At 35.2% G+C, this 144,179-nt stretch overlaps 7 protein-coding genes across 58 annotated transcripts in view; 4 read left to right on the forward strand and 3 right to left on the reverse strand.

The window, feature by feature from the left end:
• Positions 1–4,584, reverse strand: part of LOC111917933 (protein SHORT ROOT IN SALT MEDIUM 1) — a 7,710-nt gene extending 3,126 nt beyond the window's left edge. Inside the window, exons 1-11 of one of the 8 annotated variants that reach the window (XM_023913607.3) lie at positions 4,428–4,584; positions 4,037–4,165; positions 3,762–3,911; positions 3,457–3,648; positions 3,251–3,348; positions 1,815–2,327; positions 1,674–1,719; positions 762–854; positions 625–680; positions 369–480; positions 80–291 (exon numbers count right to left, since the gene is read on the reverse strand). In XM_023913607.3, the coding sequence (XP_023769375.1) occupies positions 80–291; positions 369–480; positions 625–680; positions 762–854; positions 1,674–1,719; positions 1,815–2,327; positions 3,251–3,348; positions 3,457–3,648; positions 3,762–3,911; positions 4,037–4,129 (1,565 nt within the window). In that variant the 5' untranslated portion in view covers positions 4,130–4,165; positions 4,428–4,584. Of the gene's footprint in view, positions 1–79; positions 292–368; positions 481–624; positions 681–761; positions 855–1,673; positions 1,720–1,814; positions 2,328–3,250; positions 3,349–3,456; positions 3,661–3,761; positions 3,912–4,036; positions 4,166–4,347 lie in introns of all 8 variants that reach the window. The other 7 variants (XM_023913573.3, XM_023913594.2, XM_023913579.2 and 4 more) reach the window with 7 other exon arrangements.
• Positions 4,585–34,792: 30,208 nt separating this feature from the next.
• On the forward strand, positions 34,793–37,755 carry LOC111917984 (uncharacterized). The gene is made up of 8 exons (XM_023913638.3): positions 34,793–35,857; positions 35,950–36,049; positions 36,183–36,239; positions 36,749–36,869; positions 36,990–37,072; positions 37,161–37,222; positions 37,297–37,378; positions 37,462–37,755. The coding sequence occupies exons 1-8, from the start codon at positions 35,541–35,543 to the stop codon at positions 37,519–37,521; spliced, it is 882 nt and encodes a 293-aa protein (XP_023769406.1). The 5' UTR covers positions 34,793–35,540; the 3' UTR covers positions 37,522–37,755.
• On the reverse strand, positions 37,600–41,181 carry LOC111917977 (inactive leucine-rich repeat receptor-like serine/threonine-protein kinase At1g60630). The gene is made up of 2 exons (XM_023913625.3): positions 39,484–41,181; positions 37,600–38,426 (listed from the first exon to the last, which is right to left on the reverse strand). The coding sequence occupies exons 1-2, from the start codon at positions 40,787–40,789 to the stop codon at positions 37,753–37,755; spliced, it is 1,980 nt and encodes a 659-aa protein (XP_023769393.1). The 5' UTR covers positions 40,790–41,181; the 3' UTR covers positions 37,600–37,752.
• Positions 41,182–50,197: 9,016 nt separating this feature from the next.
• On the reverse strand, positions 50,198–51,636 carry LOC111918377 (serine carboxypeptidase-like). Its single transcript, XM_023914052.1, has 5 exons — positions 51,532–51,636; positions 51,092–51,145; positions 50,994–51,026; positions 50,636–50,885; positions 50,198–50,208 (listed from the first exon to the last, which is right to left on the reverse strand). The coding sequence occupies exons 1-5, from the start codon at positions 51,634–51,636 to the stop codon at positions 50,198–50,200; spliced, it is 453 nt and encodes a 150-aa protein (XP_023769820.1).
• Positions 51,637–60,428: 8,792 nt separating this feature from the next.
• LOC111918019 (uncharacterized) lies at positions 60,429–66,923 on the forward strand. Of its 44 annotated transcripts, none has more exons than XR_006186361.2 (11): positions 60,432–60,829; positions 60,936–61,055; positions 61,253–61,345; positions 61,435–61,965; positions 62,254–62,325; positions 62,558–62,834; positions 63,052–63,097; positions 63,342–63,387; positions 64,009–64,519; positions 64,658–65,421; positions 65,818–66,923. XR_006186361.2 is itself a non-coding variant. In XM_042897809.2 (4 exons), exons 2-4 carry the CDS (start codon positions 64,509–64,511, stop codon positions 66,146–66,148), a joined length of 462 nt encoding a protein of 153 aa, XP_042753743.1. In that variant the 5' UTR covers positions 63,479–63,905; positions 64,009–64,508; the 3' UTR covers positions 66,149–66,923. The 44 variants fall into 44 exon arrangements, 2 of the variants coding, with proteins under 2 accessions (XP_042753743.1, XP_042753744.1); XR_006186369.2 differs by having other exon boundaries at positions 61,890–61,965; XR_006186366.2 differs by lacking the exon at positions 60,936–61,055 and adding an exon at positions 62,907–62,955 and having other exon boundaries at positions 61,253–61,965; positions 62,558–62,608; positions 62,759–62,834; positions 63,049–63,097.
• A 2,710-nt stretch (positions 66,924–69,633) lies between these two features.
• LOC111917998 (proteasome subunit beta type-7-B) lies at positions 69,634–71,930 on the forward strand. The gene is made up of 9 exons (XM_023913653.3): positions 69,634–69,784; positions 69,871–70,021; positions 70,422–70,563; positions 70,649–70,745; positions 70,820–70,889; positions 70,983–71,087; positions 71,202–71,300; positions 71,501–71,588; positions 71,689–71,930. The coding sequence occupies exons 2-9, from the start codon at positions 69,881–69,883 to the stop codon at positions 71,766–71,768; spliced, it is 822 nt and encodes a 273-aa protein (XP_023769421.1). The 5' UTR covers positions 69,634–69,784; positions 69,871–69,880; the 3' UTR covers positions 71,769–71,930.
• Positions 71,931–108,225: 36,295 nt separating this feature from the next.
• On the forward strand, positions 108,226–120,218 carry LOC111918065 (uncharacterized). 2 transcript variants are annotated; one of them, XM_023913734.3, is made up of 16 exons: positions 108,226–108,643; positions 109,078–109,596; positions 109,694–110,875; positions 110,980–111,304; positions 111,394–111,649; positions 111,754–111,970; positions 112,084–112,418; positions 112,523–112,927; positions 113,037–114,198; positions 114,297–114,650; positions 114,787–115,024; positions 115,410–118,260; positions 118,403–118,722; positions 118,798–119,167; positions 119,306–119,656; positions 119,790–120,218. In XM_023913734.3, exons 1-16 carry the CDS (start codon positions 108,518–108,520, stop codon positions 119,875–119,877), a joined length of 9,099 nt encoding a protein of 3,032 aa, XP_023769502.1. In that variant the 5' UTR covers positions 108,226–108,517; the 3' UTR covers positions 119,878–120,218. The 2 variants fall into 2 exon arrangements, with proteins under 2 accessions (XP_023769502.1, XP_023769500.1); XM_023913732.3 differs by having other exon boundaries at positions 108,227–108,643; positions 118,403–119,167.
• The last annotated feature ends 23,961 nt before the right edge of the window (positions 120,219–144,179 follow it).

Here is a 144,179-nt window from a genome sequence, read left to right on the forward strand (position 1 = left end):
ACATAGTATAAATCAATAAACTAGATAACAAGAAACTCTGCAGGGGTAAAAATGTAAAATTTATCATGCAAAAACAAACCTGATAGCAGTGTGAACAAGAGTGGATTTGTCAACTGAAGGATCATTGCCATCTGTGGTTTCCCACAAGCCTCCAATTGCCTTGAAAGTATTCCCACTTTTAAGACAAGCAAACCTAATCATGTTGCAAAAATGGGGAATTCGGTCTTCATAATCTCTTTCAGATGATAGCTCCTCTAAAGCATTTTGACTGAGTCCACTCATTAATACAATCTGAACAAAATAAGCAAAAGAAATTACAAATTTTATTCTCAAATTCAAGTCAGAAATCTCAAAGAGAAAATATATACCTTTGCATTCCACCGAGTGTGCTCTGATTTTACAGGGTCATCAACCATAGTTGTAATGGATGCCTCTTTCTGCTGAGTTTCTGTATCATCTCTAACAAAATCATGCTCAAAACTGTGTTAACAGAAACAACAATTTGTTAATAACTTTGGGTGATCTTTATTCTTTTAGAATGCATAACAAAATACATCCAAACCAATACCCTTTCAACCAGAAAATGGAACATAAGGAAAGAACATGAAACAATGGCAACCATACCTGACAGGAACATTCAAAGGAATTTTAAGATTCTCCCTTGACCAATTAACGATCACCTGTAGCAATTTAGAACTCGGGTTAGTGTCAAATAAAAAGAGCAAGGAGTAGTTGATGCAAAAGTATAAAATAAAACTAACCTTGGAACATTCTGGAGAAGTAAATAACCTAGGATACCGTTTGTCAATAGACAAATAGTCTCTTTCAAAATCTACTAAACTGGATGAATTAACCTGCAAAATGGTACTTGAACCTATCAGAAATACAAACAAGTGATAGGAAGCAAACAGTCAAGTGTCATCTTATCTTCCTGCTTTCAAGGCATTGACAATTTAGCTGTATGTCTCGATATTTTCAATTGATAAACAAATCTCATTAGAGCTCAAGTCCTTATCAATCAAAGAAAGATGAAGCCAAAGATGAAGATAATTAGAACGCAACATCAATCTTGAATAAGTTCACCCAAAACGATCTTTAATCAGTATAATCCAATGATCTAGAAGCCAACAAGCGTCCTATAGAACGTATAGAAGACCATGAAATACCAAAATGAATAGAGGGTGTTCTGATGACAGATGAATCACAAAAGAATGCCAAGAACAACAACAAAACCCAAGTCTCTAACGAATGGAATGAAGGGTAGAAAGGTTGTTTCCATAAATGACCTCCAACATATGAAACACAAGCCCACAATAATGAATAGCAACAAAGGGGGGAGGAAGAGGGCAATGAAGAAGAAAGCAGATGCTAGCAATATAAGTTGAAAGTGAAGAAGGGGTAAGAGTAAGAAGGTAAATATTGAAAGGAAAGCACAAACAGTGAATGCCAAGAAGTGCATTGCCAATCAAGAGAGAGAAGGGATTTGAAGTATAGCAATATGAGAGTGATAGGTGAAAAAAAACAGTACTTTTCAGTACAAAACTCCAAATTTAACAGAATTGGGGAAGATTTGCTAGATAGAATTCAGTCAATTTACCACCTAAAACCGAAGAACAAGAAGAAAAAGGAAACTTGACAACAGATGAAGAGCTCATATGTGCCTTTTTTTTTACCTTGCAAACATAATCTCTGCGTTTTTCTTTAGCAGGAGAACGACGCCTTCACCATATATAACAAGATTAACACAACACAAGTTAGTCATGAAGGCTGCAAAAGATCGTATGAGAACTATATTTTAAGCAACAATCATCCACCTATGCAAAGAAGAAGAAGCTTCAATACGAGGTGGGGTCCGCTCTCGCTTTTTTTCAATAACACGTTTATTCTCCCTATCTCTCTCCTTTTCACGCCTCTCCAAAACACGTTCACGTTCCCTCTTTCTTTCTCTATCTCTTAAAACATCCCTATGAAGATCTTCAGCTCTTCGGTTAATTTCACGATTGTGTCCTTGTCCTTGTCCTTGTGCCCTGTCATCAACCCTTGCATAACCACCACGTGCCACCATGGCACCTTGAGGTGTGCTATGAAGACCCTTTGCTGAACCGTAGTCCCTGCCAGGTGGCAGGCTGACTCCATAACCAGAAGTTGCAGAAGCAGATGTATGAGTATATACATGATTGTCAATGTTTTGTGGTGGAGCTGCTCCTAGGATTGATGGAGCATGTTGTTGTCCATGATGTGACATGTCATCCATTCTTCCGGTATAAGACGAAAGTTCTTGACCTGTGTGACGAATGGTAGTTGCCCTTGATAGATAATCAGATTGTCTGCCAGAAATGTTTGGGGACTTAGAAAGTGGTTGTCAATTGTCATGTAGACTGAGAAAGGAAGTAGTATGATACATATCTTGCTCCTCATTCATTGGTAAGTAGAACATAAGAGGGACATAGATGGTATGAAATCTCAGAAAAAGAATGTAAGCAAGAAACTATATATAATTAGACTAAAGGGTTGTTTCTTTTTTTTTCTTCATTAAGTGTTGAATGGATAATGATGTCATCTGGAGTAAGTCAGTATGTGACTAAATGTTGTTATAAACGAAAACGGAAAACCGTTTCTTTTTTGGACCGAAGGGAACAGTCTGAATATGGAAAAGTGACCATTTTACCCTTCAGTCTACAAGTGATGTTGACTGTTTATTTGAAAATCATTATAAGTTGACCACGATAAGAAATTTTATAAATTGACATGATTAATCAATAATAACTTAAATTAAACACAAATAAGTTGAAATACAAAAGTTAAATCCAAAATATTGTGTGTTTTAATAGGTTTCAAGAGAAATAGGTTTTAATAGCAATAAAAAAAGATTCTTGAAGAAGAAATAAAAAAAGAAATAGACTTTTAAAAAGTGATAAAAGGGAAGAAGACGAGAAATGAACCCTAGAGAGAGAATTGGTCGATTCTTGGGAAGAACTAAGAAGATGAAAGGATTTTAAAAGAAATAAAATTATTAGAGGAGAGTTTGGTTAGAGGGTAGCAGCATAAAAAATGAGGTCCTAAATCCTAATAGATAAAGACACCCTACACTCATTTAACCAATTAAGCCCATATGTTTATATTAAGTCAAAAAGAAACACCATTACATATTTGTCGATATTAAGTCTTGTCTCCATTAAGTCCATAAAGTCGAAAAGAAACAGCACCTAAAAGACATAAATCTGCATATATATCTTATGAAGTAGGTTACCTGGAACTCCCTTCAATAGAAGAAGATTGAAGTGTCTGAGTCTGTAGCAATTCCTTCCGTAGTGCTGATGCAGCATCCAAGTGACTGTATATGTCCCCCTATTCCAAAAACAATCAGACATGATAAAACCTTAAATGTCATGATTCATCAAGGGAAATTTTAAAACAAATAAATAACCATCAACATATATAAGTATGATACAAAACCTGATTTTGATGATGACCATAAGCAACTGAATCACCAAACCGAGCAGTAGGCTCATTTTGCAAATCTCGGGAAGAATAAACACCTGCCCGGGATCTATCCCCTGGTGAATAACCAGGAATCTCTTTTTGACCATATTTTTGACTAAGAACAGAGTAGTCACCAGATGCTCCACTAGCACTAGCACCAGATGCCTGCAGAAGTGACTACAAAGTTTACACTTTACATGCTATAGAGATTTATCAGAATCTTTATAATCTGTAATCCATGAAAAGAAAACTAATTCCCAAATTAAACGTTCACTGACCTCTAGGGCACTGCTGATTGCCACTGAACCACCATACACGGAAGCATATTGACCGCCATAATGAGTTCCAGTAGATGATGGATGGCCACTTAACATGGCTGAATGCCTTGAAGCCATAGACATCTGAGAGGCCCCGCCATCAGGACCCACCTTCACCCAAATCAAATCAAGAAGTCAGAAACATAAATCGAGGTTAAGGGCAAAAGTTACATGTTTCACCAACGAAAGATTGATATGGAGATAATTACAAATAAGCCTTCAATCGAAAACCTTACATTTTGACCATAAGCAGATTGACCAGAGAAGGATTGCTGCTGTTGCTGTTGCTGTTGCTGCCCATACGCGTTATTTCCTCTTGAAGGATACATACTTCTCCAAGAAAAAAGAAAAATTCAAAGAAAACCCTACACAAATTAAACATGTCCGGATTTAATTTTACGGGAGATATTCATTATAATGATTATCTCGTCACTTTGATGAATGGTGTTTTTGGTTGTAGGACAAATTAAGGTATGTTTTGTAACTCCAATTCCATGATTTGCAATTAGAATTGAAGAAATAATCAATCTGAATTTTGAAGTTTTACATTGATATCCCGAACACAAATTTCCATGCTTGAAAATATTACCCAAGATATTAAACTGGTATATAATGGGAATTTCATACAAATTGAACACCGACGACAGCGAAGAATTCACCGGTTGCCGACCAGAGCAAATGACATGAGTCGAAATGAGGACGTAGTTGACGTAGCTGTTTCTGGTGAGTGGTCCGGCAAGATGGTAGATTATGTGAATCGGGAGAAAGCTTGGAGGTTGGACTTTGGAGGCCTGGAGCCCTACCCGGGTGAGATGGGTTATATTGTACTTGGGCCGAATAAATTTGGGCCTCTAATGTAGGTTCAGACACGGCGAACACTGAAACTGGTTTGACCGGTCACAAATAATATACTTTCTTAAAATATCACATTATCTCTCTACAATTCTCTCATTTTTAGCAATCTTCAATTATCTAAATTCTCAAACAATCATACATACTTATAAAACTAGCATTTTTTCTTGAATCTCATGCATTTGAAACTCTCTTTTTTAACTTTCTCAAACCACATTCATTTGAAACTCTATTTTTTAACTAATGCAACTCAAAAGTTTTCTTAATTATGATCTAACACTCAAACGTTTTATAACTTATATTATGTTTAATTAGCATTTAGTGAAAAGTTTACTATAAAAAGGTCAATCTTTTGTGTCTTTTGTGTTATATAAAATCTTACATTTAAGAAGAATTTGAAGATTTTGTGATTCAAAAGTTTTCATATAGTTGAAGCATTCACGATCCAAATATGATGATTTGAATAAATGGGTTATGTCGCATCGATGATAATTGTAATATGATTTTTTTCTTTCAACCAAAACAAATGAAGCATTTATATTCTTTCTTTATATGCAGTTTCTCATTTAATCTTTATATGTGATTTGTGTGTATTACTCAATCTTGAATGTGACTCTCCAAAGATCAATGTTTTGCTTGGAATATCTTTCTGATTCTTCTTTTTCAAGATAAATATTTTGAATGCAGGTTAGTGAAGAATTATCATCAAGTTTCTATGGTTGAATGATGTTAAATGAAGAAAGAAGGTTCATAAAATGGATATCCGTTTTTTTGTTTGAGCAAAATTGACGAATGTTAGTTTTTTCTTTTGATTTAAATGTATGTTTATGTAACATCTTTATTTATATATTCAACCATCAATTGCTCTTATTTATTTGATTGTAGTTTATCTATTTTGATTATGTTTATTTTATATTATTTTTTTATTGGGTTATCCTACACAGCATATTTAAAAGATAACATAGTTTTGAACATTTAATATGTAATTATGATAGACTTATCATGATATGTTCTTCATATGAAAGTAATTTATCCATATTACTACCATAAGAATTACATATGATATTTACGAATATATATATATATATATATATATATATATATATATATATATATATATGTGTGTGTGTGTGTGTGTGTGTGTGTGCGTGATTTGTTTAACATGTATATGCACCTATGTATGTTATAAATTTATAATTAAATATCTTTATGTTTAATAATTGAAGAGATTCAAATGATGCATAAAAACCAATTATTTAGAAGAATATAATAATAATAATAATAATAATAATAATAATAATAATAATAATACATTTCCAAGTACCGCATTCATTTGAAACTCACACTACAACTCAAAAGTTTTCTAATTTATATATATTTATTAGTTAAAACTCAAGAGTTTTTAACTTATGATTATTAATTAGTAATCACTAATAATTTTTTATTTTCCTTTCTTTTATAAAGTTGTAAAGTCTTCCTCATTAAAAACATTAATGTATTTGAAGATATTTATGATTTAAATATGAAGAGTTAATATAAATGTTATAATATATGTTTTAGTGTTTTTATGTTACTAAAAGTTATAGTTTTTATTTTTCATATTTTTTATTATTCGTTGTATATATATCTTTTTTAATACAAATGTTATAATAGATGTTTTTCTATTTTTATGTTACTAAACGTTATAGTTCATATTTTTGTTCATATGTTTTGTTACCCGTTATATTATCATTCATTTGATATATATTTTACACAATTTTAAACGGTTTATAAAATTATCAAATAATTGTATATATCACAATGACTTAAAAGTTAAACTGTAATGTTTAATAAACCTAATATATTAACTATATGTTTGCTTTACTACTAACATTTTGTTTCAAAGTAGAAATATTAAATAATAATTTGGTAAAAGTTATTATTTTCACTATATAATTTCATTCTCGCGCAACGCGCGGGGATTCGCCTAGTCATAATATATACCATGAGGATAAGGTAATACTATTGGTGTCGTTCCTCTGTTCAGTAAGAGCAAGTATGATTCCTGACTACGAATAAGAATCGTCTTTATCAGTTTTAACGAGTAGCAAGTCTAATGACATCCAGATGACCTTATTATAACAATTTTTTTTTATACGTGCTCCATTGCATGTGTATGTATTTGTAGAAGGGAAATAAACAAGAAATGGGTTTAGAATACATATTTTTAGTTCCTTTATTTGAGAGAAGGCATATAAGAGTATAAGAAAGAAGAAAAATGTGAAAATTAAAACTACTTCTCATTGTGTGCATGTTTCCCATTTATGGGACAAAGACAACACTCTTTTCATTTAACACTGTTTTTGTAATTTACATAAATGCACCAGCATGCTTTGTTCTATCATTTTGTTGGTTTTGTTTTATTTTTAATATGTCTCCGCCATTCAAAAATAAATAATAAATGTTTTAGCCCATATCAAGCCATTATATAATTGGTAAGTGGTAGCATATTTTATCCTAAAACGAACTATGGTAATATTTCTTGTCTAAAAGCCACTTTATTGTATAACTAGGTTATTTTTATTTTATTTATTTTTTAAAACAACAAATCTAATGTATATCTAAACTATGTCTAATTTCGCGTATGTCCCAAACAAGCATTGAACCCTTGACCTCAAAACAAACGAGGACAATACCTGATACCATTACAGTTGGGCTATAAGTCTTTGATGTATAACTAGTATTACGCTAGTGACTTTAAAAAAAAAGTTATAAATATACACATAAGTTTTGTTCAGTCTAACAAAAATCAAGATGCATCAAGTATTGATAGAATTTTAAAGCTTAAAATTATTAAAAATATGCTACTTTACGAAATGATCTTTAAAATTAGTTAAACAAATGCTAAATGTATAATAACATGAAGAGAAAACTTTCGGGTCGCAAATTGACAACATATTTAGAGGAGTCTAATGTAACAGGTTTTTGACAAGAGGCAAATGCATTGAAAGCTATAAAAAAATAATAATAATAAAAATAAATAAAAAACAAGAAAACGAGAAAAAATAAATAAATGAAATAAAGTAAAATACTATCTATCTGGAAAACACATATTTTAGGAAAAGAGAAATTAAATATCAATGGCGAACCTTTTGTTTTCGGGATAATGACTTGAAAGGGTAATGAACTTTTGATTTTGTTCATATTTAGTCACTCAATTTTTTTTTCATAATCTATTTGTCACTGAACTATTGAAACTGTTCACATTTTACCCTTATGACCGGTAACAGCCGATCGTAAGGGTAAAATATAAACAATTTAATATTAGTATATTTACTATTAAAAAGGATATCGAAATTTTCATATTACACACAACATACATTTAGAAGTATTTTTAATATTATTATTCTTTTTAATTTTTCTTATGTAACTTGTGTTAACATATGCATACATATAGTTGAAAACATACATACGGTCAAATATACATACATATATATATATATATATATATATATATATATATATATATATATATATATATATATATATATATATATATATATATATATATATAAATGGTTCATATTATATTACAGTTTCAAAAGTAGCCCCGTATGTAAAAATCTATTATAGGAATTCTCCCTCGTTAGTTAAAAAAAATATATTTTAATTTTTTCATTTTTAATGATTGTATTTTAAAAATAAAATAGTATAGTATTAATTTGTCTATGAGTTTAAAACATCTTATTTTCATTAAAGAATAAAAAATGATAAAGAACAATATGATATTTTTACTTTAAACATACACAAAATAGCTTTTTTTGACTAGTTTTGTTCAGGAAACACACAGAGTCAAATATAAACTGAAACTGTCCATCGAACTAACCAACAACATCTGAGAGAGGAAAAGAAGTTGATTCTTTAATCAAACCAGTGTTGCAAAACTCGGCCGATTACTCGGAATCGGCCCTCCACCTAGGCGAGTAATGTTAACTCAGCCAAAAAACTCAGATTTAGTCAAAATCGGTCAAACTCGGTCAAAAATCGGACAAACTCGAGCCTACTCGGTCAAACTTTGTCAAAGGGTCAAAATTGTCATAAAAAGAGAAAAAAATCAAGAATTTCAAGATTAATATGTATAATGCACTTAATGATTTATTATTTAACACAAACATGTGATTATTACTATATATATATATATATATATATATATATATATATATATATATATATATATCTTAAATTTTCAGTAATTATCCACGTAGTGAGACAATTATGTGTATTTCAGTTTTTATGTATTCACATGTATCTAATTTTGGTTATATATTTTAATCATATTATGATTTTAACTTATGATTTTGACATATATAATTTTCCAAAAAATATTTCTACATGAATTACCGAATCCGAGTACTCGCTACTCCCCTGTCGGCCGAGCAGGTACCGGGTAACGAGTTCTACAACCTTGAATCAAACTAAGCAAAAACATCAATTTTAAATCTATTATCAATAACTATTGGATTTACATTAAAAATGTCATTTTCATAAAGATTTCAAGCTAACTTGCATCAGCTAAAACATGAAGTTGAGCATCGATATTCAGATAGAATCAAAATACCCTATTGGTAGCCAATAATGTTAGATTAGGTGTCTAAGGTCAAACCTAAATTGATATAACTTTATGAATTAAAAACAAAATACTTTTTGGATAGCCCTAAGTAGAAATAGTTAGGAACAACTTAAGGAGCGTGATTAAATAATTTGTTTTTTATACCTTTTTAGGGGTATAATATTAGGATAACATGAAAGGGTAATGGACTTTTGACTTTGTTCATATTTAGTCACTAAACTTTTTTTTCATTATCTATTGGCCACCGAACTATTGAAACTGTTCACATTTTACCCTTATGACCGGTTGTTACCGGCATAAGGGTAAAATGTGAACAGTTTCAATAGTTCGGTGGCAAATAAATAATAATAAAAAAGTTTAGTGACTAAATATGAACAAAATCGAAAGTCTATTACCCTTTCAAGTCATTATCCCTTTTTATCCCTTTGTTGTGATTCAGCTTCTTCCGATGTCTTTTGTGTTTCATCACTTTCATTAACGATCACTAGAAAAATAACAACATTAATTACAAAATTAATGTTGTAAAAACATATAAAAATAGAACTCAAAATGATTTACAGATTTAACTTACCAAGACCTTCTGCCTTTTTCAGCTTTCAATAATTAATTATTGGGTTCGGACTACTAATGGTTGACGACTTGGAAAAGGTTAAGGTAAAGAAGTCTGATTTTTACTGAAGACGTCTAATAATAACATAGAATGGTAATAGAAATATAGCCATTAAAAAATATAATTGAGAATAAATCGTCAATGATTAAAAAACTAGATGAACGTTACAAGATTAAATCATTAATCGGATTCAACAATTATAATATAGTAGTGTTTGGTATGATCGGAATCGTATGATATTCCAAAAAAACACGTCGGACGCGCATTGTTAGTAATTGATTATGTGTTTGTCATATGCTCTAAAATAGCAATGTAATTTATTTATTTATTTATCAACATCCCATTTCATTTTCTGAATACAATATCGTATTTTCATTTTTTTATACAAAACATAATATTTACAAATATACTCAATTATTTTCAATTTTTTTTATTAAAAACATTATAGTTTAGAATTATGCCCAATTATATTTCAGAAATGTACCCTTAGCTTTGACATGTTGCCCATCATTTTGTAGGTTTGAAGTTAGACCGGATAGGAGGGAATTTAAAAATATAATAATCTTATTTCGAAAATATATCATATCACAAATAAGACGTAATGCCTCGACAAAGTACAATGTTGTTAGGATAAAGTAGTAGATATAAAACTACAACATATAAGGGAATCCACAATGCATGACCTCTTCAAGTGCTTATTATTTTTGCCAAGTCATATTCCCAATAGAATATATAGTCTGGATCTTTTGTGAACCCATATTTTCCCGCAAAGTTTTTTTTTCAAAAAAAAGTGACTTAAAGCATTAAGTCGGTAATGTAAAATTACATATATACATATTAGTCGAAGACATGACATTTCTTAAGTTCAAAACACCATGGAGTCAAGTACATCCACTCTTACAACACCAAGGAGAACTTTAAAAAACTACCCCAAGCGCAAAATGGTAAGGATACCAACCAAAAAAAATTAGGCCAACAACCTGAACACTAGGAAATGAATTTTATGCAGGTAACTTAACATTTCAGCACATCAACGACAACGTATTAGGGCCAGACTGCCTCTAAACATCATCAGGGGTAAAATGGTCAATGGTAGGTAAAATACATCGAACTCCATGAATTAACATTGTAAATACAATTAAAGATCCATAATTGCTTTAACTTTGTACATAAAATCTCCAGGGAACACACAACAGGACTGAATAATCCCTAAGGACAAAATGGTCCAAACCAGAACCAAAAATAAAAAAACCACCAAAGTGCTGCAACATCAATGAGTTTGAGTCAGAAGCAAAAAAAAAATTACTAAGGACTTTCTTTCCTAAACCATCGGTTGGGAATAAGTATATTTCTTTTGCACAAAAAAGCCACTAAAAAGCACCGACAAATTTAACCTAATTATAACAATATACTTTAAATGTACATTGCTTGAGTTGGGAATAAGTATATTTTTTTGCACTAAAACAGCCACACAAACAGTAGTTACAGAAATGGTCCCTTTGTGAGGAAGAAATTACATAAATGGTCCATATTTTAAAAGTACATTGCTATAAACATGAATATTATTTTATTTTTTTCAAAAAAAAAATTCAAATACACACATATACAATGACATAAATGGTACTGATTCAAACAGAAATTATATAAATAATCATTTTTTAACGTAAATTGGTATAATTCGGAAATTATTTTTTCCTACATAAACACAAAAAAACTTACATACATACACAATAACACACTGGTACACACACAAACAGTCATATACACACACTTATGTGATGTTTTAAAGAAATGGTGCATGTTAAAGTAAATTTATATAAATGGTTCTTGTTTAAACTAGGTAACAGAAATGGTCCCTATATTAAAAAAAAATGCATAAAAGGTATGTGTTTAAAATAAAAAACCATTATTGGCCCCTATTTAACTACTATGTGCTTAATTCATTCTTTGAGATGATATTTATAAAATAGACAAAATTACAAAAATGGTCCCTATGGTTTGCCAAAAGTCACAAAGTCAGTCGCTGCTAATTTTTTTTTGATGTAAATGGTCCTTGTGGTTTGCAAAACTTGCAAAGATGGCCCTTTGACTGAATCTGTAAGGGTATTTTCGTCTTTTCAAGTATAAAGGGACTAAATTCGTGACATTTGATAAACCATAGGGTCCATTTTTGTAATTTGTCTTAAAATAATATAAATGATAGAAAATGAACTAGATTGGAACTTTAGACTTCCTACCTTTCTCCCTTAATCAACCAAAGCCTTAACCAACTAGGCTAGAGTCACATTTGATTTATATTTTCGAAAACTAACTAATATTATCTATAAATCGTAAATAAAATAATAATAAAATATTAAAAAAAAACTTATTTTTACAAAAAAAAAATTAATAAAACAAAATATATTTTTAGCATATTGTAAAAAAAATACGAACAATTATTTGTTTTTTTACATATTTGTTTTACGTATTTAAAAAATAAGTTTTCGTATACTTTTAAATACATTAAAAAAACGTAATAACATATTATACAAAAACGTAATCCTAAAAAACATAAAAAAAAAGTTTTTTGTATATATTTATTTTATGTGAAGTATGTTTTTTATATTTTTTTTATGTATTTATTTTATGTAAATATGTTTTTTTATGTAATTAAAAATATATGTTTTTATATAATATGTTATTACGTTGTACTGGAATACAAAATCGGTCAAATAAGTTTTTGTATTAGCGCAATCGGTTTTCTAAAAACCGTTTTTCGATTTAAAAAATACATAAAAAACTTTTTTTTTAATATGTTTTGTCTTCTTTTAATTTAGTCAAAGAAGTTCTTTCCAAACCATACCTTGAATAAATTAATAAAAATAATAAGTTTATACAATTAACTTAATTTTTTATGTAAATATGCTTTTATATGTATTTAAATAATACGTTTTTATATAATATGTTATTACATTGTATTGGAATGCAAAATCGGTCGAATATGTTTTTGTATTGGCCCATTAGGTTTTCTAGATACTATTTTTCGGTTTAAAAAATATGTATTAAAAAAAAACATAACTTTTTTTTGCCGGAAAATGTATTTTTAAATATATAAAAAATATATTTTACAAAGCAAAATACATAAAAAAAAAAAACATAAAACTTTATTTGTATATATTTCTTTATAATAGGAAAAAATATATTTGTTTTATTAAAAAAAATCACGTAAAAATATGTTTTTGGATATTTTTATTATTTATATGTTTTAACGGTTTCTTACTAAATAAATTAATTTTAGGAAGTAAAATCATAGGATTGATCAGCTGTGCATAGGAAGTGGAGGTCGTGAGTTTGACCCTTACCACCAATGGTCCCTTTGGTTTGCTAAATGTAACGAATTCAATCCCTTTTATACTTGAAAAAACTAAAATACCCCCACATTTGATGCACTAACGACAGAATTTTAACGGAGTTAGTAAAAAGGGCTATCCTTGCAAGTTTTGTAAACTACAAGGACCATTTGCATCAAAAAAAATTATAGGGGCTGAGTTTGTGATTTTTAGTAAACCACAGGGACTATTTTTGTAATTTTGTCAAATATAATTGTATATATTAGTTAATGGTTAATTGTATATATTTAACTACTAGCCCCCCTGCTCTCGGAGTCTCGGTAGTCCAAACTCTAAACCAAAGTCATCGATCCTCTAACCCTTGCTCAGTCGATTCAACGCTGTTCGCTGGAGCTCCTGTCCACCTCGGCACCTTCCAATCGGCAATCTGCAATCACCGCTGATAGCTCCACCTCTCACCTCCGCGCTGGAATCGATCAGGTATGTTCAGTGTTCTCTCCATTTCTCTATTCTCTCTTTCTTCATCGGACCATCATCCCCATTCCATCAGCCCCCTGATTAAATTTATCTGATTTTTATTTTCAATTCTTCATAATGAATGTCTGAATTTATGTGTTATACTCATGGGTTTGGCTTAGCTTTTTCATAGACAAAAGTCCTTTTTGTAAAAGAAAAAAAACAAAAAGATTTTTGGCAAACTAGTAACTTTTGAGTTTTAATACAAGAAAAACATCTTTTTGGAAAAGTTAGGATTTCCTGACTTTTTGTAACTTTTTGGAGAAGAACTTTTGAGCTTTTAAAAGCTAAGCCAAACACCCCCTCAATTACTTACTTCAAACTGAATCACCAAACCCAGAACTTGAGCTCACAAAATCTGACATGTAATTCTGATGACCTGAGAGGATTAAGGGGTTTCACGAATGGATTGGAATTGCCAATTGATGGTTGGTGGCTTACAAATTCATCAGCTTTTTCATTTTCCAGTTGTTGCAACTGGGTCGGTATCAATTGGAAGTCCTCTTCTGGTAGGATTGTTAGATTAGAACTCCCGAATCACATATTAACGGACAGTAGCTCCGATTCATTTTCTAATTTAAATCATCTTCGGACACTGAATCTTTCACACAATTTTCTTAAGGGAAAATGCCTTAAAAGACCAATTAAGTTTCAAAAACGTTCATATTACCCCAATTACGTTTTTGTTGTTCACAAAAAACCAACGAAATAATGTTTTTTATTATAAATCCAAATAAAGTTACGAATAAAAATAACATTTTTTAATGGTGACCGGCATTTGTGGGTTACGTTTCTTTGTTTACCGGTGATAATCTGACATGGATTATTAAAACACATTACATCAAACATAAGTGCCACAAGGATATCGATTCACCATCAAGGGTTCTCAGTGAAGGGTGAAATCGATATCTAGGGTTCTTACATAACGGAATGGTTCAACGTGGGACAGTGAAATTGATTTTTACAGAAGGTGAAGGTAAGTTAGTCGATTGTGCAGCAAGGGTTCTCAGCAGCAAGCGTGTCTCGTGACTCACTCAACATTGATGTCTCGTGCAGCAAGCGTGTCTCGTGACTCACTCAACATTGATGTCTACCATCAAGGTGTTTTTTCTCCTAATCCCTTGGTTTACTTTCATCCTGATAAAGTACCTGTTATGGGGCTAGATGTACGTAACATGGATTTCAAGAAGTTCAAGACCTATCTCCAAAAATTGATCAACAATAGATGTCGGGATATGTATTACTGTCTTAAAAATCGGTCCCTCGTAGATGGGTTAAGGGAGCTCAGGGATGAAGATGATTATGTTAGGTTCCTTGATGCTGGGTTTGATGATGATGATAATCAAATAAGTATCTACATTGATCACCATCATGAACCCTTACTAGATTGGATTGAAGAAGAAAAAGCTGAAGAATGGGATAGTGGTACTGAAACATATGAAGATGATGTGGACTCGGTATTATCGGATGATCTATCGGTGGACCATGAAGCTGATGATGAGGACATTCAATGGCCTGAAGTTGTTGATCCTTTTTTGTCACAGAAGAACCTTATTCCACAAAGAGGCATAGAGGAAGAAGCTGGTGGTAAGGTAAAAAAACATCCTATTCACGATCCAAACCAAAAATGGGACACTATGATGCCTGAGTTAGGTATGAAATTCTCTGATCGAGATGAACTGAAACATATGTTAACAAATTATGCTGTGTCTAAGGGTTATTCATTGTGGTATGAAAAAAATAAGGCAAAAGCATTGTTAGTAAGGTGCAGTAAAAATGAAAAAGGGAAGCCATCTTGCCCTTTTAGACTATGGGCTAGTCCCATGAACAAGGAAAATTCATTCCAGATCAAGTCACTAATTGATAAACATAATTGTGCTAGACAACAAAAATTGGGTTGTCTTGTTACGTATAAGTGGATTGGAAAAATGTTAATACCTGACATTTTGGAAAGGCCTAAGTTTAGCTATAGGAAAATGGCAGAAGTGGTTAGGAAAGACTATGGTCTCAAGGTAAGTCTTGGGCAGTGTAGAAATGCCAAGTACTTTGCACTAGATGAGATTTCAGGCAATTTGGTAAGCCATTATGAGAAACTGTGGAATTATGGTGCTGAGTTATTGAGGGTTAATCCTGGGTCAACAGTCCTGATCGAGACAAATCATACGCCTGATGCTACACACTACTTCAAAAGGATGTATATTTGCCTGAAGTCTATCAAGGATGGCTGGATTGAAGGATGTAGAAGGGTTATCGGTGTTGATGGCTGTTTTTTGAAGGGTATTTGCAGAGGTGAGTTGTTAACAGCCGTTGGTAGGGACGCAAACAACCAAATGTATCCTCTAGCATGGGCTGTTGTGCCAGTTGAAAACAAGGAAACTTGGATGTGGTTCATTGATCTTCTACTTGAGGACATTGAGATGGGAGATGGTAGGGGTCTTACAATTATTTCAGACCAACACAAGGTGTGTTATAGTTTACATTTTACTTACTTTATTATGTGTTATTATGTACTTTAAAACTGAAATTTGTTATCACCTTGTAGGGTTTAATGGAGGCTGTTAAGGAAAGGGCACCATCATGTGAGCATAGGAATTGTGCCCGACACATCTATGCCAACTTTAAGAAGAAGGGGTTCACGGGTGTTGAGTTTAGGAGGTTATTTTGGAGTGCTGCAAAGGCTACAACCGATTCCAATTTCCGATCATACATGAGGGAAATTCGTACAATGTCCACAGAAGCTTATGAGCACCTGATAGAAAGAGACCCAAATACATGGTGCAGAGCATTCTTTGAACCTCAGACTTGTTGTGATGCGGTGGAAAACGGTATATCTGAATCTTTCAATGCAGCAATTGTAGAGGCCCGGAAGAAACCAATAATAACAATGCTGGAAGAAATCAGATTGTACGTGATGGAGAGGATGTACAATCAAAAGATTAAGGGGCATAAGTGGGACATGGAAATCTGCCCCTCTATTAGAAAGAGGATTGAGAAGATGAAAGAAGAACAAAGGTATATTATTTAATTGTAAGCGATTTAATATGAAATAACTTACCTTCTTAATATGATTTCAGGTATTGGGATGTTATTCCAAGTGGCGAGGAAGAATATGAAGTGAAATTAGCCCATGAAGTTTATGTTGTTCACCTTGAAAGCAAAACTTGTGGTTGCAGAGCCTGGCAACTCAGTGGTATCCCTTGTGTGCATGCCATTGCTGCTATATTATACCTGAATGGAAATGCAGAGGACTATGTAGCCGTATGGTTTAAAACAAGCATGTTTGGAAGTTGCTATAGGTATCCAGTCAAACCAATAAATGGAGCTAACATGTGGCCTGATGTTCTATTTGATCCCATATTACCACCTCGGCGTAGGAGAATGCCAGGAAGGCCCAAAGTAAACAGAATGAAATGTCCTACAGAAAATGAAGGAAAGCATAAAATTAACAAGACAGGGATGTCCATCTCAAGATGTAGTAATTGTCATCAAGAAGGACACAACAAGAGGCGATGTCCATTGCTCAAAGAAGGTTCGTTTTTATTTTGATTATTCATTCATCTACATTTGTATAATAATTATTATTTTTGTTTTAACAATGCAGCAAATAAAGCAACTGTTAGTGAAGGGGATGTTGAAGAAGGGATTAGTCAAGATGGGATTAGTGAAGATGGGGTCAATGAAGATAGGATCAATGAAGATGGGGTTAGTGAAGTTGGAATTGGTGAAGAAGAGGCTGTTGAAGAAGGCGATATTGAAGACCACCAGGAGGATGAAATTGAACAACAAGAGAATGAAGTTGAAGAAGGCGATATTGAAGACCACCAGGAGGATGAAATTGAACAACAAGAGAATGAAGTTGAAGAAGGCGATATTGAAGACCACCAGGAGGATGAAGTTGAAGAAGGCGATATTGAAGACCACTAGGAGGATGAGATTGACCATCAAGAAAATCATCACCATCAGCATCAACCTGTTTTTTATCAGCATTTTGTTGCGAACAAAAGGCGATTACCTTCTGAGAGGATCACGAAACTGAAGTTAAGGAAGAAGGTGGTAACAAAAGATGGAAGTGGGGAAAGTACTGAAAATCCAGTTACTATAAACTAGGATAAGTGTGTTCTATTAGGATTATGTCAGATACTTTGAAATGGCACATCTTTTGGTGCTTAGTGCACATCTTTTGGTGCTTAGGCTTGTCTTTTTGATGCTTAGGCTTGTCTTTTGGTGTTGTGCACATTTACCAACATTTAGTGCCATGTGCACATGCTTGATTATGTGGTTTAATTATGCTTTCATATGTAGTTTATTACCTTTTATGCATATTATAACAATGTACCATTTTGCCCCTATTTGTTAAAACTATATTAAAATTGGTAAAAACTGTTTTGTGGGACTATTTTGTCAAACACAGGTTTTATGGACTATTTTGCCCTTCCTATTATCATTTGATAAAGTGTAATCTTATTATGGACTATTTTGCCCTTGCTAGTTTCAATCAATAAAAAGTATGTTGCTATTATGTGTGTTTTCAATAAAACTGCCCTTGTGTTTAAAAACCATTTACAACACAAATTACATGCATAATGTCAAACACATGTTTTATGGACTATTTTGTCCCTGTTATTATCATTTGATAAAGTGCAATCCTTTTATGGACTATTTTGCCCTTCCTATTATCATTTGATAAAGTGTAATCTTATTATGGACTATTTTGCCCTTGCTAGTTTCAATCAATAAAAAGTATGTTGCTATTATGTGTGTTTTCAATAAAACTGCCCTTGTGTTTAAAAACCATTTACAACACAAATTACATGCATAATGTCAAACACATGTTTTATGGACTATTTTGTCCCTGTTATTATCATTTGATAAAGTGCAATCCTTTTATGGACTATTTTGCCCTTCCTATTATCATTTGATAAAGTGTAATCTTATTATGGACTATTTTGCCCTTGCTATTTTCAATCAATAAAAAGTATGTTACTTTTATGGACTATTAGCCTTCATAAACACCTTCTATGTGTATCAGTCTTCACAAATACCTTCTTTTCATTCCCACTTCGTAACCATTTTACATGAGTACAATGCAACTACTTTGAATATACATATCCTGATAATTTCAAAGTACATTTTCCTTACATAATAAACTTAACACTAAATCATGTACTTCACTACAAACAAAACAACAAACATCAACACTAAACATTTCATTTTATCCAATTCCTTTCTAAAACTCTTACATTCCTTATCAGTCTTCATCTTATACTCACTGAAATCATGTTCCAATATTGCAATCTTCACTTCAGTATTGAAATCATGTTCTTCATCTTTCTTATTCTCGTTCTTGGTTATAATTTCTTCATCATCATCAACCCATTCCCAGAAATCACATTTATCCTTTGGATTCTTCATCTTCAATTATAACATAAACAAACAATATTGTAGCATGAAAAACAAAAAGGGACCCAAACAAGAACAAGCTTTTAGATATATACTTACCAAAGAGTTAGGACAAACCCTAAATTTTTTACCAGGATTTGCCTTTGTTGTTGATATCCAGATGCGAGAAGGAAACCCACTATTAACCACTAGTTCTGGGGCTTATCAAGACCTCGCATACCGGAGATTGTTCAGGTCACACAAAACTTCAAAATTCCTGCTGTTGTGCTAGATTTAGCTCAGAGTGTAACTGAAATTCTAGAACACTACTAAGGAGAGGAAAGGAGAAAATGAGAGATAAAAGGTGTTTTTGAGTTTTTTAAGGAGAAATAAATGAAGGAAAGGAAAAGAAGAGTGTTTTCCAGTTTCATTTAAGAAAGAAAAGGGAAGAAAATGAGGGGATTGGAAGAGGAAAAAATACTTACGGTATTTTCTAAGATTTCTTTCCTTCTATTAATCTTTCATTTCCTTCCCCACCTTTTTTATCCTAAAAAAAACTTGAGAAGAGGACAATAAAACTTAAAAACACTTCTCGTCTTTCCTTTTCCCTCCCAAAACAAATTTTTTCTTCATTTACTCTCCTTAAAAACTTCATACTATATTGTTGTGATATAAACTAATCCAAACATATTAAATGACTGTCATTTTATTTAGATAAATACATTCCTTTTCTATATGCTGAAACAAACGGTGGATTTGAATTATTTAAGTATCAAAATCGGAGGCATTATTTGAATGCACAAAAATATAGGGATTACATATATCTGAATGAGATTTATGGTACAAGATCATGTAATTTAAATTGTGATGCTGATTTAGAGGGCTAGTCGATTAAAATAAATGAGATTTAGATACATGAATGATATAGAGTCGATTAAAATAAATGAGATTTAGAGACATGAATGAAATAAATGAATACGTATAAATAATTTATGCTTAGAATTACGTGAATAGGGATTAACACAATAAAATATTTATTATAATATTTGTTCCCATAGGGGAATCCATGAGCAGGTATCAATCCTTAACTCGATAACTGTTTTTTCCCATTTCATGATTGAAGTCGCAAAGGAATAAAATTTTAAACATTAGTTATTGTTTTTATAAGACAAAAAATCTGATCCTATAAGAAAGATGGTTACATTAATTAACTACAAATTCTTAAAGGGGGGGGGGGGTATCAAATCCCTCCCTTGGTCCGTCACTATTATGCCACCTGGTGTGAAAATTTCACAGATTAAAAGTTAAATTTGAAAGCGGGAAGGACATAAAAATCAACAGGTAATATTAACAATCTCTTCTCAATGTTCTAGGGTTTAGTTATTGTCGTTCTGTAAATTCCACACAATTTTAAATGTCTTTGATGAGACGTGCTTGAACTAGTGTTCTCCAATATCATATACAATGGACCAACAAAATCAAAATCCTCACACTTTGTCATGTAAAATTAACATATCTTCTCAATATTCTAGGGTTTAGTTATTTTCGTTCTGTAAATTTCACACTGTTTTAAATGTATCATTGAGTAGACGTGTTTGAACTAGTATTCTCAAATATCATATATAAAGGACTAACAAAATCAGAATCCTCACACTTTGTCATGTAAAGTGAACATCTCTTCTTAATATTCTAGGGTTTAATATTTGATATTATGTCAAATTTCATATTGTTTTATGTGAGGAAGGAAACCAAAAATCAGAATCTTTATTAATGTTAGGGTTTAAATTTTGTTATTTTGTTTTGGAATTCAAGATTTCAACTTCACAATCACCCAAGGATGGCTAGTATAGAGATGGATCTACACATTGATCTTACAAGTCAACAAGAGAAGATAATATCACTTGAAAAAACTACAGTTATCACTGAGAGATCAGGAACAGGGAAATCTATTATTTTGAAATTAAAATTATGTCGTAGACAAGCTTCTGAAGCATGGAGTAGCAGAGTCCAGGGTGTCATTGATGGTCCTGAAGAAAACAAAGTGAGTTTTCTGCGTCAGCTTTTTGTGACAGTAAGCCCAAATCCACCGGTGAAGCAATACATTTCCCGCCATACAAGGTGCGCAATTGATTCACTTCATTTTATTTTTCCATTTTAAATGTTTTCACTCTAATGCTTTTATCTACAACATTTCAAGTGATGATCCTGAGACATTTGTTGACGTTCTAAGGGAAAGCTTCTCTCTTATTATCACATTTGAGAAGTAATTGCTAATGTTGGATCACACACAGGGGGAGTCGTTCTTTGACCGATTCAATATAGTGACGGGAAAAGTTTTTTCATTAGATCAAAGAATATCACATATGACATATTTATGTCACTCTATTGGCCCTGTCTTGGAGCTTCCCATCTTGGAGCAAAGAAGCTCGATGCCCAAGAGTGTTCATAGAGAAAATGTCTCATATAAAAGGTGGATTGCAAGCAGCAGAAAGTGTTGATGGAAGACTCAACAATGAGGTGTATTCTGAAGGCCGGTCATCAACATTATCAAAACAGACAAATGAATTGATTTACGCAATCTTTCAATCATATGAGGAGTTAAAAACGAAACGTGGTGAATTTGATTGGGGAGACTTAGTAAACTACCTCCAAAATCGGTTTCAAGAGATGGAATATGCAAGTGACTACATGGACTTTGTGTACATCGATGAGGCACAAGACCTGAGTATGCGAAGTATTATTCTATTAAAAAAGATATGTCCCGGATTTTGAACGGGGGTTTATGTTTGAGGGTGATAGTGCACAGACTGTAACCATGGGGATCGAATTTAAGCTTGAAGATATGTGCACTATCACCCGCAAACATAAACCCTCGTTCAAAATCACGAACACATCTTTTTTAATAGAATAATACTTTGCATACTCAGGTCTTGTGCCTCATCGATGTACACAAAGTCCATGTAGTCACCTGAATATTCCATCTCTTGAAACCGATTTTGGAGGTCGTTTACTAAGTCTCCTCAATCAAATTCACCACGTTTCGTTTTCAACTCCTCATATGATTGAAAGGCTGCATAAATCAATTCTCGTCTGTTTTGATAATGTTGATGACCGGCCTTCAAAATACGCCTTATTGCTGAGTCTTCCATCAACACTTGCTGCTGCTTGCAATCCGCCTTTTATATGAGACATTATCTCTGTGAACACTCTTGAGGCATCGAGCTTCTTTGCTCCAAGATGTGGCCAGTAGTGTGACAGAAATATGTCATATGTGACATTCTTTGATCTAATGAAAGAACTTTTCCCGTCACCCATATTGAATTGGTCAAAGAACGACTCCCCGATGTGTGATCTAACATTAGCAATAACTTCTCAAATGTGATAATGAGAGGGAAGCTTTCCCTTGGAATGTCACCGAATGTCTTGGGATCATCACTGGAAATGTTGCAGATAAAAGCCATTAGAGTGAAAACATTTAAAATGGAAAAATAAAATGAAGTGAATCAATTGCACACCTTGTATGGCGAGAAACGTATTGCTTCACTTGTGGATTTGGGCTTATCGTCACAAAAGCTGGCGCAGAAAACTCCCTTTGTTTTCTTCAGGATCATCAATGACACCATGGATCCTGCTACTCCCTGCTTCAGAAACTTGTCTACAACATAATTTTAATTTTAAAATAGAAGTTTTCCTTGTTCCTGATCTCCCAGTGATAACTGTAGTTTTTTCAAGTGATATTATCTTCTGTTCTTGACTTGTAAGATCAATGTGTAGATCCATCTCTATACCAGCCGCCATCCTTGGGTGATTGTGAAGTTGAGAAGATCCTGAATTCGAAAAGAAAATTACAAAATTTAAATCATAACATTGATAAGGATTCTGATTTTTGGTTTCCTTCCTCACATAAAACAATATGAAATTTGACAGAATATTAAACCCTAGAATTATTGAGAAGATGTGTTCATTTTACATGTCAAAGTGTGAGGATTCTGATTTTGTTAGTCCCTTGTATTTGATATTTGAGAACACTAGTTCAAGCATGTCTCATCAACGATACATTTAAAACAGTGTGAAATTTACAGAACGAAAATAACTAAACCCTAGAATATTGAGAAGATACGTTCATTTTACATGACAAACTTTGAGGATTCTAATTTTGTTAGTCCCTTGTATATGATATTTGAGAACACTAGTTCAATCACGTCTCCTCAATGATACATTTAAAATTGTATGAAATTTACAGAACAATAATAACTAAACCCTAGAACATTGAGAAAAGATGGTTAATGTTACTTGCTGATTTTTATGTCATTCTCGTTTTTACTTTTGAGTAAGCAAGTATTCTCAACATGTAGAACGGTGTGGAATTTTTTAGAAGTGAAAAAGAATCACAATGAAAATGGTTTAGATTCAGAGGAATTCATCAAACCCTTTTGACTGCAAGGAAGGAGGGTAATTGCGAAGCACTAAGGGACTGAGGTCACGCGTGTGTCATTTCCTTGTTTAAACACGAGGTTATGATTTTTAAAACGAATACAATAATCACATTATTTCAAAGTATGAAAGAACAATAATGTAACGACCATATTTTATGGTAATGGGGTACAATGTACATATTTCACATGATAAACATAGTACGAAGATTACTAAGAAATGATATTTCACACGTTATTTATAAAATGCAAGTCATGATATTTTATTCATTCTTTCTCATTAAGAATCGTTGTGTTACTTAGTGCAAAGATCGTAAGCATTGATGAAAATGATATGGACGAAAATGTTACAAAAAACACCAATGTAATGTATACACCTCAATGTTAAAACCTTTTTAGTGAGTGATAACAGGTTGAACTATCATTTTGATAGTATAATTTGTATTTATCATATCTAGTAAAATAAATGATTACTAAAAAATGGGTGGACTCCAAAAATACATTTTAAATCTATTAAGAAATTTGGACTATCATTTTGATGATATAATTTTTATAACTGTATTAATTACATAGAAAAATATAAAAATAAACATACGAATTGTCCATTGTGCACCGGCCCACATTTCAATCATGTATCCTTCTACCCTACATAATAAAATAATAGTTTTAGATTGTTACGTGCCGGTTTAATATGAATCTGTATTTGTTATGTGCCATGTGTCAGTCATTTACAACATTTACAACAATTACAATTAAAAACTCTAAATCTCATTTATTTTAATCGACTAGCCCAAAATTCAGCATTACAATTTAAATTACATGATCTTATATCATAATTTCATTCAAAATATGTAATCCCTATAGTTTTGTGCATTTGAATCATGCCTTCGAATTTCATAATGTTTGAAAAATCTAATTAAATATCACAAATTTATAAAAGAAATCACTTTAACTTAATTAATCTGTGAAATTTTCACATCGGGTGGCATAATAGTGACAGAGCAAGGGAGGGGTTTGTTATCCCCCCTTAAGAATTTGTAGTTAATTAATGTAAACATCTTTTTTAAAGGATCATATTTTTCAGATTTTTTTGTCTTATACAAACAAAAACTAATGTGTAAAATTTTATCCCTTTGCGACTTCAATCATGAATGGGAAAAAATAGTAATCGAGTTAGGGATTGAGACCATAAATCTCATTCATTTTAATAGACTAGCCCTCTAAATCAGCATCACAATTTAAATTACATGATCTTATACCATAAATCTCATTCAAACATATGTAATCCCTATATTTTTGTGCATTTGAATAATGCCTCCGATTTTGATACTTAAATAATCTAAATCCACCGTTTGTTTCAGCATATAGAAAAGGAATGTATTTATCTAAATAAAATGACAGTCATTTAATATGTTTGGATTAGTTTATATCGCAACAAATTAGTATTAGGTTTTTATGGATGATTTGGAAGGCGTATAATGAAATTATCTTCAGGAATGAAAGGCGATCAGCTATGCTTTTGGCGGATGATATTAGCATTAACACTTTCAATTGAATTAATAACAAGTCCAAATTTTGTAATATTGATTGGCCTTTATGGTGTTTGTCACCTTTATTGAACTTTTCTTGTATCCGACGTCAGCTTCTCGCTTAAGTCCTTTTTTGTGCTAACATATTTGATTGCCGTTCAAAAAAAAAACTAATTAATATTACTTTTAATAATTAGATTATGATAATGTTTTTTTACTAATATATTTATAATTAACAGCTTTTTTATATATGAATAATTAATATTTATAAATCTGTTTACTAAAATATTTATTTATTTTATTTATTCCATAAATATGTTATTAAAAGACTATTATAATACACTATGATTATTAAAAACTAAAGTGATTAGTTTTTACGCACACAAATAATAATAAAAAAAAGGTATGTGAATAATAGTTTTCTACAATTTTTAGATATTTATTAATAGTTTATAATAGTTTTTTTAAAAACTATTATAAAATTTTAGTAAATAAAAAACTATTATAAATTATTTCATTGATAATTATCTTCGGTAAATAAACAAGAATAATTATTTTATTTGTGGAATCTATTAAAAATATAAGGGTATAAAATGTCATATCTTCAAAATAGATAGGTTGTTAATGTAAAACTATAGATATAAATTCCTTACTATCTCTTTAACCCTATATATATATATATATATATATATATATATATATATATATATATATATATATATATATATATAAACTTAACAAGACTAAATAGTATTTTGTCAATTTTCGGGTTGTGTACTACTACGCTAAATCTTAGAAAATTCATAATTTTTTCAAATGAAGTCAGATTTGGACGTTCTCTATATATACATTCTCGGTTTAACATCTACTACTACTTTCGTTTAGGTTGATAAGACTAAATAGTATTTTGTAAAAAATTTACTTTTTACGATACGTGGAGTCGTGCCGGTTTAATCGCAAAACTCCGACGGGTCATAACTTCTTCGTTATAAGTCGGATTTTAACGTTCTTTATATGTATGGAATCCTTGTGACATATATTATAACTTTGGTTAAGATTATTTATGCTAAATAATCTTTTATCAAAAAGTCATTTTTAACGCTTATTATCTTTAAATTGACTAGCCCGAACCTGCGTGCGTTACAATTATCTCCCCTTTAAGATGATTACGTTTCAGAATCATCAACGAAGCAGGGATTGTATAATGACTCCCTATGCTATCTTTGCATCCTAGGTAATAACCGTAACTCTTATGTTCTTTCAAATGAGTATCTAACTCATGGACTTCTTAACTGCTAGGTGCTCAATCTTGCACTTGCCTTTTATCCCATGTTGGACTTTCAATCGTAACCTTTGAGTTATAAACTCGACCCTTATTGGAGATTCCTACTCCTTCTTAACAGACTTAACTTATAAGAAGTTCTTTACTTCAGTTATTGTAATAGACCAATGGGTCATGTTCTAATGACCTCTCATCATATGATGCAACGCTTTAGACTCGGGTCTTTTTGAGTCAGTTTCTAGAATGGAATATACCTTTCTTCATGTTCTAATGTGATATAATCACATTCTAGCATGTAACACTTCTAGCTACAAGCTTCTTTACTTTAACGGTGATCGAAATACTTCTGTTGATCGCTTCAATTATCTTTCACTTCAATCTTCTGGCTTAAGTTTGATTTCTCATCGAACTTGGTTCTTCGAACCATGTAACATGATTATCTTAGTCGGACTTGATTTGATATGACCACTAGGTTCAAAATAACAATCATCTTCTTAGTTATTACCGAAACGATGGTAACAACAGACATGAACAAAACATAATCAATTACTAGTGTTTTGGTAACCTTATGACTTTCCCTGATCCAAGTGAGAGTCTTGTGCTTCCAGTGGTATAGGCCTCTACTACCTTTCACACCTACTCATACTCGTCCTAAGAACTATCTCTTAGTTTTCCAAGCTACCACACAAGAAAATTCAAATAGAACCTTAATACATCAGATAACATAACCAAGGTTTATATTATTTCTTGAAACGATTACATAGATATTCAAGTTCACCCGACACTAGGCCTCTTATAATAGGCTACACCACATGATAACGGTTTTTATGAATTTACATGACCTAACATGCATGAAAGGACAACTAATGTGCTCTGGAGTGTCCCAAACTCATAAAGGTCCAAACTTGTGGGACAAAAGCTGATAAAACCCAACCATGGAGATAAAAAAAGGAAACACATCAAGGTATAGACTTTATACCTTCAAAAGATGCACGGTGAGGAGTAGTTTATGGATCTATAAGCTTGCAAGAAACGCCTCCTTCTTCAAGGGTCTTCTTCTTTAACCAATATGTACCAAAAGTCACTAATAAGCTCCAAACTCTCATAAAAAGGCTTAAACTCGAGATTAGGGTTTTTGAGGGAAAGGTGGCTGATAAGGAATGTCCAAAGGAGGCATAAGGTGTGTCACACGCCCAAACCAGACGGCGGAAACGTCCGAGGGCTCGTGTGACTTAAATTGAATATCATCACAATGAATATACATGAATCATAACATAAACATCACCATGCATCAATATATTACAACTGACAATGTTCACATCAAGTACATTGTTTTAACGTTACAAATCCATACATAAATTGTTTGATAGTTTTCAAAAGCAAAACACACTAACATACTTGGTACTTATTCCTCGGCTTACCTGTTACTTGAGAATACAATTTATTTTGAAAACGGGTCAACATATGGAATGTTGGTGAGTTCATAAGCATGTTTGGTATGAAAATGTTTTGTGTAGTTTGAACGAAAACAACCCAGAAATCCGATATTTTCTGAAAAGACCATTGTTTATAAAAAGGTGTGAAGATCTGTAAATATATATGCATGATGATTTCAAAACATGTATAACTGAAAAACTTTGTAATAACGTACAAGTGAAAATGTTGAACTTTCCCGAAAAACCCGATGTTTTCCAAAATAAAACATATCATATAACGGTTTGAATGGTTACTCATCACGTGAATGACTTTGAATTACCTTGTTTACTTGGTTTACATTGGATTTATTTATGTGAGTCGTTATAACCATGCATGATAATGACTAGTTCGTCTGTCTTGGCACTCTGGTGAACGCCGGAATTGATCTTAAGATTTTGTCACCCTAGACTGACCGAGTCTAACTGTAGCGAACAGCTGAGGTGTGGAGGAGTCACCCCCATATAGATCTATACACAAACTCTCGCTCTCCCTTCAGGAGACTTCGATTATAACTACAGACTACGGCCGGCACACGTTAGTGCCACTCGTTATTACTCACTAAATCCCAATTGACTTTGATTACTATTGATTATCGACCTGTATTTGTTTACTTTGATTACGTATAGGCCTAACAAATGAGGAGAAGAGGAATACAAAGCCCTGCTACTTTCGTGAGTTATTTTAGGCTGTTGGGTATACGAAGGATACGTTGGTCCATTTTGTATTTGATTGCTTGGACCTTACTAGCAATGCTAATGGGCCACTAAGGCCCAATGGCACTTAAAAGCTATTGAGGGTCCCTTAAATATGAAATTGGGTCATAGAAGGCCCGATAACATTCATAATTATCCCTTGGGCCCAAAAATCATGTTAATGGACCACAAAGGCCCAATAAGCATGTTTGGAAACTTTCAAGCCCAAAGAGTTTAATGTTTACTTGTTTTAGGTATAGTATAGTTGTCGGAATATTTAATTGATCAATTGTTAAATTTATATTGTTACGAGACCTGTTAGTCATTTATAACGATATTTGGAAATTTATTCGTCTTGTCATTTGTCATAAATTGTAGTTTGGTATTTTTGACCCAAATATCTTAATAATAAAATAATTGACTCAAAATATTGGTTTGACCATTTCAGCCCTTCTTTGATAAAAATGACAATTTTAGCCCCTTATATATATAAAAAGACGTTTTAGGCCCTAAAACCATTTTCTTGTCATTTTTTACCCATAGACTTTGTTTAGGTGATTGTTTTAGCTCTAAATTTACTTTTATCAGTTTCAACCCTTCCAGAAAAGTATTTTTCGGCTGAAGTCCAAACATTTTGCAACTTTTACAATTTTGACCCAAAATCCAAAAACTTTACATTTTTTATCCTTTTTGGTAAAGAAAAGCACTTTAACCCCTGAAATGATTTTGTTTACCCTTTTATCCCCTGTTTTGAGAAAAATTTCATTTTAGCCCTTTGAAAATCAGATTTTTCCCAACCTTGGGCTTAATGGGCCGAAAAGCCTAAAATTTGGCCCATTGAGCTATTATTTACATTTTAAGTCCTTTGGAGAGCATTATTGTCACAAAAGCATTTATTTAAACTGTTTTGACTCTTTTGACCCTCAAGAAAACCGTGAATAGCAACTTTTCACCCAACTTTTGTTTATTTGACGATTTAAGCCCAAAAATGAGTTTTATGTTGAAATGTTTTTATAATAATCTTAGAGATTAATATTTTGACTTGTTTAGTGATATATAACTTGGATTATGTTTGATTTCCTTCTTATAGCATAGATCTCGAGATTTCTCCCCCTTTTGGTTACATATTTTCCACAAAAACACATAAAACCACACATACATGCATAAAATCATACATAGCATACACATACACATAGATCTATGCATTTTACTTGTATTCTCCCCCATAAAACTTGTAAAAAACCGAAAAGAGAGGGGTATGAACTAACCTTGAGTTTGTGGTTTCGGTTTTGATGAAGAATAGAAGAAGTTTGATGCTATTTCTCGGCCTAGCAAGCTTCTTGGAGGATTTTTGACTTAGATGTGTTCTAAGATGTAAGATCACGAGTTTGAATAGATTAGGAGGAGGTATTTGATGAAATGAAGTAGTTAGATCATAGATTTAAACATCAACTTACCTTAGATGATGATTTTTATGAAATAATCTCCTTGAAAAGCTCCTAAATCTAGAAAATTTGATGAAGAAGAGTGAGGATATTCTTGAGAGAGTTTGTTTCAAAAATTTGATGAAATGTGTGTGTGGGTGTGTCTTCGGCCGAGAGAAAAAGAGAGAGGAAAAGAGAGAGTGTTGATGAGATGGTTACTTGGAAACATGAGATAATGCATGGAGAACCAAGATATAATAAGGAAGTGGCAATCCTAAAGTCAACTCTTCCACCCATGTGTGGTTTAGGCCGAGAGGAGGAGAAAGGAGAAAGAAAAATTGGGCCTTTTGTTCTTAAGTCCATCTTATGGCCCAATTAGGTAATTTTTGGCCCAAAATAAATCAAGGGATGATTTTTATGATCCATTAGAGCTAATTAGATTTGTTATGGCCCAATAAGGACCATTAAAGATAAACTAGTTCATTTTAGGCTTATCAGGCCCAAGATATTAAGTTTCATGTATATGAGTCCAATTAGAGTCCATCTAAGAGTTCTAAGCCCAAAATAATCAAATTGGAAACTTTTTGGTCCAATAGGCCCAATAGGAAAATCCTAGTCCAAAATGGACTTAAACCGGACTTTCTAGGGTTTCCAAATCTTTATTGATTAGTTGTAGTGCTTGTATAAAGCGTTTGATGAAAGTTTTGTTGTTATTGAATAAGCATCATACACACTTTCACATTTTTGGTTTACAAATGTTATCATTGTTGTCGTTACAGGCATCCAAATTCCTAGTTGTGACAAGGTGGCTTAAATAGGGAAGCAAACCCTTAAAATTAGGGTTTTGATGTTGAACTAGTACGCCCAACGTACCATACATACACCCAGCATACTAGCATGCCCTCCGCGATCTGATCACATGAGTATGCTGCGCGTACCTACATGTACGCCCATTGTACAGATGAGATGCAAAACTCTCACAAACTCAAATAGGTTAAGGCTAGAAATAGAAATACCTGATATTCAAAATGCTATAATTCTCCCCCACTTGAATTAAACTTCGTCCTTGAAGTCTGCTGCTGAAAATAACTCTAGGTAATGCTCTCATGTCCATTTTGAACCCTTGTGGTGCTTTTACCGCACCTTTACCAACTCAACAACCTTGTTCCTCAAGGTTTTCGTCTTCTTGTCGAGGATCGCTACCGGTCTCTCAATGTAGTTCAGGCGGTCATCCACCTGAATATCTTCCAATGGAACCACTATGGAATCATCAACCAAACACTTTCATAGCCGAGAGACGTGAAAAGTGTTGTGAATCTAACTAAGTTCCTCTGGAAGATCCAACCGATAAGCTACCCTGCCCACCGGGGCTACCACCATGAAAAGGACCAATATACGTGGGGACCAACTTGCCCTGCTTCCTGAATTGGATGACACCTTTTCAAGGTGACACCTTCACGAGAACCATATCTCCAACTTGAAACTCTAGGTCTGATCAACACTTGTTGGCATAGCTCTTTTGCTGACTCTGACTGTCTAAAGTCTGCTTCGAACCTGTTGAATCAGATTGGTGGTCTTAAGTACCACTTCGGTACTCCCCATGAATCGCTGACCGACCTCACCCCAGCATATCAGGGTTCTGCATTTCCTCTCATAAAGAATCTTAAAAGGAGGTCGATCGATGTTGGCGTGATAACTATTGTTATACGACGTGACGGTAGCATTGACCATGGCGGAGTTGGTTCGTGATCGGGATTTTAACCGGGCCTGAGTTTGTTCTTCACGATGTGACCCTGGATTGATCACGACGTGAAACGTAACTGATGTTGGCTTTGACTGATGACCTTGAGCATTGACTTTTTGACCATGTGCACTTTTGGTTAAATGCTAGCTCCAGAGTGTAGACTAAGGTGTGACCTAGTGTGATTCAATATATGGATTGTAGCACCCATTTCGTGGCATTGAGCTGTGGTTTGTCTAACTTCGTGAGAGAGGTGAGTCTTCTCACTATACTATATAAGTGCTAGATTGTCTCTGTGACTCTTGCATGAAAGACTATGGTTGGATTACAACACTTATTTGTATGTAAGACTGTGGTTGGATCACAACACTTGTATGGAAGACTGTGGTTGGATCACAACACTTTTTTGTCTTTGTGACTTGAATAAAGGACCATGGTTTGATCATGGCGGAAAGGCTACAACGGGGTTGTAGTCTCGAAATGACTGTAACACTATGGTTGGATCATAGCATTCACAGGGGTTGAAATACACCCCTAGGGTTGGGCCCATTGATATGTATGGTATGTGGTATATTGTGGAACTCTTTAAGATTTGTGCTTACGTTTTATGTTTTAAATGTTTTCAGGTACTTTCAGTTCCAAGTGAAAGGGCCCGACTTGACTGCACAATATCCCCTGATGATTTTTCCGCATTGATTATTACCATTTTATTATGATGTTTGAGATAGATTTTACTACGATTGGCTGTGAACAAATTTTCGTATGGATTTGATGGTTTGAAATGATTTTTTTTTGTATTTTTGGGACGTTACAGGTTCATATAAAATGATTCGGTAAACTATAACGATTGTCCCTCTTGAATGTGCCAAAATGCACATTTAGTCTCTATTTTCAAAAATTAACTCAGATTGTCCCTCATTTGTTTAAAACTTGCACACTTCATTCCTACGGACATTAAAATACCATTTCCCCTTATTTATTTATTTTTAATTTTCTTTTTCTTTTTTTTATTATTTATAGATTAAAAAGAAAAAAACAATGAATATTCATACCGGAACCCACCCTTCCCCCACTCCAAATGTCGATAATGCCCCATCACCCCCACCTTCACCTTCACCCCAAACTGATAAACCAAAATCAGACCAATCAATCTCCCTCTTCCATTGATCGTCTCAATCAAACCCTGAAACTCAAGAAAGAATTATATATGGAATCATCAACACAACCATCGTCAGTGGAATCATTAACATCACCACCATCGCCATCACCATCTCACATCTCTACTTTGAAGATCCTCTCATCAAACCCCAGATGAATTGTAACTTTGTGCATCACACCTATTGTTGCCTTCCATCTTTCCCAAAAATGAGCCGACTTCCATCGTTGGCCGAAAAATTCATCCACTAAACTCATATTCTCTCAATCTTTCCTATTGCTTCTTATTTGCTGTTGGAGAATTCATCCAAAAAATAAACATTTTACACGTAAAAAAGATGTCGATTTTGAATCTAAACTTTATTTCCCTCTGTATCTCTCTTGGACTCTCTTATCACTTAAATTCGTAGGTAGATATAGCTTTCCGGTGGTTGAATTTAGGAGAAGCTAGTTCCTTGTGGTAATTGATTTTCCTAGTTTTGAAATCGATTTGCTTTAGATTTATGAAATCGATGTGTTTTGGTTTGCTTTTATCAATTTGATATGTTTTTTTTCATGAAAAACGATTAGGTGGTAACAAAACTGAGAGTTGCCAAAGTGAGTGTCATCAGAGGAGGGCATACTAGAATTTGACAAGAGGTACATGGTCGCCGGTGGATGTGAGGAAGAGGTTCTATTCATGGCACTGAAGGAGATGGGGTTGAGGGTAGGGTGGGTGGGGCCATATTTTTCTTTAAATTGCAAATAATAACAATGACATTAAATTCATTGGAAAAAATACATAAAGGGCATTATGGTCACTTAAAATCTAGCATGGTCTAAGATCGCAACAAAATGCATATTAGGGATGAAACGTTCAAATTTTAAACAAACAATGGAGTCCGAGTTAATTTTTGAAAATAGAGACTAAACGTGCATTGTAGCACGTACATAAGGGATGATTGATGTAATTTGCCCCAAATGATAAATTATCAATCTAAAGAAAATGTTGAGTTATTATTATATACAATTACACTGCGTTTTAAAACAAATATGTTTGCCAAAATTTCAACTTTTTGGAAAGAGAAAATAAATATTATCTTATTTTTTTTCCAATTTGTCTTTTTATATGAAATGATGATACATGTTTTAAATTATTATTAATTTTATCAAAATATGATAAGTGTCATCATTTCACATGGATGGTATTAGGTGGTGTCTTCCCTCTTTTGGGTCGAATGTTCAAATCCCGTCGTAAACATAGGCAGTGGCGGATACATGCCTTTCAAGTGGGGTGTATGGCCCCACTTGATAGTGGCTCCCACCATATTTTATACTAAACAAACCTCCAAAAATTCCATTTTTTTTACTAAAACCTCCTCCTTGGCACCCACTTATACAGAAAATACCCTCATTGATATTTGTTTTTACTGAAAAACCTTAAAAATACTTTGCATTTTCAGAATTTTCCACTTTTATACATTTTTTTTATGTATAATGGACCCCGGTTAAGTTTTGTTCTGGATCCGCCACTGAACATAGGTGAAATTTATATGTTAGTTTATATAAATAAACTATTAAAAATGCTTAACCATTGGAAGACTCGTTTAATTACAAATCAAAAGTATTATGATGATGATACCACAAAAATATGAAATGATAAGATATATTTACCATTGAAGATATTATAAGTAGGAAGAAAAAAGCAAAAAAATATTTAAATTTTCTTTTGGAAAATACCGAATTATGTTTCCATATGTATTTTTATGTTATTCTACACTTTTAGTTAAATTATAAGTTAATTTTTATTAAATGTAATTTATTATCAACTTACACAGCCTAATAAAGTTTTATGAATCGATTGATTTTGTACAATGATATATTTTTGGTTAATTTTCTTTTATATTCCTTTTTATATTTTAGGTTTAAACTAAATATAAATTAGGTTTAAACTTTAAACACCTTCAAGAAAAACATTTTCGACAATCGAGGCTATCATTGGTATACACCCTTTCATGGTGGTTGGTGGAATGGTGACAGTAATGGGCATCAAATGCTCATCGATTCGCACTTTTTGCTAAATCCCATGGCCTGGTCTGCTTGCTAGACCAAAACTTTATAAAAAAGCTCAACAGCAGAAGGAAAGTCATTCATCTATCCACACGATCTCTTCTCTATTCTTTCGCCACCAATAAATATAGAGAGAGAAAGTCAAGTAGAGAATGTTGTAGTGAGAGAAAGAACGAAGGCGGCGACACAAACAACCAATCAGAGCTTCCCTTCTAAAGCGGATGCAATTTATCAAACTTTCCTTTTTCTCTTTTCAGTTACCCGTTTTTAATTCAATTTTCTTTGTATCGATACTTGTTTGCTGAACTCCGTAGATTTTACGAAACTTCTCTGCCTTTTTGGGTATTTCGTCGTTTCTACGATTGGGGTTTCAGCTTCACTAAGGTACTTCCACCACTGATTCAGTAATTCTATGCTACTTTATTTCGTGGGATCGGATCGATTTAACGTTGCTCTTGATGATATCAATGGAGGTTTTGATTTTTATTCTTATGGCTGTTATATCTATCTGAGCTGAGAATCTAGGGTTTCAAAACATGGGTATTTCCTTTCCCCTTTCGTTTTGGGTGTACGAAATTCCCTCCGTTTTGTAGCTCAAACGCTACATAACTTCAACACCATTTTCCTAATCGTACTCCTTTGTGTAACAAGTCAATTAATTGTGATGGATACGGGTTTTCACCATCAACAAACTTCATCTCTGAATCAACAAGCTATATCGTTCCAATCAAGCCCAAGAGACAGCAAATCTGAGATTAGTATGATTGGGGATTTGGATTTCCATCGAATGAATGGTACACATGGCATGATTTTTTCAGGGAATTCTGCTATTGTAAACAACAGTAGTTCAACATTCACAGGAATTGGGAATTCCTGTGATTCTGTTATTGTTGATTCCGTCCCGGAACTGAAGCACAGAGCAGGCGTGGCTGTGGAGTGGTCTGTTGAAGAACAATATAAACTAGAGGAAGCACTTCTCAAGTATGTATTTTGCTCTAGTGGGTTCACTTTTTGTTACATTTTCAAAATTGGTAAATTACATTTATGCCCTTGACCTTGTTCAATATATGTAGATATGCTAATGAACCTGGAATTATAAGGTATGTCAAGATTGCTGCCACATTGCGTAATAAAACTGTTCGTGATGTTGCTCTCAGGTGTAGGTGGATGGCGGTGAGTTTCTCACTCTTTATTATTTTTCTTTATAATATATAACATATTATTTGCTTTTTATTAATTAAAAAGTTAAAATAAAACTTTAAGAGATTACTTTTTGATCAATGTCTTTGCATCATATCTTTCACAGAGAAAAAGACGGAAACATGAGGAACTCAGTTTGTGGAAGAAGTCAAAAGACAAGAAGGTATAAAATAGTGTTATTTGTTATTTTTGTTATTGAAATATATATGAAACAACTAATTTATTTTTTGTGTTCAAATCAACTAGAAATGATAACCATATATCTAACTGTGTATATTGGGGAAGTCTGGAATTAGAATTAGAATAATGTTGCGTCCTTGGATTCTTTGGATGAATTTACTTTACACCTGTCTCTTAATCATCTTTAGTTTTCTAATGGCACATTGTCAAAAAGATAAACGAATAATAGTCTTTAAGGTTGTACTCATAGGTTTTGAGTAGTTTGTTATATAGTAGCATTTTATAGGATAATGAGGGCTTTGATATGATCAGGTACTCAGCTTGACTTACATGAGATGATTTTTGCAAGATCCCAAGATAATAATTAAGAAATTGCTTGTAAGAACTAATGTCTAATACTCCATTTACATTGTGAAACACTCTATTTCTCTCTAATCTTGTTGGTGTATTAGTATTATAATACTTATCAATTAAAGTGTCATATTTATTCAGGATAAATTGGTGGAATTTTCCTCAAAGCCAAGTGTCCTACCACCAATATCAACATTTAATGTGGCTCCATTTTCAGTTTCAATGAATAATCGAGTCCAGACTGATGGTAATCATGTTGAAGGTTAGTCTCTCATGATTCCTTCCTTCGTATTCCAATGTATGCCTTTTGTAAGATGATTTTTATCTTGATTGTTTTACTTTTTATAGACACAATGATTTATAATTTTACTTATTTAAGCAGCGTTACAAGGCTCAATAAGACATTTGTTGGAACAAAACAAACAAGTTATTGGTCAGATCTCAACTAATATGTGTGCACTAAAGGTAAGTAATTATTAGTAAAACGTTTTTGGAAGGAATGGAATCCGTCAAAGGAATTGGATTACAATGGAATTGAATTCATTTTTAACAGCTTCAAGACAATGTCAACCTCTTCAGCCAGATGAAGAACAATATATCTGCCATTTTAAATGAGTATGTTTTATTGCTTCTGTGAACGTCAATTTTATTTCTTTAAATTGATATGAATTTTACTTCAATTCTTGCAGCATGAGATTTATTCCTGGGCCTCCACTACCTGTATCACTAAACGAAGATCTTGCTAATACCATTCTCTCAACTAAAAACCAGGTATCTCTTTTTTCAAGATTTCCATCTACTTTTTACAATTCTTGGTTTTTTTAGAGTAATGTATGAAAGTTTTATAATAACAGACAATGATGTTCACCTCATCAAGCGGAATGCATATGAAACAAGAACCAGGTTCTTGGTGAGAGGACGATTTCTTCAGTTTTTAGATTCTCCAAGTACAGAATTCAATCCAAATTTTCTTCATGTATTTTGATTGCCCATTTCGATTCAAACCCACAATAAGAAACTTCCATTTTCAAAAAGCTAAGAATGTTTAGCTTGCTGGGTAGCAATTAGGAGAAGAGAACAAGATTCCTACTGTAATCGAGTGATAATTACTTAATTTTACTTATTAGCAAGACGAATTACTGCAATCATATGCTGAGATTCAGATGATTATGATTATTATCCCTTGGCAAGCTTTGAACAGTATCCGACCATCTTCCAGGTGAATGATCACTGCTATTACACGCCACATGACCTGCTTCTGCTCTCGTTTCCCTAATCATCTTCAAAACATCCTTCATCGCCGGCCGGTTGTCTGGAACAACCGACACACAACCCATCGCAATGTTGAGAAGCGCTGCGAGTTTCTCGTTACCTGAAGAAACGGTTTCGCCGCTGGATTCGGTTTGTTCTTCTCTTATGGTGTTGACCCATTTAGGAATGTCGGAGCCATTGTCTGAAATTAGGGCTTGGGATGGAGGGTTGCCTGTTAGTAGCTCTAAGAGAAGAACGCCGAAGCTGTATACGTCGGATTGTTGAGATGGTGTTTTTTGGTTGCTGCATTCAGGGGCACGGTGGAGGAGAGAATTATTAGGGTTTGATTCGTGTGTGGAGTTGGGGTTTTTGAAGGAGACGAGGCCGTAGTCGGTGAAGCAGGATTCGAAATCGGAGCTGAGGAGAACGTTGGATGATTTTATGTTGCCGTGGGTGAGGCCTGGGTTTTGGTGGATGTGGAGGAGTCCGGTGGCGAGATCGTCGGCGATTTTGAGGCAGGAAGTCCAGTGAAGTGGTTTGCCTTTGCCACCAGATGATGTTTTTGATCCTGCAATAAGCCGTAAATTATTTCTAATTAGGGCAAAGTTTTTTTGGTTAGAGTTTTTAATGAAAATACGAAAAGCCTGATTATATCATCAAAATAACATAAAATTTGTTAATGAACAAGTTTTCGAAAAGTAAAAATATTTTTCAAATATAAAATATTCCCTTATCATATTTTGATAATTTGATAATTTTTGTAAAACATTTTTTTTAACATCTCATACTTTCTTTTTTGTAAATACATAAAAATTTATTAAAAAATTAACTAAATTTGTAATAAGTAAAGCAATTACATGGCTATATCTCTTTTGTTTTATCGTCATGAAGTATATGAAAACCTAGATAATATAGCAACATACTTTTATATAAGTTTGCATCTACGTTGATTTATGTAACAAGCTAGTTTTCGAGAAAAAGGATGCAATTACATTCCAACTCGTTAGACAAGCTGCAAGTAAATTTGCATATATAGATCATAAAAATGAAAAATGATTATATCCCTCTGAAAATAAAAAAAATTAAAAAAATAAAAAATAAAAAAAACTTTTTTGCATAAATAAGAATAATAATGTCATAACTTAAAGAATCATATGGGTTAATGTATATTTACACATCAATGTTATATTTTAATTTCTAATTATACAACAAAGTGAATATAGACAAAACATGCATGTTACCATATTTTGTTCTACGACAACAACATCCTAACTAGTAACTAGTTAATTACTTTTAACTTTTTGCCAAGTAAGGAGCAAAAGTAAAATCAAAATTTTACTAATTTAAATAACAATTTTATATATTTTTTAACAAGTAATGCAACTCAAACTAATGCAATCATATTTGAAACTTGTTAAACAAATAACCACTAAAATATCATATCTTCTTTATCTTAAATGAATTTGTATAAAAGTCAGTTTGTTACATAATTAAACAAATTTAAACATTAACATAAAAAGATATGTTAACATGTTTTTTGGTTGTATATTTGGTATAAAATCTATTTTTTTTTTCACAAATTAAAAAGTATATATAGAAACGATTGCATAATATTAATTGCGTACCATGAAGAAGAGAATAGAGGCTGCCATTTGGGAAATAATCGTATACAAGTAGACGTTCCTCTTTTGCATGAAAATACGCTCTGAGTGGCACCAAATTCTTGTGCCTCAGCCTCCCGATCACCTCCACGTGTCTACGAAACTCCTCCAGACTAGGACACGTGGCATCTTTCAGCCTCTTCACTGTCACAATAAACCCGGTCTCCATCACCGCCTTGTACGTACTCCCCACCGTACCTCTTCCAAGTGTCTCCGCCGACGCTTTCAACAGATCCTCCAACTTATAATTCATCTCCGGCTTATCTCCGCCGCCGCAAAACACCAGTGACCCCATCCCACCACCTTCTTCATCCCATGAAGATCCTCCGTCTCCACTTGTTCCACCACCACCCACCGCTTCTGCTGATTCTACACCTTTACCTCCGACGAACGTACCCATCTTGGTTTTATTCTCCTTTTTCAAGCTTAACGCCAGTAAAATGATTAAAACACACAATAAAGATAATCCACCGATGGAACCGGTGATTATCGTTATGATCTTGATTACCCGGCGATGGTGGTACGATGCTCCGGTGGTGGGTGGTGTTTGATCCGCCGGAGTAAAAGACGGAGTCGGGGAAACTACCCCACATGGAATACCAAAGGGATCACTACATAATAAGTCAATATTGTTACCGATGAACGACGTTGAGTTGAACCTTGATAAAGTTCGTGTCAACGGGATTTCGCCGGAAAGTTGATTGTTGGATAAATTTAGGTACTTCAGGGTGGTTTGGTTGAAAGGTGGGATTTTTCCGGTTAGCATGTTGTCATCTAAGTAAAGAATATACAGTCTTTGTAAACCAAGTAATGAATGAGGAATGTCGCCGGAAAGGTGGTTACCGGAAATAACAATGATTTTGAGACGGTGGAGGGTGGTGAGAGACGCCGGAAACTCGCCGGAAAAGTTGTTGTATGAAAGATAGAGTGATTTAAGGTTGGTTAAGTTGGAAAGATTAGGGATATGACCAGAGATTGAGTTTTGCTTTAAGCTCAAAACACGAATTTGATCCAACTGGTTGATGATTCTTGAATCAAATGTCCCACTCAGGTTCAAATTCTCAAGAACAAGTTTCGAAACTCGACCTCTGAAGCATTCTCGAACTCCTTCCCATTTACAGAAATCATTTCCTCTCCATTGCAATGAATTCGAAGGATCAATGGATGATTTTATCTCCAGAAGTGATTCCAAATCACCACTGAATACAAATCGAAAACACAAGCTAAATAAAAGAAAAAGAACAGCTCTCGAGTTTCTCATTTCAAACATTTGAAGTCAAATTTCGAAAGAAAAGTTGTAGTTTTGAGATGGGGTTTCCATTAATGAAGCAATGAAGGGTGGAATCCGCCATTAAAACCCATGATTGACCGAAGATTTTTCAACACGAAATCCGCAATAGATCTGGATTATAGATTAGTTACTAATACGATGAAAGTGAGTGTGTGTAGCTTGAAAGAGCAAAAACAAAATAGAAAAGGAAGAATCAGATAACAATTTGCAGGTTTTTTAAGGTGTTCTTGAAGTTGGTGGTTAGTAGAGTCACGGACAAATGGTTAAGTGAGCGTCCACGTGATTTCTCAGGGCCAATCCCCACTCCTTTTCTTGATGTCAGTAGAAGCTTTAAACAATGGAAATTAAAAATCTAAAAAAATAGAAATTTAACAGTTTTTATGGAAGCGAGGTAAACATGGGATCCAATGCAGATGCCCACCAAATCAATCAAATATAACAACTGTATTCTTACAGTCTACTGTCATCTTTACTGTGGTTAACTTTAGTATTTTAATTTTTTTTATGTTCTACCTATGTTTTTTTATAGCAAAATAAGTAAAGATAAAGGGGAAGAATACAAGCTAGGTTGGTGAATCGTATGGGGACAAATTTGTCTTTTACTAGTTTGTGGAACGTTACTATAAACTCCATGTTGTGAGGGCATCATGAGGTAACTCATGTGCCAAAATAACTTGAGGTTCGGATCATATGAAGGATTAATGTTAAGCAATTGATATTTGCATCACGATTGTTACTTGATGATCCAACACAAAAAGGGTAAATAACGCTAGAAATAAAGAAATGCAACGTATACAAACAATAAGGCTAGAAACAGACAGGAACTTGATGATTTTAGGGATGCGATTTGGAAATGAGCGACATATATTAAAGAGTCATAAATATTTGGTGGTCTTTGATGAAATATGAGATTGTATGGTTTTCAAAATTAAACAAGATGATATAACAATACATGATTCTAACAAAATAAATATAAGATTAGAATTTTTTTTGTCTTAATATACAGAGATAATGACTTGTAAAGGATAATGAACTTTGTTATTACGTTATGTGTGTATATATAATTATTTAATTTTTTTATATATATTTTAATTATTTAATTTTTTATATATATTTTACCATTGATTTTTAAAATTTTTTTTTACGTTCAAAATATATCATTATGGGGGTATTAGAGGTCATAATTACAAATTTTGAACACCATAAACAAGTGCATTGGTAAGATATATACAAAGAAAACTCTAGTGATTAAATATGTATACTTAACAAAATTTGTTATCCTTACAAATCAAAGAATATTATCCCTTTTTATGAGGAATATGGAAATACAAACATTTTGAATGATGACAATATTTTTAAAAAGATCCTAGATCATAGGATTAAAATTTTAGAAAAATGATAATATCATGTTTTACAAAACCTAATTGTTGTATGATATGATATATATATATATATATATATATATATATATATATATATATATATATATATTAATTACCCTGTTGAACAAATCACTTCTTTAGCATGTATTAAAGAAAATATATTTTTAGTACAAGTATTTGACAATAATTGATTTGGTTGTAACCAATTGCAGGCAAAATATATATCTTTAGAACGGTACTTCATGAAAAAAAAAATATATATGTACTTACAAAGTTAATAACAGTTAGATTTGTATTTAATTCATATAGAGTGTGTACATCTTTTTGCTCTAAACATTGCAATATTTGATCATGCTCATAATCCAAAAAAAAAAAAAAAAAAAAAAAAGTAACAAACTTTTGTTTCGTATATATATTAATCATTCAAATTTTTATGTCTACATCTTACTATTAAAATTTTTTCTAGTGTTTAAATATATCATATGACCTAATCACATAATGATCTATTTTGAACACTATAAACAAGTTCGATAATAAGGTTTGTACAAAAAAAACTTAAATGAATAAATGTTCACGCGTAACAAAATTCATTACCTTTACGTATCATTGTTCCAATATATAACTAAGAAAAAGATGTAACATGTATAGTTGTGTTATCACAAATATTTTTTTTGTTGTTTGTTAATAGTTTGTCTTTCTTCAAATTTCAAACCATTTTACTATGCTTTATTGTCCGATTACTACTATTTTTAACGATATCCATATGCAAGCCAGCATGATATGACCAAGTGAATAGACCGTTTAAGTTTTTGAATAGAAACAAATGTGTTTATTTTCATGAGTCTTGATTTATACTTTATGTGAAAGCAAACATGCCATGATTTAAATATTAAATGGGCCATACTATGAAACTTATGCTCAATACTGATAATGATACTTATTAGTAACCGGCAAAACATGTAGATAAGTTAAAAACGTTCAAAGGGGAAACATAAACCTATTTAGGAAATAGGTGAAAACAACCATGACATGATTTAAATACTTTTACAAGAATATCAGGGAAACACTCTTGGCTTATCATTTTTTTTATGAGTCTAAGCATCCACATTAAAGTTGTGTTTGGCGCGCCACAACTAGCTGATAGGCTAACTTATTTTTTCAAGGTTTTTTATGTTGTCGTGTTTGGCAAGCCTAAAAAAACTTATAAGTTAGCTTTTTGGAAAGCTACTTAGACTAGTTTTTAGAAGCTTTTTTTTTTTAAATTTCAAATATACCTCTTAATTAATTATGGAAACAAATATTTGTAAATGTCCTTTTATTTAATTTTATATATTCCAGCTAGTTTTACCAAAAATTATTTTTTATCAGTTAACATTTCAGCTATCAGTTGACTTTTTATTTAACAGCTAGTTTTTCAGCTATCAGTTAGCTTTTCAGCTAAAAGCTAGTTTTTCAGCTAATAAGTCAAATATAACCTAAATGTAGGATTACCCACTAATTAAAGTTTATCTAGACTACACTTGTATACATTTCATATATTATAAATCGTTGGCAACTATTGCTAGATGTTTACAAAAATGACGCTCGCCTTATAATTATTACTATAATTAATATTTATCATTATTTATAAAGAAAAATATGAAAATGATAAATATAAAAATGAACATATGATTGTTAGTTTATAGAGTGCATGCTTAAGATAAACATTACACCAAAATGTCTTCTCGGTATTGATAAAGTATTTTACAAATGACTAAAACTTAAATTTAGAGTTGTTTGCATGTCTAATATAATATTAACATTGCACCGAACACTCTTCACAATATAGTATATTTCAAAGGAATGACTAAACCTTAAGTTTATAGTTGTTGGTATACCTTGCGACCAAAAACAAACTATGAATTTCTAAACTTCCTATGAATTTAAATTCCATATTATGTAACGTTGTAGGTAAATGAGAAATAACGAGTTTAGTTCTCTACGAGACCCTCTTATATTAATCAACAATTGTACTTTTTGTATTAAGATAACAACCTCATAATCAGAAAAATTTTGTTCTTGCAATCGTAGACATAAATAATCAAATTATAACATGAGCTGCTTACTCGATCTATAATTACATGTAAATAATTATAAGGGTATTTATAACATTTTGTTAAGAGAAAGAAACAAACTTTACCTATATTTTAGGCAATAAAGTGAAATTACTCAACAAAAATCAAAATCGATATATTAAAATTAATTTTTTTAGGGTTGTAAATTTACATTCTTATGACTTTTATTCTTAAACAATAATTTGTTATTGGAGATTGTTATTAACATTTCCATTGGTATAATTCAGTTTCAATTATTATCATTCTCATTTGTAAAGAACATTTCGTGAATTACAAGTTATATATATATATATATATATATATATATATATATATATATATATATATATATATATATATATATATATATATATATATATATATATATATATAAAAGAAAAGAAATATATTTATCATTGTTAGACATTTATATTCATTCATATCTTACGTCAAAAGTCATATACAAGTTTAACTGTATTATTATTTATAAAAATAAGAAACATTCTTATATTATTCTATTAGAATGGAAAAAATATCATTTTTAAAGAATAACAATTATATCATGACATTTTTAAAAATAACAAACGTTCTTATATTATTCTATCAGAATAGAAAATATATAACTCTAAAAGAATAACAAACATTCTCATATTATTCTACGAGAATGGAAAAAATATCATTCTTAAAAAATAACAATTATATAATGACATTCTTAAAAATTACAAACATTTTTATATTATTCTATGAAAATAGAAAAAATATAACTAATAGACATTCCATCTAAATTATTTTCAATTTTGTCGTATATTTATTCTAATATAAATAAAGAAACAAGATGGCGATGTCGAGATACGATGATGGCATAGATTACACACTTTAAAATAAAAAAGATATTCATTAAATAATTAATTTGAAAAACGATAAAATGAAAGAACGAGAAGCGAAATCATGAAGCAAATACAGTAATTACCACCTAAGAGTCATTGCGGGCGTCTTCATTCTTTTTTCTCTTGTTTAAAAAAAAAAAAACTTTAAGATAATATAGTTATAATAAGTTAATAACTACGTATCTTGAATTCTAGTAGAGCATGGATCAATTTCAGCCTCAAATTGTTTTTGACATCGTCGAAGTTACAGGGGTTAAGGATGAACAAACGAAGACGATAAAGATCTGGTTATATAATTCCATAAAAATAGGTTTTTACTTTGAAATCTAAATTAAATTACATAAATATTGTGATTTAATTTAAATAATATTTAATTCAGTTACCAAAATTACTATACTATCTATATATAAAATGACTAGTTTATAACTCGTGGGAATCACGGTTACAAAATTAATTAAACTTTAATAGTAAAACTCAAAATTATTAATAATTTATTTTAAATAAATTATTAATTAAGAGATTTTTTAGTTATTTAAAATTATAATCATTGATTTAAATAAATATGTAAAATTATATCACTTTATAATTTGTGTTAATTTTATTTTAATTTTTATTCTAATGTGATTAATTTAATGTAATTATAGTGAGAAATTTAAAATTTGAAATGGAGAATCAATAGGTTGACAAGTGGTATGTATTAATTAGGAGACATAATAGAGTGACACATGGCACAAGAAAAAATAAAATATGCATTAATTATGAGGCCTAATATGGTGACACGTGTCAAAAGGAGAATAAAACTATTCTTTTATTAGAATAGAGAGAGGGAGATTGGTCTACATTTAGTCATACGTTTACACAATAATTAATTTTCATATATGATCCTAACTGTAACACTCGAAATCTTGAGGAGCAATTGTAAGGAATGTATCCCATTTTGGGGATTGGAACACGTCGTGTTAGAGGAACCAACACAGCGTGTCTAGTTGAGGGAAAGTGTGTGTCTCATTAAGACCAACACGACGTGTTGGTGTCTAAAAACGGCGTGTTGGTAGCTGGGAAGAAAACCCTAATTGCACCCTATATAATCTCCTTAAGCCCCAAGGGCTAGCCTCCTTACCAGCCTCCATTGCCACTTAAACCCTAATTCGTCCCTTAAGCTTTCTTGGTGGTGTTCTTGAGCCATGAGTGGATTCTTGTGATTATTTTGCTCATTTCCAAAGGAAGCTTTGAAGATTGAAGGTGCTTAACTTGGAAGGAAGATCATAGATCCAAAATCTCTCCACTTCTTGCAGTCTTTTTGAGGTATCAAGTTTGCATCTTCGCTTGTGTATGATTAGATCTCTTCATGGCTATTTTATTATGATTTTGGTCTCCTTTTTTTGGGTCTTTGGATGCGTTGAGTTAGTTAAGGGCTTGTTCTTTCGGATTTGGGTTTGTTTTGGTATCCTTGAGCATAAAGGTGCCAACTTTATGTGAGGAATGGTGTCATGTATGCTTCAAGTCCCCTATTAAGTCCCTTTTTAGCTTAAGAGCTTCAATTAGTCATATATGGACGTAAAGTTGACAACTTTACATGATAATCCAACTCAAGGAGGTCAGATCTATGTTTTGGGGTCATGTCTTTAAGAATTAAGTGCTTAGTGGTCAAGCTGTTGAATCTCAAGCAAGCACGACGTATTTGCCGATTATTTGGGATGGTAGGAACACGACATGTCCATGGGGCAACACGGCGTGTTTGGTCAACATGGACTGTTGACTTTAACTTTGAGCAGAAGTTTGATCAGGGTTAACTTTGGGATGTTTTGGGCCATGTTTATGCCTTTTGGATTGTTGAATTGGGCCTTGGCTTTGGGGCCAATCTGTAAGAGGGTAAAAAGGTCTTTTACACTAGCTTGGACACTTAGTATGGGTCAGATCCGATTATTGATGGATGTTTATCTTGTGATTGATAGTGTAGGGATTCTTGCGGGCCAGCAGCCAGCAGAGATTCTTTCTGTGAGATTCGGCAGTGCGAGGTGAGTTTACGCACTATGTTTAGCGGGTTGAAGGCACCAATGTCGGCCCATGGTTTTCTATGTAGATTGCAATATGTATGCGTGACTCTTGCATGTGTATGTGTTTGTATGCTTAGTGGGCAAGGCCCGATGGTTATTCTATATGCTAGTATCGGATTATGCATATATGATTTATATCTGGGCGAGGCCCGGTGATAATGTGGTATGCTACTATCTTTGGGATTTTCACATGTGTTTGAATGTTATATGATTATATGGTTATATGTTTAGTGGGCGAGGCCCATTATGCGAGTGTGGGCGGGGACCGCTATGCGAGTGTAGGTGGGGCCCGTATCTCAGTTGGCGGGGTCCGTTATATGAGTGTGGGCGGGGCCCGTTATGCGAGTGTGGACAGGGCCCGTATCTTAGTGGCGGTGCCCGTTATACGAGTGTGGGCGGGGCCCGTTATGTGATAAGTCATATATGGTATGTGGTATATTAAGGAACTCACTAAGCTTTCTGCTTACGATTTTTAGTTTATGTTTCAGGTAGTTAGGTTTTCAAATGGAAGAGTTTGGCATAGTTGTAGGGCACACACCACATGCTTTTCGCATTCTGTGATTTACTGTGATTCAATGATGTTTTGCTAAATCTTGATTACCATGGTTTTACGGAAATGGCATGTATTAACGATTTATTTATTTGATAAACGAAAATTTTATGTCATTATTTTTTGGACGTTACACTAACTCTCTCTCTCTCTCTCTCTCTCTCTCTCTCTCTCTCTCTTTCTGTAACATTCATAAAATTCATGAAAATTATAAACTTTTAAATAAACCCAAAAACCATCATTGTTTTCAAAATCAGTTCAACATCAGAGAAATCCCAAAATCATGAAACAAAAAAAGAGAAGGTGTCTGAAACATAATCCAAAACTATAAGCCCAAAGCTTAGTGATTTCCTGCGATCCTCTGAGGTACCTGAAACATAATCCCGCGATCCTCTGAGGTACCTGAAACATAATCCAAAACTATAAGCCCAAAGCTTAGTGATTTCCCCCAAAATATCGATACATAACAAATAGCATCATGCAATGGGTCCACAACTAACAGACTGGATTACTCCTGAGCCCACAACATAAGTCTGGCTTGCCCCTGGGCCCACATCTTATGTCTGGTTTGCTCCCCAGCCTAATCAGTCCTCGACTACCAATAAGCCCTCAATACGAGTCTGGCATGCCCCTCTCGACCCTCAACTCATATCCGTAATGCTTATGAACCCTCAGTATCAGTTTGGCATGCCCTCCCTGGCCCTCAACTTACAACTGGTATGCTCTAGGGTTTGTTGGCTACCGCACAGAGCAGTACAGCCTCAACCCAACCCACACAATATGTCAACATATATCATATAGTATTATATACAAATAAACATACAGTATCACAGGTAGTCCTACGTATCTACCAGACTAGCATATCAAAACTAGCATGCATATCAACAATATCAGGTTATTAAACCAATAGGCCGACCTCGGTGCTTTCTACCCAAAAGTAAAGTGAGGAAAACTCACATCACAAGTAGCACATAATTGATAAGGCCTAACTCTGAAACTCAACTCTAAACTCAAGTGCCTACAACCGCCAAGTAACAAATTCCATCAAAACTCAATAATACCCAAAATACCCTTAAAAGTCAAACTTAGTAAAACATGGTCAAACTTGGTCAATTCAAAGTCATCTGGTCAAAATCCATAAACCCACTGAGTCAACCCAACCGAGTCAACTGAGTCGAGTTAACTCGAAAATGGTTGAACTGTGCGAGTACGTAGGGCATACTCTGGAGGTACGCTCAACGTACACAACCTCGCATTGACTACCTAACGGGGACACTGACCGAGCATGTGCGGGGCATACCCTCGCAGAGTCCAAAAACCCAATAAGTGCTTGATGGCTTACGCACTTAAGCCCAAACTTCATATCCATAGTCCAAATGCACCCCAGAGTCATAAAGTTTCCAACTTTATGACTTTAAACGTCCAAAAAAGTCCTTAATACATGGTCTTGATCCATTATGACCTTCTACAAGAAGCATGGAGCCAAACTAGCTAAAGGGACTTCATTTTTATGGCTTAGAACCCTTCCTAGGGTCTAAAAGGACAACCCAAAACGTCCAAAACCAAACATGCATAAAAATAGGAATTTTGGGACAAAAAGAACATCATAAAGCTACCAAAATGATATCTAAGCAAACCAAGCATAAAGGTAGCAACTTTTTACTTCTAGAGCTTCCCAATATGGTGATGATCCAAGATCCATAAGCTTGGTTTCCCTTGTAATCTCCTTGATGCAACTCCTTCTTCCTTAAGCACACAAAGAACACACTTTAAGCTCAAAACACTCTCTTATGGGGTTAGGGTTTGCAAAAAACGACTCAAAGGCTTGGAGGCTGAAAAGATGAGGCTAAATTATCCATAAAGGTGTTTAAATACCCCTCAAACCCTAAAAATTAGGGTTTCACTCGGATATTAGTACGCCCAACGTACATATATGTACACTTAGCGTACTTACATGTACGCTCGACGTACAACTCCTGATCCCAAAATTACCATTTTGCCACTAGGGCTTCTTAGGGCTTCATCATTACAATCTAAGGAGCAAAATAACATAATTCAAAACCAAAATGAGAGATTTGAAAATACTTGAAAACACAGGATGTTACACACACACACACACACTCTCTCTCTCTCACTATATATATATATATATATATATATATATATGCCTAAGTTATTCTATTCAAAGTAATTATTGTGTTATTGTATGCATAAATGTGGGCCAATCATTTTTGGTAAATTAAGAAAGTGATTATTGTGTTATTGTATGCATAAATAGGTAACATTCACTTTCTTAATTTACCAAAAATTTACTAATTAGGAAACACAAGTTTAATTAATAAAAAGTTTCGAATTTTCAGATATATTTGATTTTCTTAATTTTGAATTTTCATTTTTTTAATTAATTAGATTATAATTCTAAGATAATTCTGTTACAATGATATTCTATGAGAATGTCAGATTATCTATTCTGACAAAATAAATGTTTTGAATGAATGAATATTTTGAAGACAAACAATAGTTTTGAACCATGAGTTTAAAAATAACTTTAAAAACTTCTTAGATAATAACAAATTATTGAACCATCAATTGAAGAACAAAAACAAACATTACATTAATTCTTATAGAATACGGGTAACGATTGCTAAGAATTACATTTTATGTTAAAGAATAAAACTAAAAAAACTTCCAAATCTGGAAAGAAAACATCAAAAACTAACAACGACTAATACATTCTAAAATAATAATGTGGTCCGTTTCAATTTTGTGGTCCGTTCTTCAAGCATCAACTTCTGTGATTCCAACAAAATTGGAATTCGTGATTCCATTCCAACAGAATTGTAATTCGTATCTTACCTAACCAATTGCAAATAAAATCATATTCCCCAGCATAAACAAGCATCTGAATACCATCTTCTAAAAGCATTGGAATCCTAACTTCAAAGTTTCTCATAATGTCTTCCTTCATTACTTGATACACCTCACCATTACACGCCCCAAAGTGTATTTCCTCTGGTACCCCTAATGCCTTTTTCACTGATTCCAAGTTCAAGAATTCATCTAACTTTGACAAGTCATCATATCTTTGCTTCCTTAAATCATAAGACTGTTATACAACAATTGTTTCTATTACATATGAATTACATTTCCAGTTATGATTGTAGGATATATACATCATTAACGAAAATATAACAAGCTTAAATAATGAAATTACCATATTTGTTTGATGCTTCTTCACACTTTGGTACTATTTGAATCAATTCATTGTAATATTTTTTTTGTAATTAACTGATTTTCGAAAGCGAAATCAACATCCGCCTTGAATTGGATTCCAGGTTCAGAGACTCCGTTTCCAATTGCAAATCCCTATCCAATTGATCACAATTCCATGAGCAAAAGTGAAAATATTAAAAGTTATAGAAGACTGTAATCAACACCACCTACAAAGGCGTCCCACGTGAACCCCATCAATAAAGTAAATAAAGGCTTTTGTAGAACTGCATATTCAAAGCGAATTCTACTTTCCATTGTAAGCTAGGTGGGCAAGCACTTTTTTTCTTTGAGACAAAGTGGTGAAGCATTGAAAATTGATTTCAGATTTCAACTTCAGTTTCAGAAAAATCGATTTCATAAATTGAGCAGAGAAACTTACTAATTTTCTGGAGGAGGGGCGGCGTTGGCGGAAAGGCAGCGACTGACGCTAGAAAGAAACGTCGATCCCCAAATAAAGGGAAACAACACGAGTAGGTTACCTGTTGAAGATGAACGATGGTAGTTGATGGTGTTCGGTGGTGCCTGATGGTGTTGGTCGGCGAACGGGCAAGCTCCAGCCTCTTATCTTCTTCAATCATTGACATCGGTTAGGTTGAAAAAGAAGTGATGGACGGTGATAAAGAAGCAGTAACGGTTTCAAGGGATTTAAAGGAAAGCATTCCAATATTTTAGGGATTAATTAAATTTTTATTTAATTAAAAAAATTAATTAATAGGTAAGATTATATATCCTTATTTAAGTTTTTGAAATGATTGGTCCACATTTATGCATACAATAACACAATACTTACTTTAAACATCAAAACCTATCTTTCTCTCTCTCTCTCTCTCTCTCTCTCTCTCTATATATATATATATATATATATATATATATATATATATATATATATGACAAAATTACAAAAATGGTCCCTGTGGTGTGCATTTTTTCTGAGATGTGATCAAAACCTCGATTTTTTTGGATTAGTGGTGCTTTTGAACTAGTTTGTATATGAAAAAGATCCCTCTTCAAATTGAAAAGACTAAAATACCCTTAATATATTTATTTTTATTTTTCTTTCTGTTTTAACTATTTTATAATTAATAAATAAAAAAGAAAATGACTCTCTCTCTCTCTCTCTCTCTCTCTCTTCTTCCCCACCCTTTTCAGCTGCAACTCAAAAATCTCATACACAAATACATACATTGAAAAATAAAAATCATACACACTTCAAAACCGTTTCACTTCTTTTCCTCATGTTTCTTTATCTTTTCACCAAATGAATACCGATTTCTACTCGAATGTTCAGGAAAAGTGTGAGTTTATTCTTCAATTTCAAAAACCACCACACCTACGCCCACCTAATTTGATGTAAGTTATCAGCTTTCATAAACGATTTCAGAATCAAAGAGGGAGGATTGTGGAGGTTATGAGATCAAATTTTATAAATCTAGGTTTTTCTTATGTTTAGTCTTGATTTCATATTTGAATTCTAGTAAGAAGCTCACCTGATGAAATATCTACTGGTCACCAGTTCACCACCACCTTCAATTGCCATTCAGATGAGCACCAGAACTCCAACATTTCCCTGCAATCTAGGGTTTTCTTAGGTTTAGTCTTTTCAATTTGGGAAGACGCCTTTTATATATACAAATTAGTTCAAAAGGACCATCAATCCAAAAAAGCCTGAGGTTTGGACCAAACCTCAGAAAAATGCATACCATAGGGACCTTTTTATTAGTTTTGTTTATATATATATATATATATATATATATATATATATATATATATATAGTTTTTTGAAGTCTATCCTAAAGTATGCTATCATACTCATCTTTATCATTTTCACTTTGCATCAAAGATTAAGTCTAGAAATAACTAATACTCCTAGTGCGGTTAAGCTAATGTTCTGATACCAATTGTGACATACCGTAGTTTCATGCTTGAAAAAAAACTTTTCTTTAATGATTTGAAAATAGTAAAGTCTTTTATAAAAATATGTTGTGGAAAACCCCAGATAACCTTAAACATTTTTAGATATTAAATCATGTTTAAAATTACAACTATAAGGATGTCATAATCATTATCATAAACATTTGTTACAAGTATAATAGTTTGCAAGTCATAGTACACAACATGACTTATTACAAGCTATAATAGCATAAAAAGTCTCTTATTTATTCAACACACTCTTATTACCGCCGAGCAACCTTAGTACCGCTACCTGTGTTACAAAAAGTTTGAGTGTGTCAGGTTTCCGAAACTGGTGAGACACATAAGGTTTTCAACCCAAAATATTATTATATATATCTTGCAAACACAAACATTATCAAACAACACATACATGATATACCTCTATGATACCACTAGTTACCAAACCCATCGATTCTCACATATCGATTGGTGGTTGTCGAGGTCAACACAAATAATAACCCTAAATATTACACACTAAAATAGTGTATAGTGGTAAAGGGGTCGAATCCACGAAGATTGGTTCAATTTGTAACTCAATGAAAAATCTCTTTGTAAAAATACTTGTAAAATAACAATAAAAATAAAATGGGGGGATTTGGTGTTTTTAAATACTTGAAACAAACTAGAATTAACTATGAATTAAATAGACAATTTCAACAAAAATAGGGGTTTGATGTAAAATCAATAAGGGAGAGATGGTTGACTTAAAGTTTCCTCACTTTGACTTTTGATGGACATATCGTTAGAATCCAATGGTGCAATACTTTGATTTAAATCCTTAATTTGGCTATAATAATCCAAGGAGCTTGAGATTACCTAGACTTTTCTTAATTGTTGAAATGGCTAGATAAGCTCATAACAATTTCCTTAGTCAAAGTCACTAATTCCAAATAGCATGTAATTAGTGAAAGTCAACTAGCATTAAGAACCAAAAAGTCACCAAATCCAAGAGGAGTCAATTGCTTTCACTACCATGTTGGAGGAAATGTTTTTATGACAGTGTGAAGCAAAAACTACACAAAAATCACTTGTTGCTTGCTAATTTGAGGATCATTTACTTAATCAAGAAATTAGTCAACTAATCACCACAAACACATTTAAACTCATGAATAAAAACATACTAGTAGTGATAATATGATAAAACACAAAACATTTCCATAAAGATTTAAGAACAAGTTCATGGATTCTTCAACATTCAACAAAAGTTCAAAGGATTCAACAAGAAATCAACCAAGATTTGTTTAGCCAAGCATGGCTAAACTCAAAGGAACAAAGTTAGATGAGATTGTACCAAACATTTCACAATAATCAAGAGGTGAAATCAAGATGTTCTTGAGGTGTTTTGGCCTTCAAAAGTACTCCAAACTCCAGAGAGAACAAGTCAAACTCGGACCTCCAAGATAAGGCTAAATAGGCACACCAACCTTCCAAATATAGAGCTCTTAGCAAAATCCCGAAATTGCCCTTGTCAGGAATCCATGCGGGTCGCGGGCTTCGACGGGATTTTTGAGCTTCTTCAAATCTTGGGCCCCCAAAGCTAATCCATTGGCCCAATTCGAATCCAATCAGCTCCTAGTCCATTTTTCTTCAATATTTCTTCAATTAAAGCCCAACTTGTCTTTCCACATCACTCAAAACTTCAGCAAACTCTTAAAAATCGATCTTGCACACTCAAGAATTTTCTCGCGCCCTTTCAAATTTAAAGTTCAACACTTCTGCACCTTCAAGCAATCGACAAGCCTACTCCCTAGATCACCTCCAAAGCTATCAAGCATGACATCCTCACTGCTTTTCAAGTCCAATCGCCTCCCAAAAGATCCCGCACACTCCCGCTCCTCTAGTTTCCTGAAAATCTGCAATAATGCTCAAGAAACTAGAAAGTACCCGAAATGGTCATAAAAACAACAAAAAGGAAAATATGCATGGAAATTAACTAAAATGCGAATGGAATGTGCTAAAAAAACTATAAAAAGAAGTAAATAAAATGAAGCTATCAAATCACCCCAAGCTTAAACCTTACTTGTCCTCAAGTAAGACAAGACTAAAATGAACTTGGGACAAACTACCCTAGAAATAAAAAGAATGGATAGAACCATGGAACCTGTTCAACGTTAGTCAACATGGTCAGAATTGATCTCGCTGCTATCTCACAACTTTTTCATCCGATGACAATGGGACCATAAACCACAACCAGGACAACTCCTCTAGGTGAATAAGGAGGGATGGTCAGTCATAGTCTTAATGGAACATGCATACAATGAAGAACATCTGTAGTAGGGAGAAAGCAATTGGATGGGCTCGGGTGGAGCTCTTCTTTAAGTGCACAATCTGATCTCACGTCTGTCGGGTTCTCTCATGTGTAACTAGGTTTAATCGCTCGGGTACCGTTGTAGGAATCGGTTCACTTAGTGTTGGCCCAAACCTCCCGTAGTATCCGACTCGACAGTCTCCCTAACATCACCAATTTGCGAAAAAAAACAACTCGATCTATATACAATAAAACAGACCTATACAAATGAATACCAAACGTCGGGTGACCAAGAGAGTTGCAACTGAAATTTTGCATGCTTCTTTTTGCTTTGTTTTGTTTTATTTTTTTTTTGTTTTTGTTTTTTTTTTATAACACATACTTGAAGGTAACGTATTAACAATCGAAATTTTTAACAAGAAAACTCTTTGACTCAAAATTTGGTTTCCAAAAGTGTGTAAGTGGAACCGAAAGGGTAATGATATAATCCGAATGGCCTAAGTGTGAAAATGACTATGTGTGGAGCATAAAGATGTAATGTAAGCTCCTTTTCAAACTTGTGGTTTTTCAACGATAATGAAAATGTCCAAATGTGGACTAAAAGACTCTAAAAAGTTCTAAGAAAATCGCAAAAAGATGTTGTGATGTAAAGAGACCGGATATGGATTCTACTCGGGGACAAGCACCAATGCTTCATCCTAAACAGTTCAAACATGATCAAGTGTGATCCTCTCAGCGGTAGTGACCGCAAGGCTAAGAACATCCATTGCTATAGTATATAAATCCCAAACTGCAACTAGTGGTCCCGGTTTGATGGGTAAGATAGCAACAAGATCCTGGACCAATAATGATACAATAATTGTGAACCTGTTCCATGGCATCCAAGAGAGGTGAGAATAAACAGACAACAAAAATGCATGAATGCTAATGTCCTAAGCTAAATGTTATGCAAAAATATAAAAGGTGAAAAAGAAGAAAATAAAATCTTTTGGCATTTTATATAAAAAAATGAATGAAAATTAGCTTAAAACTAAAATGTTATGCAACCTAGTTAAATGTCACACCCCCAAACCAAGGATGGCGGAAACGTCCGGGGGTGGAGGACTTCATGTATAGTATCATAACAACAATGACAATAGTGATGAAAGTAAACACAACCAACATATATGTGACATCCCCAAAATCTCGGCCAGAAAAGACCGATTTTCATTTATGCTTTTAAATATTTTCAGAGTAAATCCTTTTGATTTGAAAGAGTTGCGGAATTTGTTCCCAAAAACAAAATATGATAAAACAATGTTTACCGAAGCATCTCATAAAAGAAATGTATTTTCATTATAATCAAAACTCGGGGTGTCATGTTCCGATACAGACCAATAAGCATAAACGAATACATTACAAGTCATATAACAAATATAAACATATGCAGACTTGTAAACAAAACAACTTGATGGTTCATCCATCTCATGCCCTTCCGCCACTTCCTGTAATACAATTTAAAACTGAGTGGGTCAGGCTTGGGAGCCTGGTGAGCATATAGGGTTTTCAACCCACAATAAATATCATATTTAATTTTCACCAACCAACAATAACCCAATTACCCATTCCCGTTATTCTCACTTTAATGTCCCTAAAACAACTAACATAAGGGACCTAGTCTAAGAATATTTCATCGGGGCGACAACACATGCTTCGGGGGTAGCTCAACAATATAAGTCAAATAACGCAACCATGAGGGGGATGGAGTACAGCAAATGAACACTCAAGTTCATTAACACCTACAGGTGGCGAACCTGCTAATGTTTCCACAAGACTGTCTAGAATAGCCAGTGGTCGTCATCTAAACTCCGCTAGATGACTCAATCAAACAACAACGAGGCCTCTCATCTGTTTATTACACACCAACTGTCTACCCATGTTCTACCCAACATATTAGTAGATAAAAATATACATTTGTATCCATAGTTTAAAAACCTGTATAGCATGCTTTAATCAACACATATATCACATAACAGATGAGGCACACACACATAACACATATCTCATAGAGAAATAATCAGATCTATAAGATAGAAGAGAGCGAATACTCATTCACACATAACACAACCAAATATATACACATAGCACGTATTTTATATAAAATACTTCGTATTATTGTGTTAGAGAGAAAATAACTACACACTCACACCTATAAACAACAATATACTTAATACACTCGAACCATACTTGTATTATTATCGTGTTTATGAAAGGTAGTATACACTCACTTGACCAGAAGATGATCGGACAGCACTACGACTTGCAGAAGTAGTAATCCACAGCAGATCTGGAAGATCTTCACAAAAATCGAACTTCTCGCGGGCAGAGCTTCGGCTCGGGAACCGCACTTCTCGGGATCTTCGGGATCTCGGGACTTGCCTCGGGGCTAGAGTATGATACCGGGGCTTCGGGGTATTTCTGGCACGCAAAACGATGCAAAACGGGAGAAAGAAGAGAAGAAATGAACAAAACTCTCGGCTGCCTTCGGATCCCTTTTATAGAGGCTGGAGCCTCGGAGTACGCGGGGCGTACTGCAGTACGCAGCGCGTACTGCTTCCGAAATCGTCACTGCATGCGTCATCCGAAGTGTCGACACTATGCTGAGTACGCGGTAGCGTACCCTCGTACGAGTTTAAGTGAGTTGTCTTGTTTTCCGGTTATGGGTGAAATCGGAGAGTCAGGGGAATAACTCGGCGAGTTGACTCGGTTGGTCACGAGTCTGGTTAGCCAGGGAACTCGACGAGTCAGAGTCTGACTCGACGAGTTGGTTCGTGATTGCATGATTATGAGCTTTTGAACTTAGCGAGTTGATGGAGCAACTCGACAAGTCAAGTCAACCTGGAAGTGTTATGTTGGTATTGGTAGCTCGGGGAGCTAGGGGAACAGCAGTTCGGGGAAGTGTTGAATAGCAGCCGGAGGTTTCACCCAGTCTTCAGTTGTGCGAGGTGAGTCTCCTCACTATGTGAATGGGTATAAGGCTACAATTTTGACCCATGTAGTTTATGAGTAGGAAGACTCGGGGGTTAGCCCTAGGCATTGTATGCTAGTATGTGATTCCGGACCAAGTTCCGATGTCGGGCGGGTGCCCAAGGAATGTTTGTATGTTAGTTATACCTGTTGTCTTTGTGATACTTGTATATGCCTGGTAGGGAGGTGAGTGTGGGCGACGTCTCGTATCTCATCACTAGCTGAGTATGGATGGGCTTCCATATCTCAATATTAGTAGAGTAGGGGCGAGGCCCATGTTAGGAGAGAAGTGAGTGTGGGCGAGGGCCCGTATCTCACTAACATCAGGAGTGTGGATGGGGTTCTATAACTCATCAGTAGCAGACCAGGGGCGGGGCCCAAGATAGGCGAGGCCTTAGTACATGAGTACAATATATAATGTTTTCTTTATGCGCTAGTATGACATTTGATTGCATGTATGTGTATAGCGAGCGAGGCCCAGAGATAGGCAGGGCCTAAGAGAGATAGATTTGTATACCGAGCGGGGCTCGATGCCAGGCGGGGCCTGATGTCGGGTGGGGCCCGATGCTGGGTAAGGCCCGTTTCAGCGGGTGGGGGCCCAGTATGTGGTTATGTGTATATGGTTATGCGTCTGTGGCATGTGGTAGGTTGGGGAACTCACTAAGCTTCGTGCTTACGATTTTCAGTCTTGGTTTCAGGTACTTCCGGTAGCGGAGTGAAGAGCTCGCGATGATCGCATGGCACACACCAAGAAGTTTTAGCCTGAGATGTTTTTACTCTGATAATTAGAACATGTTTTGAAATGATACCTTAATTTGATATATCTGTCTTTATACTTATGGTTTATTTAATGTTTTAAAAAGAAATTTTTGGTATTGATTTTTGGGATGTTACACAATATGGCTCATCTTCCTAATTGAGCCCAAAAACCAACATGGACCTAATTCCAAGAAAAACCTTAGTCCATTCATGACCCAAAGTCAGAAGTCCAATGACCCAACAAGGTCCAAACCTTAAAAGGCCCAAAATTGTCATGATGGGGAGTACGCCCCACGTACTTACCCTCGAAGCACAAGGTACATGTTGTAGTTGCACAAACCATGCATTACGCTGAGCGTACTCCTATGTACGCCCAACGTACTCAACATAGAGCCAAAATCCCACAAAAGCTCTTAATGGTTAAGACAAGGACTTCCAAACTTAGATATGACCCTAATGAGATGTCGTTACATGTAAATTGTTGGATTAAGTGTGTAAGCCCATAATTATGTTTGGTATATACGTAAATTGATAGTAGCAAAATCTTTTTAGGTTGTCCTCAAAACTAGCAACCAGACATGATGACTTTTGGAGAGAAAGGTTGAATTTATTATTTGATTGACAAATTGAAATAAATAATTTGTTAATATATTATAAGAATAATATATTAATTAGAAATACCAATATTTAATTAATATTAATCAGAAATTAATCGGACTTAATTTTGAGATTAAAAGAATTAATTAAAACTGCAAGGGGCTAAAATACAATTGTTCAATAGTTGAGCATGATGTTTCAGAACCTTCCTAGGGAAGGGGTTTGACGGTTTTATGAGATTATTTCTAGAGTTTTTAGAATATCTCATTCTTATTCTTTTATATATATATATATATATATATATATATATATATATATATATATATATATATATATCCTCCCTAATAAATGAAAATAATTTTGCCACATGTCACTTTCTCATTAACTTGGACACATGTCATTTTTTGGTATTTTTGAATATTTTTTTTCCCATTTGTCATTTTCTCATTGTTTATCTTTTTTTAATTAACACATCATATTTACAACTCAATTAATAATTGCTTTAATTGCAAATAACAATTAAATTACAATATTACAACTCATATACTATTGAATATGTTTCCTTTTAAATTCAAATTTTAAATTTCAAATTTAAATAAATTTTTGTTTAAACCTTCATATTTAATTTTTTTGTTTTATCCAACCCGTATAACATACGGGTTTCACAACTAGTATATATATATATATATATATATATATATATATATATATATATATATATATTAAAGATGGATACTTTTAGGAATAGTGAAGTTGTGTGCTGTTTGTCAAGAATGGCCCTCTATATATGTATGTTGAAATTCGTCTCTGGATCAGTTTATGTCAACACCGATATTTTGTGCGGACATGTTGGAATACACAGTTCCCGTTTCCCGGTCATTTTATCTACACCCGTAGGTTAATCGATCTTCCAGTTTCTTCTTATCCAAAATCGGCGTCTGCCTGTTGCTTGAGAGTGATTGTATCTAGGGTTTCAAATCTCGATTTCGCGTATTCTGTTTCTTCTATACTGTTTTTTTTATTACAATCACACAGATCTTCTTCTTCGTTCACCACCAAACCTCTCTGTTGCGACACCGCCTCCGCCAAAGCCTCCGTCGGTGAGTTGCAGATCCGTCGGTGGGTTGCTGATGTTGCAGTACTTCCACCGCTTCTCATCCAACCCTTCTCTTTGTTTCTTCGAAGCCACCACCTGTGTCGACGATGATTGAAAGGTATTTTCTCCACCATTCTAATTTGTTTTTCGTTCCTTGCATTCCCTAGCTGCCTGCAAACCACCACCTCACTATGTTCCTTTTCTTCTACACCTCGAATATTCAGCTCTTCTACGACCGACATCATCTAGAGATTGAACATCACCAACCGCTTCTCTCAAACAGCTCGATATTCAATCGAAGTTTTGAGTGCAATGCATTGATCTTCACATCAAATGGCTTCATCGTAACCATCTGCAATTAATTCCACTGTTCTTTTCTTTTTCTTTCTCTATTCCACACCACAGAAACTCCGCACTATAAACACTGTCGTTTCCTTCGCCCAATAGCTACCTTATTCATGTTTGTTCTGTGGAGGTTTGATGAAATTTTGTTCAATGTTCCATATTAGGGATTACTAAAATTGAATTTTTCTTATTGTAGAGTCGTTGATGTTGTCACTTGATGGAGGGGGAGCGGTTTCTTCTGGAAGCATATTCTTTTTTTATTGGTGATTAAGTTTTTCATCCGATTAAGGTTCGTTGCTGTGAAGCTTGAAATTTGTTCATTTTTATATAGCAACATATATAATTCTAGATTAACAGGTCCAAAAGTTATATGTGCAGACCAGGTGTTTGATAAAATGCTTGAGAGAAGAAAGAGCATGTTAAATGTTACCGTTCTTCTATTATGTAAATTGTTCACCTTATAAAACTATATTAAAATAGAATCTTTTGGGTACCCTGTGAAAAATTTAAGTGGGTGAATTCTTGGATATGCCTATCCTGACTGGATCACTCTATGAAATTAATAACCTTGAATTCATCATAATGATCAAATGTTTGACCATGAAGGTAAAGAATTGAATATAGAACCCTTTGGTTATAGGTGGATGTCAACGAGGCTTCCACATACATTGTTATTCAGGTCAAACATGAGCTTTTCCATTTTTCTTTTCTTTCAAACTCCAACTCCAGTGAAAAATTACATTACCATAGAGTAAGAAGTGACTTAAAGCCTTTGAAAGATAAAGGTACATGGATGTAGTTATGTTATGATACTTAACTATTTCAAAATACAGAGTAATTAATGTTTTGGGCTGCATCAGCAACCTCCACGTGTATTGCAAGAACTTTCATGGATGAAATTGCTTACAGGTTAGATACATGATACAATAATACATCATTGCATTCATAAAAATATCTGTCCAATTTACATGAAATAGACAAATATCTTAAAATTAATGTTTTGGGCCGCATAAATGGAGAAAATATACATTGACGTTTATTTGAACCAATTTTGTATTAAAAAGATATTTTATACATAGAAAAACAGAAATATGAGATATAGAAATAAACTATATACCGGCCTTATATTGATATTATTATTATTATTTGTGCTCCTTTTTTTTAATTATGTATTTTGTTTCTTGGTGTTCAAAACAGAGTACAATCATTGCTTTATTGGATATTTGGAACGAGGATTGTTTTGTATGTCAATGATATTGCTATGATTAGGTAAAATTATCAAAGTGAAATGTTGCAAAATCTTAACTTTCAGTTAATGATTATCATTCTCATTTCCCAATTTACCCTTACTCTTTCACCATGAATAAACAAAAAGAACAACTTATCTTGATTCTTGAATCTTCCATTTAATCTTTCTTACATATGTTTCCTGTTGCTATTAACAAAAAAATATATACAGCTATTGAATACTGATCTTTTACTTTTTACTATTATAAATTAGGCTGGCATGCATATCTATTCAACAGCATCAGCTAAAGGGAAACGTCTTCAAGTATCTTTTTCTATGATGATAATTGATAAAATAAATCTTTGTTTACAAAAAAACTAATTATACTTTCAATGTAGTCAAATATGGGAGCTAAAAATCATGGAATTGTGATGCCTGATGCAAACATTGTTGTTGTTTTAAATGCATTAGTAGCTGCTGGATTTGGAGCTGCAGGACAAAGGTGTATGGCTTTAAGAAATGTAATCTTTGTTGGAGATGCAACACGATGGTATTATATTTTATATTTTATATTTTAATTCTATTGTCAATTTTCAAGTAAAATTTAATCTTATTTTTCAAGGAAAATGAGTTAGTGAAGCGTGCGAAAAACTTATAGTTTAGTGGAAATGGTAAAGATAGTGTTGTTTGTCCTTACAAATTTTTTATGTTTTCAAAATTCAATATCCATTCTAACTACTACCATCTTCTTGGATTGTCGCTAGCAGTTGAAGAAGAACAAAAAGAGAACCTGTACTCAGATCACACAGTAAGGTACATGAAATCCATTAACCCTTTTCACACCCAAGGACACTCCTTCTATTTGTAAATTAAGTAGCATGTTACATAAAACCCAAGATATTTTACTATTTTTTAATAAAAACCCAACATATTTGCCCTTTATATCTTACACAACATAAATTGTTCCCGTCTGTTTGAAGAATTATTTTACTATTTTTTAATAAAAACCCAACATATTATGAAAAACTGATTGTTGTGTTGTGTTTTGATTTATTAGGAGTGCTTAAGTGGCATGCCATTTTCATCGTCCATCACTATGGCAGGTGAAGGTTTCCCACTTTTTTTAACAAATTATAGAAATTGCAGTAAATTACATTTTTGGTTGTTGAGTATAGCCGATTCTTTTAGTTCTTGTATATATATATATATATATATATATATATATATATATATATATATATATATATATAAAGGAGAGCACTTCTTAGGAATAGTGCCTAACCAGGATGGGTTTAACTCCTTAACCATGGTCACCGCTTCATCTGGATCCTTCCAAAAATCGGTTTCCTTCCATCCTTCCTTATCGCCATTCAATCCACCGCCTCATACTCTCTCCATCTGATCATGATGACGCAACCCGAACGAAATATAAGAAGGATTTGGTAAAGGGTGGTCGAGACACCCCCAACGCATACGACACACCCCTAATGCGGTACCATGGACCTCCATTCGCCACCACGTACCACCATCGTCGTCGAAGTCGGACGATTAGTCGATCTTCGACCGCCGCCTTCTTTCTTCCTTCACAGTTCCCGGAATAGCCCTAAAGTGATGTCTACATGTTATATTCGTTCTTCATCAGGATTCTATTTTGGGATTAATTGACCCGCTGCTTTTATTTTATCCTAATGTTCATACGATTTTCGGTATTGTTTTTTATACAGCAAAGGAAATCAGTCTACTCAGAGAGTTCTCAAGTGGGCAACAGGCGACTGAAAGCTTCAAATCGAAATCCCTTCGTGGAACGAAACCCTACGAAGCGTTGTGATTATGGAGACAGAGGAGGAAGCATCTGGACAGATGACGGACGAGATCTACACGAACGACTTTGACGATGAGTCGCTGTCGCAGCAGCAACAACGTAGACTGATTATCAGTGGCGAGCAATTCGATATCGACGCGTACGCCGCCTTATACATAGGCCGTACTAAAATTCCGCGCTTGATATTCATCGCCGACAAATGTGGCAATGTTTCGATGCAGTTAGAGCCGCTTCGAATGGCTTATGACGAGATTAAGAAGGGAGAAAACACACAGTTGTTTAGGGAAGTTGTTCAGAAAATCGATGGACGATTGAGTCCGAATTACAGTTCGGATTCGGGTTAGATGGACGAGGTGGACCGTAGGGCTGACCAGAGGAAGGAGAAACCTAAGAACGAGCTTAATGCTTACAGGGTAATATATTATTATATGTTTAGTATCAAATTTTATGATCTGTTATCTATAAGCGTGTCTGTCTAGGTTATCAACAATTCAATATCGTTGAAGTTTTTTGTTTAACTTTTTTTTTTTTTTTTTTTTTTCCAATCGTAGGGTTTTGGTACCTTTCAGTAGCGTTTCTAGGTGTTTTGGTGCTATCTTTATCCTCTATAAAGGAATAAAAAAAGGTATTGGACTTGGTACATTCACAAGACTGAAATTGGTCTAGAAACCCAGGCTCTTATAGTAAATTTGAAAAGTTAAGTTTAGGATCATAGGATTTTATTACATCTTATGATTAAATTAGAAACAAATGTATGTTAAAGGTTGTTAGTGATCGTGATCTGTAATTGAAATGGCGCCTGAATGTGAGTAAGGTTACAAATATCTACAAGTTCTAAAGGAAAATATGATAATTGAACAAAATATAAATAATAGTACTTACAATATTCTTTCTTGTAAGAGGTAGCTACCTGAATCGAAGATTAGGTTGATATATATACAAACAGACAAACAGTGATCATTTACTTTTAGGGAATCAGTCTTCTGAGTGCTTTATCAGATAATAAATGGAGCATTGTATTGTTTGGATGATGAGGAATCAAGTATCCATTGGATGGTTTTTAGGTTTCAATTAGATTAAATTACATTACCGGTTCTCAAGTATAATTGATTTTTGCATCTTCTATAAAATTTGCTCTTCTAATTTAGGTTCACATCTGACGGTTTCATTACATTTTTTTCCAAGGGTATTACTGATTTGTATCCTGGAAGAAGTAATATTGGGTGATGCAATTGCAAGAGAAGTGCACCTTACAATGAAGTGGTGTATATTATTTATCGCGTCTTAAAAATGTTTTCTGAAATAGAAGATACCGGTAATTCTTAGTGTTAATCATACTTTATTGATGGATACCATTTATTTGAACGGTAGAAAAAGGTGTGAAGTTTATAGATTGGCTATAAGTTTTATTTCGGGAGGGTGTTTTTTTTAGATTTATGATATCATCATACTAAAATTTTTATCTGTCATTCATTATAAAACTTTTATCTGCCATTCATTGTGTTACATCAATCATTTTTTAAGGATACGTGTAAGAATTACTTTCAGATAAATTAACTACAAAAATAAAAGACAAGTTTATGTTCTCTATTTGTTTATTTATTTATTTATTATTAGTGTTTTTTTTTTTTTTAAATTATATAATTTTTTTATATAAATATACAGGGCTTTGGCTTCTGTATCTCTCACATGTTATAAATCTAACTCATAGGGCTTCTGGATTCCCCGGACAAGTCGTTCATGGTTTTGCTGCTTTACATGAACACCAATGTTATCTCCAAACCGGAATATCACGATTACAAAGCCACAAAAACGCATCTGTTCTCCCATATGGTCAATGCTCTCGCCCGTCCGTTTACCATTTCTTCGACATTTGCAGGTTGTTCTACCGGGAAAATTCTCCTGCCAACCATTCCTTCAGGTACAATTTAGAACGAGCTTTACAAAATTCTCGAACCTTTCTTCAACTTTATCTGTTTTACCCTTTCGTTCCTTCTCTTGCTTTCCAGATTTGTTTTCAGCTTCTTTATAAGTTTTTTTAATTGATTGGTTATGTTTTTAAATTTTCAGTAAATTGGTTAGACTTTTAATGGTTGGTTCCATGTGATGTTCATGTGGCTTTTTCGACTTCAGTCGGTAGTAAATGGTCATTGTGGATTGATTGAGTTTCAAATATGGTTATTGAGTTTTGGATAAATAAACACAACGATTGGACCATTTGTTTGTGCAAAGTCTAATTTAGGGTAATCTTATCAACAACCAATTTAGTTTTTTTTTTGTTGTTTCTTAAATTCTTTTTATTGATTTGATTATTATGTTTTAAGGGTTTTTGCTATGAGCTTGACTTTGATGCACGAATAATTCAACTATTTTTTTAGAAACAAGGCTTTAATGCAGCGTATGTCCTATGTTGTGTGATTTCCGTAACTGAAGATGTGCCGTACAGAATCCAATTGATTCAAGGCAACTTTTAAAGGCACAATAAGGTATTAAATTGATCTCCTACACTAATTGAATCAAAGCCTTGATAAATGGCAATGGAGCAAAACCATATTTCTGTTTCACTTTTGTTTGTAAATCTATTTTCTTTATATTTAAAAAAATATTTTTATAACTTTTGTTTTTGCATTTAGATGACATTTTTTATTGTTAATGAAATCGAAGAAGATGGTGGAGGGATGGGGTAAGTATGAAGACGTTCTTTCTGTATTTATTGTAGATTGCATTGTACTTTCATTTAGAACTACCTGGATATAAGATTGTATTTTCATTGTTTTCAAAAACCTATTCAAATATAGCATTGTACTTTTTTTGGTAGCATGATCTATCATTACATTTCCATTCATCCGATTGATGGAAAATTACACAGAATAGCAACATACTTTAATTTAGATACCAATTTATGCAATGTACTTCATTATTCGTCTCAGAAAACGAACACATTCCGCCCCGCGCAACGCGCGGGTAACCCCTCTAGTTTGGATAAATAAGGAGCCGGATAATTACCAATTTGAAATAAAGTTTAAGTTCTATGGAAACAAAAAAAAACTCTGAAAAAATCTTAAAAATCATAAAAATACATAAAAAAAAAACATACGTAGAGATCACAATTTTTTTTTGACTTTCTATTCTTAAAAATTGCAACTTTTTACATAATTTCTCCGATTTTTTTTTTGAATAAAACACCAAAATAAATAAATAAAACAAAATAAAAGTAAAAAGTAAAAAATCGATTTTCTAATTTTTTTTTCAACGAATTTATAAAAAAAGCTCTGATTTTTAAGAATATAAAGTCATAAAAAAAAAAAAAAATTTGTGATTCTCTAAGTTTTTTTATATATATATATATATTTTTATGATTTTTAGGGTCTTTTAGGTTTTTTTTTTTGTTTTCCATATAACCCTTCGCTCTCTCTCTCATATATATATATATATATATATATATATATATATATATATATATATATATATATATATATATATATATATATATATATATATATATATATATAAAATAAGTAACGTTTCTTATGCATTTAAAAGCATATTTTTTTAGCTTTATATATATAAGTAAAAATAAGTAACGTTTTTATTCCTTTTTTTTTTTTTTGTAAAAATAAGTAACGTTTCTTATGCATTTAAAAGCATATTTTTTTAGCTTTAAAAACACATTTATATATTTAAAAGTATAATAATAATAATAACAATAATAATAAATAAATAAATAAAATAGAAGTAATAACAATAATAATAATAATAATAATAATTTTGTTGTAATGTAGAGGATATAGTCTATTATTCGGACATATGTTCACAAAAATGCCTCCGGTTGGATGTCAAAGGTGCTTGCCTTTTTTGCGAGAGGTCTCGATTTCGATCCATGTTTTGTGCAGTTTATATCCTTCTTTGCGCCTTTATTTTGAAATTCTTCCTAATCAATGCTGATATAGAAGCAAACTTCCGATTCAGCTATTTTGAAATTCTTCCTAATCAATGCGGACATAGAAGCAAACTTTCGATTCAGCGTTGACACGGCACATCACATGCAGGTGACCGACTCTTGACCCCAAATCGGATAAAATGTCATAAATGTGAAAAAGGGTGATGACTTGAAAGGGTAATATCTTTTTCGATTTGTACACATTGGGTCATTGAGTTTTTTTCGTCTATATTTACTTGTTAAACTATACACATTTAATCCTTATGAATCGGCTACTCCAGGTTAACCGGTAAATATGACTCAACATGATAATGTATTTATCACTTTGTACACATTTAATCATTAATATTTTTGTACACAATTAGTCCTAATTTTTTTTTTGTTGCAAAATAAGTCAATTTTGTTTTTGTACTTTTCAGTACTCATGAATGATTTTTTTAGGTTTTTCTCACGACATCTTAAGTAAGACATTCATTAATGAGGTGTTTGGGTATCTATCGCGATCTCGACGACAACTTTCATTTAGATTGCTCCCGTTAAAAAATAATATATTTTTACTTATGATCTTTATACCTATATGTTTTTTTTATGAATGCATGTACGAATGTTTTTTTTAATAAAATCATTTAGTCCTTAATTTTTTTTGTTGCAAAATAAATCAATTTTGTTTTTGTACTAATTCAGTACTTGTGAATGATTTTTTTGAATTTTTTTTCTCATGACATCTTACATGAGACATTAATTAATGAGATGTTTGGGGTTTTTGATGCTTATATCCATTGATATCTCGACGACAACTTTCATTTAGATTTCTCCCGTTAAAAAGTAATATATTTTTACTTACGATCTTTATACTTATATGTTTTTTACGAATGCATGTATGGATGTTTTTTTTTATAAAATATTAAGTAAAGATATATTACATTTAACTGAAGTAATCTTAACAAAAGTTGTAGTAGACTCAAAAAGACAAACACGTGTATATAAAGATCTTTAAAATCTGATATCGTATAAAGAAGTTATGATGTTCAGAATACAAGACCTAAGCCAAACCACAAAACCTACGCAACCAATGAGTTCAAAATCAATGATCGTCACACGTAAGATGTTGTGAGAAACTTAAAGAAATCATCCATGTATACTGAATGAGTACAAAAACAAAAATGACTTATTTTGAAAAAAAAAATATCAATGACTAAATATGTACAAAAATATTAAGGATTAAATGTCTACAAAATTATAAATATATTACCATATTAAGTCATTTTTTCCGGTTATCTTGTAGTAACCGGTCATAATGATTGAAACGTATACAGTTTAAAAAATTGAAATGATAAATTTAATAAAAAAAAACTGAATGATCAAATATTTACGAATCAAAAAATATATATTACTTTTTTAAATCGTTATCCCATGTAAAAATTCACCACTTTGAAGTCTTAAACCGAAGCCGGATAAAACGAATGGCATTAGCCCTTTTTGTTTCCCTTTATCATTTTATTTTCCCAAAATTTTATATTACGATTTGTTTGCTAAAACAAACCTATACAAGAGGCGAGAGGTCCCACAAAAGTGTTGACTAGTCAAACTGACATATGTGTATTATCGGAAACGCTGTCGTTCTGTTCTGCTTTTATCTTACATTCTTACTCCCCAAGATTTCCTATTTCCCATCTCCTCAAGTTTGTTCCCGCAGATCTTCTTCAAATCGACCGCTTGATTCATAAGTCCTGAGCTCGTAAGTTATCACATTTAGGTAATTATATACGTTCTTTGTGGAACTTGTATTTATTTTCTGATCAAAGTGAATATTTCAAAATCCAGTTACTTGAAGATGCCAAGCGAAACAATGGATGTTCCAAAAACAGGATTCAGTTTCGACCTGTGTAGGAGAAACGATATGTTGACGAAGAAAGGATTAAGATCACCATCGTATTTGAAAACAGGAACCACCATCGTTGGTTTAATTTTTGAGGTACGCTGGTTCTTCTACTATGTATCTTCAATTGCTTGCTTGTTCTGTTTACAGTTTGCGTCTCACATTGGCTTTAAGTGAGATTATGGCGATTGGTTTCCTTGTTTTGGAGTAATCATCAATTAGGGGTTTTTAAATAGTTTTCACGTGCATATGTTATCAGCTTATACATCTTCAAAACTTGTAGAATCAATGTCAAAATTTGAATTGCAATTGAGCTCATTTGATCCCTCTATCTCACTGCATAATCAAATCCATTCTGGTCTTTGGCATCACACATTTGAAATTTGAACCAACTGAACTAGTCAAACCTGTAGTTTACAGATACAATCTACTCCCCATAATTTCAATAGTTTCTCTTGAAATGGATTTATCTCTGATTCATTACATTTTTCTTCAGAATGGTGTGATTCTTGGAGCAGATACCAGAGCAACAGAAGGGCCAATTGTTGCTGACAAAAACTGTGAAAAGATTCATTACATGGCACCAAACATATATTGCTGTGGAGCTGGAACTGCAGCTGATACAGAAGCTGTTACAGGTACTCTTATAGTCCTATATATATGCTACATTATAATATTACATGATCCAATGTATACACAATTGATAATATCTTTTTATGGTAGACAACATCAGCTCTCAGTTGAAGCTCCATAGATATCATACTGGTCGTGAATCAAGGGTTGTAACAGCTCTTACACTATTAAAGTCCCATCTTTTCCGGTTAGTTTCTACATAAATAACAATTTTTTTTCTTTTATTTTTTTTAAGTTCCTGATTTGACTTTATCTACCTAGCTACCAAGGTCATGTGTCTGCTGCTTTGGTGCTTGGTGGAGTTGATGTAACAGGCCCACATCTACACACTGTGAGTAAATCTCCACTTTTTCAATCATCTAAAAATACCCAATTGGATCTTTTTTCTTAAACTTATCGATCCTTCTTAAATCATAATTTACAGATCTACCCTCATGGATCTACCGACACTCTCCCTTTTGCCACAATGGGTTCTGGCTCTCTTGCTGCAATGGCCATTTTTGAGTCAGAGTATCGTGAAGGGCTTACTGTATGCTCTTTATTAATCCACCTTTTACCTATATAAGATTAAAAAGTTTACTTTTTTATATAGGGAATATGGTGTATTGCTTATTATTGGCGACTCTTTTAACTTTTTTAACAGAGGGATGAAGGAGTGAACTTGGTGACCAAGGCTATATGCTCTGGCATATTTAATGACTTAGGAAGTGGAAGCAATGTAGATGTCTGTGTGATAGAAAAGGTTTTTTTCCTTCTCTTTGTATTAATGAGCTTTATGGGTTAAGTACTTAATGTGGACAGATATATATATATATATATATATATATATATATATATATATATATATATATATATATATATATATATATATATATATGGTTGTTTCTTTTTTGACTTAATCTAGACATAATGACTTATTTTTTTTAATGTTATGTGGTGCAGGGGAAGAAGGAATACTTGAGGAATCATTTGACTCCAAATCCACGTACTTACATCAGTGAAAGAGGCTATACATTTTCCAAGAAGGCTGGTTAGTGATTCCATAGACTTTAACCTATTATTACCCTTTTGTGTCAAAACTATAAAAAGGAAGAAGAAAAGTATAAGTTAAATGGTTTGATGTTTTGTAGAGGTCTTGCTCACAAAGATTATACCATTGAAAGAGCTTGTTCATGTGGTTGAAGTTGGTGGAGATACCATGGAAGAATGAGTGGTGACATTAGAGAACATTTCTGACAAATTATGTAATGTTTTTATGGTGATTGGAAGCTTCCAAGGTGAAATTATTTACAAAAATAGATGATTTGCATGCCTTGTATTGTTGATTTGTGTTTATAATATTTAGAAGTGGGAAATTTAAACTATTGTTCAAGTGGTTGTTGATGGGTTTTAGCTATAAGAACTTTCCTATGTGCGCATGCAAAACCCTAATGCTTGGATCTAGGCTTTCTAATAAACATGCTTTGAATCCAAGTCTTCTAATGACTAATTAGGTTAAATAACAACATTGAAACAGATCTAGAATCATACCTTTGAGTTCCTTGTTGATCTTGAGGTCTTGGAGCTTCTAGAGTCACAAATGTCACTCCTCTAATGGCTTACAAACACCAATAGCAAGAAAGATGATTTAGGAGAGAGGAGAGGGGAGGAATTCGGCTAGGGTTCTCTTACTTTAGGAGAGGTGTCGAATTCTCTATGCCATGGGGTCTATTTATACTTGTACTCCTTAAGGGTTACAACCTAAACCCTAATTGGATAATCTTCTCTTAAGGCTATCCAAATCCATTCCTTAGATATCTATATGGACGATTTTAGCTATCCTAAAACTCTTAGAATTCGTCCATACCATATCCTAATGGATTTACAGTCTAAAGCTTAACTATCAAACAATTGACAGTTTATACCCCTTTATTTAATTAATCTCTTTAAGTCACCAAATTAATTCTAATTAATTCTATGACTTATATTAATCAAATAACAAATATATTATTCATTATATTATTCTCATAATATATTAATAATATTTACTCTCTCTTAATAAATCATCCTATCAAGTTGCTATGGTGAAGGCAACCCAAAAGGACCATGCACAACCGGATCAAATACTTGTCTAATATAGTTGCAGCCTTAGACACTATTCCAACAGTCTCCCACTTGGATAAGTCTAGTAACTATATTCACAAGTACAATTTGGTTTGCAATCGTAGCTCTCAAAGACGCTGTCAACTCTGATCTAATCAATCTTGTCCTTTAGATAAGGGAACGTACAGTCCTCTGTTAGATATCATGCTGACAATCCTATGGAATGGTTAGTCAAGCATTTATGTTTCTCGATCTCTGATTTATTTGACATAGAACTTAATCGAACACATCAATTTAGTTCTGACCGGGCCCGGCACATAAGTCAAATCAAATCATTCGAGCGGCCGAGATATTGCTTTTACCTTCTTAGATAAAAGTTACAGATAAACTTCGACTTATATGCATTTACTTATTCATTGACCAACTATACACAACAATACGTTTTATAACACCAAGTTACTGATGCGTTTTCGTATTATCAATGAACAATCAATTAACAAATAACAAATCATATATCTAGGTTTTAAGACTATATGATATTATCGTCTTGCGATCACCTTTTATATCGTATTCCATAAGGTGATTCCAGCAAGCGCGGGTTTATTCCAATGCTCAAAACTAGTTCATAAGCACTCATGAACGTTGCAACAATTTTTTGCTATGTCTAACACCATTTAGACATTCTACACACCAATTCATGACAATCTTCATTCATATCTACTCCCAACATATGAACGATTGTGGACCATTTGAACAATTCGATTATTCCTAATAAATTCAATTATTCTGGAAGTCAAAACATGCAAAGTGAAACAATAGTTAAACAATTAACATAAGATAGTAACATTACTCATAAATAAAACTCCTTTATTTAATCATCAAATGTCAATTACATTTATCTATTACACGTTTCTAATACTATCTAATCTATGCTAATATCATCCCTCAGCCCAATACTCCTAGCATGCTGCAAGTGCAACCCTACTCAGTCCCTTCGTAAGCGGATCTGCTGGGTTATCTTCTGATGATATCCTCTTTACTACGAGTTGTCCTTCTTCTACACGATGTCTAATGAAGTGATACTTTCTGTCGATATGTCTTGATCTACCATGATCCCTCGGTTCCTTGGTCAAGGCAACCGCGCCTTCGTTATCACAGAAAATCTCCATTGGCTCCTTTATGGCAGGTACAACTCCAAGATCACCGATGAAGTTCTTTAGTCATATTGCCTCCTTCGACGCTTCACTCGCAGCAATGTACTCTGATTCGCACGTTGAATCAGCTACGGTTTCCTGCTTGGAACTCTTCCATGTCACTGCTCCTCCATTTAGGGTAAAGACCCAGCCCGACTGCGAACGGTAGTTGTCCCTGTCGGTCTGAAAGCTGGCGTCACTATACCCTCGCACCTTCAAGTCATCACTCCCTCCGAGGACTAAGAACCATTCCTTCGTCCTCCGAAGGTACTTAAGGATGTTTTTCACCGCAATCCAATGTGCTTTGCCAGGATTCCCTTGATATCTGCTAACCATGCTCAAAGCGAAGGCTACATCAGGGCGAGTACAAGTCATAGCGTTCATGATTGAGCCAACTGCGGAAGCGTATGGTACTCGGCTCATTTCTGCTATCTCAGCTTCGGTACTCGGACTTTGAGTCTTACTCAATTTGGCATTACTTTGTATCGGTAATTCTCCCTTCTTTGAGTTTTCCATACTAAAACGTTTTAGTACCTTCTCTAAGTAAGTATTCTGACTAAGTCCAATTAGTCTCTTACTTCTTTCTCTTACTATCCTTATTCCCAAAATGTAAGAAGCCTCTCCGAGGTCCTTCATAGCGAAGCACTTCCCGAGCCAGGACTTAACCTCCTGCAGAGTCGGGATGTCGTTTCCTATGAGTAATATGTCATCGACATATAGAACGAGGAAGCTTACTATACTCCCACTGGCTTTGACATATACACAAGATTCGTCTTCGCTTCGTACAAATCCAAACTCTTTGACTTTCTCATCGAAGCAAAGATTCCATCTGCGAGACGCTTGCTTAAGTCCATAAATGGACTTCTCAAGCTTACACACTCTATTCGGATGCTTCGGATCCACAAACCCCTCTGGCTGAGCCATGTAAACATCCTCAGCCAACTTTCCGTTAAGGAAGGCGGTCTTGACATCCATTTGCCAAATCTCATAATCATGAAATGCGGCAATTGCTAGCATCACTCTAATAGATTTAATCTTCGCAACTGGCGAGAAGGTCTCATCATAGTCAACTCCGGGAGTTTGAGTAAAGCCCTTCGCGACCAATCGCACTTTATATGTGTGCAAGTTTCCATCCACGTCGGTCTTTTTCTTGAAGATCCATTTGCACCCAACGGTCTTACGTCCGGGCACGTAATCAACCAAATTCCAAACTTGGTTATCATACATGGATTGGATCTCGCTATCCATTGCCTCTTTCCACTTTACAGACTCCGGGCCTGCCATGGCTTCCTTATAGCTATTAGGTTCATCAAGGGTTACTAGTGTACCATCACTAATATACGTGTCCCCTTCGGTAGTAATATGAAAGCCATAAAACTGGGGATGAACTCTAACTCTATCGGAACGTCTAAGAGGTAAGGATTCGTCAATCGGTTCAACCGGAGTTTCCTCCTCGGGTTGAATGTCAGCGGTAGAGGTTCCTTCATCTATCGACTCTTGAATCTCTTCAAGTTCGATTTGCCTCCCACTGTCTCCTTGGCTCATGAGTTCTCGCTCTCGGAAAACTCCTTTCCTCACAACGAAGACAACATTGTCCTTCGGTCTATAGAAGAGATATCCAAAGGATGTCTGCGGGGAGCCGATGAAAATACATCGCTCACTTCGAGGTTCAAGCTTGTCGTGAGTATCTCGTCTTACGAAAGCCTCGCAACCCCAAACCTTGATATGTGCCAACGAGGGAGCTTTCCCTGTCCACATCTCGTGAGGTGTTTTGGCAACCTTCTTAGTAGGGACTCGGTTAAGGATATGGGCGGCAGTCTCTAAGGCATACCCCCAAAAAGAGATAGGTAGTGAAGCACGACTCATCATAGAGCGAACCATATCCAATAAGGTTCGATTACGCCTTTCTGCCACACCATTCAACTGCGGTGTCGTAGGAGACGTCAATTGTGAAACTATTCCACACTCCTTGAGATAATCGTGGAATTCAAGACTTAGGTACTCTCCTCCTCGATCGGATCGAAGCATCTTGATTTTCCTGCCCAATTGATTCTCCACTTCATTCTTGAACTCTTTGAACTTTTCAAAGGTGTCTGACTTTTGCTTGATTAAGTAGGTATACCCATATCTACTATAGTCATCGGTAAAAGTCACATAGAAGCGGTTCCCATCCTTTGTGGTTGATCTAAACGGTCCACATACATTGGTATGTATTAGGTCCAATAGACCCTCGCCCCTTTCACATGTACTCGCGAAGGGTGACTTAGTCATCTTTCCAAGCAAACAAGACTCGCATGTGTCATCTTCCCTAAGGTCGAATGACTCCAACACTCCATCCTTTTGGAGTTGGGCTATGCGTTTCTTGTTGACATGTCCAAGACGACAATGCCACAAGGATGCTTTATCCATACTAGTGGAAGAATCAATATTCAAAACATCATTTCCTAAGTTATCAACAATCATAACGGTTTCATATATTCCATTACATGGTATAGCTTCAAAGTAAAAGACACCATTTAGATAAGCCAAAATAGAACCATTCTCATTATTAAAAGAAAATCTAAATCCTTGTCTATATAAACCATGAAATGAAATGATGTTTCTAGCCATTTCTGGCGAATAGCAACAATTGTTCAAATCTAAAACCAAACTATTCCTAAGCACTAAAGAATACACTCCAATCTTGGTCACAGGCGACGATCTTCTGTTCCCCATGATTAGATTGATCCTTCCTTGCTCCACATCCCTACTTCTTCTTAGTCCCTACACATTAGAACAAATGTGATAACCACAACCGGTATCAAGAACCCAAGAAATAGCATGATTAGAATCGTTAGATTTGATTGTGTATATACCTGCGAAAGATGGCTTGATCTTTCCCTCTTTGATTGCTTGCAGGTAATCTGGGCAACTTCTCTTCCAATGTCCTATCTTGTGGCAGTGGTGGCACTCTGCCTCCTTCGGGTTAGAGCAGGGCTTAGCAGGATCAACTTTGGTCCCACTAGAAGAGGCACCATCTCGGGCTTTCACCTTGCGATAGTTCTTCGATGAAGCTTTCCTCTTCTTTCCCTTTCCTTGACCAATAGCCAAGACAGGAGCAGCGGACGGATTGGGAGTAGGTGCAACAGACTTGTCCTTGAAGTTGCTCTCAGCGACCCTCAAGAGACCTTGGAGTTTTCTTAGGGTGACCTCTTCTTTGTTCATGTGGTGGGTCATCCTAAATTGGTTGTACATCGGAGGCAAAGAGTGAAGCACCATATCGATCGCCAAGTCTTCACCGAAGTCAACATTTAACTTGCGAAGGCGGTCGACATACCTTTGCATCTTTTGCAGGTGCACGGTAAGAGATTCTCCATGACCCATCTTCGCGGAAATCATGTTGGTGAAAATCTCATAACGCTCTTGTCTTGCGTTTTGGTGGTATCTCTCCAATAAGTCTTGGTGCATCTCGTACGGGTACATGTCCTCGTAGGACTTTTGGAATTCGGAGTTCATGGTAGCGATCATGATGCAATGTACCTTCGTTGCATCTCGCTCATGAGTTTCAAAGGCGGTGATTTCGGCGGGAGTAGCAACTTCGGGGTTGATTTTCTCGAGCTTCTCATCGAGGACATACTCCTTATCCTCATAGCGAGCAATGGTGCGAATATATCTTATCCATTCGCTAAAGTTCGTTCCATCGAAGGTGACCTTTTGGCAAAGGCTCATCAACGTGAAAGAACTAGCAGCAGCGTTGTTTGCGTTCGACATCTACAATTAGAAAGGACAAAGATAGATTAGAATAAGAATCCCTAATTATCACCCAATAAGAAAAATTAGGGCTAGGATCCAACAATAACATTTACATACTAGAAAAGGGATGCCGTAATCTAACATGCAAATAAATTGAAGGTAAGTGAATGACGATTCACTAATTCTCCATCACAAAACTTAAACTATTAGTCCTAAGTGTTTTTTTTAGAATTCCTAGGTTCGGATGAGATTCATTGAAACTATTCAATGGCATGTTTAAATCTCGATATGCCCCTCTTGTTTGTGACTGGGATGCCGAGGATCACAAAGCGGGTGTGAATTACCATGCAAATTCACATGGTGCCTTCATTGTAACGATCACCTATTCGATGTGCCGGTAAACCACACACGCTCCATCGAACTATGATAAACAATGAATCACCCTTTGCCACCTTCGCTTAGAACCAATTAGTGTGCTGGTAAACCACACACGCTCCACTAACTTCTTAGCAAGGTGCAAACTGTAATTTCATGGGATTGCATCAATTCACTTTTCCTAAAGTAACTAGGATTGGGAAATTTTAAAATATGTGTAGTTACTTTATATTTCTTATTATACTTTTAATGAAAGGATGAGGTTGCCCTATCCTACCCGTTCGGCTAACGACCCTCCACCAATCAAGCAAGCGGTAGGTGTGAGTGTACACCCATTAAGCGCCATTTTATAGGCCGCAACCTTATACCCACCTTATAGATCGGCTTCGTGAATGAGGCCTACTAACGGTAAGACTAGCATTTAGTTATACATATATATATATATTATTCTAGTAATATTATATTAGTATAGGGTTGTATTTTAAAACTTTTAAAATCTAGGGTTTGAAATTTAAGTTGTCTAAATTAAAACTTTTAATCACAAATATAAATTTCAAAACTTGTGGGTAAGTTTTAAACATTTAAAACATGGAGGATCAAATAACAAATAATTCCAATTAACAATTAATATCCTAATTATCTATATTTGATTTTATTCAAGATTTCTTTGAAAGATAATTACCAAAATAATTAAAATAATTAATTAATTATCATATAAGGAAATTAAATATTTTATTAGTTGATAAATACCTTTAACTAGATCAAGATAATAGTCATATATATCATAAAATCGGATTTAGATTGATCTATTATGATTAAGGTAAGTTTCCATAAGATAATTATGAAAAAATATCGAATCTGGCCATTCCTGACGCTTGGACTTGCCGAGTCAGGCCTACTCGCCGAGTCCACCTTGGAACTCGCCGAGTCCATGACTCAGAAACCTAAAAATCGAATTTTGCAAGTTTGTTTCAGTTAATCAAGCAACAATTTAAAGAAAACCAAGCTAGACTCTGATACCACTGATGGGTTTTAGCCATAAGAACTTTCCTATGTGCGCATGCAAAACCCTAATGCTTGGATCTAGGCTTTCTAATAAACATGCTTTGAATCCAAGTCTTCTAATGACTAATTAGGTTAAATAACAACATTGAAACAGATCTAGAATCATACCTTTGAGTTCCTTGTTGATCTTGAGGTCTTGGAGCTTCTAGAGTCACAAATGTCACTCCTCTAATGGCTTACAAACACCAATAGCAAGAAAGATGATTTAGGAGAGAGGAGAGGGGAGGAATTCGGCCAGGGTTCTCTTACTTTAGGAGAGGTGTCGAATTCTCTATGCCATGGGGTCTATTTATACTTGTAGACTCCTTAAGGGTTACAACCTAAACCCTAATTGGATAATCTTCTCTTAAGGCTATCCAAATCCATTCCTTAGATATTTATATGGACGATTTTAGCTATCCTAAAACTCTTAGAATTCGTCCATATCATATCCTAATGGATTTACAGTCTAAAGCTTAACTATCAAACAATTGACAGTTTATACCCCTTTATTTAATTAATCTCTTTAAGTCACCAAATTAATTCTAATTAATTCTATGACTTATATTAATCAAATAACAAATATATTATCCATTATATTATTCTCATAATATATTAATAATATTTACTCTCTCTTAATAAATCATCCTATCAAGTTGCTATGGTGAAGGCAACCCAAAAGGACCATACACAACCGGATCAAATACTTGTCTAATATAGTTGCAGCCTTAGACACTATTCCAACAGTTGTTGTAGCACATTTGGTCTCAAGATAAATGCACAAATTGGATGTAGTCCCATTAGTCATAATAAGCGTTGATTTGTAACTGCAACCTCATATGAACTTGAAACCGACTTTAATGGTGTATAGAAAGAAGATTTGAGAACATCATATATAAATGCATCACCATCCGTTCTTCTCGTAGCATATTTTGGAGAGTGTGAACCCTTTCCAATAGTGGTTACATAATTAAATAATAATCAAGTTTTAGATTTGTTCCATCAAGGTAAAAAAACAAAATTTAAAAAGATTTTTTCACAATAGATGCCACCGGCTGACTAGGATGACTAGGGGTGTTATTTGTTGATTGTTTCGGTTTGTTTTTTTTTCCGGGTTTTTAGCATCTTAAAACTAATTATAACCAAACCAAATAGGGTTTGGTTTCAGTCTTGAAGTGTCGATGAATACATTGTAGAGAAAGGTTAATATAGTTTTAATCGTATATGAAGGTTAATATAGTTGTTTTTTAATACAATATATAAACGATTATAAATTTATAATGGTTAATAATTAAATAATGAGTTATGAAAATCTTTTTAGTAACTAATCTATCAATTAAAATAAAAAATGTTAATTTATAGATATAAACTATAAAATTATATATTAATTGAATAGCTTATTTGGTTTTTTCGATCTAATAAAAAAAATGAAAATTTAACCAAAACCAAACCAAATAAAATATCATTATTCAATTAACCAATCCGAATAACCGTAACCAAATGAACTAAACATCATTTGGTTCAGTTCAATTGTTCAGTTTCGTTTTCTTATCACACCCCTACAGTCGAGGATTGATTACCATCCTTGAATCATAGATTTATCATCACCATTCTTGTAGTTAACGGGAACATTGACACACTCACAACAAAATATCAGGGATAGGGATAGGACGTTCGAAAAATATTTCAGGACAACACACCGGTAAAATTGCATAAAAATCGAAAATTCTCAAAAAAATTACGTTACTCCAAAACGTTGGAGAAATAGAACGCAAGCTACCACTTGCAGCTAATTGGGTCCGCATATATTGGGGAACGACGACGAGTGTTACAAAGTTATATATTTTATTAACTAGGTTATAACCGTGGTTCAACCACGGTTAAAAAATTAATTAACTTTTGATAGTAAAAAATGATGATTATTAATCAATTATTTTTAATAAATTATTAAATAAGAGAGGTATGTAATTGTTATGTAACTTTATAAATAAATATGTAAATTCATTGTTAAGATATATGAGAAATTATTTATATGCGGGTTAATAAAAAAATATCATAATATATAATAAAAAAAAATTGAGTATAAAGAGGTCTACATCCATATTATTTTCTCATGATAAAATAAAATATATCAATGATCATCATCAATAGATTACAGAAAAATTATTAACAAATAATGACAATATACAAAATATTTATACATTTTGTATATTTATAAAAATAAAAAAATGGAAAATGAAATAATAATAAATTTAAATTCTTATTTATTCATTTTGTCAAAATGCACAAACATGAAATCGGCACAGAGAAGAAACATACATTCATAATTCATTCATACAATCATACTTCCTCGCTTACCCTATATCCCCAATTTCTTGCACTAACCCTATCGGCAACTTTTTTGGCACCACCAAATACCCGTGTTCCTTGTCTATTTTTTAAACTTCAATCAATCTCCACATACGTCGAATAAAGACCAGAAGCAAACAAAAAATAGTGATTCTATTTCAAACACATAAGTTAAACACCTTTTGCACACTATTGGTGTCAATTACATTTCAGGACTAAAATTTGAAATTGAAAGTATTATGGTTTCGACAAAGATAAGATTCAAGACATCGCTCCAGTTAATTGTTCCTTTTTTATCTATTATTTTAAGAAAATAAAAATATTTACAAGTTATAGCTTACTTGTTAAATGTGCACAACTAATCTCTTTGAAGATGATAGCCAAAAGATATTCTCCAGAGAAAGAATTCAAAGACTGAGTGTGAAAGAAACCATCAGGCACTCTCAAAAATTTTATCAAATATAACTTGAAAATTTTGAAATTCGAAAATGCTAAATATCAGGACAATTTTGTTGATGGTATACAATCCAAATTAAAAAGGAATTTTATTTTATTGATATATCTTTCATATTTGGTGAATACTTTTAATTTTTTTTTATAATAAACGTTTAGTGCCAAGAGGCCCAAGACTAATGCAAATTGTGTAACTAATGTCCTTATATGTGATGTGAGCATGTTTTATGGCTTTTGAAAGGTGGATATAATGGTCTAGATCTTGTGAGCATGTAATCATATTATTAGAAAGTTAATATAAAGTGGAGCCAAAAGGTACTTGCTTACAAAATTGATTCTGGAAAGTCCATTCAATATATCAAGATTCTTACTACAAGTTCATCTTATTGTAAAGTACATAATGGAACAATGGAATAGTGGTTTTGTAAGGAAAGGAAAGTAGCTTCCATATAACTACTCAAAGTAACAAAAAAAACATTCAAAATATCAAAAACTAACAAAAAAATTACTTGAAGTCAAAGAAAGTATTGACCTAAAAAGCTATTTATGAGTACAATGGAAAGATTAAGTAGAGAAAAAAGTTCAAATACCTTCAAGATAAATTGAAATCGTTACATAGAACCACATGCGTTTCATCCCAAAGACTTGATGCAACGTAAGCCCTATATAGAAGAACCCTAACTTGTTGGCCAAAGATGAAGAAGAAGTAACTTTAATAGGTAAAAAAATGACAATTTTCTCATCAACAAATATACATATACCAACTGTTTCCAAAAAAATGAATAACCAGCATACTATGAATAAACCGGACATGTTTGGTTGAAGACTTTCGTTAAAGAAAAATATGTTTTCTATCATAATCTTATATGGATTATTAATGATTTTTTTATTATGTCAAGAAAGTGCCATTAAAAAAGACATGCTAATAGGACTTAGATGTTTCATCAGTGGCTTCTTGTCAAGCTAAAAATTTATATCTAGAAAGTTTGATCACATATGGGATACGATTAGTCTACCTTCTCTCTAAGTTCCTTCAAGAACAATTTTAAAATATTTTCATATTGTTCAAGATTTAATATTGCTTACAACTTGTTGGATTTGGGTTAATCGGAAAAAGGCACATATTGTCCAGATTTTATATTGTTTACAACTTGCTAAAAATTTGAAGAAATTCTAATTATAGCATTGCAAAGTACATTGCTATAATGGGGATCATTTATATTTTTTTCAACATAAATGGTTCTTGTTTAATAAAATTGCATAAATGAACCATGTTTAACAAAGTTAATAGAAATAGTTCTTATGATTAGGAAAATAAATGCATAAATGGTACCTATCTTCTAAAAAATGCATAATGGTCCCTGGTTTAAAAAAAGAAAGAACAAAAGGGCCATGTTTTTAATACAAACTACAACAAATGGCCTCTTCTTTAAAAATTTGCAAGAATAGCCTGTCAAGAAAAAGTAACAGATTTAGTTCCCTGTTTAATAAAGAATTGTAATAAAAACAAAGTTTTTTTTTCTTAAAAAAAATTAGTGTGTGGCAAAACCAGAATGTGCATTGCTACTTTTGTTTTTCTACACATATAAAGATAGCAAACCAAGAAAACCAAAATGAGGAATCAAAACACCAAAAAACTTTGGATAAATTTGGTTTGTTATCTATAATAATTGTCTTATCGATGTTTGAGTATTAGTGAAAATCCCAAAAATACCCTATTACAAACGTAGTAATCTTTTGGCCAACATGGGTTGATCTCTCGGATAAATGATTAGATGCATAAATGGTCCCTATTTAGAATAAATTCATAATAAGGGTATGATGAAATCAGGGGAAAAAAATAAAGCAAATGTAAAAGAAGAATGAATCTGAAATCGAACATCAACAAAGAAATATGATATAAACAAAATGAACCATACACAAAGCAGAAAAAACACAAATGATTACCTGATGGTGAATGAATCTTCAAACCTGTGCAAAACCAAAATAGAAGTTGTTACCTCATTGATACAGATGGCGAATGTAGTTTTGGTAGGTCAAAGAACGTAAAAAGCTTCTTTTTTCCTATCTGTTCTGGAGTGGCACTGATACAATCAGAGCAACCAAAAATAATATTGATATACATTCTTCACGACCCAACTCCTTCCATCTAAACTCTAACACCCTTCTTGTGAAAATTATAATTAGCACTAACATGGTAACATGCTTTGATTAATGCATGTTCGAATTAAATTTCTAGTTTATCAAGAACTTGTAAAAAGAAATATAGATTGTGGAATCTAAATAAGTCTTAAACTTTTCTAAAATACGTATATTAAGAATATCATATTGAAAAGCCCTAGTTTTAAAAGATAATCATATAAACTGGCAAAGAAATCGACAACATTTGAATGCAAGTAACATGACTAACTTACCTCTAACATTAACTTCTTCGGCATTAGCTAAGAGGTGTTGAACTACGACAACATTAGAAAAAGAGAAAGATAAGGGCATATTGTGCTAATAATGAGCGACATAGAGAAATCTCGGTGAGGATGAACAGAAAATAGGGTTAGAAATTGAAAAGACTAAGAAAAATCATAGAAAAATACGAATTCACCTTGTTATAAAACACTAAACACCACAAAATCACCACTGCAACACTCATTACCGCCACCAATCGCAACCCTTAAGCCACCGCCACTACTAACCGCCGAGCACCATCACCTTCTACCTGCCGGCTCCTCTATCTGAAAACAACCATATACCTCACTTTCTCACCTGTGTTATCACCGCCGCCAACACCACAAACCACTTGACACTTTAATACCATTCTTTTAACCACTTTCAGCCTTGCTCAAACTGGATTTCACCATCGAACCAATCGAACCAAGAGAGAGAGAAAAAAAAGGAGAAAGGGACACATAATTAGGGATTTCAAAAATGATATTCAGATTTCACTTCTATGAAGAAATAGCGGAATTAGAGATGAATATTTTAAATCGGCAAAATTTAAGGAAATAAATAGAAGAGTTTTCGATTTTAAAGCAATCAAAGCGTTTCCGGTTTTGAAGCAATCAAATTGAAACAGTCAAAGGGTCATTTTTGGAAAATCACTTTTTGAGAATGGGCGGGAAAAAAAGGTTGGGAAGGGGCTAATTGATTGCAAAGTGTTATATTTCTACTTATTAGGATAGGGATACCATAGCATAATGACAACTTGAATTAACCAATTATTATTAACTAGGTGAATGCCCGCACATTGCGCAGAAACACGTATATAGTTGAAGTCTTTACAAATATACGTTTTTTTTTAAATATAACAATAATGTTGTTATATTTGATATAATAATTCGTATACTAAATTGATATAATATATTGATTATATTAAATTATATGATAATATATACATCTATTATAACTACTTAATCTCAATCGTTTGAATGACTTCTACCTGCGAGTTACACAATAAAATTAAATATGATATATGGTTTAATGTTATTTATAGGTGTTGTTATTGTTAATTATTTTTTTTCAAATTTATTTGCTTAATGTTTTAATTTCTATCATTATAATTGTTTAAAACATCAAACATTGTTTTTTGATTTTAAAGGTAATAATATAATAATTTATATAGAATTATTTTTAACTATTATTATTGTAAGTTATTCTAAGCTACTTATTTGAAAACTTTTAATGATTATAAAAATATATTTAAGAAATATTTTAGTTAACTTGAGATTACAATTTAGTTTTTGCATTTATCACTACAATTTATCACTTTTAACTATTTACAAAATATTCTTTGGTTTTTTAAGTGGAACTAAAACTTATATTTAAGTTGACATTATAATGTTATATTTAAATTAACAATTTAAGTATTTTGTCCAAACTGTTCAAAAATTGTAGCTTTAAATTGGTAATGGTTTACATATAACAACATATTAAAACTAATAAATTAAGTATAATATGTTAAAAGTTAAAGACATAACTTTATAAGTAGAAGTAAAGATATTATTTTAAAATTGAAATTTAGTATATATCTATAATTACACTTTAGGTTTGATATTTATTTAACCTTATTAACCAACTTATAATCATTATTAGAAAGACACTACAATTAATCAATTTTAACTATTTACAAAATATTCTTTGAGTTGTTTTAGTTAAACTAAAATTTATATTTAAGTTGACCGTGTAATATTATATTCAAATTAATAATTTAAATATTTTATGCAAATTGTTCCAAAATCGTATATAATATGTTAAAAGTTAAAAAACATAACTTTATAAGTAGAAGTAAATATATTATTTTAATATTGAAATTTAGTTTATATATGAATACACTTTAGGTTTGATATTTATTTAACCTTATTAACCAACTTATAATTATTATTAGAAAGAAATTGAAAAGTCATGGGAGTTTCAAATGAATGTGGTGAAAGGAAATATGCATGAGAGTTTAAAATGAATGTGGTGAAAGGAAAAATGTTTCCTTTATAATATAGTATGATATGATAGCACATGAAATCATATAACTACAAAGATTCAAAATTTACTTGACCAAATTAAATGAAAATTATTCTACAAACTTAATCATCACATTCAATTTATTTATTTATTTATTTATTTTGCAATTAAGTCCTAATCTGGTAACGTAATCAAAGCGGGATAATTATTGGGTCAGCCGGTACCTAACTAATGTGGCACCTTACATGGAAGTCATCATGTTAAATGACATCCTGTGTGCCATTTAGGAGGGATAAATATATGCATCATGCTCTTCTTCTTCATTCGACAGTCAAAGGAGCGGACGATTAGGGCAAATTGGAAAAAAGAAATCGATGTCAAGTTCTTCTAGCAACACCATTAGAATGTGCTATTGTAGGAATAGGGTTGGAATGTGGACATCATGGACTCGAAAGAATCCAGGTCGGAGGTTTTTTGGTTGCCCAAATTACATGGTATAGAATCTTCAATCTCACTTAGATTCTTCTATTCCACTAGAATTCTTCTATGTTAAAAACATGCATCTTTCTATGTTATGTAGGGTGAAGAGAAGGACTATGGGTATTTTCATTAGATTGACCTACCATTATTGTATAAGTGATATAGAGAAAGAATGTATGAATTAGGAGTTGTTGCTAATGGGGGTGTAGTTGTTCCTTTCAATAACCCTGTTAATGAAGTTGAAATACTTGTCGATGACCCTATTGCCCCTGTGAATGCCCTTAAACCTGATAATCATATTACAGTGCTTGAGAACTCACATGTGCCTGCTAATGGACTTGGATTCTGGAAGTGGATGATGATTTGTTTCATTGTAGGGATGATGTATGGTTAGTTTAGTGTAAGTTACATGGTATTATGGTATGGTAAGGATGATGTAATATTTTGGTTTGTTATCATGGTGTAATGGATATATGTTCTTATGGATCATGTAATGTTTTGGTTAATGAAATGGGAATATGTTATTATGATTTGCATACATGGTGTACACTTGAAAAATATAACCATGAAATATGCACACTTGACAACTATAATAATTAAACAACAAACTCCAATATGTCATTACCAACCATGTTAAAGGATTCACAATGTTTCAATGTGTTTGCAAAAGATGTACAAAATATGGCTACCAGTAATTTAATGGCATTCACAAAAGATATACAAAAGTAACATTCACAAAAGATGTACAAAAATGGCCATTTAATCATCACTTCCCAAATATTACTCTTAATACCCTTAATACCCTTACTACCTATAATACCCTAACACCCTAATTCAACTCCAATGCTGAATTTGAAGAAGTCCCAACACATCCTATCTTCCTCAGCTTGGGTTTGACAATCCTCTCATTGGGCCTTTTTCTTTTCACAATCATACAGTGTAGTGGTAATTCTTGGGTTTCATTAATGCCTTCTTCTTCTTCTTTTTCTTCTTCTTCTTCTTCACTTTCTGGCTGTGTCTCAGCGATAAATTCTCCAACCCCATCTTGTGTCTCAGTCTGAGGTGGATCCTCCTCTTCATGTTAAACATCAAGCAATTAATAACATAAATGAATGTTGCGATTAATGTAAGATTAACCAATTAAATATGAAAACAAAGAGGGTTTACCACAGACATTGGAAGAACTTGTTCAATAGTGTCATTGTAATCATTGAGTTGTTTCATGTGTGAATCTGTCAGACTAAAGGTATCTTGAATTTCTTCAATTGAATACTTTGATGCTTTCAAATCTTGCATTGCCTTCTATATGTAGCACCTGGTTCCTGGTATGTAAAAAATTATCTAAGTGTTTTGCATTTTTAGCCTTGGACTTGGCGAGTTATAGGCCCAACTCGCCGAGTAGAGACGGGATATGGAGCACGTTTAAGTTGGCGACTCGGCGAGTCCATATTCTGGACTCAGCGAGTCCCCGCTGTCTGATGAAACCCTAAATTTCAAGAGTTTGCACCCTATTTAAGTCATCTTATGCGCCCCCAAGCTCGCCCCCTTCACCCTCAGAGCTCCCTATATTGTCCAACCCTTGTTCCTTGTGAGATTGAAGTGCTTTGGTGTGTTTTCTTGAAGATTTTGAGAGAAAAGGAGAGTAGGTCAAGAAGAGAAGAAAGAGGCCAGACATCTTGGTGTTATTTAAGTGATTTCCTTGAGGTATAACTCAGTTTCCCTCTGTTTTCATGCTTATAGTCCCTTATAGCTCCATTAAAGTCCTTATTGAGCCATTTCCAAGCTTGATTATGAATTAGGGTTTGTAATAAGTTGATTAACCTTTAGATCTAGGCATGATTGAGCTCCAAGAGCTCGGATCTACTGCCTTTATGGAGCCATATTACATGAAAGCCCTAGATCTACTCTTTTAGTGCATTTTGAGCCCTAAAACCTTCATTGGTGTTTATTTACACGTAAAGTTGGAAACTTTACGTGTTAATCAAGCCCTAGAAACCCAGATCTATGAATGGAATGAGCTGGATTCAAGCAAAATCGAGTATATAGTATTTGCATGTGAAAGACTCGGCGAGTCGAGTCACGAGTCCCCGAGTTTTCCCCCTTTTCATGTTTGTTGGGTGGAGTAGTGAGTCATGGGGTGTGACTCAGTGGGTCGAAAGCCAGACTCACTCATGAAGGAACTCGGTGAGTCAATGCCCTGACTCGGCGAGTTCAAGGCAACTTCTTGCCTCAAGAACAGACTCGGCGAGTTGTTCATACAAGTTGGCGAGTCTCAGCATAGAATGTTCTTCGGATGAAGATGAACTCGACGAGTTGTTCATACAACTCGGCGAGTAGGATGAAGGACTATTGGACTTTGGTTTAGAAGGAAAACTCATCGAGTCAATGCCTAACTCGACGAGTAGAGACGGGATTATGGTCAATCGAATGGATAGGGAGTCGGCGAGTTAGCAAGCCAACTCGGCGAGTCGGGTCAACTGGAAGTTGACTTTGACTTTGACTCTTGGTTTGGTTAAGGGTAAATGGTCATTTTACCCTGAGGTCGGTTAGCAGTATTTGACTGAGTGTTTTGTGGGGATTATAGCCGGAGGATTTCCGGGGCAGCAGCAGCAGCAGAAGTGTAACACCCATTTTTTTATTAGCTAAATAAATAAGTTAATGAACGAATGGTAGCCTAAAATAAATATTTATTCATGCAGGGTGTTGGGTTCGAGGAGTTAATCGCCACATTTTTAGAAGTCGGGGGTTAAAAGTGTAAATCTTGGACTTGATTTGTAAGGATTCTCAAAAGGAGGGGTTAAATGGTAATTTATGGATCTTAATTGAGAATAATTTGTAGAGGAAGGGTTATTTTGTAACTGTTGGACTAGTATTGAAAAGAGTTATGGGAGCAAGGGTTTAAAGGGTAAAATTAAGGATTTGTTTTGTAAGAAAAAGAGAGGATGAGGGACTATTTCCGTCAATATGGTTCCTTGTTTGGATGGAACGGGTATAACTGCTCCATTGCTTATACCCTAACCCTAAATGATAAGCAGCCGTCACCCCCCTTTTCCCCTTGTGCCTCCCTCCATCCGGCACCGTTCATTGAAGGCATTCCCGTCATTATTGAAGCCTACCTCCATCACCAATACCTCGCCATCGTAGCAGCACCACCATTGTCGGGGATGCAGTGTACATCCGAGAAGTCCACCAGAAGCCAGCGGAGGAACGCGAAGCGAAGATGGGTCGTGAACCGCCGTTAGAAGCTGTTGTGACCGCCAAGGAAAACGATATGCGTGTGTTGTTGCCGCTGATGTGCCCCATCGTCAAGACATTCAGCCGTTGCTGCTGCTGCTGCGTTTGTTCCTCTATGTCGTCTTCTTCTCTTCTCTCTTCTCCGTTCAACTGCCTCACGCCACCACAGGGGTGGATGGGATTGGATGATTCTTCTGTTAAGAAGCCACTGTGGTTAGAGGGATGCAGATGTAGATTTCGTTTGGCCAGAAAAAGACCCGAGAAAAACCACCATGGTTGCCGTCCATGGTGGTTGTCGCTGATAACGTTGCTTTTGCTCACCACTCCGAGTCGCCGCTGCCGCCGTACGCCACCAGGTGGGTGGCTTGGGTCCGTTTTCAATCAGAATATGTGTGGCTAGTTGATCGGATTTCGCTAAAGGGCCACCACCACCACCGTGAGGTGGTGGCTGCCACCATGAACCACCGCCGGCCACCCATAAGGGGTGGTTGTGTGTGTGTTTATTTTAGTGTAGTGGGTGTGTGTTTATTTTTGGTATTTTTCGTTGTAATTGTAAATGGAATAATGAAAGAAATCGAAAAACCACCACCTTAGGGTGGTGGCTGCCGCCTCCTGTCGCCACCGGCCGCCGTGTCGGGTGGCGGTTCGTTTTGCTTCTTGTGATTGATTCGTTTGGGGTGCTAGAAACCCTAATGGGCTCAAAGGAGCTCTAATGGGCCCAATGAAGCTTAATGAACTCTAATGGACCCAATAAAACCCTAATGGACTTGATGACATTCTAGTGGGCTTGATAGGCCCAATAAAGCCCTAAATAACCTAAAAGTCCAATAAATAAATAAATGGGCTAGTATATGGGTTTGGAAAACCCTAATGCAATGAAACCCTAATTTGGGATAATCGGGACACACGAGAAATTATTTAATAACTTGGAATATTAAATAATAATTATTAACGGAAATTAATCTAAGAAATATTGGACTTAATGGATTAAGTCCTTAATGGGTTAAGTAGGAAACTTAACCCTAATCATCATTTTATGTGAAACCCTAATTTCACTTGGGTTTATTGTTGGGCCTTCTTTTAGGCCTTGAGGATTGGGTAATTAATGGGCCATCCAAAGTCAAGCCAATGAACTAGAATAATTTAATGGGCCTGGGGTAAGGCCCATGTAAGGGGCTTGGGCCCAATTTGGAAAATTGGGCCTTAGATGGGCCATAGTTTGAGCCTTAATGATTATATGGTGTTGGGCCTTAGAATGAGATCATGTTTAGGCCTAGGCCCAATTTGGAAAATTGGGCCATGTGTTGGGCTTTGATTTCCTAGTTGACTTTGGGCCTACGGGTTGGGCCTTGGGCTTGAATAAGCCTAGCTTGGGGTAATGTAATTATCCAAAGTAAGTGTTTATGGTTATGTAGTGTGACCCAATTATTAATTGGGTGATGTTTTGATATTGACAGATCAGGAATCTGTCAGCCAGCAGTTGGGGTTGAGTCTACGGGACTTCAGCAAGTGTGGGATTGTGTCTTCGGGACTTCAGCAATGTGAGGTGAGTTACCTTCCAGTAGCGGTGGGTCTAAGGCCACAATGCCGGCCCACCAGTAGGAGACGTATGATAGATGATTGTCTCTGTGATGTCATCTAGGTTTGCTACTACCTGATATGTTATATGCTAGCATGATATGTTATATGTGATAGTAGTAGAGTTCGGTTGTTAGGACCGGAGGATAGTCAGACACCCCAGATACGTCTGACAATATGTGATGTTATGTTTATATGCTAACATGATCTGTTATATGAGTTAGAGGTAGTAGGAGGGGAGCAGTCCCCGAGTTCGGTTGTTAGGACCGAAGGGTAGTTCAGACACCCCAGATATGTCTGATAATCTGTTATGTTATGATATGTGATAGTAGTAGTAGTAGGGGTGAAATAGTCCCCGAGGTTCGGTCGTTAGGACCGAAGGGTAGTCAGCACCCCAGAATGGCTTGACATGGGTAGTCCGCACCCCATAATGGCTTGACATGGGTAGTCAGCACCCCAGAATGGCTTGACACGGGTAGGTCGGCACCCCAGAAAGGCCGTATCGGGTAGGTCGGGCACCCCAAAAATGTCTGACAGCATGTATGATATGTGATTGTATGGTATGTGGTATGATGGGGGAACTCACTAAGCTTCGTGCTTACGGTTTTCGGTTTTGGTTTCAGGTACTTCGTGTTTAAAGGAAAGGAGTCGGCTTGATCGCAGTGCATCACACTATGGTTTTCTGCACATGAGATATTTGGGATTACACTCTGATATTGTTTTATGATAACATGTTTTGATTATTTCTACTTTGGTTTTGACATGACATGATATTATGGATGTTTTCTTATATTGTTGGTTTTATAATAATATATTTAAAAATGAAATTTTTGGCCTGTATTTTTGGGATATTACAAGAAGACAGTCAGTTCCAATGCAGATCAGCAACTACTTTGAGGTGGGTTACCTTCCAGTAGCGGTGGGTCTACGGCCATAATGCCGGCCCACCAGTAGGAGTTGTATGTTAGATGATTGTCTTTGTGATATCATCTAGGTTTGCTACTACCTGATACGTTTATATGCTGACATGATATGTATATGTGATAGTAGTAGAGTTCGGTTGTTAGGACCGAGGGGTAGGTCAGACACCCCGGATATGTCTGACAGTATGTGATGATATGTTTATATGCTGGCATGATATGCTATATGCGATGATGGTAGTAAGAGGGGAATAGTCCCCAAGTTCGGTCGTTAGGACCGAAGGGTAGACCGGACACCCCAGATATGTCTGATAATATGTTATGTTATGATATATGTGATAGTAGCAGTAGGGGTGAAATAGTCCCCGAGGATCGGTTGTTAGGACCGATGGGTAGTCAGCACCCCAGAATGGCTTGACATGGGTAGTCAGCACCCCAAAACGGCTTGACACGGGTAGGCCGGCACCCCAGAATGGCCGTACCGGGTAGGTCGGGCCGCCTAGAATTGTCCGGCAGTATGTATGATATGTGATTGTATGGTATGTGGTATGATGGGGGAACTCACTAAGCTTCGTGCTTACAATTTTCATGTAACATCCGGAATTTCAGGTATTATATTTATTCATTTTATTTTGAGTTTTGTGAAAGAACTCGGCGAGTTGGTGCGAAGACTCTCCGAGTAGAGACACGATTTCTCACCTGGATTAATGACCGGACTCGACGAGTCACATTGGTGGACTCGGCGAGTCTGCGCTGTTTAATGAAACCATAATTTCTCGGGTTTGGGGCCTATTTAAAGGGCCTTATGGCCGTCATTTGTGCTCACCAGTCCCCAGAGTGAAACCCTAGTGAGCTTGAGCGTTTGGAGTGAGATAAGGAGTCATTGTTGACTTTGGAGGTGTTATCTAGCAAGGGAAAGGAAGCAATAGCCAAAGGGAAACAAGAGGATCAACTTCCTGAAGATCTGAGGTCCAAAACATCACGTCTGAGGTACTATTTTCGAACCATTCTCTGTTATGGTGATGTTCATGTTGATTTAGGGCTTATTGAGCCCTTTTTGTGGCTAGATCTAGTGATTCCTTGGTCCCTTAAGCGAGTTAGGTTCTGGATCTGGACCCTTGGAGGTCCAGATTGTCCCTTTGTCCAAGCTTTTTATGAATCCATGGAGGTTTTGGATTGGGGTCTTTGTGCTTGAGGTCAAAACACCATTTATGAGTCATTAGGTGTGTTATGAGCGCCAAGACATGAACTTTACGCGATGAATAAGCTTGGAAGGACTGGATCTATGAGTTAGTGAAGCAGATCTGACCTCAGAAGGTCGTTTGGGGTTGTGCATGGAATGCACTCGCCGAGTCCATTTCCAGACTTGACAAGTTGGTGCGGGTTGTTCAGTGGTTTCAAACCAGGGTTTGAGTAACCGAGTCGGGTGAGTGACTCGGTGAGTCGGAAGGGACTCAGAGGAATTGGGTCCCCGTAGAGACTTGGCGAGTCCACGCCAGACTCGGCGAGTTGAGTTGACCGTTGAACATTGATCAGAGTTGACCAGTGTTGACTTGATAGGGTTAGTCAACCTTAGTTGGGAAAATGTTAATTAAAGATGTATTGTGTTATAGGAGGACTATTGCTCGGGAGATCGAGCATTAGTGATTTCAGGGATTTGCGAGTTATCGAGATACGCAAGGTGAGTCTTCTCACTATACTTTACCTTGAGTAGGTAATCAGAGTTATGTGACAGAGTATTTGTATGCTATATGTATGTTATGTGTTGTACTGCATTATTTCTATGTGATTTATGTTGTGCATGTTTATAGAGTTGGAACCGGAAGGTTCACAGAGTTAGAACTAGAGGGTTCACAGAGTAGGGTCCACGGACCCACAGAGTTATAGCCTCGAGTGGCTAATATGTGCTATGTGTGGTATTTTGGGGAACTCACTAAGCGTTGTGCTTACAGTGTTTGGTGTTATTTGTTTCAAGTACTAGTGATAACCGTGGGAAGGCGCTGGCCTGATCAATACACAGACGGGATTTTTATTTTATGAGATCTTGGGATTTTTATATGTTATGGATTTGAGTTTCAAACACTGATGTTTTTATGAATACTAAATGAATTATGCTTTTATAAAATGCGAAAAATTGTTTTGAAATTTACGGTGTTACATTTCAGTTTTGGTTTCAGGTACCTCTTCTTCGAAGGGGAAGGAGTTGGCGCGGTAGCGGCACATCACACACATGCCTTGTATTTCTCACTATGAGATCTTTCTGGGGATTTGTACTCTGACATTATTATGTTTTATAAAATGTTTTTCCAGACATACGATATCTTTTATGAAATGATATGATCGGTGAACGTTTTATTTCTAATGTTTTGCTAAGTATATGTTTTAAAAATGAAATTTTTGGCTCGTATTTTTGGGACGTTACACCATAGATGGACTAAATATCTTTCAAGAATAATGTCATCTTATTTTGAGTCTCAGCCACTCTAACACCTTCAACTTGAGCCATTCCACCATCCTCAACTCCACCAGATGTCTTACCACCCCTACCACCACTTGTACCACCTCTATTACTACCTTTACCACCTTTCTTACCCACTGCACCACCTCTGTTGCCCACTGCACAACCTGTCTTATCTACTACACCACCTCTCTTACCCTTGTACCACCTCTACTACCCCTTGAACCACCTCTATTACCTCTAACACCACCTCTAGTCCAATGACTGATATCATGATCCAATATTGGTCTACCCATTTCTTTCTTGGGTTTGGGTTCTGATGTGACCTTGAGATTCTTACAGGATACCTTGGTGTGACCTCTTTAAAGACAGTTTTTGCATTAGGTTGTCCTTCCTATTCCAGTAACCTTCATCTTCTTTTGGGAGTATTTGTCTTGAGATTCAGTAACATGCTTCTTTCTTTTTAGAGTTGGTGTCCCTGGCATTCTTCTAGCTAAAGGGGAAAGGGCTTTATGTATGTAGTTCTAGGCCATAAAATTCTACCATTCACAAGTAGTATATTGTTTGCATATATGGCCTTGAACCTATCCACATTAAACCACTCACTGATGAACTGAATAGAATCTTGTCTGTAACGCCCGAGTTTCTGGGCTAAGCATTAATGATGACGTAATAGTCTAGGTCAACCATTGTAACTCGTTTTGAAGTAATAAAGATGAATTATTTGAGTATTATGTGACTTATGTGAATTTATGTGCTTTATACTTAATTATGATGATATGATAAATTAAGAATGTAAATAAGCGTCAAAAATAAAATGTTAGATAAACCCGATATCTATGAAGAAATTTGTAGTGGTTGGTTATGACAAGGATTCCGGAGATATAAAGAACTCCAAAATCCGAGTTATAACGAACAAGTTATGGTCTGTCAAAGTTTCGCGACAGAACCGGTACGACGCAGTGTGATGTAAAAAGTGAATTTACAATAAAGTGCTTTTTAGCCTTAGCAATCTAAAAGAGAGTTGTAGTATTCGTTAAACTGAGAATGTGCATAAAAAGAACGTCCAAATCTGACTTCGTATGAGGAAGTTATGAATTTTCTAAGATTTGGCATAATTGTGTGCAACTCGGAATTCGAATTATAGATCGAACGATTTTTAGCCGACACAACCTGAACGAGAATCGAAGATCTCGTCAATAGTCATTCAATGGTAAAAAGACAGACAAAAACGGACATCGTATGAAGAAGTTATGAATTTTTAGCGGACTTTTCCTGTCCCGGCCTGTTAAAAATATAACTTTAAAAATAAATCAAAATTAGCTGATAGGGTCTAAACGAAAGTTGTAGAGTACGGTCTCACCTACGCTTGGATATAAAGAACGACGAAAACAGAGATCGTATGTGAAAGTTATGAATTTTTTAAGTTCGAGGCACACATTTCGAAGCTTATCCGAAGGGGAACACCCCGCGTTCGCAAAAGCTTGGCCCCGGTTCATCAACGTTGCTCCTTCGTATGGTTGACACGTCCGAGCCTCTCAAGCTGCACCCCACTTCTATGCCCTACGCTTCGGAATGCGTTGCGCTCCTCGCAGGAACGCCCTGCGCACCGAAGGTTGGTCCCTCCCTATAAATATGATGCGAGGCTGCCCGGATTATTTTGCAATTTCACATCTTCTTTCACTCTCTACACTCTCTCTAGCCACTCTAAACCCCTTGAAGCCGAGGAAACCTCCCTGGAACTAGAAGAAAGCTCGGAGCATCCGAAGTCCTTGAGAAAAAGAGTTTTTCGGTTTGAAACCCTGCCCGTGAAGAGTCCGGTTTTTAAGCAAACCTTACGGTTTCATCAAAGAAGATTATTTTAAGAAGCGAAGTGTTGTCCAAATCACCACCTTATCAAGTGAGTGTGTAGTTACTTTATCTTACACATAGATATGAAGTATTTTATAAAAATTACGTGCTCTGTGTGTGTGTGTGTGTGTCTATATATATATATATATATATATATATATATATATATATATATATATTATCTGTTTACCTGAGATGTATGTTGTATGAAAGATTTAAACTTTGTTTTTCAGATCTGAACTGTATATGTATTTTTATCTACCAATATGTTGGGTAAACATGGGTAGATGAAAATAGTTGATGTGCGATGAAATAAACTGATGAGAGGCCTCGACGTTGATAATGTTCCAGTCATCTAGCGGAGTATAGATGACAACCATGGACTTTTCTAGACAGTCCAGTGGAACGTTAGCAGGCTCGTAACTTGTAGGTGTTTGTGAGCAATGTGTTGACTGGTGTACTCCATCCCCCTCATGGCTTCCTTACGGAGATTTATGGCCGAGGAATCCCCTTAGCAGTAGAGTCCACCCCGATGGTGATCCTTAGGCTAGGTCCCTTTTATTAGATGCTTTAGGGATGTAAAATGAGTATAACGGGAACGGGTAATCAGGGTTTGTTTGGTTTGATGAAACTAATAAACTTATTTATTGTGGGTTGAGAACCCTATATGTTCACTAGGCTCCCCGGACTGACCTACTCAGTTTATTGTATTACAGGTATTGGCAAAAGCATAGTTGGATGATCTGACGAAGGATTATGGATTTATAGGCCAGTAGAAAAATATATGGAATGTTGTAAAGGCCTATATTGTATTCAAGGCCAATTTTGTCTTATGGCTTATGATGTTTTGTTTATGCTTTTGATCTGTATCAATGATGACATCCCGAGTTTTGTAATATAATGAAAATACATTTCTTTAAGAAATGCTTTGATAAATTTTTATCATATTTTTGTTTTGGGAATAAATTCCGCAACACTTTTCTTTGAAATATTACTCTGATTTTATTATAAAAGCATAAACGAAAATCGGTCTTTTCTGGCCGTGAAATTGGGGATGTCACAGTGAATTAAACAGGATCTTGTCCAATGTATAATATTGCAGACTATGGATGTACAAATGGAATTCCTTGATTGCTTTAAAACATACATACATCCTGTGAAAGTATGTTGTTTGTAACACCCAAAGTTTTGAAGGCCAAGAAAGGAAAGAAAAACCCTAAGTTTAGGGGTCGACTCGGCGAGTCCGAGCGGGATCCGAGTCGAGGAGTAAGTGACCGACTCGGCAAGTCGGCCAAGTGGACTCGGCGAGTCTGGTCTGTGCGTGGAAAACCCTAAATTCGGGACTTGGAGCCTATATAAACGTCTTAATCTTCTTCCTAAAGCTCCTTACTCCCTCTTAAGCCCTGGATATCAAACCCTAGCCGCCATATCCTCTATTTGAACCATTTATTGCCTTTAAGAGTGCATTTAGCTTGGAGGAAGAAGAAGAATCTTGAGAGTGCAAGAAGGGGGCTGTAGATCCGGGATTGGGAAGACATTTCTGAGCTTTTGGAGGTATAAACTAGTTCCTGGACCCTTTTTGCATCTAGATTTATGTGTGGTTGTTGGGGCTCTTTAGCCATAATGATATTATGTTGAGTTAGGAGCCGGATCTGGAGTTGCTACTTCAGGTCCAAGTGTGTTATGAGCTGGGGAAGCATAAAGTATCAGCCCTTGAGTCGATTTTGAAGCCCCTTGGCCTTAAACCCTAGTTTATGGGGCTTTTTGCCTATATCTCCCTCTCTACACGTAAAGTTTGCAACTTTACGTGGGGGATAGGCTTGGGAAGGGTAGATCTGCAGTTTGGAGTCCATGCATGACTCGAAAGTCCTCTGCATGTATGTAGATCTGAATGGACTCGGCGAGTCCTTCGAGTGGACTCGACGAGTAGCTTGAAGATGAGGAGGAACTCGACGAGTGGGATGAAGATAGGCATGAACTCGGCGAGTTGAGTGAACAACTCGGTGAGTTGGATGAAGATTGCCGTGTGTTCGGCGAGTCTGTTCTTAGACTCGGTGAGTCAGGTCGCGTAGTCCCCAACCCCTTCGAGTTAAGACTCGAGTCAGCGAGTCGAGCATGGACTCAGTGAGTTGGTCAGGACAGGATTCGGGAATCTGTAGACTCGACGAGTCAGGGGCTGACTCGGCGAGTCAAGTTGCGATTGGAAGGACTTTGAGCATAAGAACTCGGCGAGTCAGTAAGTGGACTCGGCGAGTAGGGTTGACCTGGAAGGTTGACTTTGACCAAGACTTTGACTTTGACAAGAGTTGAGTTAGTTGACCTTTGAAGGTCAGTTAGACTAAGTGTTATGTTGATATTGGTAGCTCGGGGAGCTAGTGGAGCAGCAGTCCGGAGTCAGTGGTCAGGTAGCGGTCAAAGGAATTAGCATCAGCAGTTCAGCAGTATCAGGTGAGTTTCCCTTTGTATGAATGGGTCTACGGCCACAATGCCGGCCCATGTAGTTATGAGTAGAAGACCCATGGGTTAGCCCTAGGCCCAATATGCTAGTATGATGTTCGGGACGAGGTCCAATGATAGATGGCAGGTGCCCAAGGAATGGTTTATGTGATAGTTTATACTTGTTGTTTGTGTGATACTTGTATGTGCCTGGTAGGGAGGTGAGTGTGGGCGAGGTCCCGTATCTCACCAATAGCAGAGTGTGGATGGTGTTCCACATCTCAGTAGCAGCAGAGCAGGGGCGAGGCCCAAGTCAGGAAAGGAGTGAGTATGGGCTGGGCCCGTATCTCACTACCAGTAGGAGCGTGGACAGGGTTCCGTGACTCATCAGTAGCAGGTCAGGGGCGGTGCCCAGAGATAGGCGAGGCCTTAGGACAAGATCCGTTAGTATGTGTTTAGCTTATGTGAGATGTTTATGTGCTATTATATGTTAGTGGGCGAGGCCCTGTGATAGGCGAGGCCTACGTGAAACAGATTTGTATCCGAGCGGGGCTCGAAGCCAGGCGGGGCCTGGAGCGGCGGGGCCGTTGTAGCGGGCGAGTTTATGTGTCTTAAATCTCCATATAAAACCCATTTACGTTTGATCGTTTTAATTAGTGCACAATTACTCTCACCATTTATGAATACCAAATCCTTCATTGAGAAAAAAAGAGTATGTACAAGTGGTTCCTAGACAATCTCATGAACAAGACCAGTCTTGAGGATTTAAATGCCCAGGACGAGCCGGAAAAAAAGACCCTTAAGTCATAATGTGTAACAGATTAAATTATATAAACTAAAGTTTTTTTTAAACAATGATATCTAAATCAGATTATATGATTTTTGATAAACATAATCTGGTAATCTGATTTATGATTTTTGATAAACATAATATGATTTATTGATTGTTTGATACGTGGAACAAAAAGAAAAGGTATAAAACTTTTACCTTATGACATGTTTAAATGTTTTGGTCTTGGAATATCGCTAAGACTCAGAGTTTGACACCTTGATTATCATCGTCAGTTTGTAATCGTCAATCTCTAATCGACCGATTCATTGATTGATTATCACCGTGTAAATATTTTGGAATGTCACTTATGCCTTCTGGTGTATGGTGGCATGATAGATTAGTAATTGACTATCGCTTTGGGCCTGATCATATTCTGAATAATAATAAAAAATTGGACTCATAAAAAAATAGACCCTATGCACATGCCCACTTTCAAAACCAACCTTGCTCATGAATGACATTGCATGGAGAAATGGTAGTGGTGTTATTGGTGGATTAAGGTGTCTAAGCCCATAGCTAAATTAGTATATTCTTGTAATTAAAAGCAAAGTCCTTTTTGGGTTTCCCTCGTAACTAGAATTTGATTAGAATGAAATTTGTAGAGAGATGATAATTTATTAGTTTATCATGTGATTAATAAATTAATTATAAATTGTAACAGACGATTTATTAATATTATGTGACTAATATATTAATTAGAAATTGTAATAATTAATTAACATTATTCAAAATTAATTTGGAAATTAATTTTAGGTTAATTAGAATTAATTAAGAGTGCAAGGGTTGAGTTGCAACTGTTCAATAGTTGAACAAAGAAGAATTTCAGAACCTTCAACTATATAGATAGTTTTGAAGACCCTATTAGGGTTTCTAGAAACTTCCAAATGATAATTTTAAACCTAGATAATTACCTGATTTGAAAAATTATTATTATACATTCAAATTTAGGTTTTCTATGGTTTCCAAACAACTATAAATAGGGACATACCCATGAGTATTTTATGCTTGCCTGTGTACCCATAGAATTCTGAATTCTCTCATGATCCACCTCTCTCCTATCTTGTTTTCTAGTTGTAGAGTTTAGCTGTGAGCCACTAGAGGCATCATACTTTTGGTGATTGCCTTCTGAAGACTAAAAGGAAATGATTTAAAGAATTGTTTTCTATAACAATCTAAAAGTTATGTAACCCTAATTATAGTTATTTTGATTATGATCTAAGGTTCTAGTAATTCATTGTATGTTGCTTTCAATGCGTGAAGACATATAAGTACATTACTTTTGAAACCTATAAATTACATCAGTGGTATCAGAGCCTTGGTGTTACGATTAATTGTGCATGAGATGAATCGGAAAAATGAAGACGTGTCGCGCCTTTCTGTTTTCCGTTTTTCGTGCCCTTTATCTACCTAATCCGAATGTAGGTTGCCTTTTAGTGATTATCTAGTTTTTGAACTGTTAAAATCCAAATTTTAATATGTTAGATATGATTAAAACCCTAATTTAAAATACGAGGAGATAAATAAGGAAACCTAATTTTTAATTATAAGATAATTAAAATAAATTATTCTTTATATATTTTAATAATACGTTTAATTAAATGATTAATTAAAAGACAATGTTAAATCCATAATTGGTTTAAAGATTAAAAAATTAATATTTAAACCTTGTGTTTTAAAAGGTTTTAAAATACACCTTATATATATATATATATATATATATATATATATATATATATATATATATATATATATAATGTTTATTACTATATATATGACTAAAGTGAGTCGAATCAATAGCAATCCTCATAAAGGAAGTCACATCGTAAGAGAAGCATAAGGAAACGACTTATAAATGACCATTGAATGGGTGTCATTTTCATCCACCGTTTCTTTGTGTGGTGGAGGGTCGTTAATTGAATGGGTTCAATAGGAAATAATCACATTAAAAGTATAATGATATAAATTACTAGAACATTATCTTAAAATCTCACTCTAGTTACTTTAAGTGCAATATGAAATGTATGTTAATCCATGAAAATACACATTGTTTCTTTATGAGTTGTTAATGGAGCGTGTGTGGTTAACTGACACACAAATTTAGGACTATAAAGATGAAATGATGGCACAACTCGAAATTATCATTGTTGATAGAGCATATGTGGTTTACCGGCATGTAAAATTTAGATGATAAATAACCTTTAGGTTGTCAAGCAGGTTCATATGGTTATTCACATCTTAATTGTGATCATCGGCATCTCAGTCACAATTGGTAAGAGCATAATCTGAGATTAAACATGCAATTGATGTTTCAATGAAAATCTCAAGAGTTCTAGGAGTTTCATGTGATTGAACTTAGTGATTTGTTTCTACCTACCTAAAATAGTTTTGTGATATGACTAGGACATTCCTCTTCATATTACGAAATGAAAATATGGATCCTAGCCTTAATCTAAATTTTGAGTTAATAATAAAGGATTAAAATCAACTAACTTGAATTTTATTTTTTCCTACTTTTAGATGTCTAGTGAAGATAAAAATGGTCTTCCTTGTTCTTTTGGAAATCTTTTTCCTCGTTCTTCTGAATATTGTCTTCTATACTCAAATCAAGGTGAAATTGTATTCCCTTATTTGGTTAATGGTAGAACTGGACATCGTCCATCTTCAACTCTTCCACTTCTTCCTACTATGCCTCTCCCAACATCATGTTTCCCTTAAGTTAAAAGATACGAGACTACCCAAACCATATTGACATGTAAAGACTAAGATGGAGACTTTGTGTATGTGTGTATGTTCTGAAAATGAAATCGTACATGACAAGCTGAAAAGAATGGGTTTCGTATTCCTAAAGGAGCAAGTCAATACAAAAACATAAGCATAAAGAAATATTACAAGCCATACATTAATTAAACTAGTGGCCTGATACTCCTTGAATCCCTCAACAGAATGTATCTTTAATATCGCTACTTGTGATACGATAAACTGAGTAGGTCAGGTTGGGAAACATGGTGAGTACATATGGATTTCAATCCCACAATGTGATAATAATGTATATCTCAAATCTGCAAAACCAATTATTATTATTAACACACACACACACACATATATATATATATATATATATATATATATATATATATATATATATATATATATCATACCTCTGAAACAATTTATCCCATCCTGTCGGTTCCCACGTACAGATCCTATACAACTATCTTACAAGATATACCCTAAAGGATCAATATGAACAACAATTAGATTTTCAAATTATCCACAGTCTATCATACTTTGGAAGTAAGTTATGAGGTTAGACTGTCATGAATTGTTTTGTAGATTGTCTAAGTGTTTAGACATAACAAAGGTTTGTTGCAACGTTCATGAGTACTATTGAAATAAGATTTGAGTATTGGATTAAATCCATGCTCATGTGAATCACTTCATGGAATTTATCACGAGTGATTGTGAGACGATATCGTATAATCTTTAAACCGAGATATATGAGTTGTTGTTCACAAGTTGGTTGTGCATTGATAATGCGTAAACGCATCAGTAACTTGATGTTATAAAACATTTTGTTGTGTACGATTTAATGAGTAAATAGTACAAAACTTATAAATCAAAGTTTATCTGTTCCTTTTATCCTAAAAGGGTCAAGACAATATCTTGTGCCCCTCGATGATTTTGTCTTGACTTATGTGTGTCAGACTCAGTTAGGACTAAATTGATGTGTTCACATAAGTTCTATGTCAAAAAATCGGAAGTCGGGAAACAAACTATTGGACATTGAGAATGATTATGTTTCATGTCTTTGTCCACACGATATCTTGCAAAATGGAGGATTATATGACCCCTTATCTAAAGGACGCGTTATTGACTAGGTAAGAGTTCGACAACGACTTTTGAGAGCTACGATTGCTAATCAGATTCCAAAGTCATACTTGCAATTATAGTTATTAGACTTATCCAATTGGGAGGCTATTGGATTAGGTGCCTAAGTCCATAACTATAATTGGTATGTACTTGATTTGATAGTAGCATGGGCCTTTTGGGTTGCCTTTACACTGATGATTAAACAAGATGACTATTGAGGATAAATGTTGATTTTATTATTAAGAATAGTAAATTGGGGCATAAATATGATTTATTAATATATTATAAGAATAATATATTAATTATAAATCATATTATTAATTAGTATTTAATCAGAAATTAATTTAGAATTAATTTTGGGATTAAAAGGAACTGACTAAAAGTGCAGGGGTTGTTTTGTAATTATTTGAAAGTCCAGGCTTTGGGCCATTGGATCACCCTTAATAGGGATGGGCCGCAAATCCCTAGAAGGTTCTATGTATTTTCGTCCAAGGCCTAAGGTAAAGAGGTTTATGGACTTGCTTAGGCCCTAAGCTAAAGAATTAGGGGTTCCACCTTAAAACCCTAGCTAGCCTCAAGTATAAATAAACCCCTTTGACACTAGATTTCGTCCATACCTCGTAAAACAATTGGAGTGTCGATTTTTGGAGCAAGCTACCCTATCTCCTCTCTCATATTCATCCTTTCACCCTAGTGTGTTTGTGAGCCATTAGAGGTGCTACAATTGTGGTACTTGTTCTCAAGAGCAAAGGAACTTCAAGAATTAGTTGTTATTACTATATAGCAACAAAGATATGTAATCTAATCTTTCATATATGTATTTCGAAAATATTAGATGCATATTAGAGTTTTCCTTTTGTGTTCATTTGTTGTTTGTCTAATAGAGAAAACATAGATCCAAACTAGGGTTGCATGCACACATATGATTGTTTGTATAAAACCCAACATTACAATCCTCTCAGATAGACACAAGTAATAGTTTTATTTATATTCATTGTTTTAGTCATGCATATACAAAAAAGAATCACTATTTTAATCATGCAAATACTAACATTTCTAAACATGGTTTAATTAAAGTTGTCAGTGAAAGGGTACTAGCAGTAGAACATATATTGTATGATAGATACATCCTTTCTAACTTCCGCAAAAGGTTTAAAGGTGAACACTTTTTCAAACTATTTTGGAAGACTATGAGGTCTAGTACATAAAAAAAATTTGAAGATGTTATGAATAACATCAAGATCATAAATAGACAGGCATATGATTATCTCATGGAGAAGGATCCACAATATTGGTTAAATGGCTTTTTTTAATGAGGATATGCATTGTGATGCAGTGGAAAATGAAGTGCTAGAGAGTTCAATACTATTATCCTTGATGCTAGAATGAAGTTAATTATAAAAATGTTGGAGGAAACTAGAGTGTATTCTGCAAAAAAAAAAAAAAAAAAAAAAAATCCAACAACTTTACTAGAGTATTTTACAAAAAAAAAAGAGACTAACTGTGTACAAAACAAAAAATATATTACATTTTTAAGTTATTTTTCCTATGGAATAAACAATGTATGATGCCATCTCATTATTGATTATGCCACATACCATGCTAATTCAACAAATATGTTGCAGGCTAAAAGGACTAAATGTCTGCAAAATTAAAAATTGTACCGATGTTTTTTACAGAAAAAATAAAAATAAACAACTAAATGTGTACATAACGAAAAAGAATATTAACCTTTTAAGTCATTTTTTTTCATTTTCAAATTTAAAAATTAAATAACGTATAACCTAACCTAATTAACTAAAAATTGGACCTAAACTATTAAAATATCAACTTTGTAGGATTAAAGCAAACAACATAATTAAAATTGCTAATTGGGTGTCATATTGGAACTAAATTTGAAATTTTAATGTTGCATCCTATATATGACTGATTTCAAAAAGATGATTTAAATATTTTGAGTTTTGGATAAAAAATTACTATTCATACATGATATTTATTAGGATGCTAGTTTATATTTAATTTTATATAATTTAATTAGATTTAAAGTTTATATATATATATATGGTTTGTCAATATACCTTGCAATTTTACTCTTACACAACATCGAAATTTACATGACTATAATTTAGACAACAATTAAGGGAATAAACAATAATACACCTAAATGCCCTTAAGACACCGAAGAACATTCACAACATAGATACAATAAATATACAAAGATCAATATATATAATTTAGACAAAACTGTAAAAATAGTTTGTGTATGTATCTTTTTGAGTTTTGGTCTAATATATATATATATATATATATATATATATATATATATATATATATATATATATATATATATGGATTGGTTGTTATTTTTAACAAGTTTGTTTATACTCTTAAAATTAAAATGACTATTATACCTTAATGTATTTTTTTATTTCTATTCCTTATTATATAATAAAGTAAAGGACCTATTTATCCTTTCTCTTCATCCTCCCATTCTCTATCTCTTGATCACACATAATTGTTTGTTGTTGTTCTTGAAAATAAAAAATCCAGTTCTTCAACACATACACACATAAAATTTGGAAAACGATTCACATGGGTTCATATTTTTGGGTAGGATCTATTTTTTTGGAAATCGATTTACATGTTCAGATGGGAACCTAGATGAAGATGAAGATGTAGGAATGTTGTTCATACTCCGGTTTGTTATTCAACACATACACACATATATAAAATTCGAATCACACACTATGTTTTCTGGGTTTGCACTTTAACACACATACACACACGAACTCTCTATTTTTTGGGTTTGCTCTTCAAGAACAACATAAGAAATCGATTGAGAAGTTGAAGACGTATGAGCAGATAAAATCGATTTCGAATCTGTCAAGATTCAAGAACCATCGATCTCTCAAGATTCATACCCGGTAACCCAAAGGCAATATGAAAACAATTTCGAATCTGAAATCGATGTTACAGTGAGTTATTTCACCTATCTTCTTCGTCCATAATTTTTTCCCCGCTTAAGAAGCCAATTAGATGTCAATTGCCTCACAAAGGAAGCACATGAAGATGTAGAGAGACAATGGCTTGGGTGTGGGTCAAAATCAATTTATTCTAGATTTATGGGTCAACATTGATTTTGTTCCAGATTCTCGAACACATACACGTTGAAGAAATCGATTTAGGGTTCCAGATTAATAGGAAAGAATCGACTTTGTTCCTTATTCTTGAACACGAAATCACTGCAGAACCTAACGAAAAAGCTTACCAGATAACACGGATCAAGAGATACAGAGAATTAGAGCCGATGGCACATTTGAATGAAATTCTTAAACTGATTTAGGATGATATAAAGGAGAGGGTGAGTTATAGGAAAAAGATTGGAGTCGATGGTAGTGATGGGTCTATTCCTCCATATGAGTTTGCGTCTGGAAAGAACCGAATACAAAAGTTTAGCTGATGATTTCATATGAGAGAGAGACCTCTTTTTTTATTATTAAAATATAAACATAAATAGTAAAAAATGTAAAAATAAAAATAAAGGAGTATAATATGTCATTTTAATTTTCAGAGGGCCAAAACAATATACAAATATGATCAAAAGGACCACCAATATAAAAAAATTGGGATTTAGATGAAAAAAAAAACACATACCATAAAGACCATTTTTTGCAATTTTGTCTATAAGTTATCATCATCGTTAATATAAAACTAGTTGTGAGACCTATATATTACATGAGTTAATTTTAAAAAAAAAGTTAAATATAAATGTCAAAAAATTTAAGAACTTTGAATTTAAAAGAAAATAAGAAAAATAATGAATTATTATAATGAAAATGTTTTTTATCCTTTAAATTTAAATAAATAAAAGAAACTAATGACTTTAATTTTGGAAAATTTGAAATTGAAAGGTAAATTAATTAATGAAATTAATATCAAATTATTATTATATTTATTATACTTATTTTATTAAAATAGAATTTTATAAAATAAAAAAACTCATAAAATAACATATGAAAAAAATTAATTCAAAATAACCATTAAATGATATTTGATAAATTGAATAAGAATATAACAAGTAAAAAAAAAAAAAAATTTAGAGAAGAGAGATATACTATAAATCTTGTTAAACTTGGATTATCTTCGTGTATACTATCCGAAATTAAATATCTTAAATTTCCAACAACCCTTTAAAAAAAGGGCCCCCATTACTGCTTTATTGTCTTCCAATACGTGGAAAATGAAAGAACATGGAGTGCATGAAATAAACAAAAGCCAAAGAAAAACGAGGAAAAGGATAAAACATAAAGAAATGGAGAACTAGCGGAGACTTGAACTTGACTTCATTTTCGTAAAGCCGAACGGTTTTACTATCTTGATCCATCTGCTTTTTTTTTTTTTTCAAAATCCTGCCACTGTTATTTTGCCTTTAATGTACGGAGAAGCTTTGGAAAAGCAATCGTCGAATCTTGACACTGCTACTGAATCTCTACCCATGATCACTTCCTTAGACATTAAGATAATATTTCTAAACGACAAAACAAGAACAAGAACATGAAAACCCAGTTTCATCTGATTCGAGTTTAGATCCTCACTTTGGTTTCTGATAATTCGTAGAAGGCGATGATGAAAGGGGGTTCTTTTGGGAAGAAAAAAGGATCTTCCCAGAGCCAAGATCACGACTTTGCACAGTTGATCTTTTCATGGTCTCTTGACGACATTCTCAATGACAACCTTTATGAACATCAGGTTTTTCTTTTAAGCACTTGATCGTTTCTTCCTAAAGTATTCTCTTGTTTTGATTCTTCTTTAACTTCGTACGTAAACATATTCTTGATCATATGAAGTCTTTCATACATAATGCTTGTAACTTTCTTGCTTTTTTTTTTAAAACTGTAGTTCTTTCAGATTAGCCCTTTGTTCAGGAAACCATTGGTCTATTTTTTCAATCAGTCAACATTATGGACATCTTATCACAAAATTGAACTGAAACATTGGTCTATTCATATTTATAATTATGAAGTCTGTTATCGATTTCACGTATATATCCAAGAGTCACAGAGACCACATAATTTTTTTGAAAACTTTATAACCCATTGACCTCAAAGTCAACTTTTTTTTCCCCATTCTGGGCTGGATTGTTTATCATAACTCTTTCCTGTGACTCGATGCATGATTTGCAGGTGGAGAAAATACCACTAACTTTCCAGTCTGAAGAACACTACTTTCGTTCTTTTGTGTATCCTTTGCTTGAGGAAACACGTACTGAACTGGCTTCAAGTGTAAATATGATGGATAAAGCTCCACGTGGTGAAGTTTCTTCATTTAGGATGGCGAAAGGTAAAGAGAAGATGGTGTATGATGTTACTGTTGGTAATTGGAGAAACACTGAACGCCCAAAAGAATCTTACCGGACTTTACCTGGTGATCTGCTTATTTTAACAAATGGGGAACCCGGATCCGTTTCTGATTTGCAGAGTGTGGGTAGTACATGGGCTTTTTTATTAGTAAATAACACAGAGGATGATGATAGTGGTACACCTGTACAGTTTAAAGTCGCTGCATCACAAAAAATCGAACTTCATGATCGGATATCTGTTATTTTCTTGATGAATATAACAACCCAGAAAAGAATCTGGAATTCATTGCACAAGCATGCGAATCTTGATATTATCAAAGAGATTCTTTACCCTGATTCAGTGGTAAGAACTTGTTGGAAGTTATACTCTTATGTAGTTGAACAGAATCTTCCTTTCTTAAGTCTTAACATCATTGTTAATTATGGATGTCTTGTTACAGGTTAACGAGAGGTGTGATATGTGTTCATTAGGTTGCAATAGTTCTATCCAGAGATTTGATCAAAGTCTTGTTTCTAAACTGAATGAATCCCAGAAAGCGGCAATTATGGCAGCAATTAGTAAAATGGAATGTTGTCATAAATCCTCTGTGGAACAAATATGGGGTCCACCTGGAACAGGGAAGACAATGACTGTAAGTGTGATGCTCTCTATCTTCTTGCAAATGAAGTGTAGGACACTTACATGTGCTCCAACTAATGTTGCCATAGTAGCAGTAGCTTCACGTGTTCTAAGCTTGGTAAAGGAATCATCTAAAACTGTAACTGCAAGTGGTGATTCGTTTTGTTCCATTGGAGATTTGCTATTGTTTGGCAACAAGGAGAGGTTGAAAGTTGGAAAAGACATTGAAGAAATCTATCTGGATCATCGAATTGAGAGGCTTACAGAGTGCCTTGGATCTCTGTCTGGTTGGAAGCATTGTATAAAATCTATGATTGATTTACTTGAAGATTGTGTTTCTCAATATCATGTTTTTGTAGAAAATGAATCGTTCAAGGAAGAACAACTCACAGATGAAAACAAAAGTAAAACCAACAACTTGAAAATCAATTCATTCACGGAGTTTGTGCGAGTACGATTCAGTTCTTTTGTACTACCACTCAGAAAGTGCATTATCACATTCTGTACTCATATCCCAAGAAGTTTCATGAAGCCAGAAAATTTCCAAACTATGGTCTCTCTTTTGGATAATTTAAGCTCTTTGGAATCTTTGTTGTCTAAAAAGAATCTGGTTTCGGATGAACTTGAGCACCTTTTTGTTTCTAAACCTTTGGAAGATGATTTTGTCAACTCAGGACACATGTCATCGATTAATTCTGTCAGAATCATGTCCCTTTCTCTTTTAAAAACTCTGCAGACATCTCTTGGAGGACTCAAGCTTCCAAATGGTTCCAGAGATGCAATAACACGGTTTTGTTATGAAAGAGCTTCTCTTATATTCTGCACAACTTCTACTTCCTATAAGTTGCAGAAATTTAAAATCGACCCTTTGAAGTTACTGGTTATAGATGAAGCTGCTCAGATGAAGGAGTCTGAAGCCATCATTCCCCTTCAAATTCCTGGAATGAAACATGCTATTCTCATTGGAGATGAGTGCCAGTTACCTGCAACGGTTAAAAGCAGTGTAAGACTATATTAATTTTTATATATATTTTTGTCGAACTTTTGTCTTCTGTTCTTATTTTTACTTTTAAGTTATACTTAGATCGAATCAATGTTTGTGGACAGGTTTCTAGTGAATGCGGCTTGGGAAGAAGCTTATTTGAAAGATTGAGTTTGTTGGGTCATTCGAAGCATCTACTGAATGTTCAATACAGAATGCATCCTACAATAAGTTCCTTCCCAAATAGGAAGTTTTATCAAAATAAAATTCTGGATGCAGAAAATGTGACATGTAAAAGCTATGGAAGGCAATATCTTTCAGGACCGATGTTTGGTTCATATTCATTTATAAATATTGTTGGTGGAAGAGAAGAAGGTGATGATGTTGGGAGCAAAAGAAATATGGTTGAGGTGTCTATTGTGGTTAAGATAGTGCAGAAACTTTATGAAGGTATACTATTTTATCTAATCCTTTTCTTTTAAGATTTGTAACTATATGTTCAATGATTTCTTGAACACATCTTAATTTCATGTTTATAGAATGGAAAAAGTCCAAGAAAAAGGTTAGCATTGGTGTTGTATCTCCTTATGCTGCACAAGTTGTATCGATTGAAGAGAAACTTCGTTACAAGTATGAGAAACGTGATGGATTTTCAGTAAATGTAAAGTCAATCGATGGATTTCAGGGTGGAGAAGAAGATATCATAATTTTATCTACTGTAAGATCGAATAGCCATGGGAATGTCGGATTCACTTCTAGTCATCAAAGGACTAATGTTGCATTGACCAGAGCACGGTGGGATTCTTTGACTTTCTTATCTATCGATCTTAATAGATAGCTTTCCTTTTTTAGAACTACATCTAATAAATTTGTATGTCTTTTCTTCCATTTCTATCTAGGCATTGTCTCTGGATATTGGGAAACGAAAGAACCCTGGCTCGTAGTGACTCGATATGGAAAGATTTAGTGTTTGATGCAAGGAATCGTCGTTGTTTGTTTGATGCTGATGCTGATAAATGCTTGAAGAAGATAATAATAGATGCAAAAAAAGGGCTAGAACCTCTTAATGATATGGTTAAGGGGTATAGCTTACTTCTTAAACCTGTCAAATGGAAGGTATTGTTAACTTGACTTCCATTTAGAACATGATTACTTTTTCCTTAAATATGTTATTATGGATTATCATGTTTTTGTTCTTCATATACTTTTTTTGCAATTTATGCCATCAGATTCTCTTCAGCGATAATTTCAGAAAATCGTTTGGAAAACTGATGGATTCTCGCATGAAGAATGTAGTTGTAGATTTTCTACGGAAACTCTCTGGTGGATGGCGTCCCAATGATGGAAACACAGACTTAAAGGTTTTGAAAATATATAAGGTTGAAGGGCTCCATGTTGTTTGCACAGTTGATATCATCAAGGAGTTCAAGTACATACAGGTTTTAAGGATCTGGGATATACTACCTTTGAAGGAGATTCCAAAATTGAGAAAAGAACTTGACAGCATTTTTGCTACATACACAAATGATCATATGAATCGTTGCACAACGAAACATTTGGAGGGGTATGCTCATTTGCACTTTTCTAAATCTTTAAGTTGTCTTCTCATTATGCATGCTTAATTAGTTCCTTGGACTTCATGTTGTCATGTTGAATTTAATTGTTCAGGAACTTGGAAATTCCCAAGTGTTGGGCGTCATCCCAAAATATCATCCAGATGCATTTGAAGTTCTACTCCTTATCACCTGGAATGGTGGACCATTTGCGTTTTGGTAGAGAAATTGATCTACCTGTGAATCTCTCTGATGAACAGATGGATGCATTTTTATGCTCCAAAAGTTCATTCATAATTGGACGATTAGGAACTGGAAAAACCACTATATTGACAATGAAGTTGTTACAAAATGAGCAGTCTTTTCGTTCTGCTTCTGAAGGAGAGAGCAACCAAGTCAGAAATGGCGAAGTTGTTGATGATCATGAAGAAAGCAAACCGACTCTTTTGCGACAGCTTTTTGTGACAGTCAACCCAAAATCGTGTTCTGTGGTGAAACAACATGTTTCCCACGTTACAAGGTGCACAAATGCTTTGTTTCTTTCACTTAGTTTGTGTGCTTTTGATCCTTTATACATGGGGATTTTCTATGGTCTTTTTCTAACTTGCAAGCATTGATGTATATGGCAGTGTTCCATGTGATGGGAATTCATCAAGAGAGATTAATCTTGATGATGTGGATATAACATCAGAATCCGATGTGCCAGACACATTCATTCATGTCCCTGAGAAAAGTTATCCTCTTGTGATAACATTTCATAAGTTTCTGATGATGTTGGATGAAACATTGGGTGATTCATTCTTTACAAGATTTCATGAAGCAAGAGAAGACTCTCATGGTAACTATATAAGTTCAAGATCTGTTGCATTGCAAACTTTCATAAGATCAAGAAACGTTACATTTGACAGATTTTGTTCGCTTTACTGGCCCCACTTTGATTCGAATTTAAAAAAGAAGCTTGATCCTTCAAGAGTGTTCACCGAAATAGTTTATCATATAAAAGGAGGAGAAATTCCTGATGGAAAACTGACTTATGAAGGCTACTCTTTATTGTCTGAAGATTGTGCATCCACTTTAACAAAACAAAAAAGAGAGAATGTTAACACCCTCTTTCAAGCCTATGAAAAGATGAAAACAGAACGTAGGGAATTTGATTTGGGAGATTTAGCAAATGATCTTCATCGTCGACTTAAAACCAAGAGTTATGAAGGTGACCAAATGGACTTTATTTACATTGATGAAGTGCAAGATCTTAGTATTAGGCAAATTTCTCTTTTCAAATATATTTGCCAAAATGTTGATGAAGGATTTAGTTTTGCGGGTGATATTGTGCAAAACATTGCAAGAGGGATTGATTTTAGGCTTGAAGATATACGATCTATGCTCTATACCGAGTTTTTAGGAACCCGAACATCTGGAAAACAAGAGAAAGTTGATATGTTTGAGATCTTTCAACTGAAACAGAACTCCAGAACTCATGCTGGTGTGCTCAAATTAGCTCAGAGTGTCATTGACATTCTATACTGTTACTTTGCTCACTCAATTGACATTTTGGAGCCTGAGTCAACACTTTTTTATGGGGAGGCTCCTGTTTTGCTCAATTCTGGCAATGATAAAAACGCTATTGTGAAAATCCTTGGTGGCACAAGAACAAGTAAAGGATTTGTTGGCTTTGGTGCTGAACAGGTGATATTGGTACGTGATAATTATGTGAAGGCTGAGATTTGTGAATATGTTGGAAAGCGTGCTCTTGTTTTGACCATAGAAGAGTGCAAGGGTCTTGAGTTTCAGGTCAGTATCTCTTATCATTTCTGTCACACGCTTTAACATATCCTTTGTGATTTTGAATTTCTTTTTCTTCTTGATGTCTCACATCTTCTTATTTTTAGGATGTGTTGCTCTACAACTTTTTTGGGTCATCCCCTTTGAAAGACCAGTGGAGTGTTATATATGGTTACATGAAGGAACAAGATTTGCTTACTGAGGGACTTCCTCATTCATTCCCGAGCTTCAAGGATTCAAGACATAATGTATTGTGCTCTGAATTGAAACAGTTGTATGTCGCTATAACTAGGACAAGACAAAGGCTTTGGATATGTGAGAATAATGAGGAGCTATCCAAGCCAATGTTCGATTACTGGAAAGGAAGGTGCCTTGTTAAAGTAAGGAAGCTGAATGATTCAGTAGCACGGGCAATGCAATGTGGAAGCAGCCCTCAGGAGTGGCTGGAGCGTGGTAAAAAGGTGGATGCTTATCAATTATTGCTATGAGTTTTCTCTGTTCTTTTTGTATTTATAGTCTGAAAGGCTGCTGATTTATGTTCGTGTGTCATCTTCTGTTATGTTAATTTGACATGCTTTGACTATATACGTTTTTCAGCTTTTCTATGAGAATGTTTTCGCAATGGCTACATTGTGCTTCGAAAAAGCTGGAGATTCGATGTGGGAGACAATGGCCAAGGCTTCTGAATTCAAAGCATCTGCTGACAAGATGCGTGAAACGAATCCCAAAGCTGCTTCATGTTATCTTAGAGAAGCAGGTGAAATGTTCGAGTCCATTGGGAAACTGGAGCTAGCAGCTACTTGTTATTCTGATTTGGGAGACCATGAAAGAGCTGGTAACTTCTTTTCTCCATCATAAATGCCTGTCTAACGTATTCAAGCACATGAAAAGATAAAACATAACCGTGTCCTTGTTTTATTGTTTATCAAATTTTACTCGTTGATAAAGTTATAAAGAACATAAAAAGAGAGCATTTCAATTGATTTTTTCGGACAAAACTTGGATCTGAAATGCTGTTAATCGGCAATTCTTTGATTATCTAAACTTTATGATTAGAATAACAATGATACCCAGAAAAACATAGTATCTAGGTTTTAGCTATCGTCATTAGATCAACAAAAAGGATGTAATTCGGCTATAAAGTCTAGCAATTTCATTTTAGTTTGTTGCATTTCTCTATGTAGTAAATTTCTATCATCTAATTCTAACTTTTTGTACAGGAAAAATTTATTTGGATAAGTGTGGGGACATTAATGCAGCAGCAGAGTGTTTCTTGTTAGCAGGATGTTATAGTGATGCAGCAGAAGCTTATGCCAAGGGAGATCAGTTTTCTAACTGTCTGTCAGTTTGCAGAAAAGGGGAAGTTTTTGATACAGGTTTCCAGTATATAGAATATTGGAAAGAGCATGTTCATGTTCGAAGTAAAGAAATAGAACAAATTGAGCAAGATTTTCTGGAGAGTTGTGCTCTTAGTTACTACGAGCGCAAAGACAATAACTCCATGATGAAATTTGTCAGAGCTTTTTCTTCTATGGAATCAAAACGTGTTTTCTTGAGGTGGTTAGGCTGCCTTAAAGATCTTTTGCTGTTGGAAGAAGAATCAGGGCATTTTCTGGATGCTGCTGAGCTTGCAGGGTCATGGGGTGATGTTCTGAAAGAGGCTGATCTTTTGGAGAAGGCTGCTCATTTTGAGGAAGCAACATTGCTCCTACTGTGGTACGTGTTCTCTAACTCTTTATGGGGAACTGGAAACAAAGGTTGGCCATTGATCCCATTTGCTCAGAAGAAATCACTTTGTAAGAAAGCAAAGTTACTTGCAAAAATGGATTCGGATAGTTTTTTTAGTTTTGTTTGTAGTGAGGTTAAAGTACTCTCTAATCACCAGAGCTGCTTGTCTGAGCTGAAGAAGCATTTGCATTCTTCCCAGCAACACAAGAGTCTGAGGGGAGTATTCTTATCAATTAGAAAGATTTTGGATGCTCATCTTCAGTTGAATATTTTAAAGTATGACTGGGAGGATGAGTTACCCATTGATATTAGTAAGTATGTAGAGGACATGATCTCTCAGAATCAAGTTTCTGTTAGAACTCTGGTTTTTTATTTTAATCTCTGGAAGGACAACGTCATGGATATCTTCCAGAGTCTTGGAGGACTTGAGAATGCAGAACCAAATGAGCATGAGGGTCATGTTGATTTCTGTTTAAATTATTTTGGTGTGAGGAAACAATATGTAAAAGGAAACATTGTTTACTTGTTAGTCAACAAGGATTTTGATTGGGTAAGAAATGTTAGCGATGACAAGGGGTTTCATAGGGATGGAGAAATTCTAACTTTAGATGGCAAGCAGTTGGGGCTTGCTATTCGGTCATATTGGCAGTCAGATTTATTTTCTGTGGGTGTGAAGGTGCTTGAAACTCTTCAATCTCTCTATAATTTGACTCTAAAGGGTTCTTCATTTCACCAAAGCACGTCTCTTCTTCACATTTTTGAGGTATCCAAGTTTCTTTTAGACTGCCAGTATCTCAACCTCACAATTGATCATATGAAGACTTTGCAAGTTTTTCTTGGAAGCTCTATGATATATTTTGACTATGTGTTTCCATTAGACTGGCGAAATTCAGTCTCCAGGAGCTTGATTGCCTTAAGGGAGAGTGATCTTTCAATGAACTTGCTGGAGGAAGTTATTCTTCAGCACCTCAACATTGAACGTGACCTCACCTATTGGACAACTGGGAGAGTGATGATGATATGTCTTAGTTCCAAAAAATCTGTTGCAGTTAAGGAGAAGATTATTAGGGGTCTTCAATGGAATCCCTTATGGAAGTCATTTGCTGAGAAATTTTCGGAAGATGGCTTCAATGAGGTTTATGTTGCTCTAACACTCCAGAATGCTCTGGAAGATACTTATAGAGCTTACTGGTGGTTTCCTGGCTACATGTCACCTCACAGTTTTGTGTATCTCGTGGATCGTCTTCTTTTCATGGCATCTTTCTCGTTAGGAGTCTTTTTCACTACAAAATCTACTTTTGTTGAATGGTATACTCATTTTCACATGATGTCTACTCCAGATTCAAAACAGATATTTTCGAAGGATATCGCACACTTTCTTGTTGGAATAGTTCAGCACATTCTCTACGAAAAAGAGGAAACCATATCATGGATTGGACGATCTAACATTGTTGCGACTTATTACCATCCACTGATAGCATTGAAATTGGTTATGATAGTTTCTTTAATTTCCTTGCAGTTATTAGATTGTTCCCAAGTAATAATTGATTTGCTGTTGGGGTGGAACAATATTGCTTATTTGCTTCCCAAGAAGTTTGTAGGTGATCTTCTAAGGAGATGGAACGGTTGTAACTTGAATTTAAATCCAGATATGGTTGCAGAAGCATTTGCAAGCATAGAAGATCCTCTTCTAATTGTGAGTTCAGGAAATGCAACTCCAAGAGTCCATGCTCCATGTGCAATATTTGTGGACCTAAGGAGGTCTAGAATGGAAATAATGAGTGTATTGTTCCCAGGTGAAACTACACATAATCCCCAGAGAGACAAAGCTACAACAAGTGAGGCTCTTCGGGAGGAGAATCATGTTGAGGAAACTAGCGATGAACAAAGCAACGGTGACCATTCACTGGTGGAATTGGAGGTAGAAAGTCAAAGCAGCAACAGTAACACTCAGGATTCAGGAAACAAAACAAGGATGGGAAATAGCAGAAGGAAGAAGAGTCAAAAAAACAGAGGCAGCAACACTCAAAATACATTAGCTACTGTTTTATTGGATGAACAACCTTGTGCCAGAGAAAGTACAACTCCACCTGAAGCAAAAAACTCATGGGATGACCTTACAACTCTACTTGAAAGAAACAACTCATGGGGTGACCTTACATCTTTTCCGGAAGCAAAAAACTCATGGGATGACCATACAACTCTACAGGAAGGAAACAGCTCATGGGGTGACTTTACAACTCTATCTGAAGCAAAAAACTCATGGGATGACCTTACAACTCTACAGGAAGGAAACAACTCATGCTGTGACCTGAAGCAGGCTTCTTACGCATCTAATATGAGGTTAGACTTGCAATATTGTAAAATGCTAAGTTGTCTATTAATGTTTAAACCATTTTAAACTAGAATATATATTGAAATAGTATTTCCTTGCGTTCTTTTGACTCATTTATATACATATGGATGTGTGGACTATCATATTCAGTCGACCCAAAGTGGAGCTTCCAGATTCTACTAGTGGAAAAAGAACTGGTGTCCAAACAACTGCAGAGAGGCTGCAAAGTAGCAGGAGAATGGTAGATGCTTTCTCTGGTCAATCTGTCATTGGTCAGGAATGGAAGGTTGTTAAAAAGGTGGGTTCAGAGGAGAAGTGTGTGGAGGAAGCTGATGATCAACACAGCAATGTTGGTCAATCACTGCTGAAATCGTTGTTAGAAAAGAAAACCAGTGATGATAGCACTCAGAATGCAGAAATCAAGAAAGGGAAGGGAAAGAACAACGGGAAGTGGATTAAGAAGAACAAAGGTAGCAATAGTTTAGGTACATTTACTACTGGTGATGTACATATCAATGATCTTTCACCGGTGGAATTGATGCTAGAAAAACAAACCAGCAATGAGAAGTCTAAGGATGTTGAATTTAAGGAAGGGAAGGGTAAGAACATGGAGAAATGGATTCAAAAGAACAAAGTTAGCAACAGTGTAAATACATTTAATGGTGATGACAATAGCAATGATCATCCACCGATGGAACTGATGCTAGAAAAACAAACCTGCAATATGAACATTCAGGATGCGGAAATCAATAAAGGTAAAGGGAAAAGTAAATTGAAGAAAGGCAGCAACAGTCTAAATACATTTACTACTGTTCTTGTGGATGGACATCACTGTGCTGGAGAAGATACAACTCTGCAGGAAGCAAACACCACATTCAATGACCTGAAGCAACCTTCTTCTGCATTCGATACAAGGTTAGACTTCCAATATTGTAAATTTTCAAGTGGTTTATTTTTATTTATAACCCTCTAAACTAAGTATATTTGTTTGACTTATTTATATACATACATACATACATACATACATATGAGTGTCTGGACTTCCATTTTCAGTCAACTCGAAGTGGGTCTTCTAGTTTCTAAGAGTGGTGAAACAACTGTGCCAACATTTGTGGAGAAGCTGCAAAGTAGAGCAGTGGTAGATGGTGTCTTTAATTATGTGGGTTCAGAGAGCAGCAACATAACTGAGGCTCTTCAGGTGGATGAAACTGATCATGATGAACTCAGCATTGGTGATCATTCACCTCTGGAATTGTGGTTAGAAAGCCAAAGCAGCAATGATACAACTCTGGATATGGAAAACAAGAAAAGGAAGGGAAAATATGTTATTGGAGAAGATACAACTATGTGTGAAGAAAATAGTGCATACAATGACCAGGAGCCATCTTCTCCTTTTGATAGGAGGTTAGTGATAACTCTTATATATCTATGTTATATACATATAATTAAAGAAAAATGCTGGTTAATACATGTTTTTGTTAACCTTTGGTTGTTTAATATGGAAACTTTTTGCACTTTGTTGTTATGTATGTTGCAGGATAAATACATTGGACGCTGTGAAATGTGGTAGCTTTCTAGGTTTGGCGGTAGCATTCTTGGGAATTCGCATGTGGAGGAAAACTTGATTAAATGGTACTGATGCTTCTTAAGGTATTTCGCAAACTTCATATATATAAAGTAAAAACCGAAGAAAGAGAATTAGAGAAAAGAGACCTCATTCTCCTCTCTAGGAACTGAAGGGGTGCTTTGCATATGATAAAATGGCTTCCGGTTCCTTCAAGCCAAAGGAAGAGCAGAGAATTTGATTATCAACTTCAGCAAATCACTTCTTTCCTGGTTTGATTTTTATGTTTTCATTGTGGGTGTTATGTATATGAAACATAATTTGACTTAGATATTTTGATTTGACATTGATAACTAATTTCCACTAGCTACTTGGCCTAAGTTGTACGGGCATTATTAGTTTTATGAATGTGCATGTGCTTAGTCTTGTTTCACTTACACCTCATTCCCGAGTCTCATTTAAGGGGGAAGGGGAGGTAAGTGGAAGGAATCAGGGGAAAGGCTGATAAAATCTTGTTCCCGAGTTTTTTTTTGGATGATTTGGAAAGAAAAGAAAAGAAGATAAGGAAAGATCTTCCCTTCTAATCTTCCTCCCAAATTTGAGAGAAGTCCATCGTATCCTCATCCTTTTTTTCTTTCTAATTTTACATAATTATCCCTCATATTACTATATAAATGAGAACCATATAAACGAGAAAACACATCATGTATTCAAGATTCTACAACTCTCAAGCTATTCAACCACGTCTTCATTCTTCGTCCTTGCAACTTATAAATACATGTTTCTACCTTTTTAGTTTTAACTAGTTTTTATTCGTCCGGTGTAATAAAAAAAATATTGATTTTATTTTCTTTTATAGCATCATACTTTTCAATGTATTATGTGTTGGTGGAAGAATCATTACAGTTTTTTAATAAAAAAAAACATTTTAGGACTTGACACCACAAGCTCACTTTTTGGTGTAATCGATGTTACACAAGGTTCCTTCTATTTTAGAAACATCAGAAAGCAACCCAAAACAACCTCGTATATGAGAATTGAAACAATAACAGAGAATACAAATAATGATCAAAGAAAATACAAAGCAAGTGTGGATGAATATTCCTACAAGTCTTTGTCTTCGTATAAATCAAGAAATATATGTTAACCAAAGATTTTTGGCATAAAAATGGATGAAATAACAACTTGCATGACATAAGATTGCTTATCAATCACTGATATTAGCAACAAAAGCCTATTTTGAACTGTAAGAGCAAAAATTGTTGTACAACTTGGTAATACTGAAACGTCCCAAAAGTATGACCCAAAAATTTCATTTTTATTTAATAAAAACAGTATTTCAAAAACATCATAAATACAATCCAAATAAAGTAAGAGTATCAAACATTATTTCAAATCAGAGCAAATCACAAAAAGCAGAACTATGTGGTGTGTGCAATGCAGTCATCCTGAGCTCTTTCCCTTGTAACCTGAAGTACCTGAAACATAAATTGAAAATCATAAGCACAAAGCTTAGTGAGTTCCCCAAATTACCACATACCATACATAAAAAATCATATATTGGCCCCCCGCCCTCCATCCAGCTTCGCCCGGCATCGAGCCCAGCTGGTATACATATATGTAATTTTTAGGCACTGCCTGACATCGGACCCCACCCACTATACACATATAATATATATCACATAATCATGGTAACACATACAATAATCATAAAACAATAGCATACGATTCAGTCATCGGGCCTCGCTCGACATTGAACCCCGCCCGGTGTACATAGCAACACATAACACATGCAAGCATCACACAGACTCCTAGCATCCTAACATAAACAATAAGGGCCGACATTAGTGCCTTAGACCCGTTAAACCTAGTGAGGAAACTCACCTCAATCGACAAATAGAAGATCCTACACTCGTTGCTGTTGCGAACTAACGAATCCTCGAGATATCAATATCAAATAACATTCGATTAATAATTGGATTCCAATCTATAGCTATCAATCCATAATTAGGGTAAAAAGACCATTTTACCCCTGACCTAGTTTGGACCAAGACTTAGGCCCAAACCTATAATCCAAAAGGCCCAAAATCTAACTAATCGATCAAGGCCCATACTTGGCCCAATTTTCCAAATTCAGCCCAAACCCTTACATAGGCCTACCCTAAAGCCCACCCGTTCTCCTAGCCCAGAACACTTGCATGTAGATGACCCAACAAGAACCCAAGCACTTAAGCCGAAAAGAAAGGCCAAACCTCGAAGCCCAAAACACAAAACTAGGGATGAGCTTTAGAACCGGACCGGTTCGGAACCAGAACCGGTTTTCCTATATTATAAGAACCGGGAACCGGACCGCCGGTTCTAGCGCCGGTTCCGGTCCCCATCCCGGTTTTCCGTTTATTTTTGAAATTAGAACCGGTTAAAATGTTGTAGACGATATGTTATCTTCCAGAGCTTGCAAATGATTCAATATTTAACCAAATTATGACTTTTTACATTCTAAATTGAAGTAAAAACACTAAATTACATGATGAAAAAAGAATCAAGTAATTCTGACTTCATGTGAGTGAGTCATGCGCATTTTAAAAGTGGGGAAAGATTCAAAAAAAATGAAGAAACAAAAAATACGCAACATTGATATGTTGTCTTCCGGGGTCTATAGCTGATTCAATATCTAAGAAAAATATGTGCTTTTATAGCCTAAAATGAAGTAATTCCGACATAATATGAATGAGTTATGCACATTTAAAAAAATGGAACAAATTCATAAAAACAAAAAAATGATGAAATAGAAAAAACACAACAACAATATTCTTTCTTTTGGGACATGTGTATGATTCAATATCTAACCAAAATACATGTTTGTACAGTCAAAAATGAATTACAAACTTCAATTACATTTTGGGGAAAAAATCAACTAATTCCGACTTCATATGAGTGAGTTATGCGCATTTTAGAAAATGTGAAAAATGTCAAACCGGTTCCGGTTTTTAGAACCGGGACCGGTTATCATAAAACTGGAGAATTGGTAACCAGACCTTATTACCAATTCCGGTTCCGATTCTGGTCCGTTTCCAGTTCGGTTCCGGTTCCGGCGGTTCTAATGCTCATCCCTACACAAAACCCAACAAACTGAGTACGCGGGGCATACTCAGTTGTACGCTAAGCGTACACACTAAATGTCTTGTACACCGTGCATACAGACTTGTACGCCCAACATACTCACCCATTAAGCGAAAACCCACTTTTAGCAATTAATGCTTAAGACCAAAAGTCCAAACCACAGATCTAATCCCTAATAAGCGTCTAGAACCATAAAGTCACTGACTTGGTGACTTTGCATGCCCTAACAGGACCCAACTTCAAGATATAACACTTTACTTTCACTAAATCGACATAATATTATGCATGGGTGATTCTAAACCTTAAAGGTGCCAACTTTATGGACTTTAAACCTCAGAAACATCAAGAGTGGCAACTCATAGCTCCTAGAGTGGTGTCAAACCACTAGATCTCTTTCATGGGGCCAAAAAGGGTCCAAAACTCATATAAGCTAGATCTAAGCTTCTAATGAACAAGATCTTAGCCTTTTACCTTAAACAAGCTGGAAATAGGGTAGAGAATCAGGATCCACAAGCTCTTCCTTGATCAACAACCTTGCACCAAACTCCTTCTTCTTGATAATGAACTAAAACACTCCAAGAAGCACACAATGAGCTCAAAAACACAAAGGAAAGGTTTAGGGCTTCGAAATGAGGTTATAAGGTCAGTGGAGGCTGAGAAACGATGGTAAGATGATCCATAAGTGTGATTATAGAGTGTCCAACCCCATAAATTAGGGTTTCACTAAATGTCACGTACGCCCCGCGTACGTGTCCGGAGTCCTGATTCCACCTCTCATCAGTACGCTAAGCATACTATGTGGTACGCCCCGCGTACTCGCTTCATAGCTTGTACGCTAAGAATACCATGTGGTACGCCCCGCGTACTACACAAGGACCAAAAATGCAACTTTTAAAATAACAAAGAGCAATAATGAAACATACCAAGATTCAAGAGCAATAATGAGTCATTTTCTTCAAGTACTTGCCTAAGTACCAACAAAAGTCTTGTATTTATAACCAGAGTCTCTTGGAGGGAGTACGTGACACTTATGTATAGATCTATATGAGACTAACAATCCCACACCTAAACTATTAGCTACAGTTAGACCAGGAGGTCTGGGGTGACAAATGTCATACCATTCCGATACCTGAAAAACGTCGTAACAGGCCATCAGTCATTCAGTATGGTTATAATAACTCACAAATTGGTATTAATAATACGTTTGATTTACAAATACAAACATATCTTCACTGGTTTTATTTAACTATAAAACTACAATACACGAATTACAAGAAACAATACAGTTTACATTGGAAAACGTACATACAAAGGGTTTTATACAAATACAATTACAGAACATTTTCCCAGTAAAATACAGCTTACATTTCTGGAAACATACATTTCCATGGTTTTATAAATGTATAAAACTAAAGGTTACTATTTTAAGTATGGAAAACACTTGTACATCTCAGTCTTGGAACATTTAAGACTACATTTCATATTAAAGAAAATATTGGATTTTCTAGAAGAAAACACTATCGCTTTCAAGAGACACAGACTACATTACATATAATAGAAAATATTGGATTTTCTGACATCTCACTCATACATTCTACAAGGAAAAACATCAAATTTTCTTACAAATGCTTATGAACTCACCAACTTTAATGTTGACACTCTTTTCAAAACTACTTGTATTCTCAAGGAACCAATAAGACAGGTAACAACAGGCTTTTGAAGATGAGACGTTAAAACGTCAGTCAAGTCTTAGATCATCATATTATAATTGATTTTTGGAACATGTAATACATACAAACCATGTAACTTTATCAATTATATTTATGATGATTGTGTTTACTTTGATCTCTATTATACAATTGTTATGATATTGTACATAACGTCATCTGCCTCCGAACGTTTCCGCCGTTCTGGTTTGGGGGTGTGACAACCCCAAACCTATTTCCGTTACAAATCCCATTTTCACTAACGGAACGTGTCACTATACGTTATTTTATGTAATATTTGGAATCATCAATATCCGAATATCTAAATTCATGCATGGCTTAATATTATCATAAGAAATATAACTCGTGTGTGTTAACCCCGTTTAACCTAATAGAGTTGTTTTACCTTTTCAACCACTTCACCCGGGTAAAAAGTTTTAACCCAGTTAACTTTAAACATCGGGTAGCCGTGTATCGGGTGCGATACCCGAGACATATGCAATGGGTGTGCACAACATTTGAACATTCATTTACCACACATCCACTCTCTCTCTCTACTTTCTCTCTCTAGACTCGAAATCGGCCTCGATTCCGCTAATTTCCGACTTCCAAACGTAAGTACTCATCCTCTATCTTAATCTAGTCATACTTCATTGAATTTAGGGGCCAAAATCATAGAAATCAAGGACCATAAAGGAGTTTACGGCCTAAGAAGCTCCTTAGGCCGTAAACCCCCAAATTCATGCCCAAGACCAAGTTTTTTCCTTCTCTTAAGCTAGTATACTAAGTAAGGCATATATCTAGAAGGTTTTGGACACTAAAATACAAGGATTTGTCATGTAAAAAGGAGTTTACGGCCCAAGCTTGTGCTTAGGCCGTAAACACCTCAAACACCCCATAAATCTATGTTTTAAGCCCCAAAAACACTTCTAGGGTGTTTGGTAATTTAGACTTGACAACAAGGAAGGCTTAAAGGCATTAAACAACATCATTTGAACACAAAAAGGGGAGTTTACGGCCAAGGCTATGCTTAGGCCGTAAACACCCAAACTTTTGTGTCAAACAAGTCCTTAAACTACCCTAGTGCATGAAAGGAATTTATCTAAGGCCTATGGAAGTGTGTTGTACAATTAAACTTCACATTTGGGAACAAAATGAAGAGTTTACGGCCAAGGATGTTCTTAGGCCGTAAACTCCCCAAAAATGTATGCCAAATTGTTCCAAACTCACTATAGGGCCTTCTAGGATTTTTCTAAGCCATTTGGGACCATGTTGTACAAGTAAAACCTACATCTTGAAGGGTCTATAGGAGTTTACGGCCCAAGAACAAGTCTTGGCCGTAAACTCCCTAAAAATGGCACAAATTATGATGTTTAATCCTTCCCTCTTGGTTCAAAACACACACCACTAAATTAAGGAAGTGAGATAAGGCCCTAAACACACATTTTGGAGTGTCACAAGAGTTTACGGCCAAGCCTAGGGGGCTTACGGCCGTAAACTCCCAAGGAATGGCTTTTAGGCCATAAACTCTAAAGAGAGTGAACTCAAGGACCCTCCCGTAAATCATTCATGGCCTTGTACCACTCCCGGGAACCCTTTCTAGGCCTTAAAACCCCGAAAACGACACTAGAATGTCCAAATACTATAATGAAAAGCATAAGATGATTAACTTCTTGTGAAATACATATTTCATATGACATTAGGGTCCTAAAAGGTGCTCAAGTGGTTATTTGGTACCAAACGCTCAAACGACACTATTACCCGATTTACCCGATTCACCCGATTTCCGCGATTTCAGGTGAGTTCATACCCCTTTAATGAACCTTTCAAGTGTTTTAAATGTTTTAGGGGGGAGATACAATTTGCTTATAAATGTTTATGTAAAGTTTTACAGAACGATTTCCATGTTGCAAGGATCAATCACATGTGATTCACTACCCTTAGTTCAAATCACATGTGATTTGTCCCTATGCTTTAAAAACGGGTTTTACCCTTTTCAAATTATTTTTAAACAGTGATTCAGAATTTAAATGTTCTTTTGGGAAAATACTTTTACTTAATCAATTTACTTATAAAATGTAACCACTCTGATATATTTATATAAGTAAGACTTGGAGGACTTAGGACCGATATCTCGCCTTATTTCCTGTTCTTGTTTGATTGTGGGCTTAGGGTAGTAGTTATCCGTCCGACTGTCGTTGATTTCTTAGTTATATATTTGTATATCAGTATGGGGTACAAATGTTACTGATTTCACTTAACAATAAAGTCACTAACGTGCTAAGAACCATCCCCACTAAGATAACCATAATAGGTATGGTTACGATTGCAACAGTTACTACCCGCTAAAGTCATTACTATATACACTATAATACTCACTATTACTAGACGATACACTAGTAAGGGAATACACTATGATCAACACTAAAAGAGTACTAAACTATAACAATAGAGAAAACACTAAACAAACAATAATATACTAACCCACTACGAGATACTCTATTCGCTATCCACTACGCCCGGAGTTTTCCAGCAGGGAGACGACTCTACATGTATAGATCTATACGGGGCAGACGCTATTACATCCCGACTGTTAATCTCAGTCCGCGCCGTGCAGGCCCAGGGATGCCACTACTTCACTATATTGTGCATGACCGGGAAGGTCATGGGATCCTCTATTATCCTCACTATTAGTGATATACAAAGAATACACTACAACTACTCTAAAATACTACACTAAATGATAAACTACATCCCGAAGTAAGTAAGTATCTATCACTAAAGGAAGCTTGCACCTCTATCACTAATTTCAGGCCTAACCTATTCTATCACATTTACTATTTGGAGATTTGCCGTTATACTTTACTATAAACGGTTTCAAAGAAATGAAGAAATGTATACTTTTCACAGATTGTCATTTAAAATGTATTTCTGGAAAAATATGGGATTTTTCTAAATTTCTACTACTTATGAATATAAATGATACATTTTTCGTACTAATGCTTTGTATACAAAACCCACACTAAATTCTTGTGAACTCACCAGCTTTATGCTGATAATCGTTTTCAAAATAACTTGTATCTTCAGGTCAAAGATAGACAGGTACAGACGCAGCATTTTGGAGAAGGTGGAGCCCACAAGACCCATCTCTTATTTTTGGTTTACTTTTGAGTGATTGTTAAACATTACAAAACACACTTGTAATTAAATTCACTATGTAAATGAAATGGTTGTATGTTTCTTGTTTTTACTATTATGCAATTGTGACGATACTGTTCACTACGTCATCCACCCCGAAACGTATTCCGCCGTTATCGGTTTTGGGGTGTGACAGATTGGTATCAGAGCATTGTTTATAGTGAATCAAGTATATCAACCTATAAAAGATATACGAACTATAAACACTTCGGGAGTAAAACACTCTGACCAAGAATATATACTGTTAAGTATCTAAAAGATCTAACTAAATATATATATATACACACATCACTATAAAACACAAAAGTCAGTATCACACTGAACAGAACAAAAGTATTAAGATTGTTGGACAGCACAATTGGGCTTAGAGACATATAGTCAGATTCGGGGTGATGTAGCATGATCAACTACATTTTCCTGAGAGTGACTAGCATGTGCCTAAGTTTGATTGTGATGTTTCAACAAGTCTAAAACTTACCAACAATACTACAATAACGCTACCATAAGAATACTATAGGAGTATTCTGTATCTCTAGATTATATGTATGTGTTAACAAAAACGATCGTTACTAGTAGGACAATAGTTGCTAAGTGGATACACCATGATTACATGTGATTCGGGGGCTATAGACTCAGAATCTGCAGCCTTTGCTTCATTCCCTGTTCTTGTTTGATTGGGGGTCTGAAGTTAGGGTGGTTTATTCGAAGGACTATCTTGCTTCGATTACATGTAATCGGTATGCACTATGCAAGTATTGGGTCAACTAGTAATGATTCATCCTATAAGTATCTTAGAGTAGTACGTCTATTAATCTTCTTTTCCCCCTCTTCTCGCGTAGATAGCATGGCTGGCTTCCATCTACCCGGTGATCCGTACTTTCCAAACCAGGGCAATGGAGGGTGGCTCGAAGAGGAGTCAGACGACGATCACCCTATTTCTTTGGATGATCATCATGCTGAAGGCTTCTCGGACAGCTCAAGCTCCGAGCCAGAAGTCAACAACCAACCTCCTGAAGCCCCGAACCCTAACCCTCGACCGGCATTTCAGGGCCCCACTCCTATGTGGGCAATATCCTTGCGTCGATGGAGCGAGGAGCAAGGTCAGCCTTTACCTTACAATGGAGACCGAAGTTTCTACAACGTAAGCGAAGGAGGATCAGCAGATCGGGTTCTGCCCATCATGATCAGAAGAATTGCCAGGAATATTGAGCAAAGTCAAGCTGCCATTGGTCGAGTTGTAGAAGTGGATGCCAACTCAAACCTCAACACTGTTCGCATCCGTCAACTCGAAGAAGCCATGGACAGGACAAGGAGGACCAACGAGGCTCTGCAGCAACAGCTGGCTGCAACCCGAGCTGAAGTTAGGGAACTCCGAGCTCGCCAAAGGACTCATGATCGACACCTTCAAGAAGTTATGCGTCAACTAGAGGATCCGAGGATTCGCCCAACAAGCAGCCGTCGCCAGTAGAAGACATCTAGTTACCTCACTCTTTTGCTTAAAGGACTAGCCTTTTATCTCTATGTTCCGTAGGTCTTTTGTCTGTAAACATTCCTAGTTTAAAAGTACTTTAGCTGAAACTCTAAACTGCCAACATTTTCTCTATGGTGTGGTGTAAGACCTACTGCTAGGTCAATTTTCATGAACTTCTGTTGCATCATTAATACCAGTATATTGGCAGATGATTTCTCTATTGCCATAACTCTTACCCTGATCTTGGATTATGTTGATTTAATCCACGAAACGCACTATTCATGTTCGCAATAGGCTCTTACTATTGCTATCATTTCTATGATCTTCCAGTGAAGGATGCCTCCACGAAAGCGTCCCAGCAGAGGAAGACCTGAAACTCAAACCCCTCCTCCACCACCTCCTCCTCCGCAGTTCGATCCGGTGTTGTTCCAAGCGGCTGTGACTGCGGCTGTAACAGCAGCCATGGCCCAAATGAACTCGGGTGATGCGAGCGGTGGAAATTCTAGATTTGGTGAAGTCCACCAACGAGTGCAGGGATGCACTTATAAAGACTTCATGAATTGTAAACCTGCTTTCTTTGATGGGACCAGAGGAATTCTGGCATTGTCCCAATGGTTCGAAAGAACCGAAGTTGTATTCGAAATGTGCTCTTGTCCCGAAGAGAGCAAAATCAAGTTCGCCACTGCTACCCTCACTAACCGGGCTTTGTCATGGTGGAATGGCCATGTCAACGCACTCTCCTTGGTCACAGCCAATGCCATGGGCTGGGACACTCTAAAAGATCTCATGAGAGGAGAGTACTGCCCTAGGGGCGAAGTTCAGAAGCTTGAGGAAGAACTCTGGAACCTCAAGATGAAGGGGACCGACATAACGGCTTATACGGCCAGGTTTTGCGACTTGGCGGCTATGTGTCCCAACATGATCCCCTCTGAAAGCAAGAAGATTGAGCGTTACATCTGGGGTTTAGTGCCCCCGTATCGAGGAAATGTTCTGGCTTCACGCCCTACCACTTTTGACAGCGCCAAGGAATTGGCCCAGAGTCTGATCAACCATGAAATCTCCTCCACTCCAGCAACAACAACCACAGCAATCACTGCACCATCCAGATCATCTGATAGAAAGAGGAAACGATGGGATAAGAAGAAAGGCAAGAAAATTCGAACCGCCCCCAAGGATCAGCAAATTGTGGCGGTTCATGCTGATAACATCCCAGCCGCACCAGCTGCTCCAGTCCCACCGAAAGCTTATAGTGGGAATTTGCCTAAGTGTCCCAAGTGCCCTTTTCACCACAACGGTCCATGCCGTGAATTGCAGTGTTCCAACTGCGGACGGAAGGGCCATACTGTCCGATTTTGCAAGGCCCCTCCCAAACCCATCACACAGGTTCCTGGTACGGGAGTGACCCCGACGTGTTATGGCTGCGGTGAAGCGGGCCATTTTAAGAAGAACTGTCCGAAGGCTGCAAATGCTGGGGGAACTGGAAGGTTACTTGCTATCGGTCACAATGAAGCGGTAGCCGATCCCACGGTGGTCACGGGTACGTTTCTTCTCAACAACTCTTATGCCTGTGTCTTATTCGATAGTGGTGCAGAAAGAAGCTTCATAAATCAAAACTTTAAACACTTACTCAAACAAACCCCTCAACCACTAAAAGAAACATTCGTCGTAGAAATGGCTAATGGGAAGACAGAAAGCTCTAATGAAATCTATATAGGTTGTACTCTCACGTTAGATGATCACCCCTTTTTAATCAATCTTATACCAGTCTCAATCAAAAATTTCGATGTCATTGTTGGTATGGATTGGTTAAGTCTTCACTACGCCGACATCCTATGCTCCGAGAAAGCCATTCGCCTGAACTTTCCGAATCGAGAGAACCTATTGATATACGGAGATAAGCCAAGTACAAACCTTCGTATCATCTCTAGTATTCAGGCTCAGAAATACTTGCGCAAGGAATATCTCGCCTTTCTTGCTCACGTCGTCGACACTAACCAGAAATCGAAAGAGCTAAAAGACATTCCTGTAGTATGCGATTTTCCTGATGTCTTTCCGGAGGATCTTCCAGGCCTACCTCCCAAACGACAGGTTGAATTCAGAATCGACCTAATCCCAGGAGCTACTCCCGTAGCTAAGTCGCCCTACCGTCTAGCGCCCGCCGAAATGCAAGAACTATCCGGTCAACTCAACGAACTGCTCAGCAAGGGCTTTATAAGACCGAGCTCCTCACCTTGGGGAGCTCCAGTCTTGTTCGTGAAGAAAAATGATGGGTCATTTCGGATGTGCATCGATTATAGGGAACTCAATAAACTCACGATCAAAAATCGCTATCCTCTCCCTCGTATCGACGACCTATTCGACCAACTCCAAGGAGCAATTTACTTCTCCAAGATTGATCTTAGATCGGGGTATCATCAGTTACGGGTGTTAGAGGGAGATGTTCCGAAGACAGCCTTCCGAACCCGCTACAGGCATTTTGAGTTCGTAGTGATGCCCTTTGGACTGACCAACGCCCCCGCGGTATTCATGGACTTGATGAATAGGGTATGTCGTCCATATCTAGATCAGTTTGTCATCGTCTTTATTGACGACATACTTGTCTACTCTCGAAGCGAGGAAGAGCACAGAAATCATTTACGATTAGTCCTGGAAACCCTGCGGTCCGAGAAGTTGTATGCAAAGTTCTCTAAGTGCGAGTTTTGGATCCGGAGAGTTGAATTCTTAGGGCACGTGGTCAGTGAAGACGGAATCCACGTGGACCCCTCCAAAATCAAAGCTATTGAGAACTGGTCAGCACCAAAGACGCCTACGGAAATTCGTCAATTTCTAGGCCTCGCTGGCTACTACCGTCGGTTCATCCAAAATTTCTCTCGGATTGCGAAACCTCTCACCATGCTAACACAGAAGGGTGTATCATTCGACTGGGAAGAGAAACAGGAGAAGGCTTTTCAGACCCTGAAGCGAGCCCTATGCACCGCACCAGTGTTATCCCTTCCCGAAGGGACAGAAGATTTCGTCGTATACTGTGATGCATCCAATCAGGGGCTCGGCTGTGTCTTGATGCAACGAGGCAAGGTTATCGCCTATGCCTCGAGACAGCTAAAGAACCATGAAGTGAACTACACTACTCACGACCTCGAGTTAGGAGCGGTCGTCTTTGCATTAAAAATCTGGAGACACTACTTGTATGGGACGAAGAGCGTGGTGTACACTGATCATAAGAGCCTTCAACATATACTAAACCAAAAAGAACTCAACATGAGACAGCGTCGATGGGTCGAATTACTTAACGATTACGACTGTGAAATTAGATATCATCCGGGGAAAGCCAACGTAGTAGCGGACGCCCTGAGCAGAAAAGAATGTTCCGGGCAAAGAACCAAGTCGTTGACAATGACTATACATTCACATCTATCCATGCAGATCAAAGAGGCTCAGTTGGAAGCTTTAAAGCCTGGAAACGTGACGGGAGAATCCCTGCGCGGAATGGATAAAAATCTGGAGGTTAAGGGTGACGGAGCCTATTACTTTATGGACCGAATCTGGACTCCACGCCATGGAGGTTTCAGAGATTTGGTTATGAGGGAAGCACACAACACTCATTACTCCGTCCACCCGGGTTCAGATAAGATGTATCTGGATCTCAAAAAGCTATACTGGTGGCCAAACATGAAAGCGGAGATCGCTACCTTTGTAGGTAAGTGCCTTACTTGCGCGAAGGTCAAAGTAGAATGTCAAAAGCCATCAGGACTCCTCCAACAACCAGAAATACCAGAATGGAAGTGGGAGCGAATCACAATGGACTTCATCACCAAGCTGCCCAAGACAGCAGGTGGATTAGATACCATTTGGGTCATCGTGGACAGGTTGACCAAGTCCGCCCATTTCCTACCCATCAAAGAGACGGATAAGATGGAAAAGCTCACTAGGACTTATATAAAAGAAATAGTGCGATTGCATGGCGTCCCTATATCTATTATATCAGACAGAGATAGTAGATTCACTTCTAGATTTTGGCAATCATTACAAGAGGCACTAGGGACGAGGTTGGACATGAGTACAGCCTACCATCCGCAGACTGACGGACAAAGTGAGAGGACGATCCAAACCTTAGAAGACATGCTGCGAGCTTGTGTGATCGACTTCGGGAAATCGTGGGATACACACTTGCCTCTTGTGGAGTTTTCCTACAACAATAGTTATCATACGAGCATCAAGGCAGCTCCCTTCGAAGCCCTCTACGGCCGGAAGTGCAGATCCCCTTTGTGCTGGGCCGAGGTGGGAGACACTCAGTTAGCTAAAGGGCGAGTTCATGACAGCTCCCTAACTGGTCCAGAGATCATTCGAGAGACGACCGAGAAGATTGTGCAGATACGTGAACGACTAAAAGCCGCTAGGGATCGACAGAAAAGCTACGCCGACAAACGAAGGAAACCCTTGGAATTCCAGGTCGGAGACCGGGTCCTTCTGAAGGTCTCGCCCTGGAAAGGCACGATACGCTTCGGGAAGCGTGGAAAGTTAAACCCAAGGTACATAGGGCCTTTCGAGATTCTTGCCAGAATCGGCCCTGTAGCTTACAAACTAAACTTACCCCGCGAGCTAAGTAACATACATCCTACCTTTCACGTCTCAAACTTGAAGAAATGTTTGTCTGACGAGACTCTCGTGATCCCCCTCGACGAGATCGAGATCAATGAGAGCCTCAACTTCGTGGAAGAACCTGCGGAGGTTTTGGATCGTGAAGTAAAACGGACGAAACAAAGCCGCATCCCAATTGTGAAGGTTCGGTGGAACGCCAAGCGAGGACCGGAATTCACTTGGGAGCGCGAGGATCAAATGAAACTCAAATATCCACATCTCTTTGCTTAGTAATATTGTAGTAGCGTGTCTATTGTATCCTAAATTTCGGGACGAAATTCCCCTAACGGGGGGATGATGTGACAACCCCAAACCTATTTTCGTTACAAATCCCATTTTCACTAACGGAACGTGTCACTATACGTTATTTTATGTAATATTTGGAATCATCAATATCCGAATATCTAAATTCATGCATGGCTTAATATTATCATAAGAAATATAACTCGTTTGTGTTAACCCCGTTTAACCTAATAGAGTTGTTTTACCTTTTCAACCACTTCACCCGGGTAAAAAGTTTTAACCCAGTTAACTTTAAACATCGGGTAGCCGTGTATCGGGTGCGATACCCGAGACATATGCAATGGGTGTGCACAACATTTGAACATTCATTTACCACACATCCACTCTCTCTCTCTACTTTCTCTCTCTAGACTCGAAATCGGCCTCGATTCCGCTAATTTCCGACTTCCAAACGTAAGTACTCATCCTCTATCTTAATCTAGTCATACTTCATTGAATTTAGGGGCCAAAATCATAGAAATCAAGGACCATAAAGGAGTTTACGGCCTAAGAAGCTCCTTAGGCCGTAAACCCCCAAATTCATGCCCAAGACCAAGTTTTTTCCTTCTCTTAAGCTAGTATACTAAGTAAGGCATATATCTAGAAGGGTTTGGACACTAAAATACAAGGATTTGTCATGTAAAAAGGAGTTTACGGCCCAAGCTTGTGCTTAGGCCGTAAACACCTCAAACACCCCATAAATCTATGTTTTAAGCCCCAAAAACACTTCTAGGGTGTTTGGTAATTTAGACTTGACAACAAGGAAGGCTTAAAGGCATTAAACAACATCATTTGAACACAAAAAGGGGAGTTTACGGCCAAGGCTATGCTTAGGCCGTAAACACCCAAACTTTTGTGTCAAACAAGTCCTTAAACTACCCTAGTGCATGAAAGGAATTTATCTAAGGCCTATGGAAGTGTGTTGTACAATTAAACTTCACATTTGGGAACAAAATGAAGAGTTTACGGCCAAGGATGTTCTTAGGCCGTAAACTCCCCAAAAATGTATGCCAAATTGTTCCAAACTCACTATAGGGCCTTCTAGGATTTTTCTAAGCCATTTGGGACCATGTTGTACAAGTAAAACCTACATCTTGAAGGGTCTATAGGAGTTTACGGCCCAAGAACAAGTCTTGGCCGTAAACTCCCTAAAAATGGCACAAATTATGATGTTTAATCCTTCCCTCTTGGTTCAAAACACACACCACTAAATTAAGGAAGTGAGATAAGGCCCTAAACACACATTTTGGAGTGTCACAAGAGTTTACGGCCAAGCCTAGGGGGCTTACGGCCGTAAACTCCCAAGGAATGGCTTTTAGGCCATAAACTCTAAAGAGAGTGAACTCAAGGACCCTCCCGTAAATCATTCATGGCCTTGTACCACTCCCGGGAACCCTTTCTAGGCCTTAAAACCCCGAAAACGACACTAGAATGTCCAAATACTATAATGAAAAGCATAAGATGATTAACTTCTTGTGAAATACATATTTCATATGACATTAGGGTCCTAAAAGGTGCTCAAGTGGTTATTTGGTACCAAACGCTCAAACGACACTATTACCCGATTTACCCGATTCACCCGATTTCCGCGATTTCAGGTGAGTTCATACCCCTTTAATGAACCTTTCAAGTGTTTTAAATGTTTTAGGGGGGAGATACAATTTGCTTATAAATGTTTATGTAAAGTTTTACAGAACGATTTCCATGTTGCAAGGATCAATCACATGTGATTCACTACCCTTAGTTCAAATCACATGTGATTTGTCCCTATGCTTTAAAAACGGGTTTTACCCTTTTCAAATTATTTTTAAACAGTGATTCAGAATTTAAATGTTCTTTTGGGAAAATACTTTTACTTAATCAATTTACTTATAAAATGTAACCACTCTGATATATTTATATAAGTAAGACTTGGAGGACTTAGGACCGATATCTCGCCTTATTTCCTGTTCTTGTTTGATTGTGGGCTTAGGGTAGTAGTTATCCGTCCGACTGTCGTTGATTTCTTAGTTATATATTTGTATATCAGTATGGGGTACAAATGTTACTGATTTCACTTAACAATAAAGTCACTAACGTGCTAAGAACCATCCCCACTAAGATAACCATAATAGGTATGGTTACGATTGCAACAGTTACTACCCGCTAAAGTCATTACTATATACACTATAATACTCACTATTACTAGACGATACACTAGTAAGGGAATACACTATGATCAACACTAAAAGAGTACTAAACTATAACAATAGAGAAAACACTAAACAAACAATAATATACTAACCCACTACGAGATACTCTATTCGCTATCCACTACGCCCGGAGTTTTCCAGCAGGGAGACGACTCTACATGTATAGATCTATACGGGGCAGACGCTATTACATCCCGACTGTTAATCTCAGTCCGCGCCGTGCAGGCCCAGGGATGCCACTACTTCACTATATTGTGCATGACCGGGAAGGTCATGGGATCCTCTATTATCCTCACTATTAGTGATATACAAAGAATACACTACAACTACTCTAAAATACTACACTAAATGATAAACTACATCCCGAAGTAAGTAAGTATCTATCACTAAAGGAAGCTTGCACCTCTATCACTAATTTCAGGCCTAACCTATTCTATCACATTTACTATTTGGAGATTTGCCGTTATACTTTACTATAAACGGTTTCAAAGAAATGAAGAAATGTATACTTTTCACAGATTGTCATTTAAAATGTATTTCTGGAAAAATATGGGATTTTTCTAAATTTCTACTACTTATGAATATAAATGATACATTTTTCGTACTAATGCTTTGTATACAAAACCCACACTAAATTCTTGTGAACTCACCAGCTTTATGCTGATAATCGTTTTCAAAATAACTTGTATCTTCAGGTCAAAGATAGACAGGTACAGACGCAGCATTTTGGAGAAGGTGGAGCCCACAAGACCCATCTCTTATTTTTGGTTTACTTTTGAGTGATTGTTAAACATTACAAAACACACTTGTAATTAAATTCACTATGTAAATGAAATGGTTGTATGTTTCTTGTTTTTACTATTATGCAATTGTGACGATACTGTTCACTACGTCATCCACCCCGAAACGTATTCCGCCGTTATCGGTTTTGGGGTGTGATAGGGGGCGTGACACATACTTCGGATCTACGGTCCAAATGCACCCTAAAGTCACAAAGTCTCCAATTTTATGACTTTACACATCCATAAAGTCCTTAAGACAAGGTCTTAATCTATTAAGGACTTCTACAACATGCATGAGGCAATTCTAGCCATTGGGACCTCATTTTTATGGCTTAGGACCCTTCCCAGGGTCTGGAAGAACAACTCAAAATGACAATAACCAAACATGCACACAATGAGACCTTTGGGACAAGAAAAACAACATAAAACTCCCAAAAATGGGATCTAACAATCAAGACATCAAGGTATAGACTTTATACCTTCTGGAGCTTCACAAGAGGGCAAAGATCCCAGATCCACAAGCGTGCTTCTGCTTCAAGGTTTCTTGATGAAACTTCTATTGGATTAGTGTCTAAGGTTGTAACTATATTTGGTAAGTACTTGACTCGGTTGTGCATGGTCCTTTTGGGTTGCCTTCACCATAGCAACTTGACAGGATGATTTGTTAAGAGAGAAGAGATATTATTGTTAATATATTATGATAATAATATATTAAAGGAATAATAATGTTATATAAGTCATATATTAATTGAGAATTAATTTGGTGACTTAAAGAGGTTAATTGAATAAAGGGGCATAAACTGTCAAATGTGTGATAGTTGTGTTTTGGGCTATGTATCCTTATGGATATAAGGGTGGACGGATTTTAGGGTTTGGAGACCATAAAATCGTCCAAGCCTAATATCTAGGAGTATCTTGGATTGCTTAGGGCCTAAGTTATTCAGTTAGGGTTAAAGGTGAAACCCTAGTAGCTCATAGTATAAATAGATCCCTTGGGTGAGAGAAATCGCCACTCATGCAAGGCAAGAAACCCTAGGGCCGATTTCTCACCCTTCTCTCTCTCTCAAGATCATCCTCTTGCTAGTTGGTGTTTGTAAGCCATTAGAGGAGTGGCAATTGTGACTCTAAGCTCCAAGAAGAAGAAGTATCAACCAAGTAATCCAAGGTATTGTTCTAGATCCGATTTCATATGATTAGATTCAATTGTTTACATTAGATCTAGTATTGTAAGTCTTGGATTCAATGCATGTTCAATTATAGAAACCTAGATCCAAGCATTAGGGTTTGCATGTGCCCATAGGAAAGTTCTTATGGCTCAAACCAATCAGTGGTATCAGAGCTTTGATTGATTTCTATTGAATTGATGCATTGGTTGATTGCTTGTTGCTTGAAAAATTCGATTTTTGTGCTTCTGCCTGATGAACTCGGCGAGTTCCATTGTGGACTCGGCGAGTAGCTCCAACTCGGCGAGTCCATAGAGGAACTTGGCGAGTTCGAGCGTCAGAAGGAGCTAGTTTCGGGATTTCTTGCTGTAACGCCAGTGTTTCCGGTCTTGCCATTTTTAGCAATGTAATAGTCTAGGTTAACCTTTATAACCCGTTTTGAAATAATAAGATTGTATTATTTGAGTATTATGTGTTTTGTGCTTAATTGCTTAATTATGTGGTTTGATTAATTAAGAATAAAAATAAGCGTCAAAATTAAAGTGTGAGATAAGCCCAATATCTTTTCATAAAGTTGTAGTGGTCGAACCAAGGATTCCAGAGATATAAGGAATGCCGAAATCCGAGTTATAACGAAGAAGTTATGACCTGTCGAAGTTTTGCGACAGAACCGGCACGACCCAGCGCGACGTAAATAGTGAATTTAAGGTAGATAGATATCTATCCTTAATAATCTAAATGAGAATTGAATATCTCATTGATAGTAGTGCAACGACGGAAAGACAGACGGAATCGGAGTTCAGATGAAGGAGTTATGAATTTCGAACGGAGTTTTCCTGTCCCGGCCTACTAAAGATAATATATAAGTAATATACTTATAATATATTAAAAATAAAGTCAAAATTAGCCAATGGAGTCTAAACGAGAGTTGTAGATCATAATCTCACCTTCGCGGCGATATAAAGAACATCGAAAACGGAGTTCGTATGCGAAAGTTATGAATTTCTGAAGTTCGGGGCGCGAAACCCCAAAACTGTCAGAGCCCACGATGTGGAACAAGGTTGCCACGACGTGGCAAGTGTCCTGTCACCTCCGGAAGGCCCCCAGATGCAACTTGGGATGACGCATGCAGTGACGACCAAGCCCACGATGTGGAACAAGGTTGCCACGACGTGGCAAGGGCCAAATTTGCCCTATAAATAGATTTGAAGGGCCAGCCGTTTAGGGTTGCTATTTTCTCTCTTCTCTCTCCCGTTTTGCATCGATTTGCGTGCCAGAAGCATGCCGAAGCCCCGATAATATTCTCGAGTCCCGAAGCAAGTCCCGAGATCCCGAAGATCCCGAGAAGTGCGGTTCCCGAGCCGAAGCTCTGCCCGCGAGAAGTTCGATTTTTGAAGAGATCTTCCAGATCTGTTGAGGATTACTACTTTTTCAAGTCGTAGTGCTGTCCGATCATCTTCTGATCAAGTGAGTGTGTAGTTATTTTTTTCCAAATACAATAATATGAAGTATTTTATATAAAATACGTGCTATGTGTATATATTTGGTTGTGTTATGTGTGAATGTGTATTCACTCTCTTCTATCTTATAGATCTGATTATTTCTCTATGAGATATGTGTTATGTGTGTGTGTGTGCCTCATCTGTTATGTGATATATGTGTTGATTAAAGCATGCTATACAGGTTTTTAAACTATGTATACAAATGTATATTTTTATCTACTAATATGTTGGGTAGAACATGGGTAGATAGTTGGTGTGTAATAAACAGATGAGAGGCCTCGTTGTTGTTTGATTTAGTCATCTAGCGGAGTTTAGATGACGACCACATACTTTTCTAGATAGTCTTGTGGAAACATTAGCAGGTTCGCCACCTGTAGGTGTTAATGAACTTGGGTGTTCATTCGCTGTACTCCATCCCCCTCATGGTTGCCTTATTTGACTTATATTGCTGAGGTACCCCCGAAGCATGTGTTGTCGCCCCGATGAAATATTCTTAGACTAGGTCCCTTATGATTAGTTGTATTAGGGACATTAAAGTGAGAATAACGGGAATGGGGAATTGGGTTATTGTTGGTTGGTGAAAATTAAATATGATATTTATTATGGGTTGAAAACCCTATATGCTCACCAGGCTCCCAAGCCTGACCCACTCAGTTTTAAATTGTATTACAGGAAGTGGCGGAAGGGCATGAGATGGATGAACCATCAAGTTGTTTTGTTTACAAGTCTGCATATGTTTATATTTTTTATATGACTTGTAATGTATTCGTTTATGCTTATTGGTCTGTATCGGAACATGACACCCCGAGTTTTGATTATAATGAAAATACATTTCTTTTATGAAATGCTTCGGTAAACATTGTTTTATCATGTTTTGTTTTTGGGAAAAAATTCCGCAACTCTTTCAAATCAAAAGGATTTACTCTGAAAATATTTAAAAGCATAAATGAAAATCGGTCTTTTTTGGCCGAGATTTTGGGGATGTCACACTTGCTGTTTTACTTGAGGAAACTTGCCTTAACTGTTTTGGGTCATTAAAATCTGATTTTAAACATATATATGAGTATATTCTTGACCAAACATAAAATATTTACCAATTAGTTGAATAATAATTTTCTTATATGATAATAATTGATTATTTGAATTGAATTGGTGAATTGTCTTGCAAGTAATATTGAATAAAATCAAATTGAGATAATCTAATTAGTGATTTATATTATTTGCTATTTGATCCTTATGTTTTGAAAAGTTTAAAACTTGTCCTCAAGTTTTGAAATTTAAGTTTTGTGATTAAAAGTTTAATTTGAATAATTTAAATTTCAAACCCTAGAATTTCACAAGTTTAAAATTCAACACTATACTAATATATTATTACAAGCTTAATATATATATATATATATATATATATATATATATATATATATATATATATATATATATATATATATATATGAGTTAAAATATGCTAGTCTTACCGTTAGTAGGCCTCATTCACGAAGCCAGTCTATAAGGTGGATATAAGGTTGCTGCCTATAAAATGGCGCTTAATGGGTGTACACTCACACCCCCCGCTTGCTTGACTGGTGGAGGGTCGTTAGCCGAACGGGTAGGATAGGGCAAACCTCTTCTCATTAATAAGTATTATGAATCTATATAAAGTGACTAAACGTGTTTTATAAAATTTCCAATCTTAGTTACTTTAGGAAAAGTGAATTGATGCAATCCCATGAAATTACACTTTGCACCCTTGCTAAGAAGTTAATGGAGCGTGTGTGGTTAACCGGCACACTAATTGGTTCTAAGCAAAGGTGGCAAAGGGTGATTCTTTGTTTGTCATAGTTCGATGGAGCGTGTGTGGTTTACCGGCACATCGAATAGGTGATTGTAACAAAGAAGGCACCATGTAGATTTGCATGGTTATTCACACCCGCTTTGTGATCCTCGGTATCCCAGTCACAAACTAGAGGGGCATATAGAGATTTAAACATGCCATTGAAATGTTCAATGTATCTCAAAGAAATCTAGGAATTCTCAAGACATTTAAAACTTAAAGCTTATGTTTTTCATGGTGAAGAATTAGTGAATCGTCATTCACTTACCTCCAAATTATTTGCATGTTGGATTACGGTATCCCTTTTCTAATGTGTAAATAATGTTGTTGGATCCTAGCTCTAAACTTTCATTTTAGGTGTTAATTAGGGACTTAATTCTAATCAACTTTGTTCCTTTCTATTTGTAGATGTCTAACGTGAACAACGCTGTTGCTAGCTCATTCACGCTAATGAGCCTTTATCAAAAAGTGACTTTTGATGGATCGAATTTTAGCGAATGGATAAGATACATTCGCACAATCACGCGTTACGAGGACAAAGAGTATGTTCTCGATGAGAAGCTTGAGAAGATCAATCCAGAAACTGCTACTCCCGAAGAAATGGCTGTCTTTGAGACCCATGAGCGTGATGCAACGAAAGTCCATTGCATCATGATAGCCACAATGAACTCTGAATTCCAAAAGTCCTATGAGGACATGTATCCTTAAGAGATGCATCTAGACTTGATGGAGAGATACCACCAAAGCGCGAGGCAAGAGCGCTATGAGATCATAACGAATATGATCACTGCTAAAATGGGAAGTGGAGAGTCTCTAACCGTGCACTTGCAAAAGATGCAAAAGTATGTTGATCGTCTTTGCAAGTTGAATGTCAACTTTGGGGAAGATTTGGCTATCGACATTGTTCTTCACTCCTTGCCCTCATGCTACAACCAATTTAGGATGACATACCACATGAATAAGGAAGAGGTCACCCTAAGCAAACTCCAAGGGCTCATAAGGACTGCTGAGAGCAACCGCAATGACAAGTTTGTTGCGCCAACTCCCAATCCACCCGCTGCTCCTATTTTGGCTACTGGGCAAGGAAGAGGCAAGAAGAGGAAGGCTTCTTCGAAGAACCACCGCAAGGGAAAGTCCCAATATGGTTCCTCTTCTAGTGGGACCAAGGTTGATCCTGCTAATCCCAACCTAAACCCAAAGGAGGCAGAGTGCCATCATTGCCACAAGATAGGGCATTGGAAGAGATGCTTCCCGGAATATCTGCAAGCCATCAAGGATGGGAAGATCAAGCCATCTTTTGCAGGTATTTACACAATTAAATCTAATTATTCATCTCATGTTATTTCTTGGGTTCTTGATATAGGGTGTGGTTACCACATTTGTTATAATTTGCATGGACTAGGAAGAAATAGGGATGTGGAGCTTGGAAGAATAAATTTAATCATGGGGAACAGAAGATCGTCGCCTGTTACCAAGATCGGAGTGTATTCTTTAGTGCTTAGTAATGGATTGAATTTAGATTTAAATAATTGTTGCTACTCGCCAGAAATGGCAAGAAACATCATTTCTTTTCATGGTTTATTTAGACAAGGATTTAGATATTCGTTTAATAATGAGAATGGTTCGATTTATGCTTATCTAAATGGTGTTTTATATTTTGAAGCAATGCCTTGTAATGGAATTTATGAAACTGTTATGGTTGTAGATAACCTAGGAAATGATGTGTTGTGTATGGATTCTTCCAATAGTATGGATAAAGCATCCTTGTGGCATTGTTGTCTTGGAAATGTCTGATGGGTTTAAGCCATAAGAACATCCTTGTGCTCATGCAAACCCTAATGCTTGGATCTAGGTTTCTCTATTGTATATGCAATTCATCCAAGACTTTAAACCCTAAATCTAGCATACAATTAATCACATTAACATATGAAAGAGTTTTAGATCTTACCTTGATTGTTATGTAGCAATAACAATCTCAAATCCTCCTTTGTAATGGCTTTAGAAAGCTTAGAGTCACAAGCGTCACTCCTCTAATGGCTCACAAACACCAAGAGCAAGAGGATGAAGAATGATAAGAGAGGAGGCTGCCCAAAACGTCCAGAAACCCTAGTGGAACTCTTAGCCACATTTTTGGGGCTTAAGGGTACTATATATACATGTAGGCTATTAGGGTTTTCAACTAGGAAACCCTAATTTGACTGCTTAAGCCCTAAGCAGCCCATGGACCCTTTTAGAATATCCCTTGGACGATTTCTAATGGGTTTCCCCATAGAATTCGTCCAACCTATTATTCCAAGGTGATCCATAGCCCAAATGCAATTATATATCTTATAATTACAGTTCCAGTCCCTTAAGTTTAATTAATCTCTTTTAGCCACAAAATTAATTATCAATTAATTCTTGACTAATATTAATTAAACAATATGATTTCTCCTTTAATATATTATTCTCATAATATATTAATAAATCATAATTAAT

Source organism: Lactuca sativa, chromosome 8, assembly GCF_002870075.4.
Source record: "Lactuca sativa cultivar Salinas chromosome 8, Lsat_Salinas_v11, whole genome shotgun sequence".
Taxonomy (NCBI): domain Eukaryota; kingdom Viridiplantae; phylum Streptophyta; class Magnoliopsida; order Asterales; family Asteraceae; genus Lactuca; species Lactuca sativa.

Excerpts from the sequence above, each read along its gene's own strand:
- LOC111918019 (XM_042897809.2), top strand. Across the intron at positions 64,732-65,771 it reads CTATAAAGGAATAAAAAAAG|GGCTTTGGCTTCTGTATCTC; the intron begins GTATTGGACTTG and ends ATAAATATACAG.
- LOC111917984 (XM_023913638.3), top strand. The coding sequence starts at position 35,541 with ATGGATACGGGTTTTCACCATCAACAAACTTCATCTCTGAATCAACAA. Across the intron at positions 36,240-36,748 it reads AGAAGTCAAAAGACAAGAAG|GATAAATTGGTGGAATTTTC; the intron begins GTATAAAATAGT and ends ATATTTATTCAG. Across the intron at positions 37,223-37,296 it reads ATATCTGCCATTTTAAATGA|CATGAGATTTATTCCTGGGC; the intron begins GTATGTTTTATT and ends CAATTCTTGCAG.
- LOC111918065 (XM_023913732.3), top strand. The coding sequence starts at position 108,518 with ATGATGAAAGGGGGTTCTTTTGGGAAGAAAAAAGGATCTTCCCAGAGC. Across the intron at positions 109,597-109,693 it reads TTCTTTACCCTGATTCAGTG|GTTAACGAGAGGTGTGATAT; the intron begins GTAAGAACTTGT and ends GTCTTGTTACAG. Across the intron at positions 118,261-118,402 it reads TCTTACGCATCTAATATGAG|TCGACCCAAAGTGGAGCTTC; the intron begins GTTAGACTTGCA and ends TATCATATTCAG.
- LOC111917998 (XM_023913653.3), top strand. The coding sequence starts at position 69,881 with ATGCCAAGCGAAACAATGGATGTTCCAAAAACAGGATTCAGTTTCGAC. Across the intron at positions 70,022-70,421 it reads TCGTTGGTTTAATTTTTGAG|AATGGTGTGATTCTTGGAGC; the intron begins GTACGCTGGTTC and ends ATTTTTCTTCAG. Across the intron at positions 71,301-71,500 it reads ATGTCTGTGTGATAGAAAAG|GGGAAGAAGGAATACTTGAG; the intron begins GTTTTTTTCCTT and ends TATGTGGTGCAG.
- LOC111917977 (XM_023913625.3), bottom strand. The coding sequence starts at position 40,789 with ATGTTTGAAATGAGAAACTCGAGAGCTGTTCTTTTTCTTTTATTTAGC. Across the intron at positions 38,427-39,483 it reads CCTCTATTCTCTTCTTCATG|GATCAAAAACATCATCTGGT; the intron begins GTACGCAATTAA and ends GGCTTATTGCAG.
- LOC111918377 (XM_023914052.1), bottom strand. The coding sequence starts at position 51,636 with ATGTCAATGATTGAAGAAGATAAGAGGCTGGAGCTTGCCCGTTCGCCG. Across the intron at positions 51,146-51,531 it reads CCATCGTTCATCTTCAACAG|GGATTTGCAATTGGAAACGG; the intron begins GTAACCTACTCG and ends TCAATTGGATAG. Across the intron at positions 51,027-51,091 it reads GAATCCAATTCAAGGCGGAT|TACCAAAGTGTGAAGAAGCA; the intron begins GTTGATTTCGCT and ends TGATTCAAATAG.